General features: G+C 38.9%; 4 protein-coding genes across 4 annotated transcripts; 2 read left to right on the top strand and 2 right to left on the bottom strand.

Moving 5' to 3' along the window:
* Positions 1-3,850: 3,850 nt before the first annotated feature.
* On the bottom strand, positions 3,851-75,034 carry LOC114462791 (A.superbus venom factor 2-like). Its single transcript, XM_028445829.1, has 41 exons — positions 74,958-75,034; positions 70,987-71,176; positions 69,974-70,139; positions 69,804-69,874; positions 69,066-69,157; positions 65,639-65,721; positions 63,606-63,693; positions 63,376-63,478; positions 62,417-62,531; positions 61,234-61,349; positions 60,997-61,140; positions 60,262-60,477; positions 59,984-60,187; positions 59,023-59,178; positions 58,792-58,921; positions 56,993-57,061; positions 55,935-56,246; positions 52,727-52,967; positions 50,747-50,832; positions 49,386-49,525; positions 49,088-49,297; positions 46,923-46,983; positions 42,985-43,068; positions 42,713-42,916; positions 38,848-38,923; positions 37,939-38,101; positions 28,893-29,009; positions 28,635-28,788; positions 23,956-24,119; positions 23,708-23,863; positions 22,199-22,258; positions 21,899-21,989; positions 19,483-19,534; positions 19,280-19,367; positions 18,976-19,065; positions 17,855-17,960; positions 14,113-14,208; positions 13,889-13,972; positions 9,676-9,756; positions 7,773-7,920; positions 3,851-3,995 (listed from the first exon to the last, which is right to left on the bottom strand). The coding sequence occupies exons 1-41, from the start codon at positions 75,032-75,034 to the stop codon at positions 3,851-3,853; spliced, it is 5,229 nt and encodes a 1,742-aa protein (XP_028301630.1).
* A 3,751-nt stretch (positions 75,035-78,785) lies between these two features.
* Positions 78,786-95,425, bottom strand: LOC114462671 (coiled-coil domain-containing protein 130 homolog). The gene is made up of 10 exons (XM_028445730.1): positions 95,339-95,425; positions 94,798-94,854; positions 94,352-94,405; positions 93,890-93,972; positions 92,686-92,741; positions 92,545-92,605; positions 91,779-91,921; positions 91,497-91,669; positions 84,728-84,866; positions 78,786-79,267 (listed from the first exon to the last, which is right to left on the bottom strand). The coding sequence occupies exons 2-10, from the start codon at positions 94,798-94,800 to the stop codon at positions 78,786-78,788; spliced, it is 1,194 nt and encodes a 397-aa protein (XP_028301531.1). The 5' UTR covers positions 94,801-94,854; positions 95,339-95,425.
* A 4,301-nt stretch (positions 95,426-99,726) lies between these two features.
* Positions 99,727-101,200, top strand: gtf3aa (general transcription factor IIIAa). The gene has a single exon (XM_028451519.1). It carries the CDS (start codon positions 99,767-99,769, stop codon positions 100,826-100,828), a length of 1,062 nt encoding a protein of 353 aa, XP_028307320.1. The 5' UTR covers positions 99,727-99,766; the 3' UTR covers positions 100,829-101,200.
* A 17,154-nt stretch (positions 101,201-118,354) lies between these two features.
* LOC114462618 (persephin) lies at positions 118,355-118,920 on the top strand. The gene is made up of 2 exons (XM_028445633.1): positions 118,355-118,433; positions 118,493-118,920. Exons 1-2 carry the CDS (start codon positions 118,355-118,357, stop codon positions 118,918-118,920), a joined length of 507 nt encoding a protein of 168 aa, XP_028301434.1.
* Positions 118,921-121,896: the final 2,976 nt, after the last annotated feature.

The raw sequence follows: 121,896 nt of genomic DNA, 5'->3' as shown, positions 1-121,896 counted from the left end.
TGTCTTGTGTAAACGTGGTATCTGTCTCCGAGGCAGAAAAACCGAGTTAGCTGCTAAAGCTCATGCTGCACACGAGCTGAAAATTCAGTTTTTCCCTGATTTTTCAAACTGTTTCAGCTGATGCCGTTACGACAGTTCACTTATCGACCTGTCCAACTTGTGCACTTCCTTCAAATTTGTAAATTTAATTTAAACAGATTTTTTTTGCAGACACAAAATGTATTTTACAAATACAAATCATTTTTTCACGCACAGATTTTTTGATCCCATAGGCCGTGTCCTGTCAAAGAGCTCACTGCAGAGCACGGACCTCTCAGTTGCCACAAAACCTTTCCGTTTCACTGCCATTTCCCATTGTCTCCTTAAACTACTGTCTTTTGGAAACCTTAAACGTGAGCAATGTAGCCAAAGATAAAGAATTGTCTACAACAAAAATAATTCCATCCTTAATTAGGCCTATTAGCTTTAATAGATACTGTATTCTTTTTAACCCATCAAATATACTGCAGTAAGTCTGTCTTCTGTGTCGCTAGGAACGCTATATTCATAGCATCGATGGTTCTGCGCGTCCTGTCTGCGTTTATATCACTATAGCTAGAAAACAAACTGCTAACAATATATTATATATATTAGGACATGCCTGAAACACCTCCCAAGGGAGGCGACCAGGAGGCATCCAAAACAAATGCCCGAGCCACCTCAGCTGGCTCCTTTCAACGTGAAGGAGCAGCGGCTCTACTCCGAGCTCCTCCCGAGTGACTGAGCTTCTTACCCTATCACGAAGGGTGCGCCCAGCCACTCTGCGAAGGAAACTCATTTCGGCCGCCTGTATCCGCGATCTTGTCCTTTCGGGCATTACCCAAATCTCATGACCATAGGTGAGGGGAGGAACGTAGATCGATCGGTAAATTGAGAGCTTTGCCCCCCGACTCAGCTCCCTCTTCACCACAACAGTCCGATACAGCGACCGCACCGATCCGTCTATCAATCTCACGCTCCATCCTACCCTCACTCGTGAAAAAGACCCCGAGATACTTGAACTCCTCCACTTGAGGTAAGGACTCTCCACCGACCCAGAGAGGGGAAGCCACCTTTTTCCGGTTGAGAACCATGGCCTCAGATTTGGAGGTGCTGATCCTCATCCCGGCCGCTTCACACTCGGCTGCAAACTGCCCCAGTTCACGCTGAAGGTCCTGACTTGATGAAGCCAACTGAACAAAATCAACTGCAAATAGCAGAGATGAAATCCTGAGGTTCCCAAATCGGACCCCCTCCGGTCCCTGGCTGCACCTAGAAATTCTGTCCATAAAAGTAATGAACAGAACCGATGACAAAGGGCAGCCCTGGCGGAGACCAACATGCACTGGAAACAGGTCTGACTTACTGCCGGCAATGCGAACCAGGCTCCTGCTGAGGTCATACAGGGAACGGACAGCCCTTAGCAAAGGGCCCCGGACCCCATACTCCCGCAGCACCCCCCACAGGGCACCACGAGGGACACGGTCGAACGCCTTCTCCAGATCCACAAAGCACATGTGGACTGGTTGAGCGAACTCCAACGAACCCTCGAGCACCCGATGAATGGTATAGAGCTGGTCCAGTGTGCTGCGACCGGGACGAAAACCGCATTGTTCCTCCTGAATCCGAGGTTCAACTATCAGCCGGATCCTCCTCTCCAGCACCCTGTAGTAGACCTTGCCGGGGATGCTGAGCAGTGTGATCCCTCTATAATTGGAGCACACCCTCTGATCCCCCTTCTTAAAGAGAGGGACCACCACCCCGGTCTGCCAATCCAGAGGCACTGTCCCCAACTGCCACGCGATGTTGCAGAGACGTGTCAACCAAGACAGTCCTACAACATCCAGAGACTTAAGGTACTGAGGACGAATCTCATCCACCCCCGGAGCCCTGCTCCAAGGAGCTTTTCAACCACCTCGGTGACTTCAGCCCGGGTGATGGGCAAGTTCGCCTCTGAGTCCCCAGCCTCTGCTTCCTCATCGGAAAACGTGGCAGTGGGATTGAGGAGACCCTCAAAGTACTCCTTCCACCGCCCGACAACATCCCCAGTTGAGGTCAGCAGCTCCCCCCTGCACTGTAAACAGTGTTGGTGAAGCACTGCTTCCCCCTCCTGAGGAGCCGAACGGTTTGCCAGAATCTCTTCGAGGCTGACCGATAGTCCTCCTCCATGGCTTTTCAAAACTCCTCCCAGACCCGAGTTTTTGCCTCTGCGACCGCGTGGGCTGCAGCACACTTGGCCTGCCGGTACCTCTCGGCTGCCTCCGGAGTCATACCAGCCAAGAGGGCCAGGTAGGTCTCCTTCTTCAGCTTAACGGCATTCCTTGCTTCCGGGCTCCACCACCGGGTTCGGGGATTGCCGCCGTGACAGGCACCAGAGACTTTACGGCTACAGCTGCGAACGGCTGCATCGACAATGGAGGAGGAGAACATGGTCCACTCGGACTCCATGTCTCCCACCTCCCTCGGGATCTGGGAGAAGCTCATCCGGAGGTGGGAGTTGAAGACCCCACTGACAGAGGGATCCTCCAGACGTTCCCAACAGACCCTCACCACACGTTTGGGCCTGCCAGGTCTGACCGGCTTCCTCCCCTGCCAGCGGATCCAGCTCACCACCAGGTGGTGATCGGTTGACAGCTCAGCCTCTCTCTTCACCGAAGTCCCCCAGTAGAACAATGGAGTCCCCAGTCAGGACACCATTAGGTCCCTTTCCAGGGACCCCAAGAAGGCCGGGTACTCTGCGCCGCTGTTGGGCCCGTAGGCCGAAACAACGGTGAGATACCTGTCCCAAACCCGAAGGCGTAGGGACGCGACCCTCTCGTTCACTGGGGTAAACTTCAACACGTGGCAGCTGAGCTGGGGGGCAATAAGCAAGCCCACCCCAGCCCGCCGCCTCTCCCCGCGGGCAATGCCAGAGAAGTGGAGCGTTCAGCCTCTTTCCAGGAGTTGGGATCCAGAGCCCAAGCTGTACGTGGAGGTGAGCCCGACTATATCTAGCCGGTACCTCTCAACCTCCCGCACAAGCTCAGGCTCCTTCCCCCCCAGTGAGGTGACATTCCATGTCCCAACAACCAGAAGCTGTGGACGGGAACCGGGCCGCCGAGGCAACCCCCCTCGACCGCCACCCAGTCCTCTCTGCACCAACCCCTACGGATCCCTCTGCGGGTGGTGGGTCCACAGGAGGTAAAATAAATGCAATTTGACAATATTATGTATTGTTCCCATTGTTTATATACCCATGCACATTACAACTCACAGAGGATTTTTATTTCATTTATTCAACAAGATTGACATTTCTATTTATGCATAACAACTCATTAATTATACATGTTTAAATGTAGCACAAAAAGTAAGGAACGTTGTGTTTGGTGGAATTGGTAGATGATTTCTTTGCTGAATAATGGCAGAATAAACTGTCCAGCATTTTTAGAGTTTTTTAGAGTTAAAGCTAATTTTTCGTGGTTTATTCCAGAAGTAAATGTTTCTTACGAACGTGGCACCATTTAAAAAGGAAAGAGGCTTTCCAACGGTAAAAGATTTATTGTTGCCAAGAAAAAGTAGAAATAATCTACAAAACACACATTTTCTTACTGTAGTTTATTGATCAAATTAGTTTTCTATACCTTCATAATTCACAGAGTCGACTAGTGTCTAACCCATTCCATTTGCATCATATTGTGGGTTCCACCCTCTCTCTCACCAGTATTTCATTGTATCATGCACTTTTCCTGGTGTTTCGGATGCTTCTTAAGTCATAACTTAACAATAGACACAACCAGAGAAGTTGGATTACACTAAATTTCTCCTGCATGGTGTGATCATTCCTCATATTCTTCTACAGTCCACAGCCACGATTTGACAGTTCAGCCACAGCGTCGTTCAGACTCTTGCATTTCTTTCCCAGCTCGGTGTTGCTCGAGCATTCAGCAGGTGAAGGCCAGCGCTCTACCCACGTGTTTTTCCCCAGTACGTAGTCAATCCTGACATGGGAGAAAGTCTGAGGTTATGATTGGAGTAGAATTTACTGAATGAGTTCCAAACTCTGATCCTGGAGGTCTCCTGTTCAGCAGCTTTTAGAGTGAAACAATCGATCAGCCTTGCTTAAGCTGCCAGTTTGAACTTGGATAATTCACTTTGTCTGGCTATATATGAAGACATCCTGTACATCTGTATTACTTCATTGTTTTGGCAAATACATATCCCTCGATTTCTCACAAACTTCATTGACCACAGTGAAATATATTCCCTCGTTTTTCAATGTTGGTCTCTTGTCGGCCCTGACACTCTGTTGCTTTGATTTGAACATAAACACATTGTCAGAGATGTAAAGAGTACTGATACATCTAACTGAAGTAGAAGTGCTGTTACTTCAGTACAAGTACAAGGAAGTCCTACATAAAATACTCAAGTATAAGTAAAAAGTAGTTCAAATAAATAGTACTCAAAGAAAAAGTTACGTTACTTTCACCGCTCGCTGACACTCCCATCATCCTCCCCAAAGAACAGACGCATTCCACAGAGACAGAGGGATGTAACCTGACACCCTACATCAGAGACATCTTTTTCAACATGAAGTTTGGAAAGGAAGAAATAAAAATAAAACCTAAAACACCATCTGACGCTTTAAAGGCAGAACTGTGATTTAAACGAATTCCAGACATGGGACCCCCATTTTAACCATTTTTCTCTACAGGAAAGAGACTCATTGTGTGCCTCCATCTGACATGTTTAATCACTAATGTAATCATCTTTCAAGGGAAATGTTTATAACTCTTCATATTCCATGATCATTGATCAAAGTGTTTTTGACTTCTTTTGTTAGGCTTTAGGCTAGAAATAATTCAAATTAGTCATTTAAGGGATAATCACTTGAAAGTCATATTTCAAGGGTTCATACAATCTGCACACACCCTATCTAGTTTTATGACTCTTTGTTTAAAAAGCACATGTGGGGACAGCCCCACCATCTTGTCTTCTTTACAGGAAAGTTGAGACTTCCGCTTCTTTCTGCCAACCAATCAGGTCTCACTCACTCCTGCACTGCAGATGTGTTTTAACCAATCAGATAACCTCCTGACATGTTAATAAAAGGCCTTGCCCTCGCTCTTGCCCCAAAAAAAGCTCTTACGCTCTCTCAACGCTCTCTGGCCCTCAGCTCTCTTACGCTCTGACTTCAGCTCAGCTTCATCCAGTCCTCTTCTTTGCCTCTGATTTAAACAGTCAGAAGTTTTTCAGTTTAGTGATGCAGAATTTTTGAGAAATTATTTGAACTTCTCTCCAGTCAGGAAGTGGCTGCAAGCCCATTCCACAATGACTAACTTTAAGTTTATCTACATTTTTTAAATTAGCCAAGCTGCTTTTTCCCATTTTTGGAGCCAGTCAATTTTTATAGCTTTCCATGAGTAACCTTTAAACGAACTCTAGCATCTTTGATTGAGAACTTGTTGGTTAAACTACCCATCGACGCCCAGGAGTGGTGCCGTGTGAGAAGGAGAACCAAAACCCCAGCCAGGCCAGTGAATGAGTGGAAAACATCCTCGGAAAAGTGCCAGGAAAAGCTTTTTCCCCACACACTGCTGGTTACGCAGAAGGAGCTGTCATTATCACACCTGTTCGAAGGAGGGTAAACTACACGCTCACACAATTCTGGCAGAAAGGTGGTTTAAAACCAAACAAATTCTCTCAATCGAAAATTCTAGATTTCATTACTTTAACTTTCCATTTTCCTTCCTCCTCCTCCTCCTCCTCCTCAGAGCGTTAGAAAATCCCTATAAATCCCAAATTCACACAAACATCTAAAACACTCAGAATGTGTATATACCATACATCTGTGTTAAAATGTACATTTTGTCTGACACCAATGAGTCAAAATAACTGAATAATTTTGAAACTACCTAATTTATCATCATGTAAAATAAACATGTACATACTGTAAACGCTGTGTTTTTATTGACATTTCAACTTTTATTAAACCTCTATTCTGACGTCAAGAACCCACTACAAAACAGGGACCTGTAACAATAAATTAAAATAAAGTGATCTAGAACATGTAAAAACCCAATTCTGGATGGCACCTCTGGCAACGAACATATTAAAATTAATAAATAATATTTATGAATATTAATTACCCTTTGTTCCCCGACAACTGTTTCAGTATAAACTTAGACCAAATCTCACACAATTGGTGCTTAATTTACTTTCCACAAAGGCATCTGTATAAAATAAAAGGTTTGCCAAAATGTCCAATTCTTTTTAAAATAAAATAGTACCAATGAATTCAATTCAAAATACTGCAAAAAAATCATCAGGCTCTGAGTAGAGCTACATTTATGAACTCTAAAACTGGGCCATTTGACTCCAGTCCACATAAGCAGCAGTAGCTAGTTCTTCTAGTGATGCTCTGAGAAAATAACCAGCATTCAATGCTGTTTTGGCGCGGTGCATTACGTTTAATCTGATTGGTCGGCTATGATGTGATTCATTTCATTGCTGTCTGGTCATTTCATTTTTTTGTAGTTTCACGATGTCCGTTGATCATTTAAAAACAAAAAATTATAATAATTTACTCAGTAACAGTTGGGTGTAGAAATGTAATGAATTACTTTACTTCTTTTAAAATGTACTTAAGCACAAGTAAAATGACTGATTTAGTAATATACTCAGATAAGTACAAGTACCCATAAAAGCATCTCAATTACAGTAACGTGAGTACTTGTAATCAGTTACGATCATCTCTACACATTGTGCAGTGTTTTCACATGAGCTCAAGGTCAGCGAGCAGAGCAAAGTTGGTCTGCCCTGTGATATACAGTATGGCTAAATCACGTTTGTACCAGCCTCGCCTGTGTACGGTGCAAGGAGGGCACCCAGCCATGAAAATAAGTGTGCTTTCTTTTTTACTTTTTAACGAATAGACAGAGACACAGACTTCATCCTCCGAACACCTGCATGTGTGCTTAGTCTGCTGAAACTTTACTTGTGAGTGTAACTAAAATAAACCACAATGAAATAGTACTAAAAGAACTGGGAAGAAGGTAGAGAAATCCTTTCAACAGAAAGGGTTTATTAGAATGGCTACATTCACTACCTATGATAAGACATTGGCTATACGTTCAAATAAAACTTTAATTTATTACAATTACCGAGTTTATCACGATAATGTTTATCATACACATCTGCTCATATTCAAATATTGGTTTCCCTTTTACCCTTTCATTATATTTTATAAACCCTTCTTTTTGTGATTATAGTAAATATAAAGTACATCAGATGTGCACCATCTTTCCTTTCTATTTCCTACTAGAACTGGAAAATATTTCTGGGTTCATAAACTAATTAATATTTGGTATCAGAGGTTTTAGGCCCTCCCTGCCAGACCATCCTGATCTGAAAGCATCATTGGACACCTTTCTAAACCACCACAGCTGATTATAAATGGTTATTAAACCATTAACCTGATAATATAACACGTGATTATTAAATTCAGATTTGATAACTTCCCTGATATCAGCAACAGTTCTGTAAATTGAAGCTGCTCTGCTCTGGTTCAGGAGAATATGGCTGAAAAGTTATTTCTCACGTCACAGATACTCATAAACCAATTTGTCCAACAATGTCCAAATGTGTCTTACATGGTTACATTTGGGGTTACTGATGAAGAAAATATGCCAAAGAAAACCTTAGTCATGTGTACACATTTCCTCTTAATTCAGTAAAACAAAAGAAATACAATTATGTTTTTCATGTTTACTTCTTACCTGTTAGTGTTAGTGTTGATGTCCCATTTGTCCTCTGTGGGACCAATAATGAGGTACTGGACACCCAGCTCCAGGTTAAGTCCATCTCTGCAGCCTCCGTTAGACATAAAAGTCCTCTTTTGACCAACTGTCACGCTATCCTCCACACCTAGAAACACAACATATTGAAGATCCAAAGACCAATCAGGCACAGATGATACTGACATGAGTGTAACATCATTACCTCATGACTAAAATACTGGGAGGATGATATTAGTATCTAAAAGTTGTGAAGTAGGGACTTAATGGATTGGAAAATTGGTGAATCTGGAGAATTTGAAGGGTAGTGAACACATTAAACTGGTTTGTGTAGTCCTCAAATTAATCCTGAATAGTTTGTGTTTGTGACAGGAACATGTACTTTCTCACCTACAGTGTTTTAGGGCATGGGAAATCTGTCTAGTCATCATTTATTGAGTGTCATGAAAACCAGACTGAGGAGAAACTTGATATTCTGACATTTACATCTTTACCAATCTGGACTATTGAGCTAAAGTTTACTCTGACACAGACATGGGCTGGCCCCGGGGCAACATGTGGCCCTAAAGTAAGCTAACAAAATGACTTTAAAAACACATACAATGACAAAAAAGCACAAAATGACACTAAAAACAGAATTACAGAACAATACTCAAAGAACAACTGAAATACAAAGAAATTGCTCCATGAACACACAAGACGCCTACAAATAAATACTTGAAAAACATAGCCACACGACTCCAAAAACACACTTATCAACAACAAAAACACAAAAAATGAGAGACAACAATAACTAACTATACAGTAGAACCAAATGTGAGCCAGCGCCCATTTTTTAAGAATATAATGATGAAATGTGCAACTCGGTGTCACGTATTGAGTTTACCTCTGTACTGAGATTATAACACTAACCCTAACATAATCCAATAAACAAATAAAACATGTGTCCGTTCACTTGGAAAACAAAAATAAACAAAAATTAATTATTAATTTTTGAGCAAAAATAATTTTTCTGGTAGTGTGCATGTGCGTGAATGCGCATATACAATCTCAGTACAACGTGAACTCAGTGCATGACACCGGAATCGATGAAACTCGTAGGAACTGGTCAATTATGCACCGATATATGATTTTTGGATATTTTGTCAATGATGAGCGATATGATTTTTTTTTCATTTTCAAACTGATCTAAAATCAGTGTATGGATCTACAGAAGATCACCTCCAACATTTTATGCAAAATTCCGTGGTTAGAAATTTGTCAAAAGTACTTTTGACATAATCCTGCTAGCAGACAAACAAAAAAAACACACAAAATAAGACAAAATGTTAAATTCGCACAAAAATACACAAAATGAATCCAAAATCACATCAAGCTATAACAAAAATAGATACAAAATTCCAAACCCTTTGTTCTTTGCTGTATTAGTGCTCAGATTGGTCATTATTTGAAATGCTGACAGGAACGTAAATAACGTCAGACGATCACATTTTTGTGGCCCCTGTTGTGATACAAGTCACCCATCTCTGCTCTGACCTATTTTGTCTTTTACAATATTTATGTTTGGTGATCCTCTAACATCAATATTTAGGATAATACCATTAATTGTATCAATTAGTTGTCTAAATAATGATTAATTTGATATTAATCTGCCACTTATTTTCAGTTCTCTCTGATAGTTTTCTAATACGTATGATTGTTTTATCAGTTTGTCCAAAACTAGACTTGTATTGTATTTATGTAGAATAACTGTTGAAATATATAACAGAGGTGGCAATGTGTTACAATACGGACTTCAAAATTCCAAACAAATAAGACCTATATATATATATATATATATATATATATATATATATATATATAGGTAACCATTGTCAAGACATACCCAGTTTAATGACTTGTGTAATCTCCATTTCATATTTGTCATAGTAACTCCTGCTGATGTTCACCACCTTCACCTGGAAAACTGAAGAAAACATACAAAGGTGCAACATTTCTATTACAGTCAAAGTTATGAGTTTGCTAAATATTGTTTAATGCATTAAAACCAAAGGCAGCACAGTAGGTTAGAGGTGAGCATTGCTGCCCGAGAGTAAAAGCCCCTTTGTTTGATTCCCACAGTCGACGCTTGGGGTCTTCCAGGGTGGAGTTTGCATGTTCTCCTGGTGCTTGTGAGTGTTTTTTCTAGGTACTCTGGATTCCTCAACAGTCTAAAAACATTCATGTTAGTTTTTAGTTTTGAGTCTTTAAAGTCAGAGTAAAGCACAAATACATTTGTGTTATGAGTTGTCACACCACAGAAACGTGTCATTAACCACTGAGCCAAATTTGAAAGATGAAAGAAATTGCTAAGTATATAAAGTTAGGTCTCAAAACCATGGAAAAACAAGCACTTCTCTCTGCTCTGAAACGTTGAGGGCGTGTCAGTTAGAGGCGCTGGAACCACGCCCACATGCAGGAAGTGGTGTATCTATGGGAGAGAGCAGTGTGAAAGCAGCTCCAGGGTTGACACTGCTTCTCTGATTGGTTTTCCAAAAGTGTTTGGATCGGGCCAAACAAGGTGTCAGTGGAAAAATATGCTCCACTCAAGTCTGATGAGTGCATCTCTCCTGGGTAGAATCAGAATCGTGGTGCAAAAAAAGGGCTAATTTCATGGACAATGTGGCACCAGCGGTTGGTTTTATTCCGACGAGTCCGAATATGTGATTTGTTTTTGGCAAGGGGCCGAACTGCGCCCGCTGGAGGCCACGGAATTTTGGTGTGCTTCAGCAGCAGGGTCGGCTTTAAGCTAATGATGGCTCTGTGACGTAACGCAGCTATGATTTCTGACGGCAATGATTTCTGACCCGCCCATTAAATCCTGAACACAGACATTTGAAACACAGTTTGTGAAGCCTCGCTCCACAATTAAAATCTAAATGGTTGAATGGCTTTTTACAAGTTTTAAGGGTTAACGTGTTTAGAAGAAAATGACTGAATTGGCTTTACACAATCTTTAAAAAGCGAATAAAAGTGAAGGATGTGTGATTGTCCTTTGTGACCTTGTACAGAATAAAACAGGGACAAGAGATGAATTCAAGACATTTTTTTTTTTTTTTAACAAAAGCCATTTAGGTAAAGTCCACAACCCTGTTCAGAAACACTTCCGTCACAAGAGTCATCCACACATTATACATCCATCTATTTTCTGACACGCTTGTTCCTGTTTTCAAGGTCGCAGAGGTCTGCTGGTGCCTATCTCTAGCTCTCAATGGACGTTAGGCAGGGGTACACCCTGGACAGGACACCGGTCCATTGCAGAGCAACACACAGACAGACAACCAATCACATTCACTCCTACGGACAATTTAGAGACTCCAATCTACCTAACAGTCACATTATTGGATTGTGGAAAAAAGCATACCCAGAGAAAACCCACGGAGCATGGGGGAAACATGCAAACTCCACACAGAAAGGACCCAAGTCTTTGAAATTAGGGCTTGAACCCAGGACCTTCTTGCTGTGAGGTGGACGTGCTAACCACATAGCCAACGGAATTCTTTAAAAAAAACTGACCAATCCCTGCTATTCAGTCAGAATGAAAATAACCAATCAGATGACTTCATGTCTCGTTCTGACCCCCTTGGTCCCTCCCTTCTGCTACCACATGATGTTGTTCCCAGGAATATCAGCACAAACGAGGATCTGAAGGGCCTGAACAGTGATGCAGAGGTTTCTCTCTTTCTGTTGGATAGCTCAGTATTGGTTTTGTTTTAAGGGGAATTTGTTAATTTTATTTCAGATGTACGCTAAAGCTTGTGGGGGAGTGGCTTTGGACGGAGCCTCGTCGGGGGCATACTGAGGGACTGTAGCTCAGAGGAGGTCTTTCTATTTTAAATCATGCTAGCTTTCCAAAATTGTGGACTGCTTCTTTAAATGATTGACCGAGTTTTGTCATTAAACAACCCAGCAAAAGTGCATATAGTAATCATGTATAGATGCAAGAAAAAGTATGGGAAGATTTGTGAATTGCCAGGATTTCTGCACAAGTTGGTCATAAAATGTGATCAGATTTTAAATGAAGTATCAACAATGGACAAATACAGTCTTCTTAAGCTAACTAACTAACTTCACAAACTGAATACAATTTGCCACCTGTCACAGTACACACTGTAAAAAGTATGTGAAGCCCTAAGAGAATAGACTTGCAAGTTCAACAAACAATAAAACTTAACTAAAATATGATTCAAAAATACTATACAATTTTTTTTTTAAAATATACTAACACACTGCAGGTCAAATTTTTGCAGGTTTTGCTCAACATGGAGCGTTACATAATGACGTGACCATTTTGGAACATAATGGGAGCACACGTTTCAGCTTTCCGCAGCAAAAACAATGAGCATTCTAGCTGCTCTAGTTTTTGTTTTTAGATCCGTTTATACAGAAAGATGCAGACATAGCGGAGAAGTTGGGATGCCTCTCTGGGGTTTGTCCCCTAAGGGTTAAATATTGCTAAATGTTACTGTGCTGATTGATTACATAAACAGAAGCTCGCTGCTATGTGCAGTTAGCTCTTGGGAAAATGGCGTCCATTTTCGGACTACTACGGTCGAATACTAAACGTGTCCTATCTCCCTTTTTATATCTTTGGTCTCAAACCTACTTCTCAAAAAGCCAATGAGAGCCAGGAGTTAGCCAACTGGGAGTCCAGTCAATGTGATGAGATGAAGGTATTGGTTAAGGTTAGAGAATATGGTTCAAAAATACTTTAAAAAGTAAATAAACCTCCATATCACTTTTTTCTGCATAAACTATGGCTACTCTCATACTGCAGGCAAAAGTGCCCTAATCAAAGTTTTTGGGGGTCAAGTGACCAAATCTGATTTTTTAAAAGCAGTGCGAACACTCAAATCTGGCCCATATCTAATTTTTCCAAATCAGATTAAGACCACTTTTATATGTGATCTTGATTCAGTTGCAAATGTGATTTTTCTCAATGCGACCTCAGTGTGAACAGCCAAGACGGATTTGATGCACGTTAGGTACGTTGACATCACTTTGTAGTAGCGGCAGTAGCAGTGAGTACGGGGCTGCAGCTGGGCGCTGTCCTCTGCTCACCATGGAGCAGAGAACAGGTTTGAAGCATCCACTGTTGATACATTCCTTTTTCTGCACAAGAACATGGAATATGTTTAGCTTTGATACTGGATTATGTAAATAGATCCACTGTCTTTTGCACGCACTGCACCTGCTTTTGTTTGATGTTCGCTGATCTGATGTTGACATTGACATTTTAAAAGTTGTTTAATAAAAGCCGGCTTACCACTAAAACAACTGTTTGAGGAAAAAAATAATAAATATCTGAATGCGTGTTGGGATCGGTTTTGCTCTGTCGGGTTCAGGTCAAAGCTTGAAGGTTTATACCATAACTGGTCTGTGTTTAAAAGCATTTCAGCAATGCAAAACGCCAAAAATTCAAAGATTCTCCAGATCTCACTGCACAAAAACTTTGACACAAACGAGAAAATGCACATGTGGGTCAGTTCGGAGCTGCAAACCGTTCACACTGGAATCTGATACAGGTCATATTTTAAATGGTAATGTGAACTGCCAAACAAAAAGTAGGATATGAGCAAAAAAATCAGAAATGAGCATCAAAGTATTTCAATTTGGTGTATTTTGTTGGAGGCCAAAGAAATCTTGGAGGCAGCTTTTCTCACAAACCACCTCTGTTGGCTCCGCCCCTCCAATAAAAACTATCACCTGTTAAATCTGTCATCTGTGGCTAAATGTTTGTTCATGTGGATCTTGTTGCGTTCTTTCTTTTTACTATGGACTTTATATTTTGTTCAGCGCTTTGAGATGACTTTGTTGTATTTTGCGCTATATAAATAAAGTAGAATTGAATTGAATACAGAGGTGTAGTGAGTAGGTAGTTAGCATAGCATAGATCATGCTTTGGAGATGTAAGAGAGTGACTGGGTGTGTCCTAACTGCTCCAGGAGCCCCGCCCACAATCAAGGCATTTTTTAAATATCCAGCCGAGATGCCCATCAGTCAAGACCAGGTTTAGTTTCTTTTTAAGTAAAGACAGGAAAACATTTGGCATAACATACCGTGGTGTAAGGTCTTGCAGGCGAATGCTTCTCTTTCTTTGTTGGGGAAGTTTTCACTGTCTGTTTTAAAGATGCAGCAGTCGTCTGGAGTTTGTGAGGACCCAGAGAGCAAAGTATTAAGTGTTAATCAAATTGAAGCACGCACGCACGCACGCGCACGCACACGCACACGCACACGCACACGCACACGCACACGCACACACACACACACACACACAATTTACTCTGTGTGCAACGGCAGATGTTGATGTCGTCTCTGCAGATCATGGAGAGATCCTGCTTGTTCTCAGGAGGACTGTAAGTACGACTACAACGTTGGTCTGTGAAAATAAGAAGATTGAAATAATACACATTTGTTGTAACAAACTTAGTATCAATAAACATGAATATTGTTGATGCATGCCAGCATCAACAGAAAAAAAAAAAACTTTAGATGAACGTGTGCATCTGAAAATTATGAAAGGGAGGATATTTTCATCAGTCTTAAACAGCAGGAAACACTGCTTGACAATGACAAACATCATTAGATACTTTCATATTCCACATCAAGTCAATATTCAGGAAAGACTGTCCATAATTTTATAAGGCTGATTTTAATAGGTGTCAAAGAGCAACCGTAGCAGTGGAGGCAATCAATGAGGCAACCAGGCTCCAGAGTTTTGATGCATCAGGATTTTGTCTTTTTATTTTCCATTGGCACCACAAGCACAGTGCATTTCAATCTCCATTCAACTCACTACTGACCAGAATGGAGGTCCCTATATACAGGTGCATCCTTAATTAGTCTGTACCAAGCATGGGGTGACATTTGATTTACATATTAACAGTACAACATAAATATTTACACAAATAATTCTTAACAGACACCATCATAAACAATAACCCTCTCTTAATATAATTACCCTTATTCAGATCCCCTAAATGATTAAACTAATTATTTACATTGATTTCTAAACATCAAGCTCCCCTGTTCCTTAGTCCCTCTTGGTCTCTCCCACCTGGAACTATAAAAAGGTGTCCACAGCCCCCGGGGAATTCTTTCACCAGGACACCACAGGAAAGAGGAAGAGACCATGCACAGGTAAGCATTGCTGTATATTGCATTTCAATCACACCCAGAATAAGATAACATATTTAATGGTTTTATCTATCATGTCACTGCTAAGTTATTTATCAATTACAGTATCTTAAAATGTATTTTCTGTTTTTATCACTAGATGAATGCTGAAACCCTGTGGCCTCAACCATGTGCTTCATCACCTGTCCTCATGATGTCAATTTAAGTAAATTCATTAAATCAATACCACAGAATGTGTCTTCTTAATTTCATTAAGCACTGCCAGTCTGTTCACACAATTTACCATGTATACATTATAACAGTCCATGTGTAACGTCACCTCGTCGTTACAATAGGTCATTACACATTCATTTTGACTGCTCATCTCTGTATTTTGGACACAACATAGGCTGGAGACTAAAAACAAAAGCACTAAAAAGTGGTGCAGATAGGAAAGTAACATTTAGGTGGGTTCAACCAACACAACTGAAATTGTAGGGCTGGTGCATACAGCCTGAATATATTCTGAAAGAAAAGTTTACATTTCTCTTAAAGGAGACATATCATGCTTTTAAATCCTTCCTTTTTACATATAAATCATACAGTTGTGGTCTATATAAAGCAGAACTGCAATGCTTGGGTCTGAATTCCTCATTATTATAGCTCCACAGACCCCTTTTCTACCCTTTTCTGATGTGTTTCTGAGAGCAACTCATTTTGGTGCTGTCTCTTTAAATGAAAATGAGACACTTCATACTCCGCCCCCTCTCCAGGTTGCAGAGGTGACACTAAGTTCAACTCCACCCTGTTCGGCCATTTTTGTAGTTTGATAGAAGAGATACGATATGTAGCGGCGCATAAAATGTTTATTCACACGTTATTTACAAAATGTCAACAACAGAAGACTTGTCCATCCAGCCTTACATGTTCGAGCCAGAGTCTGACCCGGCGGAGCGAGATGAAAATGAAGATGATGAACCTGCAGAACCCTAACAAGTGAGATAACACAAGCACCGAGCTAACGCTAGCGCCAAGCTAACGTCATGAAATGCATTTTAATACAGTCTTTTCGGAGACAAAAACGGCAAAATGAAATGACTAATGAAAACTTTAGACTTAAATTAAACCACGTAGGCGTATCATCAAGGATCTAAAACGAGCACACAGCGCTAACATATGAAGACGGTGCAACTGCTAATGCTAACAAAACAATGACAGGGACGTCTTATCATCACACTTTTTAGCGTTATTTACAGCTTACTGAAGTGCTCTGTTCGTCGTCTCCAAAGATAGAAGGAATTGATCCCTCAATCAGACGAAGTCTTTCAGCAAATCCTTCTTTATACTGGCGAAACAGTCATCCTTGAAGTGCTTCGCGCACAGAAAAATGACCTTACCCACAGATGTGGGTACATTTCCATGAAAAATAAAACTCAACCAGGAACTTCGAAAAGGTTCTGATGCTGGGAGACGGTGTAATGAAGCGTGTGGGTTACTACATCCAACAACTGAACATTTTGACTTATCCTCTCGTAACTTCAGCATCCTTGAGCTTGGACTACAAAATAAAAGCGAGAAATAAAAATGGTGGATTGCTCGAAGTGTTGGGCCTGGAGTCGATGTCCTAATTTGGCAGTTCCGCAGCAAATACTGTGACGTTATTGTTCAAAAAACGTAATAGAGAATCGAAAAATCTCAACAGATTGAAAAAAATGACCAAAACAGAATATAAAGATATCAACGGAGCACCTGAAGAGACTAATTTGAACTTTTCTGTACTTCTAAACATGCTAAATAAAAAAAATAAAAAATGAAAAAAAAAATAAACACAAAATGCATTTAAGGGCTAAAAAAGTGGATTTAGCATGATATGTCCCTTTAAAGTAATAAAATGGATTGGTTTTACTCCACCTGGCAGATTGATTGTTTTTTGTTTTTTTACCAAATTTGTAGACTTTGTTGGAACATTGTGTTATAAGCCCCTTCAATGGGTTTGATTCTTGGACTTTCCCAAATTGGTAAATGTTGTGATTTTTTACTTTTTTATTCTACAAACAACAAAAACATTTATTTGGAGCAAGTAAAAAAAAAATACTACATAACACTACATTCCGATATCTTTCTCATCATAAAATGTATTTTAAAAAAAGGAAATGACGAAGGGTTGAAAAGTATCACTCTTGAAATTGGGGAATTTATATCTTGTTTGTTACTAATGCATGACATATATAAAGTGGTGGAAATTTGAATTATTTGTTGTCATGGCCTAAAGTTTTGGGTGTGTTTTGACTTCATTTTCATGATTATGTGATGTTTCATGTGTGCACCACATTAAGTTGCTTCACTTCTCATGTAATGGTCATGAGTTCAAACCCTGGTGGGGTTCTTTTTCTGTTAGTATCGGTTTAACTAGATTGCAAGTCAGTGGACATGTGCTAAGGCTATTTATATTTATGTCAGTGTGTTTAGGATCACACCAAATTGTGTGTGAGCTAAATGAGTGATTAAGCTTTCTTCTCTACTCCACTCAGGTGTGCACCTTATCCTGATTGCCTTTCTTCACCATTTACAGTAGTGTTTGTAAAGTGTTTTCAGAACCCCGTCACTATCACTTTTCCCCTATACCCGGCTGTCATTTTCCTCTGGTTACTCTTTTGTTTGGATACTATTCCACCTGTATTCTTGTTTACAAGGTTACTCTTTAGGGTCCAAGTGTAAAACCCTGTGGTATGCAATAAAACATTATGAACAAATAGATAGCCATCATGTTATCTCTAATACACTTGACAGGATTGTAACTTTGTAACTTTAAAGAGAAACAAACAAGATAGTAAGAAACAACAAACAGGGCCCAAGATCAAATAAGGAAGAAGAAAGAAGGCAAATGATCCAGCAGATGTCATTCCTACCTGGGTTATAATACTCATAGACTGTGACTGATGAAGGCTGAAGGAGCCCCACTTTAAATCTTTGCTGAAGTCTGAAGAACAGGATCTCTGACTCTTTGTGAGAAACCTAAAAGATGAACGAGAGGGTTAGAGGACAACGATCCAGAAAGCATGAATTAAACATTTTTGATGGTTGTACATTGCAAAATGTAACACATTTCACAAATATTTCCTCAGTATGCATATTTAATGGGTAACTGGTTAAATATAAAGTTCTCAAAATATTATATGTGCCTAAATATTGTGCACATTTAAACCTTTTCTCCATCTAGAGATCATGTTTATGTGAAGCATCTGAATAAGTTATCACAAATGCACGTCAAATGGAGATAGCCTCACATATATTAAGACACTGTTGCAGCTTCAGAGCCAGACCAAAAATTTCAAGTGTAAAGGTAAGTTCCCTACTAAGAGTGGGACGATATATTATGTGACAAGATATCGCAATATTAAAACATCACCAAATATATTGTCGATCATGGTATGATTGGTATCATGAGATTGCCGATGCTCGCCCTGCTACATCCTTCCCAAGCGAGTGTGTCTTTTCAACTGCAGGAGAGACAGTCAATGTCTAAAGGTCTCAATTGATGCCAGAAAATGTAGACATTTTATAATGTTGAAAAAAATCAACACAGTCAATGCAAAGTTGCACTTTTTGAACTTTAAATAGGAAGAATTGGTCTAGTGAAAATAAAATATATATATTCTATCGAGTTGAAAAGGACGTACCCAGAGTATGTCTATATATCCAGAGTTTGTTAAATAAAAGCATGGTTATTTTCAAACTCTTTCAGTGGTGGCCAAGTGGTTACAGAACTGGGCTTGTAGGTTGAAGATTCAAATCCACTGTGGGCCATCACTGTGGTACCCTTAGCAAGTACCCTACACCTAATTGCTTCCAGGACTTTCTTAAAAAAGAGATTATTAATATCAATGAGACTTTCCTGGTTAAATTATGAAAAAAAAAAAGATTGTCTCGTTTTGTTATTGTGAGCACAGTATTGTATATTGTCTTGTCTCATTAACTTTTTACATAGTCCCACCCTATTTTCTCCTGCAGCTGTAATCTGTGGTGTTACCTTAAACAGGTGGAGGATCAGAGAGCCTCTGTCACTCAAGTTGTCCACAATCTTGAAGTAGTTGATGTATTGATCCACAGAATTTGACAACTAGAGACAAATATCACAGAGTTTTTGTACAAGTAATGAAAATCTGACAAAATGATCTGATTTTCATTCAACAACATTTATTTTTATGCAGCGATCACCTCCCAGACCAAAGCACCAACTGGTTCAACGATACAATATTTCAGTGATGTCATCTGGGAACTACAGATCCATGAAATTTGTTTTCATTAGAATTTAGGCTCAATAGAGGGATTACCATTTCCAGGTCTGAGTTTTCAGGGGTGAAACCAGTGGGAAGACTGATATCCAGAACCACCATTCTGACATCGCTTGGTCCCAAAGCTCTGTGCCAAAAAAAGAAGAATGTCTTTTTCATTGATAACATAACAAAATTATTATAATCAATAATTCCTGTAATGATTTGGTGCATCTGTAAGTGCCTAAAATGCCTTTTCTCACCTCACTTTTATGGTTAACTGGTAGGACTTTTCCACATCCTCTGGAATTTTTTCTGGAATGAAACAAAACCAAAGTGCTAGGATTTAATATGTTAATTTACTGTAGAGTCTAAGCTAGTATGCTCTAAACTAGCAATCAATAACAGGTGTACAAAGGAGTAGCTGGGTTTGGGTTGTGACCATGAGCACACCATGAGTCAAAAGAGCTGGTGTTAGATAATTCTCCAATAGGGAGTAGTATTGCTTCAATACTAAATGTAACTTAATAGTACCCTGGGCCTCAAATAGCACAGAGGAGATTATCATGGGAGGGGGTCTGAGGGTTTGTTAAATTAGCTTTTGAGGCTTGGTTGTTCATTTACTTCTGTTGGTCTGCTAGGTTTTCAAATGGGGTTGGATAATTGATTTTAAATTATATGTATTTTTGTTTGTTTGTTTTATACCTTTGTTTTGATATAGGAAATATTATATTCGCAGGGGGCAGCACCGTTACTAGGAAAGCCCAGACTTCCTTCCTCAGCTTTTTCTGGGGGATCCTGAGGTGCTCCCAGGCAAGCGGAGAGACAGAGTCATTCCAGGGTGTCCTGGGTCTTACAATGGGATGTGCCCTGAACACCGGTTCTACTCCAATCCCCTCTCGGATGACTGAGTTTCTCACCTTATCTCTAAGGGAGAGCCCAGCCACCCTACCAAGGAAACACATTTTGGGACCCAAAGCTCGACCGGTAGGAACCAAGATCGACTGGTTAATCGAGAGCTTCGCCTTTTGGCTCAGCTCCCTCTTTACCACGACAGATCCGTGCAGACGTTGCATCAATCCACCTTGCTCCATCCTCTCACTTGTGAAAACAAGATGTAGAGGTACTTGAACTCCTCCACAAAGCACATGTGGACTGGTTGGGCAAACTCCCATGGACCCTCCAGGATCCTGCTGAGGATTTAGAGCTGGTCCGAAGATCCATGACCAGGATGAAAACCACATTGCTCCTCCTGGATCTGAGATTCGACTATCCAGCGGACCCTCCTCTCCAGTACCCCTGAATAGACCTTACCAGGAATGCTGAGAAGTGTGATCCCTCTATCGTTGGAACACACCCTCCGATCCACCCTTCTCTTCACCCTAGTGTCTAAGACATGCGGCCGCAAGTCCGACGACATGACCACAAAGTCTATCATTGAACTGCGGCTTAGGGTGTGGACACCCTTATGCTTGAACTTTGTGTTCATTCTGGATAATCTGTGATGAACGCAGAAGTCAAAAAACAAGCACCACTCGAGTTCACCCCAGCAGAATGAGGGAATCCCCTGAAGGAGCACTCCAGTACACCTTCTCAGGAATCCAAGAAGGGTGGATACTTTGAGCTGCTGTTTGGCCTATAGGCACAATCAACAGTCAGGGACTATCCCCCTACCTGAAGGCAGAGGGAGGCTACCCTCTCGTCAACATACAGGCTCTGAGTTGAATGGCAAGAAGTTTGGCCACCCCTGCTAGTGGAAGAGAATCCAATCCCTTTCGAGGAAGACTGGTTCCAGAGCCCTTGCTATGTGTTGAGGTGAGACCAACTATATCTAGTTGAAATTTCTCAACCAGCTCAGACTCCCACCAGACAATTGACATTCTACGTCAATAGAGCCAGCTTCTGTATAGCTGAGGATCTGATCACCAAGGCTCCCACTTTGGACTGCTGCCCAATCCACATTGCACCAGCCCTATACAATCCCTCCTGTGGGTGATGAGCATAGGGGAGGACAGGCCGACGTCATCCTTTCAGGCTGTGTCCAGCCAGGTCCCGTGGGCAGAAACCTGACCTCCAGGCGGGAGCCTTCAAGGCCCAACGTGACAAAGAAAGTTTGACGTGCCCTTCCTTTGCTGTTTTGTTGACATATGTGGCTTTCGAAAGGCTCTTGGTCTGACACATCACCTAGGACCAGTTTACATTGGTAGACCCTACTGGGGGCATTAAGCCCCTGACAACATATCTCCCAGGATCATTAAGGTGCTCAAACCCCTCCACCACGTGATGGTAACGTTTCATTGAGGAACCCTTTAGTTGTGTTTCACTTAATTTCTGTCATAAATTTGGTCTGATCTCCAATGTAGTTTGTTTGTGCTTACTGTTAGTGTGTTATTAACAGTGTGAGCTCTGTTGGTCTTCTTTTAAGTCTCTGTCTGAAGGCCAGCGCTGCTATGTCTTGTCTCTTCACTCTTAACATTATAACATTTTATTGAACCCCAGCATGTTCCTCATCTGTGTTCAGCTTTGCATTGTTTTGGGGAAATTTCAGTCGGTTTGCTGTTTGTAGTATTTGCTGCTTCTTAACTTTGCATCCACTGCATAAAGTGCTGCGTAGATTGAGACACACCAATGATGAAAAAAACCCTAAAAAACATTGTAGGTATGTACAAATATATTTACCAATGGATTCTTCAATTGCGACATTGAGCTCAAAGTCTGTACAGAGCTGATTCTCATCAACCTCATGCAGCTGGTTGTAATAAGTCACAATCTTTAACAAAGTTTCAAGCAAACACAAGAAACAAATGAGAAACAGACAAAGACAAATAATGAAAACACTAAAACATTTTATTACCATCTCTCTAAGTCTATATATTTTTGATTAAAAACAGAGAACTCACTATCAAACTAACTTGATAAGAATAATCGGTTTAAAATGAATTGTGTAAAATCTATATCAGGGTTAAAATTTGCTTCTACCTCTATGATTCCCTGTCCATTTCCACGAGCTTCAACTTCCAAATCAAGATCAGCAGGCAGCTACAAAAAAGAAAAAAAGGTTTGACAAAAGACAGTAAATTGCATAATAACTAAAATTCCTTCACAAGTATACATTTCAATGAAATGTTGCGTGCTAAGATTTGCACTAGTAAGCACTGACAAATGTTGTGCAGCGTCCCCTTGTTGCCCTGGGTGGCCGGGAATGTGGTTGTTTTCCCTGAGCGGGCTACTCCCGGTGCTTCTTCTATTCTGGGTCCTTCTGGCCTGGGGTCTGGTCCCTGCTGGCTGTGGATCAGCCGGCGGCTACTCTGGACCTACTATGTAGCTTCAAATTACTACGCCTGCTACATCCAGCGGCCTGAGAAACCTCGTACCAGCGGTGTCTACCAGCATAGGAGACGTAAGCGTTGTAATCGTAAGCAGGATGCCAAGCGGGGCTAGCAAGCAAGCTAAAAGCTAATCCTCAGAGAATGCCACTTCCTTCCATCATGCTTTCTAATGTCTGCTCCCTGGAGAACAATGGGACTACATGAAGCTAGATTTAAATGCAAGAAAGGAGATGAGGTGTTTGCATATACAATAACAACATGGTGCAACAACGGTGAGCTAGTCTCATGTCACTGCTCTCCTGATGTAGAACTACTGACTATAAAATGGAAACATTGTTCACCCTGATTTGTTATAAGTTTTGGCAGTCTATAAACCTCCACATGTTTTTCACAGCCAAAAATACAGCAATAGTTCACCATTTCCTCTCAAAATTCGGGATTTGCTTGTGTGTGTGTGTGCTGTTTGTAAACCTGCTGCTCATCTCCAAAATGCCGACTTCTGGGTTGATGACGCGCTGTGAAAACCCTCTTTACTGCATTTTCTTTGAACTAAATTAATGTTTGAGAAAGTGGAAATTGTGAAATTAAGACAAAAAAATATTTAAATATATATTGTTTGAAAAACACTGCCGTAACTGGTCTGTGATTGTTTTGGCTTTTTGCTGTGCTGATATGCTTTCAAACACTTTGGTTCTCTTATTCTTTTTCCTCGTTCTCCTCTCCACCTGCTCATTCATTCCCTGGCTCCCACTGCAAAAAAAACTTTTAGACAAACACGAAAATGGTAATTTCCTCAATGTTTTCATTTGTGCAACAGCGTACGGCATCTAACCCATGTCTTCAATCAGCTGTAAAATACACAAAAATTATTATTATTATTATCTATGATCTAATTTGTTTTTCATCTCTTGGTTACCTTGTTAGGCTTCCTAATGAATCAAAAGTAATGGTATTAAGGTTTTTGGTGTGGGGGTCTAGGCCTTTTTTCTGTCAGTAAAACCCTAGATACTGTATATATATATATATTTTTTTTTTTTTTCAAAAATAGTAAAATCATCCTCAGAACTGACAGGTAGTGGAAAAAGTTGAAACAGCGCCTCAAAAGTATTCAAGCACGCAAGAGATTTAGTGTGATCTTAGTAAATCTGTCTCTTCTCACCCGGGAGGTGCGAGCAGCGTAGTTTGTGGTGCTGTTGAAAACATAACGAATCTCTTTGCGTCCTGTCAACCTGACGTCCACCTTTAAACCCAGGTCCTTAGGTTGTGGTTTTTTGATTATATACTCCGACAGGGCTTGGAAAACCACCATCGTGGGCTTGAGGGGAAGAATAATAAGATGCAGAAATTAAGGTTGCTTCATTATTCCCTCTTCTTTGTACCCTGAAGGTTGTCTCTTAGCTTTCTTACCTGAGTAGAGCCAAAGCCTCCTCCTCGTCTTCGCTGGCTGTTGAGCCATTTAAAGGGTGCTGCTGCCTCCTCCATCCGCCCATATTTGACTAACGTCAGCAGGGCGTAGCCAGTCGCCTCTAGTGTGAACAAATGGTTCTCATGATCTGGCCAGTGAGTGCCCCCTGAAAGACAGATCATTGTGTAAATTTCATTTATGTACAGTAAAGTGTTACACTTAACCACGTAAATGGGCAACAGCCAATACAACTGCTCTTTACGATTAAACATCTTCAGTTAGGCCATCTTGTCTACTAAGACAAGATGGCGCCGCGGATGGCTGCTGTGGTGTGTTGGTGCGCACTTTTTTGTCTTGTTTTTCTCGTAAAATCCGCAACTGGCTGCTCTTATTCAAGAGAAGAGCTCTTGAACGTCAGGGCAACAATCCCCAAAGATTTATTTCCCACTTTCATCGCTTCCTCTGTGGATTTACTGGACATTTTACTCAAAGGTGCGCTCACCTTTGCTCACGCCGGCTTCCAACTTCACAGAGCGGACCGAGACGCGGAGCTCACCGGGAAGAGGAAAGGTGGAGGAATCTGCTTTTATATGAACAGCAACTGGTGTAACGACGTGACTGATCCTTCAGCACTGCTCTCCTCACCTGGAATCCTTTATTATCAACAGCAAACCCTTCTATTCGCTTCATTCATCCTGGTTGGTGTGTACATCCCACCGTCAGCTGATGTGCGCGAGGCACAGCGCACACTCGACGACCAGATCCTGTGCATGGAGCGGACCTACCCGGACTCTTTTATCATTGTGCTTGGTGACTTTAATAAAGGGGACCTCTCACACCAGCTCCCCAAATATAGACAATTAATTAAATGTCCAACCAGAGAGGAGAAGACACTGGATCACTGTTACACCATACTAAGCAGTGCTTATCACGCCGTTTCCCGTGCTGCACTGGGCCTATCGGACCATTTGATGGTCCACCTGATTCCTTCATACAGACAGAGGCTGAAGCTCTGTAAACCTGTGGTGAAGGAATCTAAACAGTGGACCAGTGAAGCAGTGGAGAAACTCCAGGAGTGTTTGGACTGTACTGACTGGGATGTTTTCAGGTCTGCGAACAGTTCTCTGGATGAGTTTACAGACGCTGTGACGTCCTACATCAGCTTCTGTGAGGACAGCTGCATTCCATCAAAGACCAGAGTGAGTTATAACAATGACAAACCCTGGTTCACAGCTAAGCTCAGAGGGCTGAGGGCAGACAAAGAGGTCGCTTTCAGGAGTGGAGACAGAGCCAGGTACAGAGAGTCGAAGTACACGTTTGGAAAGGAGGTGAGAAAAGCCAAACCTTTGTACTCAGAGAAGCTACATCATCAGTTCTCTGCGAATGACTCGGCTTCTGTCTGGAGAGGGCTCAGGCAAATTACAAACTACAAGCCCAGAGCCCCTGCTGCTGCTAACGACCTCTGCCTGGCCAACAGTCTGAATAACTTCTATTGTAGATTTGACAGACAATGGGACAGACCTGACTCCAACCCCCCCTCACACCTCTGACCAGCCTCACTCCAACACCTTCACCCCCCACATCAAAGCTACAGTCTCACCACAGCTGCTTACAGAGGCTCTCTCCCCTATCTTCCCCCCTCCTCCCCCCCTCCCACAGAGACACCTTTCTCCATCAAAGAGAGAGATGTAAATAGACTTTTCAGGAGACAAAACCCCCGTAAGGCTTGTGGACCGGACTCTGTCTCTCCTTCCACCTTAAAGCACTGTGCTGATCAGCTGTCTCCAGTGTTCACAGACATTTTTAACACCTCACAGGAGACATGCACCGTACCAGCCTGTTTTAAGGTCTCCACCATCGTTCCTGTCCCTAAAAAGCTGAGGATCACAGGACTTAATGACTACAGACCTGTCGCTCTGACATCTGTGGTCATGAAGTCCTTTGAACGCCTCATGCTCTCCCACATCAAGGACATCACCGACCCCTACCTGGACCCCCTGCAGTTTGCCTATAGATCCAACAGGTCTGTAGACGATGCTGTAAACCTGGCTCTCCACTTCATCCTCCAGCACCTGGACTCCCCAGGCTCCTACGCCAGGATCCTGTTTGTGGGCTTCAGCTCTGCTTTCAACACTATAATCCCAGCTCTCCTTCAGGACAAGCTTTCCCAGCTGAATGTGCCAGACTCCACCTGCAGGTGGATCACAGACTTCCTGTCTGACAGGAAGCAGCACGTGAAGCTGGGAAAAACCATCTCTGCTCCCCGGACCATCAGCACTGGATCTCCTCAGGGCTGCGTTCTTTCTCCTCTGCTCTTCTCCCTGTACACCAACAGCTGCACCTCCTCTCACCAGTCGGTCAAACTCCTGAAGTTTGCAGACGACACGACCATCATCGGTCTCATCTCTGATGGAGACGAGTCTGACTACAGGTGGGAGACAGACCGGCTGGTGTCCTGGTGCAGCCAGAACAACCTGGAGCTCAATGCTTTAAAGACAGTGGAGATGATAGCAGACTTCAGGAAGAACCCAGCCCCCCTCACCCCCCTCACCCTGGGAGACTCTACAGTGAGCTCTGTGGAGTACTTCTGCTTCCTGGGGACCATCATCACTCAGGACCTCAAGTGGGAGCTGAACATCAGCTCCCTTATCAAAAAAGCTCAGCAGAGGATGTACTTCCTGCGGCAGCTGAAGAAGTTCAGTCTGCCAACAAAGATGATGGTGAACTTCTACAGCTCCATCATCCAGTCCATCCTCTGCTCCTCCATCACCATCTGGTACGCTGCAGCTACGGCCAAGGACAAGGTCAGACTGCAGCGTATCATCCACTCTGCAGAGAAGGTCATCGGCTGCAATCTGCCCTCCCTCCAGGACCTGTACGCCTCCAGGATTTTGAGGTGTGTAGGAAAGATTGTGGCCGACCCCTCCCACCCCGGTCATAAACTGTTTCAATATCTCCCCTCTTGAAGGAGGTTTCGGTCCATCAGGACCAGAACCTCCAGACACAAAAACAGCTTATTTCCTTCTGCCACTATCCACATGAACATACCCCAAGTATATATATATATATATATATTTATCCTATTTATCCTTTATTCTCTAGCTATCCTTTATTTATCCCTCATCCTTTATATTTATCATTATTATTATTATTATTATTATTATTATTATTGTTATTATTATTATTATTATTATTATTATTATTGTTTCTGGGTTGTTCTTTGTTTTTTTATTTTTGTTGTTGTTTGTTTTGTGCACCAACTACCAAGACAAATTCCTTGTACTGTCCTTAAAATTGTACATGGCCATTAAAAACATTTCTGATTCTGATAAGTGATTAAAAAAAAAAGACAACAACAGACAGATACTGAATCTTAAAATGTATTTTAATTTTTTCTTAAATATTTGAGAGCAAAAACAACTAAAATATACTAACCACAACTTATGATAGGGGTTTATTCTTACATTTATTTGCTATCATATTAGATATAAAGAAAGACAGGTACAGTTCATCCTGTACTCACTTATAGTCTGCCTATAGCCAGAAACGGCTCTGGTTACATGTCATTGATAAAGGTGTCATCCTATCAATGAAATACTTTTGAAGAGTTACCATTACAAGTCTGATCATCTGCAAAGTATTCAATATCATATCAAACAGGCCCTTCATTATTATTGTAAACTTCTTTGTATTTTTTTTTTTCTGTAATCTAATCTCCTTGCATGCATGAGTGTGCACTTTGGGCTGCTTCCTTTTTTTCCTGCTGAAAACAAAAGTATTTGGTCATAAGTAGTGCTGTTGATTGATCCTGGTCCAATTCTCAACATTTTATTCAAAATATTTCCATTTGACATATTTGGTTGTAAAATGTAAGAGTGACTGCCCTCTGTGGGTTGAAACCCGGTCATTACAATTGAATCTTGCTATTATCTGAGAACGATATTCTGTGAAATCATTGGACCATAGTGCGTCACAAACAAGGACTGTTGGCTCCGGCCCTTTTATAAAAAGTAACACCTGTGGACTCTGAAATCTGTGTGTTTTTTTTAATTAAAGATTAAAAAAAGTGATATAAGTTAGTATTTTGGACAGCAGTGTTCTAAACTTTTAATTTATATTTCAGATAACAACCTCAGGTGCAGGTAAAACAACATGTTTGTATTGTTTCAGAGGTGTTCAATGTTTTACAATAAAATAAGATTGGAACATTCAAGGTGTAAGCTGTTAGGGGTGCATAAATACCCTTTTTTTAACAACTATGATAATGGCTTGGTTTTATATAGCGGTTTTTTTTCTTAGGAGACTCAGCGCGTTACAGAAACTATTATTCATTCACACCAGTCACTCACAACAGTCATACCAGGTTGTACAGAAGCGTGGCTGCGATTTCATGCCTACGGCCCCTCCGATCATCACCGCCAACATTCATGCACAATTCATGCACAATTCATACCCATTCATACGAGGCAATGTGGATAAAGTGCCTTGCCCAAAGACACAACGACAATGACTTAGAAAGAGCAAGATTCAAACTCCCAACACATCGGATATTGGATGACTTACTCTACCATTGAGCCAGCCATTTGTCTTTCACCTACTGAGACCTAATTACCCAACAGAAAAGTTTAATTAATGAGTGAAACATTAAGATTTTAATAGTAAAAAGGTGTAGTGGAGATACCTGGAGCTGCAGCTCTGAGTAGAAGCTGAGTCGGATTGATGGATTTTGGAGCTGCTATAGCCAACGCATACGACACAATGGCCACAGTGTACGGTCTCCTCCCAGGCTTTTGCAACGCTTTCTTCAGCTTGTCTGCTATTGTTTGAATTACTCGCTACAGCACACATCAGTGACATCACTACACATCAAATCAGCCGTGCATTATTTACACTTATCAGCAACCATATTCTCAAAAGTGTCTTTAACTTTGTAGAGTACCTTGATTCGATGTGAATCTGGCACGCCACAGTCAATGCCCGCCTGCTGGGCCTCACCCAACGCTATGAGAACAAACGCGGTTAGAGTTGTCTGAGGATCATCGCCGACAAGTCCACCCTAAAAAGTTGCACAAATACAAAAGCTTTAAAATAGAGAGCACGTGAAGGCTGGTACAAAGTTTCAAAATTAGGTGTAGTTACAGTTAATTTACACAAAAAAACAGAAGATACAAACCTGGGCTCAAATGTTTGGAATTCCAAACATTTTCTCCAGATTGGCTGCCTTGAGTTTATTGGAGGGAACTTCTCTGTTCCACCAAACATCTATGTTGTTTTCACCTGACATGTTTTTCATATATTGATTTAATGAGTCAGATTTAAGTTACAATATTGTGCTGGTGCCTTTCTTAGCTCACATAGAGCAGAAGTCGATGTACGAACACATTCACAAAATCAATCACTCCTACGGGCAGTGAGGAAGGAGCTAGTAACCTAACTAAATGTGTTTATACTGTAGGACAAGGGTGTGAAACTCATTTTAGTTCAGGGGCCAAAATCGGACCAGTTTGATCCTAAGCAGGCCACAGATATTTTTTTTTTGTATACTTTATAATCTCACGATGGAGAAACCATTCCTTGGGGAACAGTTGGCAACCATTTTTGCGGCGCTTGGGGAGCTGTTCGGAGTTAAGGGACTTGCTCAACATCCCACAGTGATAGGCCAGGTGAGGCTTGAACCGGGAACCTTCTGATCACAAGGCCAACTTCCTTAACCACTAGGCCACCACTCCCCTAACTAGTTACGCTTACATATATATATTATTTTTTGACCATTTTCAATTTAATTTAGGTGTATTTTGTAGATATTTTGCAGCATTTCTTTGGGGAAAAATGGGAGTTCTTTCAACAATTGGAGATTAAAAATGACTGCCATCATGTAATATAATCAAGGGAAAACTCTAAGCCCTGCAAATATTGTGAAATTTGCTTGGATTTGTGTGTTTGGAGGGGCAGCGATATCTACAACAATTAGTAGGTCATTTACACAATAACTCATATTTTCTCTATCATTGTTACTTTTCCTGCGGGCCACATTGGATGCTTTAAAGAGCCGGATTTGGTCCACAGGCCTTGAGTTTGACTTATATGCTGTGGGAGGAGGCTGGAGTGTGTAATGCCGAGTGAGTATGTATTATGCATCCTTGATATCATGTGTCAAAAACATAAACTCTGGCATTTTAACTCAACAATCATGAATTAAGGTCTCCAGTTAACTTGTGCACACATTTCTATGTTGTTCACTAGTGAAGGCCAATATGCCTTCACTAGTGAACGTGTCTATGGTGGCTTTCTCCAGCGTCTGACCACAGGTGTACATAGGTGTGTGGGAGCGTGATCAATATGGTGAGTCTGTCTATTGCTCTGTGTCTATATCTCCCTGTCTGTCTTCATCTCTCTGTGTGTCTCCATTTGTCTCTGTGTGTATGTCTCTGTGTCGGCCCATGTCTGAAGGCGTGTGTGTGTTAGTGGTCAGTGATTTGTCAGTGGACAACTGTCTGTTCTTCAAGTTCAGCAGTGGCCCCTCCTCCCCCTGTCATCAGTTGTTTTAAGAAATCTGTTTAAATTTGGATTGTCTGTGAATCAACGTCAGTTCAGTGTTGTCAGTGCCTTGTGGACCAACCGTCCGCTCTTTAAAGGGGACATATCATGCTAAATCCACTTTTTTAGCCCTTAAATGCATTTTGATGTATATTTAGATTGTTTAGAAGCACAGAAAAGTTCAAATGAATCTCTTAAGGTGCTCCGTTGATATCTTTATATTCTGCTTTGGTCATATTTTTCAATCTGTTTCGATTTTTCGATTCTCTATTACGTTTTTTGAATAATAACGTCAGCAGAACTACCAAATTAGTACATCGACTCCAGGCCCAACACTTCGAGCAATCCGCCCTTTTTATTTCTCGCTTTTATTTTGTAGTCCAAGCTCCAGGATGCAGAAGTTACGAGAGGAGAAATCAAAATGTTTGGTTGTTGGATGTAGTAACCCACACGCTTCATTACACCGTCTCCCAGCATCAGAACCTTTTCAAAGTTCCTGGTTGAGTTTTATTTTTCACGGAAATGTACCCACATCTGTGGGTAAGGTCATTTTTGTGTGTGCGCAGCACTTCAAGGATGACTGCTTCTGCAACCTCTGCCAGTATAAAGAAGGATTTGCCGAAAGACTTTGTCTGATTGAGGGTTCAATTCCTTCTATCTTTGGAGACGACGAACAGAGCACTTCGGTAAGCTGTAAATAACGCTAAAAAGTGTAATGATAAGACGTCTGTCATTGTTTTGTTAGCATTAGCAGTTGCACCGTCTTCATATGTTAGCGCTGTGTGCTCGTTTTAGATCCTTGATGATACGCCTACGTGATTTAATTTAAGTCTAAAGTTTTCATGAGTGATTTCATTTTGCCGTTTTTGTCTCCGAAAAGACTGTATTAAAATGCATTTCGTGACGTTAGCTTGGCGCTAGCGTTAGCTCGGTGCTTGTGTTAGCTCACTTGTTAGGGTTCTGCAGGTTCATCATCTTTATTTTCATTTCGCTCCGCCGGGTCAGACTCTGGCTTGAACATGTAAGGCTGGATGGACAAGTCTTCTGTTGTTGACATTGTGTAAATAACGTGTGAATAAACTTTTTCTGCGCCGCTACATAATCGTATCTCTTCTATCAAACTACAAAAATGGCCGAGCAGGGTGGAGTTGAACCTGGAGAGGGGGCGGGGTATGAAGTGTCTCATTTGCATTTAAAGAGACCGCACCAAAACGAGTTGCTCTTAGAAGCACATCAGAAAAGGGGTAGAAAAGGGGCCTGTGGAGCTATAATAATGAGGAATTCAGACCCAAGCAGTGCAGTTCCGCTTTATATAGACCACAACTGTATGATTTATATGTAAAAAGGAAGGATTTAAAACCATGATATGTCCCCTTTAAAGATACAGCGTGTGTTTCTGTTTTGTTTTGACTCATTTGCTGTGATGGCCAAAAGGGTGCTTTCACACATGCCTCTTTGCTCCGCATCATGCTTCGCTTCCTCGGATACTCCGGTCTTTTTGCGATATGTGAAAGGTCACTGAAACTCTGGTTGTTTTAGGATTTCCTTTCTGTCCAATTGGCGACCGACCGTTTCGCCTGTTTGACGTAGTTCAGAAAGTTTGGTGCGCTTGGCAAATAGAATGTGTGAAAGCGGACCGGACCAAATCCACGTTAATCAATCTTGTTTTAGAGTAATTTGGTGTAGCAAAACGGTAAAAACGTCACATTCAGAGGGATGTAACGTTTTTGTGAGCGGAAGGGTCCACAACACGTCTTCACTATGATTATTGTTTCTGGACATACTATTCTGGTAAGTAAACATGCATGTTTATCCGTGAACACAGCATTATAAACTCTCATATTTTCACCACATAAGCAAAACAAAAGCACATGAGGCTTTTACTCCGGAGCAGAGCATCACACGCTGGAGAAGTCGTCATTTATAGCGCACAGGGAGAATCCCCAGAAAAACCACAAAGTCCGTGTTAACATGCACATAATTCTAATGTCGGAAGTTAGGAAAGCTAAGCTAAGCTAAAGCTTATCACATGGCGCTCGAGGTAATACACCTAGACGGTGCATCCAAAGAAGGAGCGATGAATGATGTGACGACATATTCGTCTTTCTTATTATTGTTTTATCTTATAGTTACTGGTATTCTCATTGCATTATTGCTATTACCTCATTATTTTATATTGTTCATTTTTATTATTGTATTATAGTTACTGGATTCTCATTATTGTATTTTGTTATTGCTATTATTATTTTATAATTGTACTACTACTGTATTATTGTTGTTGCTATTTTCATATTCTTAATTCATATTTTATCTTATAGTTACTGGTATTATCATGTAATATTATCATTGCTATTACCTTGTTTAATATTTATTATTGTATTATAGTTACTGGATTCTCATTATATTTTATTGCTATTATTATTATTACTATTACTGTTTCTACTTCTACTATTAATATCATATCCCTATCTAATTGAACTATGACTTTATTATTGTTATTGCTATTCTTATATTATTATTTATTATTTTTATAACCATTACTATTACTACTTTCACTATTAATATTATATCTCTATCAAATTGTACTACTACTGTATTGTTGTTATTGTTATTCTTATATTATTCTTTTTTTATTATTCTTTTATCTTATAGTTACTGGTATTCTCATTGTATTATTATTATTACCTTATTATTTTACATTTATTATTGTTTTTATTATTGTATTACAGTTACTGGATTCTCTGTTATTTTGTTATTGCCATTATTATTATTATTATTATTGTATAATTGTACTCCTACTGTATTAATGTTATTGGCATTATTATAATAACCATTATATATATGTATATATATTTTTTTTTTTTCAAAAAATGTTTATTAGTTTTCCATTTTAAATACAATTAACAAAATGGTCATGCTGACATAAACCATGGGATATGAAAAACAAAGGAAAAATAATACAATAAAAATAATAAGACAATCATACATCCATCCACACACACACTCACGCCAAGTGAAGCTTGCACGTAAAGATATTATACATTGTTGTACACTGTAACCCATGCCATAGTGAGCAGAGAGAGACTTATAAAAAAAACACTTATTTTGCTATAATGGTCATGTAAGGTTCCCATAATTTTTCAAAGTCCCTTTGTTTTCCTTTTACGATATATGTTAGTCTTTCTAGTCCAATGCATTCTGAAAGTTCTTTGATCCATTGTGGAATTGAAGGCGCTTCCATCCTCTTCCAGTTTAGGGCAATAACTCTCCTGGCATGCAATAGCCCAAAGTCCAGTAATTTCTTTTGCTTCTTTGTTCTTGCAAAATCTCCTGGGTATATTCCTAGTATGCAAAGCTTGGCGGAAAGGATAATCTTCACCCTAAAAACTTCTGATAGCCATTTGAGCACATCATTCCAGAATTGTAGTATATCTGTACACTCCCATACACAATGTAGAAGTGCCCCTTTATGATCTCGACATTTAGTACATGTGTCTGGAATATTGCTGGACATGTGATGAAGTATTTCAGGTGTTATATAGACCCTTGTCAACCATTTGTGTTGGAGTAACTTTCGTCGTGTATTAATTGTTTCTTTTTGAGCCCTCAAACAAGCTTCATTCCAATCTGTTTCATCTATATATTCATGTATGTCATTTCTTCAAGCATTTAATTTATCTGTTGTTGAATCTGGTGAATTAGACCTGATTAAATTATAATATTTTGACATTAAACCTTTTTGTTCACGCTTTTTGAGAGGATTTTCTTCTATTAGTGATAGATTGGGAATATGTAAAATGTCTTCAGATTTGGATGAGAGAAAACATTTTAGTTGTAGGTATTTGAAGAAATGCTTTGTAGGAATTTGGAACTTATGACACAATTCACCAAACGTAAGGAGTAATCCATCCTCATACAAATCTTTAACCGTTTGAACACCCTTCACCTTCCATAGTTTAAATCCTCCATCCTGTTTGCCAGGTGTGAAGTGTTCATTATTAAACAAGGGAGTGAATCGGGATAATGATAAAGAATCATTAATATGTTTATGTGCATTGTGCCACACGATAATAGTTTTTTTAAAAAAAAGGGATTCTTAGTCTGTTTCTTAAAGGGGACATATCATGGTTTTAAATCCTTCCTTTTTACATGTAAATCATACAGTTGTGGTCTATATAAAGCAGAACTGCACTGCTTGGGTCTGAATTCCTCATTATTATAGCTCCCCAGACCCCTTTTCTACCTTTTTCTGATGTGCTTCTAAGAGCAACTCGTTTTGGTGCGGTCTCTTTAAATGCAAATGAGACACTTCATACCCCGCCCCCCTCTCCAGGTTCAACTCCACCCTGCTCGGCCATTTTTGTAGTTTGATAGAAGAGATATGGCTATGTAGCGGCGCAGAAAAAGTTTATTCACACGTCATTTACACAATGTCAACAACAGAAGACTTGTCCATCCAGCCTTACATGTTTGAGCCAGAGTCTGACCTGGCGGAGCGAGATGAAAATGAAGATGATGAACCTGCAGAACCCTAACAAGTGAGCTAACACAAGCACTGAGCTAACGCTAGCGCCAAACTAACGTCACGAAATGCATTTTAATACAGTCTTTTCGGAGACAAAAACGGCAAAATGAAATGACTCATGAAAACTTTAGACTTAAATTAATCCACGTAGGCGTATCATCAAGGATCTAAAACGAGCACACAGCGCTAACATATGAAGACGGTGCAACTGCTAATGCTAACAAAACAATGACAGGGAGGTCTTATCACACTTTTTAGCGTTATTTACAGCTTACCGAAGTGCTCTGTTCGTCGTCTCCAAAGATAGAAGGAATTGAACCCTCAATCAAACAAAGTCTTTCAGCAAATCCTTCTTTATACTGGTGGAGGTTGCAGAAGCAGTCATCCTTGAAGTGCTTCACACACACAAAAATGACCTTACCCACAGATGTGGGTACATTTCTGTGAAAAATAAAACTCAACCAGGCACTTTGAAAAGGTTCTGATGCTGGGAGACGGTGTAATGAAGCGTGTGGGTTACTACATCCAACAACCAAACATTTTGATTTCTCCTCTCGTAACTTCTGCATCCTGGAGCTTGGACTACAAAATAAAAGTGAGAAATAAAAATGGCGGATTGCTCAAAGTGTTGGGCCTGGAGTCGATGTCCTAATTTGGCAGTTCCGATGACGTTATTGTTCAAAAAACGTAATAGAGAATCGAAAAATCAAAACGGATTGAAAAATATGACCAAAACAGAATATAAAGATATCAACGGAGCACCTGAAGAGATTAATTTGAACTTTTCTGTGCTTCTAAACAATCTAAATATACATCAAAATGCATTTAAGGGCTAAAAAAGTGGATTTAGCATAATATGTCCCCTTTAAGAGTTTTTAAATTGGCTGAATAAATATAATTATTAAGAGGCAAATCTGGAATGGATTGTTGTTCAATAGTCATCCAAGTTGGAGGTGAGTTTGTGCAAAAATAATGTGAAGCTGATGTTAATTGGGCAGTCATGTAATACCATCTAAGGTTTGGGAGTTGAAGCCCCCCTCTTTCATAGGGCAAGTACAGTAATTTAAACCGAAGCCTCGCTTTCTGATTGTGCCATGTTTTGTTTAGGTTATCAAAGAATGTTTGTGATAATGGCAGGGGGAGTGTCTGGAAGTAATACAAGAATTTGGGTAAAATTGACATCTTCAGGATATTTATTCGTCTTATCATGGAGATGGGTAAGTTTGACCAACGATTTAAAGTTTCTGTAACCTTGTCTACCAGGGGGGCATAATTAGTAGCAACTATTTTGTTCAAATCTGGAGTAATTTTGATGCCTAAGTAGTTAAATCCATCTGTGGCAATAGTAAAATTAATTTTCACTGTAGGATTTTTTCTGTCCTCTTCATTAAGAAACATAAGTATAGATTTACTGTTGTTAATTTTATATCCAGAAAACATTCCAAATTCTTCAATTAAGTTCACCGGGTTAGGGATGGTATTTTTTAGGTCTGTCAGAAAAAATATAATGTCATCGGCAAATAAAGATATAAGATGATTTTCCGCCCAATAAATACCCCCCATAGTCCCATCTGAGTTCTCACTGCAATGGCTAAAGGTTCCATGGCCAGAGTAAATAGAATTGGACCATTATATTCTTAAACTCCTTTTTAATTATTAATGTTTTATATTATAGTTACTGGTATTCTCATTGTATTATTAGCATTGCTATATTATCATCATATTTATTCTCATTGTATTATTAGCATTGCTATATTATCATCATATTTATTCTCATTGTATTATTAGCATTGCTATATTATCATCATATTACCATATCATTATTTAATATTTTATTATTGTTTTTTTTATCATACTATTGTTACTAAATTCTTATTATATTACTTTGTTATTGCTATTATTACTATTAATATTATTATAACCATTACTATTATTACTATTACTATTTTCGCTAAGATTATTATATTCGTATCATCAGCTTTATTATTATCAGGGCTCTACACAAACTTATCCAGTGGTGGCACTGGTGTGACCAACTTTCTCTGTTAGTCGAGGGAGTGTACAGGATAGCCATGCATGCTGATGAATAGTTGACTTAACTGGCGTACTTTTGTATGAAGTAAAGATTGACAGTGACTCGAGATATATTTGGAAAATGTTTTAGCGTCAATGTTAACTTTTTCTGTAACAAGCAGTGGCTGAAGTGATTATAATAATAATGGGTCCACAACACGGCTCCACTATGATTGTTTGTTCTGCGCAAGAGTGAGTCTTTCTTATATTATTCTATGTGCTAAGAAAGATGCTAGCAGCGACAATGTAAACACATACACACACACACGGCTGACGCGCGTTCGTGCACTACACCGGGATGAAAATACTGAACTCACACAGAGCCGTTTAGAGAGAGTTGCGACGTTGGTGTTGCAAAACGTTTATTTTTCGTGGTACTTCTGTGTGTCTCTTGACAACCTGCGACGGATTATGTGCAAGACGCGCGCGAGAGATGGATGGAGAGACACACACATACACACAGTATTTATAATAAAAATATACTAAATGAGTAAAATAAAACAAAAAAATAAACAATACTTATACCAAAAATAAACCAAATGACGCCAGAATCACACTACAATGGCAACAAAAAACAATTATACAAAAAAATGCACAAAACAATAACTGAAAGATAGAAAAAAACACATAATGATGACATTAAACCAGGAAAATTGTACCCACATTTTGCACTTGCATATATACCCCTTATGCTCCCACATGAATGCATACTTACGACGGGCACTGTACTAGTGTTTTAAATGTTAAACAATGTAGGCCTATTCATATTAAAAATGGGTGCTTTAAAATGCAAAAAAGACTAAAAATGCGTGTATCAGTGTGTGTGTGAGGCCGTCAGCCTCTTTCTTACCATCATTGTGGGGCTGTAAACAGGGTTGTCTTCTCTGAACATTGTGTCAGGACCACTGATTTTGTGTTTTATGAGGTAAAGGATGGGGTCACACACTTCTTTCTGTTTGATGCCGATGAAGGAGTTGGCCATGGAAAACACCTTCACCACATATGCTGTGATCCTGACAGCCAAAAAAAAAAAAAAAAAAAACTTATTTAGCAAACAATTCAACTTTCACTGATTTATATACGACATATCAGTACAGGTTCAACAAAAGTTCATGAGGAAATCACTTCAGATACAGAGCAACAATAGTAGTTATAGATCTTATAATGTTCTATCTTAAATATTCTTCATTTAATTGAACAAAATTACAGTATATCCAAAACCAAAACTAAGGGATTCATTTATAATCAGGCTTTTAAATTGTTTTTCTAAATTGTTTTTTGTTTTGTTTTTCACATAGGCCCTGGAAACCTTATATTGTCATTATGTTTAAAAAAGTGAATGAATGATTTTACTTCAGTTTAAAAACATAAATAAATAAAATTCAATGCATAATAATAATAAGCAAATGAAAAAGGAATAGGCTGAAACTCAAAGGCTCATTTTGGCCTATCATTTACATCATAGGATTAATCGAGCAAATCAGAATACATCATCAGTACAAGGACAAATACGCTTGAGTTTACACTGGAAATCAAATTAAGCCAAGTTTTAATTCACATTGTAACCTTCAATCCTTTTTTTTTTTATCTTAAAAATCCATTATTAGAAAACCTCCAATATCTTGAGGTTCATGATCTCTCAATACAATAACTGCGTTGAACTGGTGAAGCTCTACATTTCACAGTAAATGGTTGAAATATGAAACAACTGGTAATAAGTGAGAGTCTAAGAATGGTGACAGGTACAATGGGTCAGTACCATGTACTGGCTCCTTGATGTTTGTAAGGTGGGTAAGAACCATCAGGCCTTCTGTACGCCAGCTGTCTCTCATAGCCTGAAAACAAAGGACGAGCACGTTCACAGATGACACATAGAATTACAGACATTCAACCGCAGGCAAAAGTAATGGATTACTAGTACTCACGTTACTGTAAATGAGTTGCTTTTATGGGTACTTGTACTTTTTGAGTATGGTATATTTCTAAATCAGTAATTTTTACTTCTACTTACTGAACATTATAAAATAAGTAAAATAATTCATTACATTTCTACACCCAACCGTTACTGAGTAAATTATTATTTATTGTTTTAAAATGATCAACGGACATTGTGAAACTACAAAAAAATTAAATGACCAGGCAACAATCAAATGCATCACATCATAGCCGACCAATGAAATTAAACGCCAAAACTGCATTGAATGCTGGTTATTTCAGCCCGAGAATTTTTTTAATTTAAAAATTTTTTTTACATTTAACAAAGCTTTTGTTTCATACAGATACCTTTGTGGAAAATAAATTAAGTTCCAATTGTGCAAGATTCTCTTCTTTTTAAGTTTATACATGAGATGTTTACTGTACGGAAGAAAACTGTGGCAAGATTTATCACCAAAAATAAACGTGGGGGGTTAAAGTAAGTAGTAACTTTTACTTTGAGTACCATTTATTGGAGATACTTTTTACTTGTACGTACTTGCAGTATTTTATGTATGATTTACTTGTAATTGAGTACAATTTCAATCAAGTAACAGTACTTCTACTTGAGTAGGATATAACAATACTCTTGTTGTCTTTTGTGTAAGTCTTTAATGTGATGTCTGGTTATACAAACTTGCAAACCAGTCTGTTAGTGATGGATATGTAATGTGGGCGGATCAGATGTGGGGCACAAAATATTGGGAGGAGAAAATGTCAAAAGCGTATCAATCAAAAACTAATAGTTGACTTTATTTGGCTTCACATTTCATTACTTTTCTTATTTTGATGGGTACAATTGATTAAAGCTGATATCCAGAGGATGAAAAGCGAAAGAGAAAATTCAAAAGCGAACATCTCGCCTGCCTCTGCCAATCTACCAGAAGCCACGCCTCTACTTTTGTGCATGCGCATTGCGGAACATAACAACAGTGTTCAACAAAACCAACACACGTGTAGTATTATTTTTCAATAATGAAACACTTATGGTAGTTTGATCAAACCATTTTTATTACCTGTCCATGAGAAATGCTGTTTGGAATCCTTTTAAAAGCCGCAAGTCCCTCCACCTTTGAAAAGCAGCTCAGAGATAAATTCTGTTGCGATTACAAAGACGTTTATCCGTAAGCTTTGTACCCGGACTTTTCTTTTGTTTTTTAGTAGAAGCTTTGGTGTTTCAGAGCCCTCCTCCATGATGCTATGCTGCTCAGAGTGATACCTGTTTGATATTGTGACGCGGGGCCTTTGTTTCTTGCACAGTTTACACACGCGCGTTCATGTCTCCACTACAAGTAGTCGAAGCCTATTGGCTGGGCGATCGCGGCGCAATTTGCAATTTGTATAGGGGTCTATGCAACCTTTTCGCAGTGACATCATCATCCGGGACATTTGCCTGAGCAACGCCCTTTGCCATTTTAAGAGGGGTTTACATTTGCCTGACAACCATTTACACAATTTACCGCGGACAACACAAAGGTTTTACTCAATGTTGTATGAATATTTCAGCAGATTAGAGCCAAAGGCCAAGCACCGACATGAAGGGAAGTTACATCTAGTTGGTTTAGAATCATGTCCAATACGAAACACCTCAAGGTTAATGGAAAAACAACCAGACAACATGGCCAGATCTCCAATGGTCTGTTATTTATGAGTAGCTCATTAACAGCCCTGACGTCTACACTATGGAGAAGATGAGGACTTACAAAAGCTTGGATGCATATATTTTCATTAAGGTAGGCTTATGTATGTGTTTTTGTGTCTATATAGGCCTGTGTCATCATGATAATTGGCTTGTTACACAATGTGGCTATGCCAGGCTAGCGCCATTAATAATAATAATAATAATAATAATAATAATAATAATAATAATAATACAGCCTAACTTAAAACAAACGGGTATATGAAGCACATTTGTTTATTTAATATACTTACAGTTCATATACAAGTCAAGGCATTGCATATTTAATGTTAATTTCACGTTGCTTGTCTTCAAGTTAGACATACTAGACATAAACATTTCAGTCATTACAAATTACAATTGAAATGTAGGCTAATTCATAATCAGCATCATAAAATCAGTCAGGAAAAAATTAGATCCCCAAAATACACAACCTACCATTAACAAAATGTCTACTGCAAATATACGACCACTTTGATTTAGGGATCCATGTTGTTCCATCGACGTTTGTTCACCTCAGTGCTTGGATCCATAAGTTCCGTTTCTGGCCTTTTTCTGTCAGTATTCTGTAAAAGTCTATCTTTTCCTTCAGCCAGGCGTGGTTATGACAGCCAAATACTACGCAGGATTTGGGCATTATACGCTAAAAATTAGCCAGACCTGCGAAATCTCCACCGTGATACCAGCGGTAAATAGCGGTTGTCAGGTAAATGATTACCACTCTTAAAATGGCGGCGCGCGTTGCCAAGTCAAGTGTTGACGTCACGCAAAAAGGTGTATAGGACGAAGGAGGGACTTATATACATTGACGTACTGTATATGAATGACCACCGGCAGTAAACCATAGTAAAAGACTAGTTTGGTATTTTTTCGAATTTTAACATAGCTTTCTAAAAAACTCTGAATATCAGCTTTAAGCATAAAATTATAATGATGATATTTTTTCAATGTGCTGAACATATATTGCATGCACTGGGATCAATTTGACCCTAAGCTGTTTTAGCTGTTTAAAACTTGTCTGTCTGTGGGTGACCCATGTGTGACCTTACATCCCTACACCTGCAGGTGTTGAGTTGATACATGACATGAGGGGGCTGGGGGGTGTAGCACGTACAATCATATTTATCAAACCTGGGACTATTTGCAGTGCCTGTTTCTGCGTATAGATTTAGTTTCTCCCACAGGTAGCTGGTAACTCCCAGCATTACACACAACACAGAGACACGGCTGCAGTGATTATTGCTAGAATACGCAGTGGAAATAAAAATAACTGATGTTTAATTCACCCATAAACCTTTCTGGCATCCAAAATAATCGATACAAAATAATTAAAATCAGCTCTCCTACATTCTCCATTTTGAACACAACACACGCAAAACTCTCATTTGAGCGCTCCAATCTCAGTAGCAGTCGGGGAGGAAATAACGCCTCCAAAATATTTAGGCACGCAAAGAATATTCTGCTGAATATGCAAATCATAAGCAAATAATCTGTTCGCATATATTTTACAGGCAGCAGTTGGACTGTAAAGATGAGAATTGTAATGAATGATGTTTCTAAAACTGAAAAACCGTTTGTTTTCGACAGTCTGTGAAGAGGCTGTTTCATATTCCTTCCAAACACCTTTGTATGACAACTTTCAAAGATAATGAATAGGGGAACTGCCCTGTGATGGACTGGCGCCCTGTCCAGGGTGTACCCCCGCCAAGCGCCCTATGAGAGCCGGAGATTGGCACCGGCAGACCCCCGCGACCCTGTTAAACGGGAAATAAGCGGGTAAGAAAATGGATGGATGGATGGATGAATAGGGGAACATGAAGATTTTTTTCCTCATTTGGATAATGACGAGTCACATGGCCATGTGATTTGTTAGTTAGGTAGTATCATCACAAATAAAAGCATATGCAAATCTTCTTTGGTTAAATTACTGTCCCTGTTTTGAGTTTTGAAAATACACATATCTTCTTCTCACCTGTCCTGATGTAGCGGAGAGCCTCCTCCCTGCGCTGCACTCCAACTTTCTCCCAGCCTTTGGTTTTATCCAGGTAGAGAGTGGCGATTAGCGGCAGTGTAATGCTAGCTAAGTTCTGCTCCACACAGCCACCGGGCATCCGGATCAGAGTGCCCAGAGAGTCCTCACTGATGGAGTTCTCAATGCTGTCTGCTAAGACGTTGCCTGAAGGATAAAACACAGCAGATGTGAAGAATCCACCAAACTTCTCTGGTTGCTCTTACAACTTTTACCTCTGATATTGATGAACGCCTCTGGCACTGAGTGTGGCACAACAGACTTCAGTTCAGGCTTGCTCGCACGAACCCTCTGGATTCCTGTGGAGGACGTAAGGTGATGACACACTTAAAGTGTAAGTGCACCCTAAAACCACTGTTTTCTGCTGAATAAATTTAAGATTAGGTATAAAGTAATGTAGTTTAATGATCCTGGTCCCACTCTTCACATTTTAATCTAAGTGTTTAATGTTTTTAGTTGTAAAATGTCAGAGTGACTGTCCTCTATGGGTTAAACACTGGCTATTACAATAAAATGTTGCTATTGGCTGTGATTACATCAGTGACATCTTATTGGGTCCGTGATGTTAGTAGATTTTTCCCTTTCCAAAGAGTCAGTGCGTACTGATAAAATACTATGGATTACCCGAACCTCAAAGTATTTATTTATTTTGTTATTTTTTTCCCAATGTCCATCCATCAATTTTCTGACTTGCTTGCTCTTTTTTTTCAGGGTTGTGGGGGTCTGCTGGTGCCTATCTCCAGCTTTCATTCAGGCGGGGGTGCACCCAGTCCATCGCAGGGCATTTTCCCAATGTTTTGGGGAATTTTTTTCCTAAAGGTCTCATGTCATACTATTTTTCACTAATCTCCATTTGTTCTAAGAACCCCAAAAACATAGTATTTGAGATTTATTTTCCCAAACTCGGGCCCGCCCTCCTCCCACCCACTCCGTAGCCGAGCTCACGCTGCTTTATAAACACTAAACAGAGTGGGGGGGGCGGGGCGTTCACTTGTACATACATAGCACTGTGCGAAGCACGCTGAAATGCTCACCTTCGTGGGCGTGTTTGTTTACATGTTAATCACAGCAGAGAGCTTCCTGGAGGCGCGGCTTCTCCAGCTCAGTGCCGCATCAAATTCGTCATCAAAGTGGGAACGCGTCATCAAATTGGAGCGAGGTGTTTGGGCTCGCCCTGCAGTAAGAAAGGAGCAAATCACCCTCTAACTAACGATTGAGTGAATCAATAAATAACTTTGGGCCCAAATAGCAATTTCACATTGTTTAAAGCACAGAAAAGTTGATTTAGCTTAACATGGGCCCTTTAAACATTGATAACAAAGTTGAAATAACAATATTGGGTCATTTTTGGCCCACAGAACGCCAAGGTGGAATTTGGTGGTTGTGCCAGAGATAAAAGCAGCAATTATCGTCGGCTACATCTGAGAAAATAACTTTTTCCTATAGTGTGCATTCCTCCTATCCGTTTTTCTCTTACATGCAGTATTTAGAAATCACTAAATCAGGTGTTACTGTGAACAAATATTTCAACATACTAGTAGGTCTACTGGTATTTTTACTCTGCTTCAATTTTATGGGTTTCTTTCTGGGGCTGACATGTACTATGTCTCTGAGTTTGTTTACTTAGTACCTCACACCAAAAGAGATGCAGTCAAATTACAAGTAAGGGAAAAGGAGCTATGTGTCACAATGGTCAGTTGCCCCTCCAGTAGGCGCTCTTAAAAAGGTTCCTAAACTATCACAGTCCTGTACTTCATCGAAGATTTAACCTGAAGCCATGTACCTCACAATAATGTAATGTCATATACAATGCAGCCCTACAGTGAAATTTGTCTCTGAATTTTACCAATCCTGTTGATGAATAATATGTCATTAAAAAAAGAGTAATAATCTGTCAGCACACAATGAAACATATTATTCAGAATTATCAAATGCATTTAATTAATTAGCCTTCTGGCATTTTCAGTGAGAAACAATCTATTATTTTGGAAAAGGAAATGTCGTCAGATTGTCACTTTTTTATAATGAGATTTTTGTCACCACTAGGGGGCAGTCTTACATGGGCCAATGTTGTATTTTGTGGCAATGCATGGAGGCGTCTGACTGCTGCTCTATTTATATTCAAGTTTGTAATGTTTTTAACTTTTATTCACGTACCTCCGATGACAATTTGCGTACCCCAGATTGGGAACCTAGGAACTAGAATATATTGATCAGAGCTGAGATGATAAGATTTTTTTTTGTTCAAAACCTAAAAAATTATGTCCTTAGCTTTCCCGTATAGCCTTTTAAAAAATGTATGCTTGATACACAGTGTAACGCGTTACCGCCTGAACGTCACTTTTGACAGTAACTAGTACCGTAAAGCAATATTTTTCTAAAGAAATAACGCCGTTACCGTTACGATATGGTGCGTTTGTCCGTTACTTTGCTAGCTGCAGTGTACTTCCTGTTTACATTGGCGCTACATTTTTTTGCGGGATGCCGTGCCAAACACGGTAAAACAGTAGAAGAAGAAGCATTGTCAGCGTGTTTCTGTTTACATCACGTGCGGCAATCATGGCGAGTCAATGCGAGAGCAGAACGAGCTTCTCAGAGTGGATATACGCACATTATTTTTGTCTCCAAAAGATGCATCAGTGAAGCTAAGCTAACGCTGCAACTGGATTTTAACGGACTGTGACTGTTATCCAGGGACAGGTCAGCCAAACTATTGCATGGTATGTTGTTGCCTGTCACTGCTGCTGAGTCACTGCTAACAGCAGCTCATTAACCTGATATGTTTAGCATTGTGTAGCTGAGAAAAATGCTGTGAATTTCATTTTCCACATTTATTTTCATAAGCATTTTCAACAACAGAATGTGCACCTGGAATATGCACAGTTTACTTTACATTACTGTGCTAGGGCTGAAAAATTACTGTTTTAATTTTGGAGCAGCTGTTTTGTGCTTTATATGCACATCATTTATGGTTGTTTTATAGCAGTTGATCAACAGTAGATTATTTTATTATTACATCACTAATATGAAGCTGTATGGACACAAATGACCCAAAATAAATAACACATTCTTTAATTCTAAGTAACTCAAAAGTTACTTTTTCCAGTAACGCATTACTTTTTGGTGTAAGTAATCAAAACACTAACTGAGTTACTTTGTTAATGAAGTAACTAGTAACGGTAACTAGTTACTTTTTTTCAGTAACTAGCGCAACACTGTTGATACACCAGTTGCTACCATTAGAAAAAGTTTTAAAAAAAAGACAGGTAGCAAGTCACACACACACACACACACACACACACACACACACATATTTATATACAAAGTACACAAAACGACAACAGAAATGCACAAAAACATACAAAAAGGCTCCAAAAAATATACATTACGGAAAAATACACCCAACGACAACAAAAATATGAAAATGACTCAGAATACAAAAAACTAAACAATAACACAAAAAATACACAAAATGACAACAGAAATACACAATACTACATCAAAGAAGGTACAAAAATACACAAAATGACAACAGAAATACACAATACTACATCAAAGAAGGTACAAAAATACACAAAATGACTCAGAATCACACTACAATGGCAACAAAAAACAATAATTATACAAAAAAATACACCAAACAAAAAAAATAGAATTAAAAAAAACAACAAACACATTTATCATGCGCATTTCCCATAGAATTAAACCAGGGAAATCACACATGCTATTTTACTTTGCACCTGCAAATATACCCCTTTATAACACTACAAAGTACTGAGTATGTACACATCTTTGTACATTCAACCTTCAAAAACATACTCATTTGGCCATAATTGACAACTCTACTTAAACTCCCACTATATGAATACCTAATTTTAACGGGCGAGTAAATAAAAAGCTGCATTCTGCTTAGTTTCTTTCTTTGCTCAAGGCTACATTTGTGGTTCCATGAGTCTGGCATTAACATTATAGGGACCTTATGCTGCATGTTTACGTGCAATATATGATTTCTTAGGAAGTGAACAGTGTCTGTTTTATACAGCAATTAACTGAGAGCTTAGTATAGGCAATGTGTCAAAGGTGTGTTGTCTGATCATGTAAAATGTACAGGTTAAAATGCAGTATAGAATACGTGTAATGGTAATCAGATTACCTCCTTCAGAAGATGGGTTCAACATCATACTCCACACATGTGTCTTCTGCACTCCATCCAGCTGTTAAGATTATAAAAAAGACAAAAAATTACAGCCTTCATTTTATTACAGTAATATGTGCACAAGCACGGCAATGAAATTGTAGTAAATTCTGAACTAAAACCACCAAAAACTGCCAAATGCAGGTTTAAATTTAATATTATCTTTACCAATTACCAATGAATAAATCAATCAAATCAAATCAAATAAAATAATGATACATTCTGTAATAGGAAAACAATTTCCCATTTATTTGTGGCATTACACCTCGGAGCAGATACACTAAAATCTGAAATAAAGGGTGGTAAACCAGGTGCGTCCCTCAATCATTTGGTGGCACTGTTTGCTCACATACTGTGGGGAATTCACTAATATACTTTTAGCTCCTATAGGTGCGTGTATAGACGTGGTTGAGACCACCCTATTTAAATGAACATTTTTCTCGTTTGAAGAATTTCAATTGGAGGCAGGTGAACTTCCTTGTCTGCTGCACAAACATTCAATAATGTAGAAAACAAAATAAAAAAATAATTTATTTTTATCTTTTTTATTTATTTATTTTAAACAACAACTTTAAAACCTAATGTTATTTCTCCTCCCCTAAAAGAATGTGGCTGTTATGTCAGGTCCTGTAACTTTGCTCTTATCAGACCATGGAAAACAGGCAGATTTGGACAGAAACCGTCCTATTGATCTGTTGATGCCATTGATCTGAGTTAATGTCAATCAGTCGATCAGCACCATTTATGATCTGTGTGTGAGTTTACACCTGCCTGTCGGTCGTACTACTTTCGGTGCATAAAACAGTCAAGGCAAACCGTTCCTGGTTTGATGAAATTCATTGCGTCCGCTGCAACAACTTATTTGCATTTCCTCCTCCCATTTTTTTGCTCCCCTTGTGAGAACCATCTACATTACATATTCATCAGAGGGAAAAAGCGCATTGTGATGCGCAGTCAATTTTAAATATAAATTGTTTAAAGCACCCTGAGCTGAGCCTCATTAAAACATGTGTGGGAACAGTTTCTGGTCCATCCACATATGACAGCTTGTTTCACTCTGTAGTGGATCAAACTGTGACTTTATGTTGGACATAGTATGAAAATAGTTGAATCACTATGACCAACGTGAACAGAAGTCTGCGTCTATCACAGTTTTAATTAATCCCGCAGCAGCAGCTGAGTGATAACAGCTGCTGCGCGACGCACGTGTGGCGCTGCATTTATTCCAGGGTTAGAAGCGTGTATGAGGAAAAGGACTTGCGCACACCGGAGAATGCACGTAAAGCCAGATTTGAATGGGAACATCCACATTTCAGGGCTGCTCCACCCACAGTGCGTAACTGGGATGAAGGCGCGCAGCGATTGACTTAAGTACAGGGGAAGAATAGGGTGCAGCCAGAAACAGGCTGCGCGGCTTTTTAGACTTACTTATACTTATACTTACTTATAGAGCCCTTAGTGAATTCGCCCCCTAGATGTTAGTTATTCATTTTTTAATGTAACACAAGTTCAAATGAAAAGAGAGAGCTCAAAGTTTGCTAGATTTTAAAAGAAGAGTGTGAATTGAGTCTCAAATCATGCATGATCTTAAAAGAGTAAATAAACCCCAAAACCACTTTCTCCTGCTGAAAATAAATGTATTTGATATAAAGTAGTGTTGTTAACGGATCCTAGTCCAACTTTTGACATTTTAGTCAAAGTATTTCAATTTGGCATATTTTGTTGTAAAAATGTAAGAGTGACTGCCCTCTGTGGGTCAAAACTCGTCTATTACAATCAAATGTAGGTATTGGCTCAGATTGGTGGTTTGTGACGTTTTGGTGGCTTCTCACATCACTGTTGGCTCCGCCCCTTTTATAAAAACCAGCCCCTGTCAACTCTGCAATCTGTGGTGAGTAGGGTGGATTGAGGGAATTGTGAATAGAATTGTTCTTTGGAGACTTTATAGTTTAGACTGGGCATGTATTAACTGCTCTAGAGCCCATAATCAAGGTATTTTTTGAACTTCCAGCAAAAACCTCAGGATTTAGTTACTCTTTAATAAGGAGAGACAGTCAGATGGATGAAGGAAATTAAATTATGTAATATTTGGGCCTTACATTTCAGCCGAGAGAGGGACTCACCACCACTCGTAGAGATTTCTCAATTCTGTCTCCACCCATCCTGCCCCGACCGACCACCATCACTTCCAGATGAAGCTTCCCCACCACCACAGGTACGATGGTGTAAGGCACTGCCACAGATGAGCGGGCTGCCACCAACACTTCCTGCGTGTGTGTGTCCTTGAAAGCAACACTGCAGATACCCTCCGTCTTCATCAGCACCACGTTTACCTAAACAGGCCAATCACAGATCAGTCTGTACTATTGCTGCTATGCTTTATGAATGTGAAACAGAACCAAAGGAAGGCCCGTCTCTTACATGCATGTCATTGTCACCGTAGTTATGTATCACAGCTTTGATCTCCACCCGTTCATTCCTCGCCACAGAGTAAGGCAGCTTCAGGTCCACAAATAAATTCTTCCATACTTTTACATTGAAAGGCTCAGCAACACAGAAACCTACAGACATTTGGAAGGTTGATTTCTGTCGGCATCTGACACAGCGCTGTCTAATTTTCTTCACATTTGATACCATATTTTTTAGGTTGAAAGCATTTAACTGAAACGATTGTTAACACTTGTGTATTAGTGCAATCTTAGGCAACAATTGTGATATGCTGATGTTGGCAAACTTGAAAAATACTGGATATTTACTTAAATATACCTTATAATACAGTGAGTCTCAACTAACATCACCTTCAAATAATGAGCCACACATACACATGAGCCAAACTGAGAAAAAAATTCAACTTGAATTTGAATAAATTAAGATTTTTAGCAGTTTTTAGCCGCAATAACTGAACAAAAAAAGGAAAAGTCGCACTATTGTAAGTCTACACTGTGCTGCAAGACAAATATAGGGACCTCTACTGTATAAAATTTTACCTAATTTTCAATGTACCTCCTAAAATGTAGTGGGCCATATTGGATGTCTTAGAAGGCCAAATTGTATGGAGTGTCCAATGTAAAAACTCAGTCACTGTTTCATAGTCGACATATTTTGAAGCTCACTTTCCTCACATTTAGCTAATTTTTCTTTCATTTGAGACAGAAATTCCTGTAAACACCATGTTTTATATCATTGTTAAAAATGTGTACACATGAATAATAAATGTAAATGTTAATATCTAAATCTAAATGTAATTGTTAAACGCAAATTTAAATCTAAATCTAAATGTTAAATTGGTCGCCATGTGTAAAGCTGAATGAAAATACATATGTAAATATTTAACTTTTACATTTAGATTTAGCATTTATGTTCAGATTAATTTTTCATGTGTACACATTTTTAACAATGATATAATGCTGTTTTACATGGATTTGTCTCAAATTAACGAAAAATTAACTAAATGTGAGGAAAGTGAGCTAAATGTTCAAAATATGTCGGCTATCAAACAGTAACTGAGTTTTTACATTCGACACCACATAAATGGGCGTGTAGGCTTGAGTTTAACACATGCACCTCAAGAGACCTTATATAAGTATGTAACCATAGCTTTAAGACTGAACACTTTTAGTCAAAAGCATTTTCAGGAAAAGCATTCAACAACTGTAAGAAAAAAAAAAATCAAAGACATGATCTGTACTTGGTTTGGATCATTCTCTTTGTGAGATCAAATCATTGCTCTTTGATCTGCATTGATACTCTTCCTCCTCCTTTTGCTCATTTCCTTTCCTCACCTGTATTCGATGATGTACTGACTGCCATGATGCCCCACTCTGTGATGCTGTCAGGTAAAGCATTTCTCATTTCCTTTGTTGCTAACCTGAAAATTCAGCAGATACATTCATTATCGCCCATAATCATCAAAAAAGAAACACAAATATTAAAAGTTCCATAACATACAGTAGATCTACAGCAGAACAGGACATGTTACAAAAGCCATTAAAACATAAAAATGATGTGTTTTTATTTCTTCAAAAGTTGTCATTGATCCTCGGATAGGGATTTAGTCACAAAATTCAGTGCGTAAGTGATGTCAAGGCTTGGTTGACTCACAACTTTTTAAATCTGAATGAGGGAAAAACTGAAATTGTGGTGTTTGGCCACTGGGACCCCCCAAAATGACATGGGTCCCTTACAACAATATGTCTGTCTCTCAGCCACCAGCCTTGGCATCATTGTTGACTGTGATTTTAAACTCAATGAATAGATCGGCGCCATTGTTAAATCTAGTTTTTTATCACCTTTGTCTTTTAGCCTAAGTGAAACATTTTTTAACTTTTAAAAACTAGTCATCAAGTCATCTACTCGTGTGGACACTTTATCGCTTGCAGTTAGTCCAGAACTCCGCGGCACGACTTTTCACAGGAACCAAAAAGTATGAACATACAGAATTTCACCAATCATTGCTTCTTTTCTGTTAATTTTGGAAATTATTTTAAGATTTTGTTGTTTTTTTAAAGCTTTGAATGGACTGGCCCCTTAGTACCTCACAGACCTCCAAATTTACACTCCAGCGCGCACTCTGAGGTCTGAGGGCCATGCCGCTTGTGGTTCCTAAGACGAACCGTAAAACCAGAAGGGATAGGACATTCTCCGTTGTCAGCCTTAAGCTGTGGAACGCTCTGCCCCTCCACGTCCGAAGGGCCCCCACAGTGGAGTGTTTTAAGTCCTGTCTTAAGACCCACTTTTATTCTCAGGCTTTTAAGTCGTGTGGTCCTCTCTGTCTTTTAGTTTGTTTTTAATTTCATCTCATTGTTTTAAATATAATTTTATTGTTTTTACAATTTTTGTCATTTTTTAATGTCTTAAATATTTTTATTGTATCAAAACATTTGCTTATAAATTGTGTTACAGTATATAAATAATGTGGATTGGACAAACAAATGTTGAAAGTGGAATTTGCCACCCGAAAGTTTGTTTTTGACTCCACCATAAACAAACGGGTTGTTGTCAAATGGTCATGGGACATGAAATTTGGAAAAGTTTTGCACAATGCATTGTGGGATTTGGAAGACCGTAGAAGAATTAAAAAATGGTGCCAAAGTGAAAAGGGTTCATGACAGATTCGGCAGGGCAAGGCTAAATCTGTGCTGACACAGAGAAAGTATAAAATTTACTCTTAATAGTGGTTTTTCGGCAACTTAAATAAAATGCCCCATGTTATCATGCTACATTTACAATATGTGGAGTTTGGAGTACTGTAGAAGAATGCAAAGAGGAGACCAAAGTGGAAAAGTTTGGTAATGTTTTCACAAGCACATGTCCGTCTGTCCGTTTGTTAATGTGGATGTTTGTTAGCAGAATATCTCAAAAAGATTGGAACGGATCTAAATTAAATTTGGTGAGCTGATAGACAATATCAAAAGGAAGAACGAGTTTGTTTTTGTATATAATCCAGCAGGTTTTGTGGATACAGTATCCAGAAGAAATTTTGGAGCATAATGTGGATGTTTGGCTGGTTCTACAGCACCACCTGCTGGAGACTTTGCACCCCAAAACTTAGCGGAAGTTTGCTTTTTCTGAGTGGTTTAGAATGTGTGCAGTCTTACATTCTGAGTTTGATTCACTAGAACAAGCCCCATGTCTCCAACCATTGGGCCTTTATTAGAATAAGTGATAAAAACGTTTAGTGGTTGAGAAGATGATCATTACCTGTGAGTTCATGATTCTCCATCACATCCATCACCATAAAGAGCAAATGAAAGGTTCCTTACCCGTCTATGTCCACTTTGTTTGGCAGGGTAACATGTATCCAAAGCCACGACTCGAAGAACTTGGATCGCAGATACACCTCTTTCCTGTCCATGTATTCCCACTCTTCCTCTTCTTCCTCTTCTTCCTCCACCTCTAGCTTTACCTCCTCCTCTTCAAGCACCATGGACCTCATGGCCACCAATGGCTCCTTTTCCATATTCACATGTGAATATGCTATTAACGGCTCAAAATGTCCAAGACCTATTCAAATAGAAATCTTTAACATGTCTGTTTCTTATGCTATTAAAAAAACAAAACAATAAATACTAAACAGACCAACAATAATGTAAATAAATGTATATGTAAAGTATTTATGATTTTAAACATTCCCATCATTTAAAGAAAATATTTAAAGAGCAGATATATATTAGGGTGGTCCATTAAAGCATGGTAAAAAAAAATTTAGGATGAAATTTGAAAGAAAAAGAATATGTTTTAGAGGTTGCACAAGCTACTCAAAGTTTCCTGGAAACTAACAAATGACATAACATTATTGTAAACAAAGGTTAAGAGATTCCACCAAAGCGTTTGTTGTCCCCTTTAAGTTGATGCCCTTAAAGGGGACATATCATGGTTTTAAATCCTTCCTTTTTACATATAAATCATACAGTTGTGGTCTATATAAAGTGGAACTGCAATGCTTGGGTCTGAATTCCTCATTATTATAGCTCCACAGAATCCTTTTCTACCCTTTTCTGATGTGCTTCTGAGAGCAACTCGTTTTGGTGCTGTCTCTTTAAATACAAATGAGGCACTTCATACCCCGCCCCCTCTTCAGGTGACACTCGGTTCAACTCCACCCTGCTCGGCCATTTTTGTAGTTTGATAGAAGAGATACGACTATGTAGCGACGCATAAACTTTTTATTCAGAGGTTATTTACAAAATGTCAACAACAGAAGACTTGTCCATCCAGCCTTACATGTTCAAGCCAGAGTCTGACCTGGCGGAGCGAGATGAAAATGAAGATGATGAACCTGCAGAACCCTAACAAGTGAGCTAACACAAGCACCGAGCTAACGCTAGCGCCAAGCTAACGTCACAAAATGCATTTTAATAGTCTTTTCAAAGACAAAAACGGCAAAATGAAATGACTAATGAAAACTTTAGACTTAAATTAAATCACGTAGGCCATATCATCAAGGATCTAAAACGAGCACACAGCGCTAACATATGAATACGGTACAACTGCTAATGCTAACAAAACAATGACAGGGACGTCTTATCATCACACTTTTTAGCGTTATTTACAGCTTACCGAAGTGCTCTGTTCATCGTCTCCAAAGATAGAAGGAATTGAACCCTCAATCAGACAAAGTCTTTCGGCAAATCCTTCTTTATACTGGCGGAGGTTGCAGAAGCAGTCATCCTTGAAGTGCTTCGCGCACACAAAAATGACCTTACCCACAGATGTGGGTACATTTCTGTGAAAAATAAAACTCAACCAGGCACTTTGAAAAGGTTCTGATGCTGGGAGACGTTGTAATGAAGCGTGTGGGTTACTACATCCAACAACCAAACATTTTGACTTATCCTCTCGTAACTTCGGCATCCTTGAGCTTGGACTACAAAATAAAAGTGAGAAATAAAAATGGCGGATTGCTCGAAGTGTTGGACCTGGAGTTGATGTACTAATTTGGCAGTTCCGCTGCAAATACTGTGATGTAATAGTTCAAAAAACGTAATAGAGAATAGAAAAATCAAAACAGATTGAAAAATATGAGCAAAACAGAATATAAAGATATCTACGGAGCACCTGAAGAGACTAATTTGATTTTTTCTGTACTTCTAAGCACTCTAAATATACAACAAAATGCATTTAAGGGCTAAAAAAGTGGATTTAGCATGATATGTCCCCTTTAATCAAGCAGATTATGAAGGGAAGAAGATCAGTGATTTTGACACCACCGACACAAAGCATTTCTTTGAAACTATGAATCTGCCACAAACATACTTCAGAATTCCTCCAGCAGATGTCAACAAATCCACAGTTGCGAGATAGACTTTCTAAGTAACATTTTTATGAAAGTTTCAGTTTGTTTTTGCAGAACAAAACCACACATTATTCCAATATGCCTTTTTTATTTGGCTCGCTGTTATAGTACGGAGAATGTTTTAAGTGTCTTGTGCAACCTCTAAATGCAAATTAATTTGCATAAAACTTGGACTGAAATAATTTGACCTGACATGGAACCAAATGCAGGGTTCCAAATTCCACAGCTGCCCTGGGGCAGACTGACAGAAGCTTGGCTGCCATTTCGCGCCTACGGCCCCTCTGACCACCACCAACATTCATGGACAATACATACGAGGCAATGGAGGTAAAGTGCCTTGCCCAAGGACACAACAACAATGACGACCCACTCAACTACTGAGCCACGGTGGGGAATCTAACTAACCATAATATATACATATATATATATATATATATATATATATATATATATATATAAGTGAAAAACTGTTACATTCTCACACCATGTGTGGTGTATGACAGGTGGAAAGAAAGAGAAGGAAATTTTCAATTTCTTGCCAATCTTCTTACAAAACTTTCTTAACAATAAATATCATTAACACAAAACAAAAGGCCTACACACAAAAAGTAATGAGAAGCCTAAAAATGTTGCAGAAATTAAAAGACAAGTAAATTATTAGACTGCATTAAATTTGTGACTGGAAAAAAAATGTAATGTGGAACTAAAGTGTAAAAATAATGATTTACGTTGTCATGTAGGCTACTTCACATGGAGCGAAACAATAAACAAACTTTCAATAGCTGACTTAAAAAATGAATTTTTGTCTTTTTTCCTTGAGCTTTTTGTCACAGATTGTAAACAATGTTTTGTCATTTCCTGTATTTTTGACTGCTGCACGTTTACAAATGTTTTTATGCAGGTGATTAGTTTAATTTAGTTTTTGATTCATTCATGAAATATAATGTTACTTGTTCCTTGTTAGTTCAATAAATTTGAAAATGTGATATTTGTCAAGATTCTTTATGGAGCAATGGGCGTAGGGGCGGGGCTTGAAAGTTTACCTTTGTTCAAAGTGGGGAATGGCCAACAAAGTTTGAGAACCACTGGGTTTAGATGAAATATTTACTGTATCTTGTTGGAAAATAAATATATTTGTTTTTGAAACGCAGGAAAAGACAAGATATGGAACTCACTGAAAGAAGGACTCCTTGATCGAGGAGATACTTGCACACGGTCAACACGATGTATGTGGGGTATGTGATGGGAGGAGAAGGTGGGGACTGCCGTAATGGTGGGGATGGGCGTGGTCATGGGTGGTAGAGTGGTGGGGATCCTTGTATCATACACCTGGCCTCTGTAGTGTGCACAGCAGTAGCGGAAAGCCAGGATGCATTCTGCCCCCTCAGTGATGTAGAGGGAGCGTCGTGTGCAGGAATATGGCATTGGGATCGTTTTGAGGCCGTCTCGACAACAACGACGCTGCAGTTCCTCCTTGTAGTGATTCTCTGGGACACGAGTGAGGGAAAAATAAGTTATAAGTGCCATAAAACACAGTGACTGTACAAAATATATATTACTGGTAATTCATTTGTTGTGGGACAAGGAACAGGTGATTACATTTTGGTGATGTTCTGGCTACCAAAAAAAAAAAAAAAAAAGAAATATATATATATATAATCCATTCATTTTCCCATCCACACTGTGGAACTTCTTGTAACACAGCTCATTGTTGACAGGTAGTCATAGTAATCCTGAGTTTACCCCTACTTTCTTAGTAGTAGAAGTGCTGTAATACAAAGTAAGTGTTTGTTGTCAAAAACATGATGCTGGTGTCAAATTACAATGAGTTACATATACAGCAGTTTAAAGTCATTCCAACTTGGTATCTAAGGATATTTTATTCCTACTTTTTGTATAAAGAATGACTACAAAATACTGCAACTTTATTCAATGGTAACAATATATTTCCTTGGTATAATCTATATTGTCAGATTGGGGCGTCATTTATTCAGGTGATCAGTTTGAATTTTAATGTGTGTCCTTCACTGACTCGTCCAGAAACTCGTTATTTGAATTTTTAGCTTTTTTTCCTCATTCTTCTGTTTTGTTTCCTAATAACTAGATTTTTTAATTACACTAATTGTAGTAACCCTCCTCCCCCTGCTATGAAAAACTACTTTAATGATGGTGTTTAATAATCGCCTCTCAGTGATGAAGTTTATGTAAAATCTCTCCATTTTAACACACTTACCCAATTGCGCTTTTTGTTGTAACCGTTCAGCCGAGCGCCGACTCCTGGAGGTTCCGGGACACTGCATGACTAATGAGAAAAAAATAAATAGACATTAAAAATAGGATAGGCGATTTTTGAAAGCTAGCATGATTTTGAATGTAGCCTCCCCGACTCCGCCTCTACCCTCCTCCCCTCTCTGCTGTAGAAGAGGAGCTCAGTTCATCGCTTGTGTTGTATAAAAACGTTGTTGTCTCATGTCTCATTCAGCCGTAAATAAACAATAAACTTTACCATTATATATGTTAAAAATCATGACCAAAAACTCTGTTTTAACTCTGTCAGCAGTGACAAACTTTCAGTGTGAGCTCGTGCATGCGAAGGGTCGAGAACGAGCAGGGAGACAGGGAGACGTGATTGGTTAAAAATACAGTTCCTTTTTTTCCATTGGTCGACGTTATTACAGATTTACAGCTGCTACAGATGATGGCTTTTCTTTGTTCCTTTATCAGAGCACATAAGACCTTAATTTCTGTCAGGTCATAAAGACAATTTCAACCAAAAACTTAAAAAGTGTACCTGGAGAAAATCGCATAAGCTAACTTTAAATAGTATTTTTATTGTTTGAAAAAAAGAATGAAAAAAAAGGGGGAAAAGAAAATGTGTCTTTAACACTTTATAATGAGAGTAAAAATGTAAGATTTCTTTTCAAGAAGTTTTTGATTTTGAGTTGTGTCTTAAATATTAAATACTTCGTTCATGGATTTGCTATCTGACATGGAACTTTTGCTAATTATTCAGTTTTTGATCAGTAGAATAAAATTTGAAGCTTCGTGTTTTACACATGGTTCTGGTTCGTTTAAATCATTTTTTAAATTTTATTCAGAGTCTCCTGTTTGTATTTTAGCCATGTTGTAGGTGTATTATTATTAGTTATGATATTAATAATTATAAATATCAATTTTATCAATTGTATTTTCATAATAATTTTACAATTAATTACCATTTTTAATGCTACATTATTGAATGTACTGTATATGTTGCTGTGAGTCGTTTTGTGATTGTTTCTATATTGAAAAAGTGCAATAAAAATACATTTTATTTTCTTAGTACTGTGAATGTCCACTTAATAACCTCTGTAGAGTTAAAGAATAGTAGGTCCCAACCCAAGATGCATAAACTTGATCAAGATGTATAATCAGTTTGAACTATTTTAACAGAAATACACAGCAGTGTATTTCTGAGCATTTCTCAACTCTATGACATGATTCAATATTGAGAGCTTTTCTACACACCTACAGCCCACCTGCAGTAACTCCACATCATGGCAAGGATGACAATGATTTGAAAACCACACAAGTAGAATAATATTCCTCACAAAATTTTTGTAATACATAAAATATGAATAAATGTTGAATGAACATGAATAATTGTTCATTTGTCTGTAATTTTGGCTCTTCACCTTTAAGACATCCGACTCATTCCTAGCTTGTTTGTTTGGTCACAACTTGAAGTGTTTATGTCTAATTTTAACCATGACTATTAAATTGATTACTGAGATTGATTGTCCATTTCAACACTGTCACTCACATTCTAATCTACAGTATAGATCCACAACCATAAAAGTGCAAAGTACACATTTTATATTTAACAGTAAAGGATGCCTAATTACTAGAAATCACAGAAAACATGTATTTAAACAATGTGTTATGACAGAAATATCTAGAAGTGAACTTGGAGGTGTTTTAACTTATCATTCTGCAAAATTAACTTGTCTTTTAAAATGTCTTATCTGTTTGTTCAGTTTAAACAGTAGATACCATTTCTGTTGACTGTCTTGAGGCCGCCATTGGAGGAGTAAAACAGCCCCGCATCTGTAAACACAGCCAGAGCATCTCGGCCTCCTCCGTGTGTGCATCCAATGTCTCCGTGCTCTACTGTATTCCAAATCTGAAAGAAAACATATATTTTTTCCTTTTTATTCTCAATGATCTTATAGCATATACACACACAACACACACACACACACACACACACACACACACACACACCTTTTTCTGTGTCAGTTTTTCTTTGTTGAGAAGATACACAGCATTGTCCACAGCCACCAGGCTGACCTTTGACCCTGGCTCACCTCTGATTTGAAAAGAGAAGGATTTGCCTGGTTTGTAGTCCGCGACTTCTCCGTCCACAGGACCCACTTTCAGCTGAAAGAGAGGCAAGATTGTGTGGCATAAATATCGACAGTACAGATGAACCGGGGCCCAGACGAGGTCAGGGGCCCATGAAGGGAGAAAAAAAAAGCAGCTGAGCAGAATTGCCACAGGCCCCTGCTCTGATTTTGTGAATGGAATTGCTTGGGCTGGGTTGGTAAAGTAAATGTAAAGTCTATGTAAACGGGTCAAACTCATTCCTACAACTGACCTGAGGCTATGCAAGTAGACATTGTACTCAAATGATGCATTTACTGCCTACTCGTTTTTTGGACAAATCCCTACAGACTAAACAATCTTTGTTTTCTTCTTCTGATCAAAAAAAGGGAAAGAAAAGAAAAAGAAAAAAAAAAAGGAAATTTCTTTCAAATAAATGGTCTTCCATTGTCCATGAAGCTCTGGACCAATGAAATCACCATTTACTGCTGCTGCTGCTGTGATAAACACAGCTGAATCAGTGTGTGTGTTTACGCCTGTAAAACTGCTTCTTTTTAAGAGTGCTCTGAAAGTCACTTTTCATTGGGCTAAAACTCCAGAAAACAGGCGACTTTGGGAAAATAAACCGCAAATACTATGTTGTTGGGGGTCTTAGAACAATTAGAGATGGGTGAAAAATAGCATAATACTGGACATTTAATTCCACCAAATATTCTTTCAAAAAAATTCAAAGTTGAAAAGGTTGTTGAGATTCTTTGCTATTATTAGCATTATTTGTGGCTTTTACCCAGGTACTAACCCAAGAGGAAGCCAACAACAGTGAAAGTAAAAACACTGTTATTGTTATTTTCAGAACACTCACCTCTCCAATGCAGGAGTCCACCACATCTATCCAAACCGAGTCGGATACTACTTCCTCTCGTCCTATCCAGTGGATACTGTAGAATGCCACAAAGCGAAATGACGGCATCATGTCTGGAGTTACCATCAGCGCCACAAAAGTGAAGGTGTCCTCACTGCTCACATCCAAACGCTTCGCAGTGATAATTTTTCCTTTACTGATCACCTGGTAAGTAAAGAACGACTGTAAATGTTTTATAGTTCAAGAAGTTAAAAGCTAATTTGGTGTCCCGGCATTACCAGGTATGTGATGTGTTTGATGAGACTTCTGTGTGTCTTCTCTTTACATGAGATGATGAGTTTAAAGGATACTCGGTCTCCTTTTGACACCATGTTTGATCCAGTGGAAATGTACAGGTAGTTTTGGTTGTTCTGGTCAAAGGTCTCATAGGGCTGAACCGTGACCTGGTGTTTGGCCTGTTGCTCCGGTCTCAGGCCAGCCTGTGCTGTCTCAGCCTAAAAAAAAGACAAATGACATCACATACCATAATTGCATATACAGAGGCAGCAAAAAGAAAAGGGTCTGGTTGAGCTTTTATAATTGAATAGGTCACAAACTTTTAGCACAGCAGGTCCGATCTGAGGGCCACATGATCAACATTTACATTAGCATTTAGAATAATGACCGATCTGAACATTAACACGGGAAAGAACAAATTATGTGAATTTTTCTGTAATTTGTAAATTAGTACGTTTTTGTATTTTCTGTATTTTTGTTGGCATTTTGTGCATCTTTAGAGTCATTTTGTATATGTGTTGTTGTTTTGTGTGTGTTTTATTTCGGGATTCATATTCAAACTTCTTCAATTACAAGCTTGTGGGGATTTTTCTTTCAGGGGATGCACAAAATTATGCCGAGGGCTGCATGTGGTCCTCAGGCCACCAGTTGCCCATGTCTGGTATAGGTTTCGTAAACTATACTGTATGTTGGGGAGAACCATCAACTACATTGATTTAGCAGCTTCTCATACTTACAGTGATGGTTTGTGCCTGCAGTGCTTTGGGCATAAGGATGCTGACTCTGATTTTCCCTGAATAAACAATTTCAGGTTTTTTCAGAAACTTCACATTAACAGGGACGTTACTGGCCGGGGAGCCGTCATGGTGGTTAACCTGAATCTGAAGCAAAAGGATGCAAACTCACACTTTCTCAATTTAATTTCATTAACAAATTGTATTGTGTGATGGATGAAAATAAAGACTGATTGTTACTGTGAAGTCCAGATGGAGACCTGGCTTGAAGTACTTTGGCATATCTTTGAGGAGCAACACATATGGAGACTCCACGATTTTAATACCTGACTTTTCAGCCTCAACCAGATCACTTCCTAAACAGGGGGAAAGAGTATCAGGTGAAAAAAAATCATTAATTCTTGAATTAAAAAATATAAAAATACTTACAGGAACAGGAAATTACATTTAATTGCTTTAGTACATACTTTCCCTCAAGGTTACACTGGGGTATTCACAGATTACACAACATGTCTAATGAAACACTGCTGTTTGAATACAACATTTTGCAGTTTTCGTAGGCTGTGATGAAAAGAACTGAGTAAAGTCCACTGATACATGGATGAACTTGTTCGTACACACAGATGATAGTTAATGTTTCTACTGGGGAATTTTATTTTGATCATCATTTAAAGGGGACCAGCCTTTCCTGACTTCATAAACTGCTTGGGAATAAAAGGTAATTTTGAGCCCATTGTTCAATACACATTGTTTTATTCCTTAGCGATGGAAATGTTGCCATTCTTTATGGGGACACTAGTTAAAGCCAGTCAGATTTAGATATTTGATTGTTTATTACACAACGTCCAGTGACTAGAAACAACTACAGTACATAAGGAAAACTGCAAAATTGGCCATTGCTTAAAACCACTTGGAGAACTTTTAGAAGTGACTCATGTTTTTAATTTGGTGTTGAGCATTTTGGAAACAAAACAGTCAAAAGTCCCCAAACAGTGACTGTGTGAACCTGAACAGATGAATGTCAACATAACATTCTACTGACCAGCACACAAATCGATTTGCGTGTTTTTGCATGTGTGTGTGTGTTTGTGTGTGTGTGTGCGTTATACATTTGTTAATATAGATGGATGGATGTATGATGGATTAATTGATGAATTAATCAATGGATGGGTGGATGGATTAATGGTTGGATAAATTAATTAATGGATGGATGAATTAATGGATGGACGAATGGAAGGATGGATTGATGATAGATGGATGGATGATGGATGAATGAATGGGTGGATGGATGGATGAATATATGAAAGGAGGGATGGGTAGTTGGATGGATAGATGAATTAATAGATGGAGGGATGAAAGGGGTAGTCTGCGTCTGCGATGCAACATTGTTCTGCTTAGATTCCCTTGGATTCGACATGTTTACCTGTTTTGGTGAGCACGGAGGCCCTGACATACAAAGAGTTTCCCACTAAAGATCTAATATTGGGGTATGCCATCTTCAGCTCATCCATGCTCAGTTTCACAACCCCACCATTCAACTGAAGGAGACAGAAAGACTCAGATTTAGTCTCTGGAATAAGATGAACAATAAATATCCAAAACATAATCTCGTCAAGATGTATTGCAGCTTTAAAAACATTTTTTTTAAATGTCAAAACTCTAAAAAGAAAAACCTTTCCTGAAGTGACCCCTACAGCTCTAAAAAAACCTATATCAAGTATATAGCTGCAAAAAACTCAAAGAAATGATATTTAGTTGCTTCCATAAATGTTTCGACCCCTTTCCTTCTTTTGTCACATTACAGCTACTAATGGTAATGTATATTTTTAGGATTTCTCCGTAGCAGGTTGTGTTTCTAGTCAAGACAAAATATCATGCTGGTAAATCTTGGCTTAAAATTTGTCTGGCGGCCTTGACTCATCCACTGATGTAACACAGGTTCTTCACTCATTGCTGGGTTGTAAGTACAAAAAATACAAACAAACAATTCTACACCAACAAAAATCTGTCACATGACTTTTGGCACTATTTCTCTACCTTGCAGATCCATACACGATTAGCATTTTAACTCTATAACTAAAGCTCTCTTTACCAATACTTTATTAATGTAATATAAATTTATACTGGCTTGAAATATATCAATGCAGCACCATATGTGTGTTTGTGGACATTTCTTGGTCAATACTGTCCCATATATACATACATTGTTAAAGGATTTAACCTGCAAACAGCAGTGGAAATAACATCAATCTACATAAGTGCTTTTAACCAGTTTATGATACTTTTGACTCTGAGGGTGCTGTTATACATTAAAGATGATTATTTCTTTGACTTATAGAACCTATTAGAACCGCAGAACCTGGTGAAAGTGACTAAACTTACCTCTGACGTCTTCTTTACTGAGGGCAATCTAATCATCTCTTTGTTCATCTTCACCCCAAACACTACGAACGCTGTCCCTTGCACTGGTTTCCCATACAGATACCTGAAAATGAATAAAAGCTTTTCTGTTATTCATCTCTTCTCACACCTAATTACCTTTCACAAAGAATTCCATGTTGATGCCTCTGGAGATGCATGATGCTGTTTATTAGTGTGTGTATTTAACAAACCTGGCAGATACTTCAACTGCAAACTCTTTGTCATCCAGGCTGAGGAAAGTTGCTTTAGGTGTCAACGTAACATTGAAGGCAGGCAGCACTGAAACAACACACCTCATTAGGAAAAGTATGTGTGACTTCTTTTCCAAAAGCAAATTTGTCCCAAAGGAATCTTAGTCCCTTATTAATAAAAAGCCTTTTGAACATAACCTGGATCGCCCATCAGTGATATCAAGCATAGTTAAGCTCTACTAGTGTTCAATTTCAGTTTACTAGTGAAGCTAAACATGTCACTAGTACTATACTGCTAAAGTACTGCATTAGGTCTACTGGTAGTAAAAGTGAATCTTTTGGCTGTACTAGTACTACAGGTTGACTAAAAACAGTCTTCTAGTAGCAAGATTTTGAGTGCACTAGTAAACAGAAATTATGTTCTACAAATAAGGGTTTTTGACACGCTAGCACATGAGGAGACCTTACTAGTCTTGCCATAAACACTAAAGAGTCATATTTAGTGTTTAAATAGTCATATTTAGTGTTTATGGCAAGCTGTTTGAGAATAAATTCGATAGCAGTGATATCAACCATTATTAAGCTCTACTAGTGCACAATTTTGGAGTACATGTACTAAATTTTTGCCTACTACTGCATGAGTAGACTTTACTAGTGAAGCAAAATGTGTCACGAGTAAGCATCATATGCTAATAAAGGGGTGGGAAAAGTACATTCAGGCCTACCAATGGCTTTTAAAAGTATTAAAATGGACTTGATTTATATAGCGATTTATCCCCACACTGAAGCAGTCTCAAAGCGCTTTACATATCAGCTCATTCACCCAATCACTCTCACATTCACACACCAGTGGGACAGGACTGCCATGCAAGGTGCTAGTCAACCACTGGGAGCAACTTAGGGGTCAGTGTCTTGCCCAAGGACACTTCAACACAGTCAGGTACTGGGATCGAACACCCAACCTCTCGATCAGAAGACAACCCACTACCACCTGATCCACAACCAATCAGGGAGCTGGGTTTTGTTCTCCTACTTGCTCAAGTCAGCATCCAATGTGAACATTTAAAAATCAAAGTAAAAGGCACTCTTTTTCTCTACTGCATATGATTGAGAGGGAGATTTTTGGTCATGTTGTTGTTGATGTAATATGTTTGTTGATGATTTTAAATAGGTTTTTTTTGTCGCCGACTTTAATGTTTTTATTTATTTTAAGCCGTTGCCCTTTTTGATCATGTAAAGCACATTGAGTTGTCTTGTGTATGAAATGCGCTTTACAAATACATTTGCCTTGCCTTACTTTATTTGCATTAAGTCCACTAGTCCAACTAGTGGATCTTTTGGCTTTGCTTGTACTACTAGTTGACTGAAAGCAGTCTACTAGTACTACTAGTAATATATGTTGAGTGTACTAGCAGTACTAATAAACAAATAGGGGTTTTTATTGCAATAGTGCGCGAGTACCATAAGCAAAATCGTCTACTAGTAGACAATTTTGTGTTACTAGTAGACTTAAAATACGTTACTAGTAAAAGTTCAAAGCTTTACTAGAAAAGACTCACTGGTAGTGCAAGTAGACCTAATGCAACTGAAGTAGGAGTGATTACAACCCAATCCCTCTCCCTGGTTGTAATATTTTTGAAAGCCAAAGGCGAGCCTGAATTAGCCTTTCCCTGTCCCCATTAATGAGGTCTACTAGTAGTACTAATGAACAGTTTTGGTCTACTAGTAGTACTTTTTGCTTCACTAGTAAAGTCTACTCGTGCACTAGTAAACCAAATATGAGTGAATGTACTCCAATTTTGAGTACTAGTAGTGCTTAACTATGGTTAGTATCACTGATTAAATGAATGTCCGTACCCTTTTCCTTTTGTTTATATGAACACTTTCACTGTCCACACCCCTAGATACACATTTAGTTTCAGTTTAATTCACTCACTATAATTCATACAAATGATATCTGTAAACAGTGAAAATGATATTCCAACAAAAAAAGCTCCACATGCTCACACACTTTAAAGAAACTATTGACCTACCATATTTTTTTACTTCAAACTGGGAGGTGAATGTGTTTTGCTGCCAGTGGTCAAACCTTGCAGTCAGTACCCATAATCCTTCACTGCAAAACAATCAGTGAAGGTACCGAAAAGGTCAAAACAAAGATCCTGTGTCTCCTATGATCATTAAAGGAAATCATACATTCAGTTATAACAAGATGCATGTGTTGGCTTTGTGGGTTTATTTTCACTTTACAATTAGGTTATTATCTGATTATTGTGATTTTCTCTATTTTTATCAACATGTTCTGTCTTTCACACCAGGCTGTCCCAGTTTCAACTCATTCACCTGATTCCCATTCATGCCTGTGCATCCCAGTGGTTTTATTTCAGTGTGTTACTTATTGAATCCCGAATCCTGTGATTCCTGTCTCCCTCACTGTTGGATTTGGTTGACCTGATTACTCTCAGCTTGGACTTTGTTTTGAGTACTAACTACTATTTGCACAATTCTGTCAATTTGCCTTGAATCAACACTGGAAAATCCCAGAGCAGCTTGTAACTTTGTCTTCATTCTACACTAATTCTGCTCCCTGTTACATTAAAACACCAAAGGTTTATTATGGATTTTAATTCAACTTGTAACAATCATGGTTAATGGGGAAAGTGGCAATTACTACCAGCAAAATCATATTAATGAGCTTGCTATTTCATTAGAGCAGTTAACATAAAATCTCAACATTTTCTTTTTATACTTACATTAAAAGGTTTAATTAAATGATTCAAGGAATTTCAAAAGAAAGTTCCAGTCTTTGTCTACAACTTTTTAGCTTTTTCTGTAAACAACACCAACACAATGCATCATGCTGTGATATGACATTACTATTCTTACAAAAACAAAATATCTTATGCCTCATGTCCATTATTGTGAAGCTAATTTATTTTATTAATTATTCTTCAATATAATGGAAGCTTGAATGAACGTAATGGTATAGGAACATAGCTGTGTGATAACATTTCCGAAAAATGTCAGTATGAAAATTAGGCAATAATAATATGTAGGTTAAATAACTGTATGACACCTTTATTTGTTATTTTTTGCTCTGTGAAGTGTGTCTTTTCGCTGGTTATCATCACATTTCGACTAATATAACAGAAGAACAACTCTCTGAGTGCATCTAAAATGTCTTTGCAAACAGTTGCATTGACTATGGCACACACCAGCCGATGGAATTCCTGCCAAAACCATCAGTGACTGTGGAAACTTAACACTAGACCTCATAAAGCTTGGATTCCTCTTTCAGACTCTGGGAAATTAAATGCTAATTTGAAACCATAAAAATAGGATTTTGGACCATAGAGAAACAGTCCAGTCCTTTCTTTTCTTAACCCAGGCACTCCTCTGACGCTGTCTCTGGGAGCTTGATTACAGCAACTGGACACAAGTAGTCGTCCACCTATAATTCAGTTGTTTATTCCCTCCCAAGACACTCCTCAACATCAATCAACCTGATTTAACCAATAACAGGGATTCTTTATTTTACTAATGTGCCACACAATAGTTGACCCTTGAAGCATTAAATCCACAACATTTTTGAAAGGACAGTTCTTTACAATCTTCTCAAGGCTGCAATGAACCTTTGTGCATGTGCACCTTTTCCAAATTGTCTCCCAGTTAATGTTCTTAGAAGCAGCACTCTGGGACCTACCAGCTTTTTTGCGATGGAATTTTCTGGCTTGTCAACAAACTTGTTTTTGGATCAGTCTTAAAGCTGCTATCCGGAGTTTCTGAGAGAACATTTCAATGTCCTGCCCTCTACTTCCTCCCCCGCCTCTGCCAATCTACCAGAAGCTACGCCTCTACATTTGGGCACACGCATTGCAAAACATAACAAAGTCGCATAACTACAAAAACTACACATTTATTGTTAGAGTGCCATAACTTTTGATTAAAACATGTTTATTGCCTGTCCATGAGAAATGTCGCCAAATCCTGGTCTGTTCAGAATCCTTTTAAAAGCAGCAAGTCCCTCCCCCTTTGAAAAGCAGCTCTGAGATAAATTCTGTTGAGGTCACGAAGACATTTATTCACAAGCTTTGTCCCTGAATTTTTCTTTTGTCTTGTAGTAGAAGCTTTATACATTGGCAATCGTGGAATGGGTCACTTTGGAGTTTCGGAGCGCGGCCCCATGCACAATTTACGTAGCTCGTGCATTCACTTTGATTGACAGTCCTCGCATCAGGAAGTAAAAGCCTATTAGCTAGGCGCACTAGGCAATCGTTTCCATTTATATAGGGGTCTATAGGACGAAGGAGGGACTTATATACATTAATGTATGTGAGTGACCACCGGCAGTAGACCATAGTAAAAGACTAGTTACTGTATGTATTTTTTCTTATTTCAAAAGAATCATACATAAACAGATTTCTCAGAAACTCCAGATATCAGCTTTAAGTAAGATTATAATTTTCCAAGGAACTCAATTTTTTGGTTTTTAATTGATGTAAGCAATATTCATCAAGATTAAAAATCTAAATGCCTGAATGAATCTATGAATTATCAAGTTTCCCTTCTATCATCTCAGTGATATTCCATCTCATTGAGATGTACCTGTATATCATAGCCCCGTGATGGGCAACTTCAAAATATGACTAACTGATCTGAGGGCCACATTATCCACATTCATGTCAACATTTGGAATAATGACCAACCTGAGCTTTAATACACATGAGAAAAAATGCTTTGTGTGTTTTTGTAGTTGTTTTGTATTTTTCTTCCTTTCATTTTTGTATTTTCTTGTTCTTGTTTTGTGTATTTTTCAATTCAATTTAATCAAATTCGAAGAACATTATTTTTCCGTCAGTAACTTCTCTTGTGCCAGAGCATCTGTGCATATACTGTACACACAATTACATGCCAAGCAACATAAAAAAATAAACACAAGCAATACACCTTACACACAACGCATCTGACATACCTGAATAGCAGATAAAGGAGTTACTAAAAATGTAGGATTCAAAATTGTTTCTGTAATATATGATTTTTTAGTTGTTTTGTATATTTTCATTGCAGTTTTGTCTGTTTTTAATCATTGTGTGTGTTATTGGAGACATTTTGTGCATTTTTGTTGCCATTTTGTGTATTTTTCTGTTATATTGTTTTTGTGCTTTTGCGGCTCACTCAAAATTAGATTGAGGGCCAAATGTGGCCCCCGTTCCACCAGTTGCAAATGCCTGAAGTAACCTGTATGTATGCAATATAATGTCTGGCATAGATATGGTTTTCCTTTCCTATTTTTTTTAGCTTTACATAGTTTGGTTGTTCTACCATCAACTTAGTTGCACCAAGTATTTAAGCACAGTGTGTACATCAATGAACATGGTAGTTGCCTCTAAAAAGCCATAATGCCAAAAGAATAATCAAATGACTTTTCACTTTGCTGTTAAAAATGAAAGATGGTCTTACTTTGCTACTTCAGAGAGAACAAACGTATCAGTGGAAACACCATCAGTGGCTCTGGTTCGAGAGATTTCCTTGACTACCACGCCGTCTGGATTCTAAACACATGGACACACACGTTATTTGGGTTGAACCAACCACAGTTAATAAAACGACTTATGAGCATTGGATGAATATTGAACCTGGAACATTTGAGGCATTATAAAATCTTGTTTTGCCTTGTGATACACTAGTTTAAAGCACATTAAAAACCAGCTGCTGTTGCACATTACAGCCTTGGATTAAACAATTTGACTAAAATCATGACATATAAAAGTAGCGACCTCCGTGTGCAGCACACACGAGTAGCCATGATGATGTAGCATAGTAGCGTGACTAATATGTTACAGATTTGGAAGCATCCTATTTGATGGAATCTGTTAATAAGTAAGAGAGCTTTGTTAAGATACATCAGATTATTCAAAAGGAATCAGATTGTATGCTGCATAATTTCCTTTATTTTAACATTTACTGATTTTATGCTCATTTTAATGTTTTTTATTTTTCTCTGCTTTGTTTTTATCTCTGATCCTATCTTATTTGTCATTCTTTCAACTGTTTTATTAAATTACTTCTTCTGGTCTCTAAGCCTTTTAATAATTTTACCTTTTGTCAACTTTATCAAAACTCTGTGAAGCACTTTGGACCACATTTCATACAATTTGTAAAAAATGTTTGATTGATTGATTGATTAATCACGTTTACCTGGATGTCTATTGTGATAGATGCATCTAAAGCCTTGAAGTTCAGGGAGGACACGAAGGCTCTGAAACGCACTGCACAGTAGAAGAAAAACAGAATAATCAATCTGAGAGAACTCAAAGATAAAAGCAGAACCAGGTTAACTCCTCTGCTTTGACATTTTTTAATCTCACCAGTATCTCCGGGGTTGTAAATGGGTTTGTCTGTTGAAAGGAAGATGTAACCCGAGTGAAAGGACACCATCAGTAGACTCTCTTCACTGTATAAATCCTCAAACTCCACTTTCAGGTTCACAAATTTGTTGTTTTTCTCGTCACGAGCCAAACCATCTGAGGGAAGCTGGAATAAAATAAGATGTTAGGATAATTAAAGTACAGGATATGTTTTCCATCTGAGATGCTTGTTTAGTTGAGATCGGAGGTTGTCAAGTGCTCAAATGTTTCCAAATGTCTTGTAATGCATGGATCCAACTAGTGATCGACCGATTCATCGGCCGGATAATTTAATTGGCCGATTTTTGCGTGTTTTACGTGTATCAGCATCAATACAACTGCGATACAGTGCTCAGACTGGTACCATTGAACAACATTTCCTTTCAATGTGTGACCTTGACCTTTGCTCAAGGTCATATTTAAGGTCAATGTCAGTCTTCTGTTTTTCATGCACTCAATTTTATTGGAAAAAAGAACAAACTTGTCAACAAATCCAGATACAGGTTGTCATTTATGCCATTTTTTTCAAATTCTCCTTGCGAATACAGGTCTCGCCTAGTTTAATTTGCTTTTTCATTTGAGGAACACCAGGCCCTCCTAAACCCCTAAATGTGTCTTGAATATTGGCTCCCTAATGTTTAATCTACAAATTCAATAAAATATACAAAATAAAGTATGAAAATACATAAAACGACACCAAAAATACACTTACATGACTCCAAAAACACAAAATAACTCCAAAAATACAAAAAATCAGAACAGAACAGAACAAAAACATTGTGGTCATTATTTTAATCTAAATTCTAACATGTTGGAAATGTGGCCCTCAGATCAAACAATCACACCTTTTGTGGCCCTGTTGTGATAAAAGTTGTCCATCTCCTTTCTACAATGCTCATTGTATTTAAATGAAATATATACATTACTGACACCTGTAACAATAAAACAAGTACAAGTAGTGAATGCTGACTCACCTGTATGGACTTGAGAGCGTAATATTGGTTTTCCGTATTGAGTATGACCGATTCCTGGAGCAACGTGGTGGATCTGGTGAAGTCCTGGATGGAGATGGATACAGTGATGGGTGCTGACAGACCCTCGGCCTGTACGTAGATATTCTCTGGGTTGTCCGTCCTTAGCAGGTCTGGGGCCAGCAGGACAAACCTGCAGTAAATATAAATAAAAAGAACAATCATAATATGTTTTGGATAAATGAAAAAAACAAGAAAAGCAGTGAGATCAGTGCTTTGCATGCGTCAAGATCAAAGATGGGGAACTGGTGGCCCGGGGGCCACATGAGGCCCTCTGGTTAATTTTATGCAATCCCCAAAAGAAAAACACGTTCTAAGAAATTGGAAGGACTATGAAACCCAACACAGTACACAAAATAACTCCAAAAACACACCAAATGACAACAAAAGAACACAAAGCGACAGAAAAATACACAAATTACATTTCAGCAATACAAAATTACTTTAAAAATACACAAAGCAACCATCCCTGCTCTAGATGGATAATATAGATAATGATTTACAGTGAATGTAGATAATTACAAACAGCAAATTTGTAATAATCCATTGTCCACTGTACCTTGGTCGAGTATTAATCATCTCAATTGGTTCTAGTGTTAGATGGATGCTAATAATGGACAAGAAAAATATGACATTAACAGATACAGTTGAAATCAATTGTCAGTCACATGACATAATTCTGATTAAAGTTAAAAACATGAACTTGATTAGGACATTGTGTGTTTACATTTGCATCCTATTAAGTTCTAGCTTATTCACAGTTAATACAATGAATGATGGATAAGATTTAAGGTATTACTGGTTCTGACTGAAAAATATAAAAAAAATACACAATAATACGCCATTGTGTGGCTATTTGGACAAATGATTGCTAATCATTAGAGATGGACGATATTATTATTAGGTTATATTTGCCATAAAAGGTAATATTGATTGACATAAGTATTGTTTTTCGGCTGACATTTTATCCCTCGTGTCTGTATTTGTTTACTTTTCTTGGAAAAAAAGATCACTTGAATGCATTGCATATTTGTGACGCCCACCATCCCTTCCTAAAATGTTTTTATAGCACAGGTAAAAGGACAGGTTTAAACAGTCACAGACACAAATGCTGTTTTTTGGCCAGATTGTGTATCAGAGACTTTTTATTCTATAGGACGCCAAATGTATAAACTTGGTCGCTGTTTTATAGTTTGAGCATTTAAGTTAAACCACTTTGCTTTATTTCTAAACATTATACTTTCCACTTGGCGAGCAATTTAACATTTAGATTTACATTTAACATTTAGATTTAGACAGTGCTCAATTTGTAAATCATCAGGTCCCGGTGTCACGGTCTGAGTTTACCTCCGTACTGAGACTGTCTTCAATTTCAGTACGTGACTGCTACGTACTGAGATGTACAGCTGCTGGATTAGCCATGCACAGAGATTGTTGTACTCATTTAAAAAAAATGCTTAAAACACCACGTCAGTCGACCATCGATAAAAATAAAAAAAAAATTATTGTCATGATCAGATCTATATGAATACAGCTTATTATTGAAAAGTTACATTATATTCACTGTTATTTATTGCAATGTATTAGGGATGTAACGATTCACTCAACTCCCGATACGATTCGATTCACGACACTGGGTTCACGATACGATTCTCTCACGATTTATTTTACAAAATGAGACTGTAGACAAATGACTGAAAAACTATTCAAAACAATGCAATTTAACTAAAAATAAATCTTGAATGAAATAAATAAAGGAATAATACAAATTAAGAAGAAGCCTATTAATTTAAATTCTGGTTCTATAGTAAACAATGCAAAACTGCGTAATAGTTATTTTTCTTTTTAAAAGTACAACTGAAAATGTATTTTGTGCCTTAACAATTGGACTTGAACCAGTCTGCACTGTATTTACGTAAGATATTTGTTTGGACCAGGAGAGGGCGCTGGTAACCCAGTGGTCGGTTGGGATGCAGCTATTCTGTGCAGTGAAGAAGAGATGCTATGCTAGCAGACAGAGCTAATAGATAAAACGTGACTTTTACAGATATTCAAGTAATATTACAGATATTATTTCGGCGCTAAAGGGGTAAGGAATCATTTATGAACATGTTTAAGAGTAGAAGGCGGCCAGAAAGAAAGTAGTAGCAGATTCCGCCCGCCGCCTCAGCATTTGGACAAGAGAAGGATAAATATATATAAATAAAATATTACATTTTCAGAAAATCGATATGAACCGTGATACCTATGAATCGTTTTTAACTGCCTTACGTTTAATCGTTACATCCCTACAATGTAAATTATAATCATGTTATTTTGGAAAATAAATTACCCTTCACCATGAAGAAGATTATCCTGTTTATCCTTTCTTTGAGGCGTTGGACCCTGTCCTGCCTTGTATATTGAGCAGTTGTACATTTTTCCCCAAGAAAAGGAGCCATTCAGCACTCATCAAATAACATTAGCTTTGAAATTGAATTTTCTTACCTTTAAAAAAAAACAGCCATGGAGAACTTTGTATCCTCGCAACTTTTTTTTACATATTTCACAGCCCAGGCCTGCCTTTGTTTTCATAAGCCTAGAGTCGCAGCTCATCTTGGCTTGTAACCGAGATAGTTCTCCTCCCATGTCTGTTGGAGGCAGCTTCTCCTGCATTAGCAGCTTTGCTACAGGTGCTGCTACTCGCTATGCTAACTACTGCCGTGCTGCTGCTGCTCCGCGATTTCCACAGAAGCAACCTTTACCTCAGGCTTAGCTTCACTTGTTAGCTTAAAAAAGCTCTTTAAAACTAACTGCCTTTTTGTTAGCCATGTTCTACCGTCTTCCAAGCTGACAAGACACAACTTTTGTGGAAAATTACGTTTTAGATGTGGCGTGGGCGTGGCTAGACTTTCCTCTCTGTTCCTCACTCATACTCTGTTCTTATATTCAATTTTGTGTGTACACTGACATTTCCAATGATTTCAACTCAATAAAAGACACAGCTATGCAAATATACTTCAAAATTTAATCAAAACACCTAAAAGCAAATGAAGTGCTGGAAAACATAAAAATAAAAATGAGGTGCTGGATCCAATCAAATAAGTGCGGTCAAAATATAAACTCTAGATTTAGACTACATTTAGATTTAAATTCAACATTTACATTTAACATTTAGATTTAACATTTACATTTAGATTTAACATTCACATTTAGATTCAACATTTACATTTAACATTTAGATTTAACATTTAGATTTAACATTTACATTTAACATTCACATTTAGATTCAACATTTACATTTAACATTTATATATACCATTTATCATTTAGATTTAAATTTAACATTTAAAATTTACATCTAACATTCACATTTAACATTTAGATTTAGATTCAACGTTTACATTTAACATTTAGATATAACAGCAAGTTATACAGAACTTGTTGTTTTATATTAATTTATTTCTCAAATGAAATAAAAATGAGTTAAATATCGGGAAAGTGAACTAAATGTTCAAAATACAGTATGTCAGCTATGAAATAGTGTTCCAGTTTTTACATTCGACATCCCATAATATACAGTGTGTATTGAGCATGGAGTAACTGATCAATCACACTTATCAACAGTTTGTCCTATCACATTAAAGTATATGCATAGATGTGTCCCTTTATAAGATAAAGACTTCTGATATTGATTTATATTATAACTAATCTGGTGAATGGCTTGTGTAGACACTTACCTATGCATATCCCAAAAAGTGTCAATATCGCTAAACCTGGGAAAAAAGTATATTATTAACTGAAGATGGAATAATAAAGGTAAACTGGTAAATCAATGTTGAGCAGGCAAACCTGTCTCTCCACGATTGTCTGAAAGAAAAAACACAGTTTTTCATAAGGAAACAACCTTAAAACAGCAACATGTAGAGACATACCTTCTCATATTAAACTGTGCCTTAGAATGGCAGAGCAGCATCAGGAAGAAGATGCTGTGAAGCCTCCATTGAATCATGATGACTGTGGAGACTCAATGAGCGGCTATCTGCTGCTTTAACAGACACAAACCTCTCCTCACGTTTTCAGTCACTGTCGACTGAAGTCACTGTCAGTCACTTATATTTGATCTGGCACTAAACAAAGTTCATTGATCTGTGTTTTCAGGCATCACTCCTCCCCAAATGACTCAGTTATGTTGATCTAACCCAGTGGCTCTCAAACTGTGGGGAGCATTTTACCTGTTTCAATAAAGGTTGTCTGTATCATATTGTATAATTTGAATATTATAATTATTATTATTATTATTATTATCTCTCCTACTTTATTTTCTACTACTGTAATGTGTGTGTATCTGATCCCTATTTTTTTAACAGTCTTTTACTTAATTATACACTTATTTAATGTTTATTCTTTCTTTTGTCTTTGTTAAACGTTTTATTGTTTTATTTGTGATTTTTTTTTTCTTCTTCTCTGTTCTGTAACATAAGCAATTTCCCCTGGGATTAATAAAATAATTCTGATTCTGATTTTTTAATGCAAGACCCTGAAAATGATTAATACTTTAAAGGCGACGTGGCAGAAACAGTTTGAGAACCACTGATTTAACCTGAAATATGACCCTCAAAGAACAATAGGCTTTAATAGGAGGAAATATGTTATGAAACCCTGAAACGTTGAAAAGCTAACATGATTTGAGCTAGCCAGACCTTCTCTAAGCTCCACCCCCTCCTGTACGCCTCAGTCAGGACTCCGTCCTAAGCCACGCCCCCACAAGCTTGAACGTAAATCTGAAATAAAAATAAATCTCCCCAAAGCAAAACAAATAGTGAACCCATCCATCCATCCATTTTCTTACCCGCTTATTCCCGTTTAACAGGGTCGCGGGGGTCTGCCGGTGCCAATCTCCGGCTCTCATAGGGCGCTTGGCGGGGGTACACCCTGGACAGGGCGCCAGTCCATCACAGGGCAACACAGACACAGACAACCATTCACTCTCTCATTCACTCCTATGGGCAATTTAGAGCCTCCAATCAACCTTACAGTCATGTTTTTGGATTGTGGGCGGAAGCCGGAGTACCCGGAGGAAACCCACGCAGCACGGGGAGAACATGCAAACTCCACACAGAAAGGACCCAAGTGTCCACCCCAGGGCTTGAACCCAGGACCTTCTTGCTGTGAGGCGGACGTGCTAACCACTAAGCCACCGTGCACCCAAAAATAGTGAACCGTCCAACAGAAAGAAACAACACCTGCATCACGTTTCAGGCTCTTCAGAACCATATTCGTGCTGATATTTCAAGGAACAGTGTCATGTGATGAGAGTGCACACAGGAGGAGGGAGGGACAGAAGAAGGCATCTAATTGGTTCTTTCCGTTTGGACCAAATGGCAGGGATCGGTCAGTTTTTACAGGGTTCCTGTTCTTAACATTCCTTTATCTGAACATATAGGGCCTGTACTATGAAGCTGGATAAGTACAGTATATCCGGGATATCTCTCCGTTAGAGGGCTTCACCTATCCAACCATTCTTCGTCAGAGAGCCCCTGTACTACAAAGCAGGATATAAATATGTTCACTTCAGCCAGGTGATTTCAGGCAGGTTACATGCGTGCTCCAGTGACCAATCACAAACACAGACAAACTATAGAGCAACTTACATCACAATTGAGGAGTAATTCTTTAAAATTATGAAGAATTAAAATCCATAATTCAGACGGAAATCAACACTGTTGCTGCATAAAAAGCAGGAAGAAAAGAACACAGGCACGAAGCTGCTGACACTGTTAAAGGTATTGTAGACAATGTTTAGCTTCCGGGTAGATCATCAAGACTATTGGTCCTCCTAATTGTCAATCATGTTTACGAAAGGCCGTCGTACGTCTTCGTGCTCGTTTCCGGTGAGCACCGGGTCCTTTGAAAATGCATTTTCACTTACCGGTGGCGAGTATGACATAGTGGGAAAAGTGCATATCTTCTTTTGTAAGGTAAGCTTGTATGACCAATGTCCGCACCAACTTGTAAACAGAGCTGTGCACGAGGAAAATGGGGCTCGTGCACGCTCTCCCGCACATGTAGGCGTGTTGCGCGTGCGCGTTTTTTTTCAAAATGTGGAGCGGGCGTTTCTTTTTTAAACATCGTCCACAATACCTTTAATGCATAAAAGAGTGAGATAATACATTATTAATCCATGGGATCATAAACGGACAGCGCTCTGATCATCCATCTATCCATTTTTAGATCCGCTTGTTCCTGTTTTTTAAGGTCGCGGGGATCTGCCAGTGCCTATCTTTGGGTCACACAAGGCGCTAGGCAGGGACACACCCTGGACAGAGCGCCAGTCCATCACAGGGGAACACAAACACAAACAACCACTCCCACGGGCAATTCCGAGACTTCAATCAACCTTACATGTTTTTGGATTGTGGGGGGAAGCTGAAGTACCCGGGGGAAACCCACACAGCACGGGGATTACATGCAAACTCCACACAGAAGGGCCCCAAGTGTCCGCCCCAGGATCTTGAACCCCGGACATTCTTGCTGTGAGGCGGACGTGCTAACCATTAAACTACCGTGCACCCTGATCAGTTTCACTTATTACATCACAGACGTGTTTCTATTCAGGTAGTCCTCCTCAATTTATCACACACACACTGGGATGAGAGCACATTGTTTCACTGTAGAATGTTCCTGCTGATAACGTCAACTTCACTATAGTGTATGTATGAATGAATGAAAGAATGAATGAGTTGAAACATCCACGCATACGGAGAGTGTCCGACACAGGCTTCATCAGCTACTGTAGATCTATATAGTCCATCAAATATAAATCTATATCTTTCCTAAAAGATGTGACAGAGATGTTTCAAATTAAGTGCGTTGCTGACTAAATGAAGATGGACTGGAAGCAGCCCCCCACTGGCTGTGACGATAACAGCTCCGGACCAAGATCTGACTTGTCACCAAATGATGATGTCATTGTAAGAGCGATGGAGGATCTTCCTCCCGCTATCTAAGTACTCGTGTTAAATTCTGCCTCTTATCCTGGGTGTATGTGAGGAGGGGGCCACAGCTGTGACCAGAACTAAACCATCCTCTATCCAAACTGGTAATAAATCTTTAAACTTAATTAAACGGACTCTGGTTAAGATTTGCATACGTTTGTCAGGTGACTTCTGGCTAACTGTTATAGGCAGGAGAACTGAATGTCGTCGGTAAATGAAAGCATTGTATTTATCCATTAATTTTCTTTCTTTTCAAAACACAGCTGTAAAATCTGTACCAATCAGGATCTTCGAACAATGGGCAGGTCATTTTCCAAGAGAACTGTTTGGTCAGGAGGCGGGACTTTAGTCCTAGCTCAGATCTTATCCAGAACAAAACTTACTACGGACCATGTTAGGTGTTCAGCCTAAGTTACCATGGTGATTTACCCCGGAAAGAAGTTAGCCAACGTCGTAGTACAGCACACACTGAATAAATCCTGGAAGTTAGTGCAATAAGAGGAAATCCAGCTTTGTAGTACAGGCCCATAATGTATTGACTATACTCTCAGGATGGAATGGTCATTTCACCCAATATAACACAAAGTGTTGCTGAAACGTTTTTTAAAACCATTTAAAATCTGTGTGAGGTTGAAGACGCAGATAAAGGTTTAATACGAAATCACAACAAAGTGAACAATGTTCACACTTTACATTTAATAACAGACACCATTAAACACTGTGTTAACTGTGTGTTGAGGATGTGCTTCCTTCAGTTCATCGTTCTCAGTGTTCAGAATTTGAAGCAGAGTCACTGGTGTAGTCCGCCACCAGAGAGGAGAGCCCTCCTCCACCTCTGTGCTCCTCCTTTCCTCTCATCATGTTCTCTGTGTGCATCAGTTCTTTGTTTTCCTCATGTGTGACTTTAACATCTCTGCCTGTTTCCACTCCTGCTTCACAGCGATTCAATGACACACCAGCAGACGTTTCTGCTGCTTCTGACGACTTCATCCCCTCGCATGTCTCCATGGGAACATGTGACTTCCTTTGGGTGATGGTGGCGCAGGTTTCAGCTTTGATTGTGCTGCGTTTTCGGATCAGAGGGCTGAGCTGAGAAGTGGAGGCTTTGGTCATTGCTGCCTGTTTGGCCTGCTGGCCCAACTTAAGGAGCAGAGTGGCTGCAGCTCCAGCAGATGATGATGTATTGGACTTAAACCAGGACCGAGAAGAGATCTCTTTCCTCTTGCGGTGCTGGTACTCATCATAAGCTGAAGAAAGATGGAAAGGAAACAATAAACATGAATTCATTTAAATAGTAGTTGAAGTTATTTTTGCTTACACTTTAAATACTTATTTTCCTCTAATAGCTTTAAATACCTAAAGCATATCCTTAATTATCTCAGAATATACACTGTTTTTCACCAAAATATCTCCTGTAATTTTACCACTAGCCTCATCTTTTATGGGTAAGGATTAGGGATGCACCAAAATGAAAATTTGATGCCGAAGCCGAATAAAATATAAACGTTTGGCCGAATACTGAATGTGGTTGTTAAGTTTCTCACTATTTTTTAGAATTTTTTTTTTTAATGAAAATAAATGTTTATTGAATATCATGACATTTTTTAAATATTCCAGTAGCCTTTGCTTTTCAAAAAAAGCACAACAAAGTTTTTCATTTATATTAGCCCTTCAAATAAAACGAAACATGCATTCCAAAAAAAAACTAAAGTGCATTAAAGGGGAGGTATGATAAAAAAAATCACTTTATAATGATTTTGATACAGTGATATACATCCTTTTAGCCTAATTCAGAGGGACAAAGTTTAAAAAGTTCTATTTCCTTCCTCCCTTGTTATTCCACATTTTGTAGAAAGTCATCTCCAAATGGGCGAGTTGGATTTTGCCCACATTGGCATGTGAAGGTTTTAAATAATCAATTGGGTGTTGATCTAACATATAATCATTGCTTAAGGCAAAGATAAGTGCAGCAGGTAAACATGTCCTGTTTCAACATTTTGTTGTAATTTTCCACTCTGAGCTATTGCAGCCACTCATTTTTTCCTTGAAATGGTCAAGGTCAATGCCATATATGGCATTATTGAAATCTTTGTGTAAACAGTTAAATACTCACTTTCTGAATTACTTCAGATGTCTTTTGTAACATTGTGATGTTGAATAACATGTTGAAAAGACTATAACGGCTCAACCACACTTTATGTCTGTATTAGTTATTGGAGTCAGGTTACACAGGAGCACAATAACTGATAAACGGATGACGTGAGTTGAAAGCATAAATTAGCCCTGCACATGCAATTCGGGGCTCTTCTTCTTTGATTTTGCTCAAGACTCTGTTTTAGGCATTTTTCTAAGAAGGGTGTGGTTGAGCCCGAGATCTCGTATTGAACTGCTTCCTGCACATCAGGTAAAATAAAAGGTCAAGTAAGAATTTTAACTGTGATCCTTCCTATTCAACGAACATGCTGGAATAAGAATAAAGTATATTCCAACACAGGCAACGTCACCTAACACGCCTCCTAGAATGTGAGCTCCTCCCTCTCCAACTATTTAACAGCTAAAACAAACACTGCGGTTTCATATAGAATATATATTATACTTTATTGCCATATATGGAAATGCAAACTGCACTACTGGACGCCCAAACTGCACTACTTTTTCTGTTGCTGATCATGTTGGGAGTCACTGCTTGGAGCCACGGACCCATTGTTTACACACATCAGCTGTTAGCACTTCGTGCTAATGCTACACTAGCCTATGCAGCGAGACCCGGTGTAGTGTAAGGAGGAAACGACGGGGATGATTGGTGGCTCACAGCCCTAACAACTGACTCGGTTGTGGAATTGGACGAGTTCCAACTTTTACGTGGTGACAGTCGACAGAGAGCGGTAAGGAGAGAGTCTGCTGTGTTTGTGAGCGAAAAGGAGGAGCTGCTGCTGGTTCTGCAGCAACGTTCACATACTTTTCTGATTCTAAATCACTGCACGTTGTTTGATTGCGCCATATGCTACAATTCGGCCTTGCTTTCAACTCCCTAATCCAAAGTCCAAATGTTGCTTTTTCATGCAAATTCCACACAGCTGCATATATTCGTTGTATCTCTAGTAAGGATATTATGGTGGCTGTGCAAAACGATAGGTAAATAAAATCATGTGAGCTGATGAAGGAGACGCTTTGTGGGATGTATAAAGACATCATACAGGTATGTGTGTTCCTGCTGAATAATATAAATCAGTTGTTTTCAACCTTCCGCCAGAGACCCCCAAAATAAAGGATCCAGAGACCGGGGACCCCACTGTAGCTGAAGGTGGTTGAACACAGACATGAACACTGAAGAACAGTCATGTGGAGACAGGGCCATCTATAAGGGGGAATAAAGGGAAGAGCTTTTTGGGGTCCATCCATAAAGTCAGCAAAATGATGATCCATTGTTCTATGAATCTGGGATAACCACATTTATTCATAATAAATATCCACTGTTAAATAGGAAGTTTATTATTATTTGCGCCATAGTATATAGTCATCTGAAAGATGTAAATCCTTGTTTTAAATAGAAATAAAATGAGTTAAAAGTGACAAAAAATGGTGGAAAAGGGATTTTAAAAACCACAGAAATTGGTTAAAAGTTTGAAATTAGAGTGGCCAAAAAACAGACAGAACTAAAAAAGCACTGGGAGAGCGCAGACTTCCGCCAAGTAATTTATTAAACCATAGTGCACTATTTTATTTAAATGGTGCCACATTTATTCTTTTGTCACAAACATGTAGAGAGTACAGCACGAGTGCCGGGCAGGACATACACACAATACACTTCCCTACCACTACTACATTACCCATAAGCCACCACACTTAAAGGAGCAGGCTCAGGCACAGCTCACATTCACCCTTATTTTGATTTCCACGAGAAGTATTTTCTTATTTTTGGTAATGCAGAACATTAGGATGTTACGTCAGGCTAAGGAGGAAGCCTACAGGAGTGGGGATAGGGACCTGTTCAGGCAAGCCAAGTACACACTATCCAGGGAGATCAAAGTAGCCAAGAGGTGCTACACTGAGAAGCTAAAACAAAGCTTCTCAAACAAAGATCCCTCTGCAGTGTGGAAAAGCCTGCATGAAGTTACCAACTATAGGAAACCCTCCCCCCACCCTACTGGTAACAAAAGACTAGCTAGAGACCTGAACAGCTTCTACTGCAGGTTTTCACACCCACCCCCCAGCTCATTAGCATCAGCCCATCACCTGGACTCTGCCCTTCCTGCTCCCCCTACTTCCCCCCCTACCTCTCCCTCTGTCCCCCCACCTGCCCTGAAGATCAATGAAAGAGATGTGTGCCAGCTTTTCAAAAAACAAAAGATCAAAAAGGCTCCAGGACCAGACGGAGTATCTCCCTCCTGCCTGAAAGCCTGTGCTGAGCAGCTGGCTCCCATCTTCACACGGATCTTCAACACATCACTGGAGCTGTGTGAAGTACCTTCCTGCTTCAAAAGTTCCAGCATCATCCCAGTCCCCAAGAAACCTGCCATCACAGGACTTAATGACTATCGACCCATTGCTCTGACGTCTGTAGTCATGAAGTCCTTTGAGAGGCTGGTTCTGAGCCACCTGAAGGACATCACAGGACCCCTGCTGGACCCCCTGCAGTTTGCCTATCGGGCAAACAGGTCTGTCGAGGATGCAGTCAACATTGGTCTGAACTACATCCTGCACCACCTCGACTCCCCAGGGACCTACGCTAGGATCCTGTTTGTGGATTTCAGCTCTGCATTCAACACCATCATCCCGGACATCCTTCACCAGAAACTCACCCAGCTCACAGTGCCGGCCTCCACCTGTCAGTGGATCACCAACTTCCTGACTGACAGGAAGCAGCAAGTAAGGCTGGGAAGCATCACATCTGGCACCCGGTCACTCAACACTGGCGCCCCCCAGGGGTGTGTTCTCTCCCCACTGCTATTCTCCCTCTACACCAATGACTGCACCTCAGGGGACCCCTCTGTGAAACTCCTGAAGTTTGCAGATGACACCACCGTCATCGGTCTCATCCGGGACGGGGACGAGTCTGCCTTCAGACGGGAGGTGGAACAGCTGGCTCTTTGGTGCAGTCAGAACCATCTGGAACTGAACCCGTTCAAGACCGTGGAGATGACAGTGGACTTCAGAAGAAATCCCCCCCCACTCCCCCCCCTTACCATTTTAAATAGGGAATTGGCTACCGTGGACTCCTTCAGGTTCTTGGGATCCACAATCTCACAGGACCTGAAGTGGACCTCCCACATAGACTCAACCAGGAAAAAGGCACAGCAGAGGATGTACTTCCTGCGTCAGCTGAGGAAGTTCAACCTGCCCCAGGAGCTGCTGATCATGTTCTACACCTCCATCATTCAATCTGTTCTGTGCACCTCCATCACTGTCTGGTTTGGATCTTCAACCAAACTAGACAGACACAGACTACAAAGGATAGTCAGGACTGCAGAAAAGATCATTGGTGTTGATCTGCCCTCCATCCAAGTCTTATACCTGTCCAGGGTCAGGAAACGGGCAGGTAGCATCACTGCAGACCCCTCTCACCCTGCACACAATCTGTTTAAACTCCTCCCCTCTGGCAGACGCTACAGATCACTGTACGCCAAAACAACCCGCCATAAAAACAGTTTCTTCCCCCAGGCTGTCACTCTGATTAACACTGAACAGTCAAAGAGTGTCAGTCCTGTTTCTGTGGAAAAACCCTGGAACCAAACATAACAACCCTGGATCAATCTGACACTGAGAATGTTCATGTACATACCTTTAATTTAAATGTTCTCCTGCACTACTTATCAATGCTCTACTGCACTATTTTCCTTTTATTATTATTATATTTTATTATTATCTTTCTTTTCTATTATTTTTTTCCTTCTTTTATCTTATTTTTTTTAATTTTTATTTTGTATTTGTTTATTTTTTTTATACTATTATTATTATTATTATTATTATTATTATTATTATTATTATTATTATTATTATTATTATTATTATTATCATCATCTTGTTATTTGCACATTCTAGTCTAACTACTGTTTATATTTATACTTATGTTTATACTTATTATCATCTCTTCTAGTTGATTGTTTATTATTGAATGTTTCACTATTGGAGAGAGCACAGTTGACCGAGTCAAATTCCTCGTGTGTACAACATACACTTGGCCAATAAAGATGATTCTGATTCTGATTCTGATTCTGACATCACCAAAATGTAATCACCTTGTCCCATTATCAACATTTCCTGAAAATTTCATCCAAATCCATTCATAACCTTTTATCTTAAAGTTAACCTTTATCATAAAGTTATCTTGCTAACAGAGAGACAGACAGACAGACAGACAGGGGGGTATTGTAAAAGTAAGAACAATCAGTTTAAACTGACAAATAATTGGATTGACAAATCATGAATGTGATTAATTTGGCAAAAATAAGCATGAAATATGGTGAGAAGAAGTTAAAAGTGACAAAAATGGCTCAAAATATGTGATATTAGGTGGAAACGTGGTGGAAAGGGTTTATACAGTAATTGTTGAAAATATCTTGAAAGTGGAAAAAATGTGCAGAAAAAGCATTGAAATTTGATGGATAAATGGGAGTAATGCAGCAAAAAATGCATTAAAAGGTGCCACAATATGGCAAGTGTGTTGGAGTTGCAGAAAAAGGGTAAAATAAGCAAAAATGTCTTACATTCTGGGGCCTGGTAGGTGAGCAGAGCTGCAAGTTTCTTGTCCTCCTCCTTCTCTGGGAGCAGTGGGATGGAAAGGTTGGTTCTCATTCTTACTGCGTTGTCCTTCTCCTCCTTTTCAGCAATGGCCGTTTTTTCTGTCTGCAAAACAAATTGCAATAAATAAAAACAACACACAAGATTTATCAATAAGTCATAACATTATGGCCATCAGTCTAAAATAATGAATGTTTTTATTCCCCAGTCAATCACAGACCTTTTTTAAGAGCTCTGCTAGAGGCCAACATAACACATCACTGTTTTTTTTTTTTTCTTTTTTCGTTCTTTAAGTACGGTGGCTGGGAAGTGTCAGGTGAATGCATTTACAGAAATGAACACAAATGCAAACAGGTCACAACACGAATGCAAACAGGTCACAACACGAATGCAAACCGGCCACAACGGAAGTGTTTCCGACGGACCGGTATTACAGTCGGACAGTCGGACGGGTATTATAATATGATAGCCTGATATGAAAAATATATGAGTATCCTGATCAACTTTCACTTACTTTCATACGCGTTTCGATGTCTTCTTCTTGTTCTTAACTGTTCTGGTGGGCTAAAAACATCCGCCAGAAACGTGTCCGTCTGTAATACCGGTCCGTCGGAAGCACTTCCGTTGTGGCCGGTTTGCATTCGTGTTGTGACCTGTTTGCATTCGTGTTGTGACCTGTTTGCATTTGTGTTGTGACCTGTTTGCATTTGTGTCCGTTTCTGTAAATGCATTCACCTGACACTTCCCAGCCACCGTATTTAAGAGCAACTGCAACAATCGAATACCACTGGTTTTATCTACAGTCAGCAGAATGCCGAGCACATAATCTCCGACTGCCCCTATACAGCCCGCCCTCACAAGCTGGCCTTTACTAGTTAAGACCAGAGACAAGGGCGTGGCTACATGACACTGAGTTGGCCATATGATGATATATGCAAAAGAAGAAGATCTACAGTGACATTTTTCTGGCCAACAACCAATGACTAGAATTTGAAGGTGCTGATTCTCAATACGGCTGCTTCACACTCGGCTGTAAGTCGATCAGTGACGTGCAATGCCAACCCAAGGGTGACTTGATATTTTGATTATTTGTTTTAAATATAATATTATTATAAATTATTTATTTGTCAATTTCCAATAGCCTACAGTACCTATAAGTTCATGTGTTTGTGCATGTGTAGTCAGTTTCCCAAGATGAAAACCATTTGCATCCAAAGGCAGCTCTCTACACTGCCTTTGGACGTAATCGTGCGACGCTAAATGCTATACATACGTTCACAGTGCATTTGTGATCCTGCTGTGAAATGGTATTTTATTTTGTATTGTGTGCTGTGTTTTTAGTGTGTTTTGTATTGGTTTTATTTTTGCAGTGCATTTTAGCTTTTGTTTTATGAACCTTGCCAGTCACATGCTGTAATTTGATCAACCCCATCACATGACTATGTCCAAACCCTGAGGCTAATCAACACACCTGAGGTTAATCAGCACCTGTGGCTGGAGCACAATAAAAGGGGCAGACAGGAGAAGGAGCAGGGGGAGGAAAAACGACACAGACAGGAGAAGGAGCAGCAGGGAAGCTGTGGGTCCTCCCCAAATTCCCAGGGGCAGAGGAGGACTCTGCCCTCCAGGTTCCCAGGGCACAGGACGGCACACGCATCGGGGACCACAAGCACGCCGGGATCACAAGTGTTGCGAGGCGATATACACGCAGGGGCAGAGGAGGACTCTGCCTTCCGTGTGAGTACCCTATGGGACCGTAGTAACACTTGTTGGACAAAGTCAGATCGGGGATATTGTTGTGGGACGTTTGACTGCCGGTAGTTGTTCTGTGTAGGTGTTCCAGCGTGTGGAGGGCTGGAGCCAGCGGGAAGTATCGAGACTGATTGGAGTGTTAAGAGCCACATACACGCAAAGGCAGAGGGGAACTCTGCCTTGCCCTGTAAGTGACGTGGCAACACCCCTCCTTCGGACGTAGTCTCGGACCCCCGTGCTGGCCTATGTTTTGCATTTTCAGGGGACCCTGAGCCTGTGACCAGTGGGATCTACCGCCTTGGGACAAGGGAGAGCGGAGGACCTGGGCGTAGCTGCACATTGCACTTTATTGTGGACAGTGACTTTTTCCCCTATTTTATTCGTTCCTTAGCCCACATCGTTAATGGATTTTAGCATACGTTGATTTTAATTTGTGGGCATTTTAATCTGTTTTACCTTAATCTTTTTAATAAATTTGTGACATCATGGTTGCCGTCCTCCTTGGTAACTAAGCGGTGCTCACACCCGGTCGCTTTACTCTCCCTCCATAAACTTTTGGTCAATTCACTGTTATTCAAACTTCCCCAGCAACACCCCACCCCCATTACATTTTCTGGCGTTGTCGACAGGACCTGGGTCTCGAGCACACTTGTTACCGAGGAGGAAGTAGCCATGATGATGCCTGTTTATCCTGGTGCCCCCTGGCTCCCCAAGTTTAAAGGGCCAGGGGATGAGTTAAAACTTAATGATTGGAAGGAACAAATTGAAGGGTTGTTGGGGTCGCAAGAGCTGACTGAGCCCCGAAAAGTTGCCATTGTTTTAGGAGCGTTGGCCGGTGAAGCTAAGCGTCAAATCAGCGTCTTAGATGATGATGAAAAAGACACAGCCTGGAAAATTTTTACTTATCTTGGCTTCCTCTATGGTGACCAAACACCAATTTCTATTGTAAGGTCACAATTGTTTATCTGTGCTCAGAAGCCGGGTGAAACTGTCCGGTCTTTTATTTTACGTCTCCGTGAATTACATTGCAGGCTACGGCGACATGATGACCCCCCCCTCCATGGCAGCTCTGCGAGATCAGTTGCTTCTAGGACTGTGTGAAGGACCAATGGCCCAGGCACTAAAGGTGTATGCTCGTCGACACCCAGGTGATGACTTTGCAGCGCTACAAGAGGAGGCATTGTCATTGGACTCGGAATATGGTAGCGCTGCATCAGAGGTAACATGCTCCATTTGTGTGGAAATGACAGGATTAATTCAATAGGTGTTTGCTCATTTTATGGATTGTGAACTCGTTCTGTGAGCTTCTTCTTCTTTGAGGATTCCTTTTCATGTGATCTGAACTGGAGTCAAATCTGGACTGTTTGCCCCCTTCTGCAGCACCATAGTGCTCATTGCATGTGCCTCTTGTAGGCTTTGTGCATTTGTTCCTCACCAGTGATCCCTTATGCTTGAGAGGAGCTGCATCCTGATGGATAATTTTGACTTGAAAGGACCTTTAGCACCAGCCCAGGCCGAGCAGGACATTGTGGATTTTGCCCCAAGAAGGTCAAATCGCTCAAATTTTGGACAAATACCGACACGGTAAAGAAACTGAACTGTATATGTTTCAGGGACTGACAACCTCAGAGCATGGGGGGGTGTGATCCTGCTGTGAAATGGTATTTTATTTTGTATTGTGTGCTGTGTTTTGTATTGGTTTTATTTTTGCAGTGCATTTTAGCTTTTGTTTTATGAACCTTGCCAGTCACATGCTGTAATTTGATCAACCCCATCACATGACTATGTCCAAACCCTGAGGCTAATCAACACACCTGAGGTTAATCAGCACCTGTGGCTGGAGCACAATAAAAGGGGCAGACAGGAGAAGGAGCAGGGGGAGGAAAAACGACACAGACAGGAGAAGGAGCAGCAGGGAAGCTGTGGGTCCTCCCCAGGTTCCCAGGGCACAGGACGGCACACGCATCGGGGACCACAAGCACGCCGGGATCACAAGTGTTGCGAGGCGATATACACGCAGGGGCAGAGGAGGACTCTGCCTTCCGTGTGAGTACCCTATGGGACCGTAGTAACACTTGTTGGACAAAGTCAGATCGGGGATATTGTTGTGGGACGTTTGACTGCCGGTAGTTGTTCTGTGTAGGTGTCCCAGCGTGTGGAGGGCTGGAGCCAGCGGGAAGTATCGAGACTGATTGGAGTGTTAAGAGCCACATACACGCAAAGGCAGAGGGGAACTCTGCCTTGCCCTGTAAGTGACGTGGCAACACCCCTCCTTCGGACGTAGTCTCGGACCCCCGTGCTGGCCTATGTTTTGCATTTTCAGGGGACCCTGAGCCTGTGACCAGTGGGATCTACCGCCTTGGGACAAGGGAGAGCGGAGGACCTGGGCGTAGCTGCACATTGCACTTTATTGTGGACAGTGACTTTTTCCCCTATTTTATTCGTTCCTTAGCCCACATCGTTAATGGATTTTAGCATACGTTGATTTTAATTTGTGGGCATTTTAATCTGTTTTACCTTAATCTTTTTAATAAATTTGTGACATCATGGTTGCTGTCCTCCTTGGTAACTAAGGGGTGCTCACACCCGGTCGCTTTACTCTCCCTCCATAAACTTTTGGTCAATTCACTGTTATTCAAACTTCCCCAGCAACACCCCACCCCCATTACACATTAGTGAATTGATCCAGCGTTGCGTTAAAGAAACTTTCTTTTGAGGAAAAACAACAGCTTTTAAACGATGGGAGATCAACACCTGAGCTACCAGACCTTCAGCAAAGGTAAGGTCAGAAAATTGTTGGTACTTGTCAAAGTGAATGGTACAAAAGGAAGGATTAGGATGTGCCTCACTGAGGCTGTTGTGAGTTGTTGTTGTTGTCATTTTCTCCGTGTTTCTGTGTTTCCAACACAAACAACGGATGCGCTGCCGTGTCATGAGGTATATTTTGTTGGGAGAGTATGGAGGCTATATTAAATAATTGTTCGTTTCTTTAATGGTGTTTTACGATCTTGATTTTGTTTGATTGACACTTGCCAGCAGAAACATATAAAATTGTCATTGGTGGTCTCCATTTGCAACGTGCCTACCCAACCCTAGTGGTCGCGGCACGTCACTGAAGTCGATCCAGTGAGAGCTGAAGGTCACGGCCTGATGAAGCCAATAGGACCATATCATCTACAAAAAGCAGTGACCCAATCCTGGGGCCACCAAACCAAACTCATGACCATAAAAGTTATGAACAGAATTGTTGACAAACGGCAGCCCTGATGGAGTCCAACCCTCACTGGAAACAAGTTTGACTTACTGCCAGTCATGCATAACAAGCTCTGACCCCGGTCATACAGAGGGTCTGATATACCCAGTGCTTAGTTTGTAAATCAGGACCAGAAACACAGGCCGAGTGTTGTTCCAGCAGTAAGAGAGAGACAAAAATGTCACAAAAGAAAACATTTATTTTAAAGCGCCTTTTGCTAACTAAATCAGCCAATAATATCATCAATTAACAACCAATTAACCTAAATGTTTTATTAAAAAAAAAAGATGAATTAGTCATAAAGAAGCACAGACAATCGCCCGTTAAGGAGCGCATCTGTCTCTCACTCTGAGTGACAGCGTCAAATCTGCCATGTTTCAGCACCAAGGACAGCGCAAAATCACAGCTAATTTAGCCACTCCTGTCACAAAGGTCACGCAGCTAATCCTGGCTTTGAACTGAGCCTCCTTCTCAATGTTCATACCAGAACTTTCACAATCGTCTCCGTCTCTTCTTTCTGTCCCCGAGTCCTCCTCATGTCCCCTGGATAGTGTCCTGTCTGTTGTTAGCATCATCGCTACAGGTACTGCTACTCGCTACGCTAACTGCTGCTGTGCTGCTGCTCTTTCCCGCGATTTCCACGGAAACAACCTTGGACTTCTTTACGTCAAGCTTACTTAATGGCTTAAAAGAGCTCTTTTTCCATTTACTATCATCTTTCAAGCTGACACAGAAACTATTTTTTACACAAAATCACACTTTAGACATAGTGTGGGTGTGGCCTGACTTAGTTTTTACATTCAGTTTTGTGTGTACAATGACATTTCAATTGATTTTAGCCCGATACAAGACATAGTTGTCCAAATGTAATACTTCTATTCAATCAAAACACCTCAAAGCAAAACAAGGTGCTGTATCCAATCAAATAAGTGCCTGTCAAAATATGGGAGGTGCCGGATCTTGTTCCGGCAGGATCTGTCCCAAATTAAGCCCTGGATATACCCCGTACTCCCGGAGAACTCCCCTCAGGACTCCCCTCAGTACACTTCTCCAAGTCCACAAAGCACATGTGGACTGGTTGGGCAAACTCCCATGGACCCTCTAAGACCTAAGACCCACTGACGGTGTAGAGCTGGTCCATAGTTCCACGATCAGGACAAAAACCACATTGCTCCTCCTGGATACGAGGTTTGACTACGGGTATATGGCGGATCCTCCTCTCCAGTGTCGGACAATATCGGCAGAAAGCTAATAATGAATCTTTACTTTTAAAAATATTATACTTCCTGTTACTGTAAACAGACTATGCAGAACTGATGATTTTCCCAAAGTTTAGAAAAAAAACACCCTCTGCACATGCGCAACACTACCTGCTTCCAAGTGGGAAGGCCTACGTGTGCGAGAGAGCGTCCACCAGCCCAGTTTTCCTCGTGCACAGCTCTGTTTACAAGTTGGAGTTGGCATCGCTCATACAAGATTACCTTGCAAAAGAAGATTTGCACTTTTCCCACTATGTCAAACTGGCCATCGGTAAGTGAAAATCCTTTTTCAAAGGACCTGGTGCGCACCAGGCACAAACATGTACGACGGCCTTACGTAAACATACTGTATCATCAGAATGAATGACAATTAGGAAGATCAATACTTAAGATGATCCACTCGGAAGTTGAAGCCAAAATAACATCATCCACAACACCATTAATAATCAAAAAAACATTTTTACTACTTACCCTAAACTTTTTACGGAGGGCGCTGTTGAGCTGGAAGTCGTCTATCCAGCGGCTCTGCATGTCCTGGATCTCTGACAGCGAGGGCAGAGCCTTATTCAGCTTCTGCTTATCTTTGCTGCTGTGGTCCAGTTTGTACATGGCGTCCGTCTCCAGCTTCTCCTTCTCCGCTCGCTCTGTAAGAAGAGATGGAAGCTCAGCAACAAACTGAAACCAAACAAGCGTCACCATGACTTCTGAAAACCTGGGATACTTCAGAACTACAGCATGGTGAGAGTCTTCTACCTGTGGTGAGGATCTGTTCGTTTTCTGCCATGTCCCAGCGCTCCTCCTTCCTGCTTGCTCCGCTCACTATCACATAGTCACAAGTGGCTGGGTCCGTCTGCATCTCAATGTAGTTCACACACAGGTGACACTTCATCCTGAACCTGGCACCCAGAAGCAGGGTTGGGGTAAATTACATTTTCCAATTATAATTATGTCTTCAATTATCCATGTTCAATTACAAATTAATTGTGATTACAGTGACTGGCATTTTTTCTAATTACAGTTAAAATTACAATTATTGTTTTTCCCATGAAAGTCAATTACAATTACGTTCTCAATTACTAAATTTCAAATTCAATTAATCACAATTACTGAACCTGAAATAAATAACCCAATAAAACTTGTGTTAGCTTTCTGATAGCATCTCTTATTATAACAGGTTAGTTTTAACCTGTCTTAAAACAGCTGTAAAATACATAATTTAGTTTTCATCACTTGGTTACCTTGTTAGGATTCCAAATCAATTAATTAATCAATTAAATTGTAACTGACAGTTTTTATATAATGCCAATTACAATTACAAAGTCAATTATCTGAACCCAATTGCAATTGAATTATGATTAAAACAGCAACAGGTTTTTTCAATTATGATATAATTACCTCATGATTTTAATTAATTATCAATTACGCAATTCCAGTTATAATTGACTACAACCCTGCGGAGAAGCAACTGTGTTACCACTTTGGGGTTTGGGACTGAAGGAGAAGCCGTCACATGACGTACCTGTAGATTGGCGTGGTGTAGTAGTTCCCCACTTTCTTTTTCTCAGCATTGTAACGAACCCCTGCACAGAGACATGACAGAGTCAAGGCGATGTAAATGAACAGTGTGTGACCTTTAGATTGTGATTTTCTTCAGTCGTACCCATGCCAATGTGGTTTTTGCAGCCATCACACCAGATGTTATAGGGCATTTCAAACCTTGATGGATAAAAACACAGTGTGGGTGATTGTAGACATCATAAACACATATGATGCATTTAACCATGTAACTACTACTGCTACTACTGTCACTGTAAAATATTCTTTAAGCTGTGGTATGGTATGTCTATATGCATGACTAGATGTGATCTGTAATAAATACACGTGAACAATAAACTATTAGAAGTAGGCTTGGATCACTATGTTAAGGTTTCATTTATTAAGACAAACTTTTTTCAGGAAATTTACTTTGATCTCCCGACATATTTTGACTGCCAACTGTCAGTCTTCCTCAGAGTCATCTACTGGCAGTTGGCAGTCGAAACATGTAGGAGTAAATTTCCTGAAAAAGTTTTGCCTGAAAAAATTAAACCTAAACATTATTACAAAAGAGACAAAATTAATTTGCTGGAATTATATACAGTATATGTTGCTGTACGAGTCTACTTCCCTGGATTCAAATTAATGAGTTTAGTCTAAAAACATTTTTCTCCTGTGAAAAGGAGAAAATATGGAGTAATATTAATAATCCTAATTAATATTCTCATTCATATATCACATTATTAATAAGTCTTCCTCCTACAATACCAATTTAATTAAATTAATTGTAAGGAATAAAAAAATACAATATGCATTATTTTACAAATGTTTAGTTGGATTATTTCAGCATTGGCAATGGTTTTCCACTCAAAGCTGTTTTCTAACAATAAACACCACAAGCGTGATTTCAGTACATTAAGAATATTGTCCAATAAAAATTGACAATGCTTTAAAGAAACTACATTTTTACAATCTCTGATGAATTAAAAGGGGGATTTCTTTTCAATAATTTTAGTTCTTTCAGGTCATAATCTCAACCTTTATCAGCTCAGACTCTGCTAATACCAAGTATGAAATCATAGTCAGCCTGTATGATAATGGCTGAGTCTCCACAAATATGATCAATCTTCTGCACAATAATCCAACATTTTTTACAGAGATGATACATTATGTGTGCAATGGTGGCAATGGGACACGGTTCAACACATCAGATTAATAACCAGTTACAGTATCTGCTTATGGTGAGAAGTCGACCAAAATGCTAGCATCTTTAGCGCTCCACTCAAACATCTGTGACCAATGACTGTGCGTGTGTCAAACAAACAAACCTGATGATGAGGATGCCCTGGGACAGTTTCCTGGCTCGCACCCGTAGAGCGTGAGTTTTGTGGTAACCATTAAGTGATCCATGCTGAAAAAAGAAAAATGTCCAAAATAGTAAGTTATTGTTATTGATTTTTTTTTTTTTGTGTGTGTAAATCATCAAAAACAATCTCAACAAACACTTTTGACACTTATGGAGAATGTTTATGCAAAAAATGTGTTTTATTTTAATATATGTGTGTAAATGTGTATCATTTTTTCTGCAGCAATGTAAGGAAATGAATCAACGGTCAACTGTAAAATAAATGAAATATCAGCACAAAAGGTTTTTTTTTCATGACCATTTTTAACCAATGTCAAATCAAATAACTGAACACATTAAACCTGTTAATAAATAGAGATTGTAATGTATTTTTTAAAAGCAAAGCTTACACAACAGACAAAAAGGACTGTGGGATTTCACACACCTTGGCTGGATCAAAATCTGGAGGATAGTATTTATTTGTTCCTTTTCTTTCACCCTGTCAGTGCAAACAAAAAAATGAAACATCATTCACAAAAACAAACAAACAAACAAACAAACAAATAGATCCATTTGAATACATTTTTTTTTTTTTTAAAAAAGGTTGAACAAAATAATTAACTCTTATTTTAAGTAAAGTTTTATCAGCAAGATCATTCAGATTTTTAAACCAAAAAATAAAATAACAGTAGGCTTAGATACAGAATTGATCTCGGAGAAACAAACAAACAAACAAACCAAAAACACATTCAGTGATAGTTCTTTCCCATATGATTTCATTTATCTACTTGCATTGAAAAATATGATTGAAATTCAATAAAATTAATCAAGGACTGTATTCTCTTGATGTTAAAAAAACAGAAGTAATATGGAAAATGAATTATTACTTACCATTGTGTCGACTACAAATCACCAACTGCTGATGTAATGATGAACTGGAAAGATAACCTAAACAAACATAAATCCTCAGTTAGGAACAGGTTGACATGGAGTGCTGCTTAGGTGTGGAGACAAAGAACCTGCAATTACTGCCACAATATGAATAATCAATGCTAATTATTTTACAGATTCCACATCAGGTCATAAATACAATATCATATTGTTTATTGATTGCAATAGTTTGTTGTTTACACATTAGAATGTACACATTTGAATGCCCCTATGGCTGCTTTAACAAAGAGACAACGCAAAACAAGACTAGCAGAACATAAAATGGTAATAATTGAAAGCCAATGGATGAACATAATCCAGACTAGTGCAGTGCCCGTAGGAAGTATGTCTTGCTATAGAAAAGTGGGAGGTTATAAGTTAAATGCTCTTTAAACTGATCTTGTAAACACTCAATTCCTAATGAAAATTTAATTTTGAATCACACGCGCACACGCACGAGTTTTTATTAATATATTACTCTACTAATACTAATATTACTCACCTTAGTTTCCCACTTTAGTCGTTTTTAAAAGCCTGTGCAGTCACTCCTGTAGATGATCGACGCACCATTCATCTTATCCTGAGTAACCATGACAACCTGTCAACAATGAGCCGTTCTGCAAAGCTGCAATTTTATAAAATAATTTACGAACGGTATCATTGCTGTTGATTTGCAGAGATATTTGAGGAACAGACAGACACACCGATATTTTTTTTTTGCTAGATATATATATATATAGAGAGAGAGAGATTGATAGATAGATGTTAATCACGGCAGCTGTACCACCTTAAAGATGTCAGTTATTGTACAGGGTGGAGACAGACTTAAAAAACGCCTACAAAGATTGTATTTTGGATTTATACTTTAAAGCTACTCAATACCACGGTTTAAATAGCAAACTTGATTCATCTCCTTTCCTCTAAATATACTATAGATATATATGAAGGTGTGTGTGTTTGATATTGAGAATAATTCCTTCAATTTTTGGCTATTTAAACTTATTCTCCAAATTGGTATATTTTTCTTAATGTGACATTTACTTTCAAAGTTAAAGCTGTGTTAGAGCTGCACTGTAAATAATTTACTGGTGATTTTACAGTAAACACATGGCAAAAAAGTTGCCAATAAAGTATTGTAAATATCACATTGAATTACTGTAAAAAGAATTACAGTAAATAACAGTATAACTTTTACATGTTTTTGTTGTAAATGAATTACAACAATTTATTGCATTTTTACAGAAAAGTGGTGTTTTGTTGTACTCTTGTTTTTATCTTGTAATTCAAATTACAGTATTTATCTGGCAACAAAAAATGCCAGTAAATAGCTGTAACTTCACATTTTTTTTTTTTTTTTTTTACAGTAAATTCTATTTTCTATCAGCAGCTTTTAAAAAAATATGCATATTGTGAAGCATTCTGTATGCAATAGATTCCTTTCACCTGTTAAATAAAACCAGAGTCAGAGCTGTAAAAAACACATTTATTAAAAACGTACAGTTTTACCGTAAACCTTTAGAACCTGAGGAGCTTTGCCTGAACAACCCCTAAAATCAGAGCCCGAACACACACAGCTCATCCTGGTAGACTGTGAGCATCATGGAGACCGAGAGGTCAGCCTGGAGACGGTCCGCTGTGGTCGGCAGGCTCGGTCTTCAGGGGACACCGCAGACAGCCACGGAAGCAGAGGTGCCGCGACGAGTGGTTCCACCGGGGAGAGGGGCTGGTGTGCTTTCCCCATCCTCCTCTGTCCACGGTGGCGGCAGGCAGTGCAGCCCGGGTCGGAGTGATGAAGGCGTCATCCTCCTCTTCCTCTCCCGTCGTCATCATCCCCGCAGTCCAACACGTGGACGTCCTCCTCGTGTTGGGGGATAGCGGCTGGTAGCCCCAGGTGCCTCCGCGGTATCCGTGAGTGTCCCCGTCTCTTCTCCCGCTGCCACGGCCGCGTCGTGAGGGGGGAGATGGGGTCCTGCTCAGACAGGCTAGCTTGGTGTGAACACCGCACAGAGCTGAATGAGTGGATGCGGGAGGTTTCACAGAAACAATAATAAACTGTAATACACACTCAACAGGGAGAACACAGATTTCCTGTAGTTTTATAATATATCTCTGTAGAAAATTGATGCTAATTACTGTAATTTTTTTTTTTTACCCATGATGCACTGCAGTACACAGTTAAACTTTGTAAAACACAAAAACAAGAAGTTACTGTATATTCTTACTGTAGAAACTACAGAAATCGGTTACAGTGTTTGTAAGGGAAGAATGTGGCTAATAAACTAAAATAGGCAGTAATTCTTTGAACTATGTCCTGTTATAATATCTATATGGATGTTACTTATGTTGGACATGACAACAAAAACAAAAAAAAAAGCAGATGCTTTTGTGAAATATTACCTTGAGCATCTGCCAGGATATGTTTTAGTTCTAAAGTTTGCATTTCGGGACGAGTGCACCACAAACCTTTTCAGCCAAGGACCCCCAAAATAAAGGTTCCAGAGACTGGGGACCCCCACTGTAGCTGAAGGGAGTTGAACACAGACATGAACATTGAAGAACAGTCATGAGGAGACAGGGACATCTATAAGGGGGAATAAAGGGGAGAGATTTTTGTGGACCATCCATGAACTCAGCAAAATGATGATCCATTGTACTATGAATCTGTGATACCCACATTTATTTATTTATCATATAATATCCACTGTTACCCAGGAAGTTTATTATTTGTGCCATAGTATATGGTCATCCTAAAGATGTAAATCCTTGTTTTAATCAGAAATAAAATTGGTTAAAAGTGACCAAAAATGTTGAAAAAGGTGTTGAAACTGGATTTTAAAAACCACAAAAATTGGTTAAAAGTTGAAAAGTAGGGGTAATGTAATTTTAAAAGTAGTAACAATTAGCTTGACCTGGAAAATAATAGGCATAACAAATCGTGAATGTGGTTAAATTGGCCAAAATGAGCATGAAATATGGTATAAAGATGTTAAAAGTGGCAACAAAAAAAAAATGTTGCATTGAAATTTGATGAAGTGGCAGGAATGGGAATAACGTAGAAAAAATACATTAAAAGGAGCAAAAATATGGCACGAAAAAGGGATGAAAATAAGTTCAAATATGGCATTTGGTGTCGTTGCAGAAAAAGGGTAAAAATGAGCAAAAACAGGTTCATGTTGTTCAAAAAATATTCTGTTTCTTGAAGGCATTTGGCAACCCCCTCCCAATGTCTCGCGACCCCCCCCTCCCCGACTTAAAAGTTAGTTGTTGAGTTTTTCTGGTCACATTAAAAGTGGAAAAAGTTGTGAAATTATTTATATTGGTGTCTTTTTTTTTTACATCACAAAAACCTGGCATTTGAACAGGGATGTGTAGACTTTTTATATCAACTGTATATTTATATAGTGTGTTTTTGTTTTGTCTTTGATTTATTTATTTCGATCATGTAAAAGACAACTTGAAAAAAGTTTAGAAACAAATAAAATAAATTGACATCAAGAAATAACAGCAAAACAGTATATTGCCGTATCAGTTTACATGAACCAAAAGGAGTAGGAAGAAGAATAAACTTACCTAATCCCACCCCTTTCATTTTTTTCTAGATTTCGTAACTTAAACGTCGACAAAGTCTCAATTTACAAACACTTTGAAAACTATAATTTAGGTCCCTTAGTTTCATGTTTAACATTTTAAAGTTTTTAGAAATGTTACCCTCGAAGCTGCTCTGGATTTAATTGACCATTTGCTATTTTTTTCTTGACACATTTTATTTAAAAATTGTATCTATACTGAGTTCTAAATTCTTCAGATGTTCATAAAGGGTAACAGGTTTAATTTATATCCATCTACCAGTTTTCTACACATTCTTAAAAATGTTAAACTCAAAGCTGCTCTGGGTTTTTTTGAGCATTTGCTATTTTTTTTTTCTTCTTTACAAATTGTATCTATAATAAGTGCTAAATTCTCCAGGTGTTCATAAAGTGTAACAGATTTAACTTGTTTCCATGTACCAGTTTTCTACAAGTTATTAAAAACAAAAACAAAAAAGATATGGATTTTTGCTGGTTTAAAAAAACCCTGTCTTATTATTGAAGGGAAATGTGTTTTACTTTTAACTTTTTTACTCATTATTATTATTTTTTATATATATATATATATATATATATATATATAAGCATTCGGGATTCATTTGCACCTTGTTATACATTTTAGCCTACATGATACCAGTATTGCAGCCTTGCGTATCGGCCGATAACGATATCAGCATGAATCACACACTTTTTTTTCTTCTTCTTCTTTAATAAAAAAAAATAATTACTTATTTTGTATTGTGGAATGTTAGAAGTGATGTTAAACAGAGAACAACAGTCAGCAATAGTAGGAATGAGAAAAACTGACCCATTTATTATTAACCAATTGTTACATACATTTTAACCTTCAACATAATATCTACAGTATTCTGCAATTGAATAAAATAAATAAAAACATGAATTTTGGGAAAAATAAATAAATAAATAAATTGGAAAATCCGGAATTTTGAATCCAATATTCGTTGTCAGGCTAATATTGGACCAATATCGAGACACCTCTAATATCTATACTTTTATTTCAGTCCTGAAGACATGTACTTTTGCCACCTCTGCAGTACAGTAATCTGTAGAATGAGTGAATTATACAGAATGTAAAGTGATTTATGATGCATAGCCTTTCAGCTTTGTCTATAATCTGTAGAAATGTTAATGGTGCTTTTGTTTGTATTTGTTCAATAATAATAAAAAAAAGACAAATAAATACAATAAACAAAGTTAAGCTAGAGACCAGTGGAGGGCAGTGATAGGCCTTGTAGAGTCCACACTGCCGGAAATAAAAACAAAAACAGAAGAAGTCATCGTTCGAAAAGGATTCTGGGAGTCTAATAAAATGTGCTACAAACATGGCGGATACGGAGGGCAGCACGGAGCTTCCCTACAAACGTTACATCTGCTCGTTCCGCGGCTGTTTGTCCGCCTACAACAAGCAGTGGAAGCTGGACGCTCACCTGTGTAAACACACCGGGGTGAAGCCGCACGCGTGTCCGTGGCCTGGCTGTGTGAAGTCCTTCTGTAGCCGCTACCACCTGACCAGGCACGAGCTCACACACACCGGGGAGAAGCCCTTCCCGTGCACGGAGGCCGGATGCACGCAGAGCTTCACCACTAACGCCAACAGAGCCACGCACGTCACCCGCATCCACGCGCAGGAGGCGAAGAAATACGTGTGTAAGTTTGAGAACTGCGGGCTGGAGTTCAAGAAGCACAATCAGCTCAAGTCGCACATGTGTGAACAGCACACGGAGCTTCCGCCCTACACATGCCCACATCCGGGCTGCAGCGCGAGGTTCACCTTCCCCAGCAAGCTCAAGCGCCACGAGAAGGTCCACCGAGGGTACCCGTGCACGGAGGAGGGCTGTGCGTTCACCGGGAAGACATGGACGGAGCTACTGAAGCACAAGAAGGAGCAGCACCGCCCTGTGGTCACATGCCGGTACTGCAGCAAGGTGTTCAGGGACACCTCGTCCATGGAGCAGCACCTGTACGTGCACCTAGACACCAGAGTGGTGTTCAGGTGTCCTCGAGACAGCTGTGACAGTTCCTTCACCACACTGTTCAACCTGCAGAGCCACATCGCTTCCTTCCACGAGAACCTGAGACCCTTCCTCTGCCTTCACCCGGACTGTGGCAAGGCGTTTGCCATGAAGAAAAGTCTGCAGCGCCACAGCATCATCCACGACCCCACCAGGAGGAAGGCAAAGAAGCCCAGACCCAAGAGGTCTCTGGCGTCCAGGTTGAGTGGGTTCAAGGATGTGAAAAGAGTCCAGGGGAAGGATTCTACCCAGAATGCATCTGTGCAGCCCTGTGCTTCTGACTTGGCGTCTATTCTACAGGATGCGTCCTTGTCGTGTGTCATGGACTCAGAGACCTTTCAAAATGCACTGGCTGCACCTCTAGCTGTGTAGACACCTGAACTGTGAAAATGGAAAGACTCCACCGTATGGGGAGAGATTTGTCTCAAAGATATTTGCAAATATATACACAATTTTACATGTATTTCTGAAGAACAAGTTAAAAAAAACACGCTAAAATCTGCAAATCTAAAAACAAAACGCACATGGAAATCTAATAAAAAAGCTGTGAAAATTGACAAAACGTGTGAAAATCTAAAAAAAAAACCACGTGTGAAAATTCAAAAAACCATGAAACTTGGGGATATATAATATTTGTGAATATTTTTTCAGACCAATCTCTCCCCATACCAACACGTAGAAGAAACCAGCAAAGCTTAATGTCCACTTAAGTTTTTTTTGTGTCCAAACATGTTTACTTGTATATACACTTGATGACATTGTAAAAATAAAAAAAGTACATTTTATTTTTATTCGAGTGGAAAACTTTTCATTGAAATATGTTTTGTATTCAGTCATGTGGAAGAAATCCACTGCAAAAATGACAGCGGATGTGAAATGTCCTTTTTTTTTGTCTCATAACACATAAAGTTATGTTACATATGTATAATTGTGTAGTTGCTCATTGTCCTTTATTTGCACCTAAGAAGCACATTTTCTGGTGAAATTAGTTCTTCAATAAGCTAGGGCTACACGATTATGGCCAAAATAATAATCATGATTATTTTTTTATCAATAGTATAATCACAATTTATATTTTGTAAAAACTGTTTTACGCTACTTTTAAACAATGTGTACCGTTTACAATCCAAAATGAAGCTTTAAATAAGAATTCTAATAAAAAAAAAACTTCTTTTTAAAATGTGCCAAAGGCTAACTGAATGAATGCACTATTACATAACTCGTATTATAAATGTAAATATTGCAGACAATCAGATTTATTTAATCATGGCAACCAAAATCATGATTGAAATTTGAATAATTGTGCAGCGCTACACTAAGTATTATTAGGTCTATGAGGGCAACATTAAAATAAAATTAAAAAAATCTGGGCACTATAAAATTAAAGTTGTAATATTTTGAGAATATTGTATTATAACATAATTTTAAGATTAAAGTCATAAAATTTTGAGAACGAGGTTCTAATTTAATCAGAATGAAATAAAAATACAAACCGAATGTTGTGTGTGTTACAGAGAATGTGGAGCATTTAGTGAGATTATCTTAGGTTTCACACATGGTAAAAAGTAGGACTTGCACTGTTTTCTGTTTAAGGATCTTAAAGCCACTTTGTTCTGACAAAAGAACCAGATGGATCACATCAAACTACTGCTCTATTCTCAAAATATTATGACTTTATTCTCGAAATATTACAACTTCAATCACAGTGCTCAGATTAGTTTTTATTTTAATGTGGCCTTAATACGCTTTTGTAGTACTTGGTTAATCCCCAAATGGGGAAAATTCCCCACAACAATTAAGATATTAAAAAAAAAAGCATCAACGTACACGTTTAACCTTAGAGAGCAAAGGTCTGCAATGTGTGGCTCTTTCCTCCCTCTGATGTGGCTTTGTGGAGAAAAAAAATCATTTGTGTGTATTTCAGGGTTAATCCCTTCAGTCAAATTAAATTCAAGACTTTTTAATGCCATTTGAAATTAAATTTGAGACTAATTTCACAGTAAACACATTGGGGGGAAATGGCACATCAATTACATAGGGTTAGGGTCAATTATTTTCCAGTGTCTAGTGCACACAAAATCACAGTAAAATGCACACAAAGTGAAAATTAAAAACAGACTAAAATAATAAAAATCAAAGAGGACTACAAAAATAGCCAGAAATCTATGAAACAACAAAAATACAAAAAATAAAAATCATCGTTGCACAGGCCATTTTCTTTAGATTTACATTTCTCCATGTTGTTAAAAGTCACTACAAGCATAACGCACGTCTACACATGGGTCCCACAGCAACCACACTCACTGTCACTGTTTTGTTGGTTGGTTCCGCTGTCGTGAATGCAAAAACAAATACCATTTATTTTGAAATGTGAGACTAATTGCAATAATGAAATCACACGCATGTGTTAAAATTTTTTGAAACTTTGATTTAATACATTTTAATGACAATTAAGGCCATATTTTTAGATTCATAAATGTGATGACTTTCTAAGGATCTGCTGGAGCCCTGGTATTTATTCATTAAGGGGGATTCTTTACTGTGAGAGGAATCTATATCAGTAGGACTTGAATACTGTCAATTTAACCTAAACCTCACTGAATCACCTTTTGGAGATTACCCTCGTAACATTTAAAAAAAAAAAGTCCATCGCAGGGTTCGAACCCACAAATTTTGGCTCAGTTACCGTAAAACTGAAGTTTGACTTTTTGTTGTTTAACACAAGAATGACTCAAATGGACCTTTAGTATTTTTATCTAAAGATAATTCTTCTAAATTTAAAGTCAGAACTTCAAAAAAAAAAAAAAGAAATTCACACGTGGCCCTAATCCTCTTTCGTGGTTTATATACAGCATGAAGGTTAAAAAAAATTAAATATATATGTATATATATATATTTGAAATCAGAAAAAAACTAAGTTATATTTGTATGTGTAACAAAAATATTTTGAACTTTGGAAAAAAGACTGGGTTGAAGATTATCTTTAGATAAAAATACTAAAGGTCCATTTGAGTCATTCTTGTGTTATGAGGGTATCCCCAAAAGGTGATTCAGTGAGGTTTAGGTTAAATTGACAGTGTTCAAGTCCTACCGATATAGATTCCTCTCCACAATAAAGAATCCCCCTTAATTAATAATTTTTTTGAATGTCTGCACTTGAAATGTCCACTTTGCAAATGAAAGGTACTTAAAGGTAAACTACTTTGACTGCCACTTGTAATCTTCAGGTGCATATACAAGAGCACATCCCACATTTTCAATTTATTGGAATCAATATGGATTTAAAGGTATTTTAGGCCCTGAACAGAGATGGGAAATCATTTTTTAGCATCAGCTTGACTTAATTAGATTTCATGTAAGTACAGTATACTGAGAAGTGCTCTTTCTTTCCTCAATCACATGCACATCATGGCACACTGCTTGCTGCAGGGGTATGAGGTCATGGACCCCCTGCATACTGTTCAGGAACAAAGGTTCCAACACCATCCACCAAGGCTAGACCGTGACAGTCCTAAACAGGCTAAAAACAAGAAGCTTACAAAACTTGAATAATTCTAAAGTTACAAATTATCTTTATAAACATTGTGTTTTTTTATTGTATTATTTGCATGGATGCTAATATTTGTATATGATGCAGGTATTGAAGTCACTCCTAATTTCTGGTTATTTGCAATAAATAAAATAATCTCCCAAAGTTATTTTTTAATATTTCCCAAATTCCAGAGCTTAAGTTTCTGTTGAAGTTTACCAGAGCATTTCCACCTGTATGCAGCTCTAATCATTAACATCCTTTAATTATGAAATGAAGATGATTGACTGGTAGAGTGACCTTTGGAGATGAACGTGTACAGGTATGTATTGACCCTTTGAATATAGTTCCAACATTTTTAAAGGATAAACTTTATTGTCCTGAATGGGAAATGTATCTAGAGCAGTTTGATTTACTTACACAGAACAACTCTGACATGAAGGACTCCCAAAATACAGCAATGCAACATCCTACAGAGGATAAATGGGCTGTGTTCAGAATCGCATACGAACTATACTATACAATTCAAATTTCAATTCAATTCAACTTTATTTATAGCGCAAATTACATCAAAGTCATCTCAAAGCTACAAAAAAATAGTCTATAGCAGTGTTTTTCAACCTTTTTTGAGCCAAGGCACATTTTTTTCATTGAAAAAATCACGAGGCACACCACCAGCCAAACATGTTAAAAAATGATACTCTGTAGCCTATATTAACAATATAGCCATTCTCATCAAAGTGTCTTGAATAGGAATCAAATAAACACAAAGAATAAAGGACTTTATCATCATTTGTATTTCTTCTTTCAAATAAAAAGTGCACTTAACATGTCCACTTCAAAAATACAGCTTGAACATAACAAATGAAACAACAATGTGGTCTTAAAGGTAGTAGAAAACGTCAAAGTGTTTTGCAAACTCTAATTCTGTCCAAAATTATTAATTACCAGGAATACAGAAATATCGTGCTTATTATGACAGAAGCAATAATATTTGGGAAAGATTTCACTGTTCTACACTGAGAAATATGAAGAGTTACATGTACAAAATGTCAATCTCAGTGTATTTCACTCACTCAGTGTGAAATCTGTGCCTGTTTGGATGAACAAAGAGCTGATTACATTAAAAATCAATGTAAATGACGCAACGTCAATTTATCTCCCCCTCAGCGACGCGACTTGCATGATCAAAGTTGAAAAATTTTAACTTTTTAAGCGACGTGAAGCGATATCTCCCGTCCTCCACTGTCTGTAGAGCGGAGGCAGCAGCCCCTCCCTCCCTCCCTCCCTCCCTCCCACTATGTGCGAACTACCGATCAGGGACGATTTAAGGCAACGGCATCGCTTCCGTCGCGTTCGGTGTGCACGCACCTTTAGTCACTACTGCAGCACGGACACTCGACAATGGTATATTATTTGCAGATAATAATTAATATGTTTTCAAAATTTTTTTTTAGACCAATTAGGTGAAATTGGATAATTTCCCACGGCACACCTGACGATCTCTCGCGGCACACTAGTGTGCCGCGGCACAGTGGTTGAAAAACACTGGTCTATAGTAAGAAAGAAAGAACCCAACAAGAGCCACATGAACAAGCATTTGGGTTGGGGTCAGTGAACAGAGGGGAAAAAATGATTTGGATGAAGTTTACTTCCAAGTTTCCCAAAATGCATTTGGAACCTACATCGACAAACACCTGAAGCACACTGAGGCTAAATATCTTTGTTGATTCGCCACCTTTAAAAGTTCTGAAAACATTTTAAGCGAGAAAAGTGACCAATTAGAATATCAGTATGTGCTCATTTGATCCATTATGCACATTTTAAGCCAACTTTACAGGGATTTTCGGAGACCCACCATTGTGCTACTGAAAAAACTTCCGGTTAATTTCAAAACAAGAGCCCTATTTCCAAAAGCGCTAAAAACTATTGGAAGAGATGCTTTTATTTTGAAAAGGGAATGTTTGACTTTAAGCTTGAAGCTGCTCCCAGGATGATTTTACATTCCTTTCGCAATGCATCATGGGACTGTTGAGTATGACTAGTGTGCCCACCATGCATACTTAAAAAATGTCTCGATATAGTATACAGGTACGGTATTTCTCGCGTACTCAATCTTTCCATACAATCTCATGTGAACACACTACATACTAGACGTCAGACTATGAGTCGTACGTTACTATGTGATTTTGAACACAGCCATAGTCTACTGACTGGAGGCTGCTCTCCAATGAGTTAATAAAACACCCGAGTTTCAGTTTATAGTTTGTCTTTCACTGGTGTGAGCTTTTGTTTCACTAAATTCCTGTTGCGTTGCTCCACATAATTACAGTGTCTCATCCTTTACTGGTTGTTTAAGTACAACATATATGTTATTTTCTCATGTGTATTCCTTCTCCTTAACTTCCATTCTATGAACTGGACATTTTCATCCTGACAAACAGCCGTTCACTCACACAGGCGTAAGATTGACGGCGTAAACAGGCGCAGCTTCGTGCGAGTTTCAGATTATGGAAGTAAATCCTCTTCCAGTTTTTCCAGTGAGATGAAGACTGCTCGCTACATTCCTGACCTGCCTGGGCTCAGACGAGCCCTATAAGGACTGACTGTCCCAGCGGCTCATCCAGGGAATGCACAACAGCTCACTTTCAATTAATATTTACAGGATCTGCATGTATTTCTCATCGTTTTCTGCTCCATCTGTGTCTTTATACTGGGATAGAACCTTCAGGCAGATGTGATGCATGTTTGTCGCCCTTTGGCCAACACTGATCTGCACTTACTGTCACTTGTGTCTTTAGTTTTGTTCTATCATTCATTCATTCATTCATTCATTCATTCATTCATTCATTCATTCATTCATTCATTCATAACAGAATCCCAGACTTATGCTGTAAACCAAGGCAGGAATCACCTAACACAGGACACCAGTCTGACGTCAAAATGAGTATGTCGTGCATTCACATAGATAGTATGGCAAAATTGAGTATGCAGATGTATACTATAGTACAGTGGGCACACTAGTCTTGAAGCATTGCAAACAGAATGTAAAATGGTCCTGGTACCGGTTTCAAGCTAAAAGTCAAACATCTCCTTTTCAAAACAAAAGCATCTCTTCTTGTCTTCCATTAGCTTTTGTATATAGGGCTCTTGTTTTGAAGTTAGCTGGAAGTTTTATCAGTTGCACAATGGTGAATCTCCAAAAATCTTCAAAATATTGGCATGAAATGTGTATACTTGAGTTTATGGGCCTCATGATCGACAAGCGCTGACCTGCTCATTTTGCATAATTTCTAAACATTTAGGTTTACATTTTGCAACTGATTTAACATTTAGATTTAGATTCAACATTTAGATTTAGATTTAACATTTGGTTTTAGATTTAACATTTAGATTTAGCTTTTTTTTTTCATTTTGTCTGCATATGCTGTCAAAGGTCAACACTACAAGAAGTGTAATCTTTTTAGGACAGCAATGCATGTTTTGTAATTGTAATTAAATAAATGAGTTTACTTTATTGCATAATTGTGACCATCACCAGTCCTCCATAGGGAAGGGAAAGAAATACTCTATTAAAGGGAGGATATAAAAAGAGAGGGCAGTGTCATACCTAAGTGAGGGTGAAGGGAACAGGGGGGAGAGATTCAAGGTAGGAAATGGAAAGGTGGGGAAGAGTTGATTATTTTAAAGTGAGAGTGAGATGTGATGTTGTTGTTGTGCATATGGTGGAAGTGTGAAGCTTAGGTATAATGGTGGTGGCTGTGGACAGAGGGAAGGAGTGAGTGGTAATACCTAAAACAGGTATTTGTGATCAACGTGTCTAAGGTTAAGCCCAGTACAAATGTTATCCCACAGCCCAAGGCATGCCAGTGCATCCAATACCAACGTGTGTGCAAGAACCGTTACTGCAAACCCAAGCGCCGGCCCGGGCCCGACCTCCAGCCAGGCCATTAGAAAGAGCAGGGGCCAAGGAGCCCCAGGTTTTTAATCAGTTCTACATAAGTCGCTGCAAACTAAGTCTGAAAACAGTGAAGTACAAAGTAACCACCACAGTGTCATTCACATCCTTACACTCATCCTGCTGACTAATGCACGTCTGAGTAAAGTCTAATCTGCTCTGAAATGGACTTTGAATTCCCATTTAGTAAATGGTAAATGTCTCTGCTATATTTGCCTTATTCACAGGTCACAGTCCATCATTGGACTAAATCAGAGTCAGACTCAGATACTGCTTAGATGAGTAAACATGATGCCACGTTCTTTCCATTCCAGTCAAATGACAGAATGCTCCACATTCTCCCACCACTTCCTCCACTCTTTTCTCTTGTTATCTCTCACGCTGATCCTCCCGTCTCTCTGCATTATTCCAAGATGGCATCATGTCCGACCCTTTTTATGGAGAGGTTTTCTGAAAAAATTGTAGCAAAATGACAGGATGACTTAATGCTGTAACTTTTTTTCTATTGTGTCCCTCTTTGAAAAATGAAAAAAAAAAAAAAACGTCAGGGCTCCCTCAGTGCAAAAACGAAATTTCAAGAAAATGGGTAAAAAATGTAACCTGTAAAAATACGTAAATATTTTATAGCATGGGACGAAATCTAATCTGAACTCATGATCATGTGGAGTTACACATTGATCACATCATATCTCCCTGTCAGGTTGATCAATGGTAATTCAACCAAAAAAAAAAAAAAAAAAATTTTAGTCGACTAAATTCAAATTTGTTATCTAAATGTCACTTAGTTGACTAAAACAAGACTACATCTAAAATAGGCCTGATGACTAAATTTAGAATAAAAGTTGCGTTTTAGCCCAAAGACTGTGACTAAAACCAAATCAAAATTTGCTGTCAAATTAATACTGGTCATGATTCAAATTTTATCCATTTATTCCTATTTTTTATTTGTGTTCGTCCAACTTCAATTGAAAAAAACCATTGTTCATGTTTTTTTTTAAATATCTGCAGGAAGTTTGCTGGCAAACGAAAACTCTTTCTGTTATTGACGTGCACGTGCACAGTGGAACACTAAGTTGGTTTGATTTATGTGCACTTAGGTTACAGAACATAGCTAGGTTCCTGTGCAAATTAATAATTCATAATAAATACTTTGCTGTTTTAACCTCCACATGAAGTAAATTTATTTTAGTTTTATTTGTTAATTATCAATAACCCTTAGTGGGCCTGTTAGTGATAAGGAGAAAGAACCTGAGGTAAACATCTACCGCTTTTTTATTTACTGGCTCAACTGGAAAGCTAAGTAGCAAGCTAGCTAGCTATAAGTAGCAGGCTAGCTAGCTTTAAGTAGCAAGCTAACTAGCGGAAGAATGGCTCTTTCCACAACAGAATACAGCAGTCTTCTCCAAAAGATTACTGAACTGGAGACGACAGTGCGAGGAATACAAGTAAACATTGAGGTTAATGGACACTGTGGATATGATAATGATACGACTGTGCCGCTGTTTTAAAACAGCGGAGTGGATAAAGCTAACTCGCTACCAGCCTGTGCTAACAGAGCTATCAGACCTAGTGAGGATCCTGTTCCCGTTGATAAGCCAACAGGTGCGAGTCCTCCCTGGAATACTCTGGGAGCTAAGCCTAAGAAAAAGTCATATCCACTTCAAAGGCTAACGGGCCGAGCAAAGCGCCCTGATATCAATAATGAGACGGAATGGCCTGCACTGGCTTCACAGACTGCAGCCTCAACATCAACTCCCTTGTCTGCCCAGGCACAAAAGTGGACATCTGTTAAAGGCAGGAGTATCACCAAGTCACAAACCCAGTTTCATGTAGAACTGGGTAATCGATTCGCCCCACTGCTGAATGACCAAGGATCTGGCTCTAATGAGGTCAACACACAACCTTCTGGAACTGCGAAGACTGAAAGTGCTTCAGGAAAACAAAAGCGACATGGGAGGCCAAAGCAACAACCTCACACACTGATAGTGGGAGACGTTTCTGTTAAAGATGCTCAGAAGATGTTTAGCAGCAACGTGAAAGTGATCTGCTTACCTAATGACACAGTATCAGACCTGGCTGACAAAATCTTGCATATCGTTGCAGATTACCCACATTTGAAAAATGTTGTGATTCATTTTGGGTTAAATGATTTAGCCAAGGAGGAGTCTGAGGTGTTAAAGCAGGATTTCACCCATCTGCTAAAAACTGTGAGCTGTTTGCAGCCTAAAGTGTTCATCAGTGGCCCAATACCTCCAGTCTGCAAAGGAGATCTGAAATTCTCAAGGATTTACTCTTTGAATAAATTTTTGTCTTCGGCTTGTGCTGCCCTTTCACTAAATTTTATAGAAAATTTTCCTATTTTTTGGGAACGTTGTCATCTTTTTAGAGCAAATGGACTGTGTCTAAACAAGGCTGGAGTAAAACTCTTCACATCCAACTTGTTTTACTTCACCAGTCACACTGCTATCAGTCCTGATAAAGACAGAGGACAACATGTACCATCGGAGAACAAAACAACAAGGAAAGAACATGGAGTCGATGAGCTTCCAGCAAGAAATCAAAATCGGCAAAATGAAGAGGTCAACCCACTCCCCATATCTCAGGACCCACCTGCTTCACCCCAAAATTCACCTACTTCCACCTCATCCAGCTTCTCTCCTACCCCTGCCTTCTTGGATTTAATTGCCCAGATGAACAAGCTGGTTCTGGCTGGCACAAGACTGACACCCCACCCTTTACCCCACCATGGTCCCATCTTATCTCCTCTAAAGAACCAATCTGCACCACCCATCCCTCCTCGACAATACCAGGACCAGGATCACTCTTATCCTCAAGCCAGCTGTGTTCATCTTAGAGCGACACAGGTCTGATGTGTGCTGGGTCCAGACTGCAATAGCTCTATTTTTTTAGGAACAATCAGAAATAGTCAGGGCCTTATGGAGTTAATGCAGCTTCTTTAATTCCTGTGGTGACAGGTAACACAGGTAAAATTGTAAAATTAAAGAAAAGCAAAAAGCTTAATAGAGATAAAAATTTGACTCCTATAACATGTCATCCAAAAAGTCCACCAGTGTCTCCAGTAAAGTCTTTAAAATTAGCTCTTCTTAATGTTAGATCTCTTGTAGATTTTATTTATTTCAATAAGTGTCGTACTTGCAGGAAAGGTGGTGGAGTTGCTGCCATTTTTTAATCAATATTTCAGTGCAAAGAAATAATATTTGGTGATTTTATCTCCTTTGAATATATGTCATTCTTACTGAAGGGTGATTCAAGAGTTCTGTTTTTAGTCGTTTATAGAACCCCAAAATATTCTGGAGAATTCGTGGATGAGTTTGCTGAACTGCTGTCAGTTGTATGCACTGAATACAACTTTTTAATAATAACAGGTGACTTAAATATTCATGTAGACAATAACATGGACAATACTGCCAAAGAACTGTATGCTTTAATGGATACTTTTGGTCTTATACAACATGTGACTGGTCCGACACACGCTCAAGGTCACACTTTGGATCTGGTTATCTCTAAAGGTGTTGATATCTCTGCTGTTGATGTAAGAGACTTAGCTCTATCTGATCATTTCTGTGTCTTTTTTGACCTAGAGACTGTAACATCTGTTCCCCCTAGTTATGTGTGTTTAAAGAAAAGGTACATAAATGACAACACAAGTGCACAGTTTATGGAAGCCATAGCAATGGCACCAACATTGAGTGCTGAGACAGTTGATGATCTTTTGGATGAGTTTAATACAAAAGTCTGTAATGTCATAGATGTGGTGGCTCCAATCAAAACTAAGAGAAAACCAAATATACAGAAAACACCTTGGAGGAGACTGAGATAATGCAGAATTTAAAATCTGACTGTAGAAGAGCTGAGCGTAAATGGAGATCAACAAAACTCCAAATTAATCTAGAATTATACAAAATTAGTCTGCGAAAATTCAAAGATGGCTTGTTCAAAGCAAGGCAGCAATACTTTTCTGAAATTATTGCCAAAAATGTCAACAACTCTAGCAGTTGTTTTCTGTAATTGAAAAGCTCACAATCCCCTAGATCAGATAGCCCCTGAATTACTGTCAGCTGGAAAATGCAAAGAATTTGTTGTATATTTCAATGAAAAAATACAATCAATAAGGTCAAACATCAGAACAAACCAGCAAAATAACAAAAAGCTTGAACAGCTTCAACCACTGAGGGATGAGTCAACTACAATGTTAGAGTTTATTACAGTGAACCCAAAAACAATAGAGGAAACTGTTCAGCAGCTGAATTCATCAATGTGTTGCCTTGACACAATACCCTCAAACTTCTTTAAAACTGTTGTAAAGTCAATTGTCACTGATTTGTGTCAGATAATTAACTGCTCATTCCAATCAGGCACCGTACCAAAATCCCTGAAAGTAGCTGCTGTGAAACCTCTGTTAAAAAACAGAACACTGGATGCCTCTATACTGGCTAACTATAGACCAATCAGCAACCTTCCATTCATGGCCAAGATCATTGAGAAGGTGGTCTTCAACCAACTGAGTCAATTCTTAACATTCAACAAAATATTTGATAAATTTCAGTCAGGTTTTCGTTCTCATCACAGCACAGAAACTGCTCTTATCAAAGTGATCAATGACATAAGGTTGAACACTGATTCAGGAAAAGTATCTGTTCTCATTCTATTAGATCTAAGTGCTGCATTTGACACTGTAGATCATACAATTTTGTTGCACAGATTGCAAACATGGGTTGGACTAAATGGAAAAGTAATGCAATGGTTTAAGTCATACTTGGAGGAGCTAAGTTATTTTGTAAGCATGTGATTATCAGAGCTACGCAGATGACACACAACTATATCAGATGACTATGGTCCCATAGAGGTGTTGTGTGACTGCTTAGAAAAAGTAAACTGCTGGATGAGTGAAAACTTCCTTCAACTAAACCATGACAAGATGGAGGTGATTTTCTTTGGTAACAAGGAAAAGAGGACTGCTGTCAGCAAGTATCTTGAGTCTCGATCTTTAAAAGCTAAAGACCAAGTCAAAAACCTTGGTGTTCTGATTGACTCAGATCTTACATTCAGCAGTCAGATCAAATCTATCACAAAAACAGCTTCTACCACCTAGAGAACATCTCCAGAGTGAAAGGTTTAATGGCTCAGAAAGATCAGGAGAAACTGGTCCATGCTTTTATCTCCAGCAGACTGGACTATTGTAATGGTCTTCTGACAAGAATCCCCCAAAAGAGCATCAAACAGCTACAGCTGGTTCAGAACGCTGCAGCTCGGATCTTAACCAGAACAAAGAGGTCAGAACACATTACTCCAGTTTCAAAGTCTTTACACTGGCTCCCAGTCAGCCTCAGAATAGACTTTAAAGTTCTGCTGCTGGTGTATAAATCTGTGAATGGGTTTGGTCCAGAATACATTAGTGACATGTCAGTAAACATGCTGATGCTGCTTTTAGTTGTTATGCTGCAAAGAAGTGGAACAAACTGCCAGCAGAGCTGAAGTCAGCATCCAATGTGAACATTTTTAAATCAAAGTTAAAGGCACTTTTTTTCTCTACTGCATATGATTGAGAGATAGATTTTTGGTCATGTTGTTGATGTAATGTTTTTGTTGATGATTTGAATTGATTTTACTGATGATTTTAAATGTTCTTATTGATTTTAAATAATTGAATGTTTTATCATGTGAAGCACATGCAGTTGCCTTGTGTATGAAATGAGGATGAAATAATTAAACTGTATATACAGTATAGATACATAGTGTATATATATATATATATATATATATATATATATATATATATATATATATATATATATATATATATATATATACTCGATATACTATGTACAGCATATACTCACAAAGTGCTTCATAAAAGACACATTCAAATACAAGAAAATACAAGCAATATTGGCAGCTCAGACTGAGTCGGTAAGGCTAGAACACTTTCTTAAAAAAGGAGGTTTAATTGATTTTTAAAAGAATCTACAGAGTCCAAGCAACAAAAGGAGAGAGGAACCCCGTTGCAAATTTGGGGCACCTCTGGTTGTTTTGTATATATTTATGATATTTTTGTGGTCGTTTTGTGCATTTTGTTATCCCTTTGTGTGTTTTTCTGTATTTTTTGGGTGATCATTTAATGCATTTTTGTTATAGTTTTTTTTGTATTTTTGTCATTTTATTAATTTATGTTGGGAGCATAAATTAGACCATGGGCCAAACGTAGCCCCCGGGTTGCCATTTGCCCATATTTGTGTTAGAGAGTGACTGGGCGTGTCCTAAAATCCAAGAGCCCTGCCAATAATCAAGGTTTTTCAAATTCTAGCCCAGATGCACATCAGCTAAAACCTCTGGGTGGTTCCATGGTTCCAGATGCCACAGCTCACCTTCAGGAGTCTAGTGAAAGCCAACCCTCAACAGCAGCAAGAGAGGAACTGGTGTGATCAGCATGTTGCTTTTTCTGTCTCCCAGTACTCTTTATAGAAACGAGAACAAAGAAAAGATGCAATTAAAAATACTTTTAGTTTTACATCCAAGCTTGTAATTCAACCACAGGCTCCAATACATGACCGAGGAAGGAATGTTTTAAATTCCTGACTGTAAATCCTTTTTGAGCCATTGTTAGTTCAGGATTCAGGACTGATCCACTGCATGAAAAATGACCTCTTTAAAGGTACATAAATCCTCATTTGTCTCTTCACTGGTCTACATATCCCAAAATAAATCCAAGCTTCAAGGAGCAGTATCAGGAGGATTTAGAGGGATGTTTGATAATGCACACTGTAAATTTTGAGTTTGATAGGATGAATAATTTTTGAGATATGGACAATTTAGTGAGGAGGGTATGTGTCGTTTTTGCTCGTCCTTATTTTTCTTCCATTTTCAGCTTCCAATATCTCAGGAACAACTTCACATAGGAAACTGAAATTTGGTATAATAATACAGCTCCACCTACTCTCTCGGAATATATAAAAATATATGCTATATATTCTATCTGGTGGACATGCCAGACCCTAAAAATGTTAAAAAAAAAGTTTGTCTGGGTTTGGGGCTTGAGCATGTTTGGGTCTTCAGTAAAAAACTTAATTTGATCATCTTAGAGCTCTGTACACAGACTGTTCACATCACTAATGAATAGTCACATATATGCATTGGTTCTTGGGTGGCAGTCTCATGAAATCTGAGAAAATTGTTTTTTTTTACTATTTTCATTGGCCCGTAACTGCATGTGGAAGTAAGAAAAAATCTGATCTCTGTTTTAATTCATAGTATACAGGTTACTCGTTCTTGGAATACAAACAAATTTTCTTGATGCAACTTCCTCATTTTTTTTTTGGACCCCAACTTTGGGGCTATTTTACCCATACCTGTCAAGTTTTGGATTTGAAAATAAGGGAAATTTTCTGGCGTCCACTACGAACCGTCCCACCCGCCCAACCAAGCTCCAGTATCCCTTATATTTTAAGATAAGTGTACAAGAAATCTAAAATACCCACTTGTCAACCACTTACTAAATACAATGATGTGATTAGAATCTGGTTGGTCAACCTTTATTAACATTGAAATGCAGTGAACATTCCTACTAGGGCTGGGAACTATGGACCAAAACTCACATCTCAATATATTTTCTCAAAATGGTGATATACGATATAAATCTAGATAATTTGATTTCAAATAAAGTCTGACCGGAAAGACAATTCTCTGTTAAATTTGCTGATGCAAAATGCTACACAGACACATTTATTAACAAACAGCTGCACAATATGTGCACTCATTAATCATCTAACTGAGCATTACATGTTGTTCTGACAAGTAAAAGCAGCAACTCCTAAAACTAGTATTTTGATACATAATAAGCTATAATATATATATATATATATGAAATATTATAGTTTTCTATATCGCCAAAATAAAAAACTCGATACATCTTCAATCTCGATATATCACTCAGCCCTAACTCCGAAATTATAAAACAGCCTAAATAAAAACATAAATGTGTATATGAAGCACATGTGTTTATTTAATATACTTACAGTTTATATACAAGTCAACACATTGCATATTTACTGTTAACTGCACATTGCTTGTCTTTAAGTTAGACATTAACATTTTATTTTCATATTACATATTTTCTTATAATTTCTCATGCTCACTCATGTGGTTCTCTAGTATTCATTAATGACTTATTATCTAGATTTGTTGCAGACTTTACATTCTTTAACACTTTTTTTAAAGCAGTGTATATTTGTGGAGCTTGTGATAGGCTGATTTTTCACGCTGACTTGCGTGGTTCCTTCCACTGTGGTAAAATCTTTGTTATTAATCTAACAGAACGTGTAACTGTGTCACATCCTGCTGCTCTTTAGGAAGATAAACTCTCTGTCACATTTTACAATGTATTTACACCAGTTCTTTGTTTTTGTTGCCGGAACGTCTTCCATCATCATCTTTCTGAGTTGTTTCCGGGTTTGTTGCCGCTGTCGGCACTAATCTCGCGAGAACTGCCACTCAGGCCATTTCAGGTGATAGTTCTTGCGAGGCTAGTGACAGCGTTCAGTTTAGTAAGGCATCTTTAAATTATTACTACAGTAAAATACAGGATATTTACGGGAAAATACTAATACAGGCAGATGGCGGGAGAGAGGGGTAAAATACGGGAGTTTCTCGGCTAAAACGGGATACTTGACAGGTATGATTTTACCACTCGCGAATATTGAAAAATGTTATTTTCCAATTTTGATGAATGCATAGCAGATCTTTTTGTATAATCTGAGAGAGTAGGAGGAGCTGTATTTCTAAACCAAATTTCAGTTTCCTATGTGTTGTAGTTCCTGAGATATTGGAAGCTGAAAATGGAAGAAACATAAGGATGCACGAAAATCGACACGTACCCCCCTCAAAGAGTATCAATCCAATGAACTAAATATTTACACTGTGCTCATTTAATTATTAAGGGACAATTGGTATTTTTTTAAACAGAAGTGCGTGGGATGTCCTGAAAATTTGTCCTGTGTCAAGAACATAAGGGTTCTAGACACTATACAGACGGGTTGTACTGTTTATGGCATTTTATCACTGAACACAGTTTGTGTAACTTCTGTTAGCCGTCTCCGTTGCAGGAGTTAAGCTTCCAGGCTGCAGTCGGTATGACACAGACAGCCATTAGCTTACAGCCCCTCCCTACAGGATATAAAACAGGGGTGAACGTGCGCTTTGAACACCTTGATGTGCACAAACCCCTGGTTTCAAAAGAGCAATCTCCACCCCTTTTGCACCTGCTTCAATGTCTAAAACAGACATGTGGCCCTGTGTCTAATTTTGTGCATCCCCCAAACCAGTGACTCCAAACACACAAAATAACAGAAAAATACGCAAAATGACTGCAAAAAACAGAAAAATGCACTCATGACACATGCACAAAACAATAACAAAAATACACAGAAATGACATGAAAAAATGCACAAAATGACCACATGAACACACAAAAGAAACACAAAAATAAAATGTAAAATATGCAAAGATGCCAGTAGAATGTACAAAACGACTACAAAAAGACTTTGTTCCTGTGTTAATGCTAAGTGTGTTGTGCTGTGTTAAGTTCAGGCTGGAGAAGATGTAGGGAGTGCTGAAGTAATGGAAGAGACATGGTCCAAATATGCACTTTCATGCAAACTCAGAATTCCTTTGGCTGTTTGGACCCTATGACAGTTACATAATGCATATTCTACATATTCTACATGTCAGACACACATTGTTAATGAAAGCCCTCAATTTATGGGGCAGCTCGAAACAAGACCTCTATTGTGGAATGTCTGCTGATACCGACCTGTTGTGTTTTAATTACAGACTCCTTTTTTATTCTCTTTAACCTTTTATTCAGCTCAACAATGCCCAGCATCCCTGTTGGAGTCATGGTGACTCTGCACATCCTCTCACTTTTGTCTTTACGTTTCCCGTCGGAATAATTTCTCTGTGGTTTGTAAATGAGAACACAGTGTGTGATGATAGCTCCTGGAATTCGGCTTATCTGCTCCTAAACTGATTCATTAAGCACGCACATACATCCCAGGCGCCATCAAAGCGACATCACCCTCTCCAAAATGTTGGGACTCCACACAGCAAAGGTTCAGCATCTTCTGGAAAAAAAAACATCTGAGGGAAAATGGATGATAATAAAGGTAATTTATATCAATTATATAATCCTAACAGGGCAAATTCTGGGTCAAGCCCCCGTCTGCCCTCCCAAACTCCCCAGTCAGACTCAGGTGAGCAGGATCGTCTTTTGGCAAGTAAGTGCTTAGCATCTGTCTCCCACCCTTCGACCCTCCCTGCATCTCCCGAAGCTATATATTGGACTGGTCTGCGTCCGAAGCATCACTGAGGAACTCTTCGGTCTGGATCATCTGCAGCCATGAGGTCTCTGCTGAAGCTGCTCCTGATTCTTTCCTGTATCTACACTGGTGACGGCCACTGGCTGAGATTGTTGACTGGTAGGTGATGGCTGAAAGAATGGTTGTGACCTCTGACCTTTTGTCATTGTTATAACCAGACTTACAAACAGCCACATCCCTTACAGATGAGCAAAGACAAACAGAGGATGGTCAAAGAGAAGCTTCTGGAAAGCAGCGTGAGATCCCAGTCCGTGCCCGACTACCACGCTCCACCCTGGACTCCCAGTGCGAGCTGCGCTCCATCCTACTGAAGGTTCGAGACCTTGAGCTTGGCTACGACTCAGACGAGACGGTCTTATTTAAGTACTGCAGCGGGACGTGTCCTCACGTGCGCTCAAACCACGACCTGAGCCTCAACAATCTGCTGCTCAGTGGAGTGATCCCACAGCCAGTTCCTGGAGGGCAGTGGCACAGCTCGCCCTGCTGCAGGCCCACGCACCACGAGGACATGGCCTTCCTAGATAACTCTCACTGCTGGCACAAGGTGGAGAAGCTGTCGGCTGCAGGTTGCACCTGTATGGGATAGATGGAGCCAGACCTAAGGGCTTTGGTAATAAGCTTGGTTTGGGGGTTTGACATAAAGTTGTGCAGAATTTGACTCTGATTAGAGCTGTCATCCATACAAATTCAGAAAAAAATTATTTTTGTCAAACCAAGTGTTGTAGTATGATCAGCAGGAGACAAGGGAAGGCTGCAGTGATTTTGGTGACACTGCAGTGAATATCAGTGACGTTATTAGATATTCTTGTAGCATCTGTTTTTGAATCTGTAAATGGAATTAATCTTAGCAGAGACTTAAATACTGCTGTCTACTGGAGGGGTGGGGCTTTCCACACACGTGAATCAGGTGTTTAACTCACAAATAAATTCACAAGCCCTGCAGCCGATCCACAAACGCACTTTACACAATTCACATGCACAGTTGAAGATTTATACTGATAAATACACACACAAATTACAAAACACGTGTAAATTGTGGATATATTTGTGCATTTGAAAAACATGTGTTAAAATCAGAAAAATACATGTAAAAATTGTGAAACTATTTGTGAATATTTTTGAGAAAAATCTCTCCCCATAGATTACGGCTCAAAATCCTGATGATTGCAGATAATTGAACAGATATGCAGAGAGATTGTAAAAGTCAGATCAAAAATGAAGAAAGAAACTTAGATTTTTGGATACTAAGGATGCAAGAAACAAAGGAAAAGTGTCTGCCATGAGAAAGCTGTCCTAAAAAAAAAAAATCTAAAAAAAGTGAAAGTGAATTTTAACTATTTATGTTAATTGTTTAAAAAATAAAATAAAGCTACATTATAAACGCACAGTGACAGGAACTCTGTAAAGCAGTGGTTCCAAAACCTTTTTTAGATTGTGACCCTATTTTGATATCAAGAATTTCTGGTGACCCCGAAGACATTTTTTTCTAGAATCAGATTTTGATCATGTTTGTTATAGTGTATTACAAATACAGAGTAGCCAGGACTAGTGCCCACTCAGATATCTTATTTCTACTGCTTTTTATTTGAAGTAGATTTATTTTTGGCTAAGTGAAAGTATAGAACACAATTGCTTGAGACTGTGTGTTTTCATTTGAAAAATATTAATTATTTTTAAAATAATTGCGAGACATTTCAGCCCCATTTAAACTCCAGGCCACCCCAGCAAAAAACCTGCTGTAATGCTTGCAATGTTTCATTGGACAGAATATGGAAGCGATAAAGGAAGGAGGACAGAATCATGATGATGATGTGTTGGAGATGAAATGATTTAAAAAAATATTATTTATGTGTGTACTCCTTTATTTCTGTAAAGCTGACGTGTGTGTATGTGATGATGATGATGCTCCTTCTGACGAAATGCAGTTAAAATGAATTTTTTTGTGTGTGTGTCATAACTTATTTATTTATTTGCTTCCTTTGCCATGAATGATGATCACTCAGTGTTTTTTTGCGATGTGATCATTTCCATGTTGATTTGTCTCGATTAAAATGATCTTGTAAACATTGGATCAAGAGTCTGTCTCAATTAAACAAAGACATAAACAACATTTAACATGACTGATAAAACGTTGACGCTACAAACAAACAAAAGCGTTGGTTTTAGATCATTGGTAATGATTATTTACTGGAAGGTTGAATGTTCAAACTTCAGCCTTTGATTAGCTTTACAATAAATGACCAAACGTAATAACCACCACGTGCTTTCACACTACATTTAAGCATCTTTTCTCCAAAACAATGACTTGTAGATTCAGTGAGTACAGATACACTCACATCCAACGCCGCTAGATCTCTGAAGGTGTGCTGTGGTAACTGGAATCAAGAGAGATATATGCTTTTATCTGAATTGGCCACCACGTGTGAATTTAGTAAATAGGTAGAGAATATATTTCAGTTCCGGACTGAATTATTATTATTATTGTAAGATAAGTCAACACCTTTCCTGAACCATTTCTGCCCTTAGTTTTATCCACTGGCATCAGTTAAACGTTGGAGAGTTGGGATCATGATGTTAGTTGTAACAGTGAGGCACACTGGCAGGGCCAGATCATTGTCTGAGTCTTTACTCTAAACCAGTGGTTCTCAACCTTGGGGCCAGGACCCCATTTGGTAAATGGACTAGATTTATATAGCGCTTTATCCCCACACTGAAGCAGTCTCAAAGTGCTTTACGTATCAGCTCATTCACCCAATCACTCTCACATTCACACACCAGTGGGACAGGACTGCCATGCAAGGCGCGAGTCAACCATTGGGAGCAACTTAGGGTTCAGTGTCTTGTCCAAGGACACTTCGACACATAGTCAGGTACTGGGATCGAACACCCAACCTCTCGATCAGAAGACGACCCTCTACCACCTGAGCCACGGTCGCAAGAAACTAGGAGGGAGAAACTAAGAATATTTTCTGAACAATTTTAACCAATTTTTGCTAATTTTTACCCTTTTTCTACAACTACACCAAACTTGCCATAATTGAACATTTTTTCATCACTTTTTCTTGCCATATTTTTTCTCTTTTGAATGCATTTTTGCTACATTACTCCCATTTCTGCCATACCTCTATCAAATTTCAAAGCCTTTTCTGCACATTTTTTCTACTTTCAAGACGTTTTCCTCACTTTAAAACCCTTTCCACCACTTTTCCCACCTAATGTCACATATGTTGACCCATTATTGTCACTTTTAACCTCTCTCCACCATTTTTCATGCTTATTTATTTTTGCCAGTTAACCACATTCACCATTTGTCATGCCCATTATTTGCCCACAACAAATTGTTCCTACTTTTTAAATTACATTACCCCAAACCCACCCTCTCCCCCATTTCTGTCACTTCTAAGTCAATATGGACACTATGAACTCTTTTTTGCCTCTTTTTCTGTTTGTTTTCCGCCACTCTAATTTGCAACTTTTAGCCAATTTCTGTGGTTTTTAAAATCCCATTTCACAACCTTTTCTACCATTTTTGGTCATCTTTTACCCATTTTATTTCTGATTA

The sequence above is a fragment of the Gouania willdenowi genome, chromosome 1 (genome assembly GCF_900634775.1).
Source record: "Gouania willdenowi chromosome 1, fGouWil2.1, whole genome shotgun sequence".
NCBI lineage: Eukaryota > Metazoa > Chordata > Actinopteri > Blenniiformes > Gobiesocidae > Gouania > Gouania willdenowi.
The sequence above is the reverse complement of the archived record's forward strand: the minus strand, read 5'-3'. Positions and strand labels throughout refer to the sequence as shown.

Bases quoted from the DNA above. Each gene is read 5' to 3' on its own strand.
- LOC114462618 (XM_028445633.1), top strand. From the start codon at position 118,355: ATGAGGTCTCTGCTGAAGCTGCTCCTGATTCTTTCCTGTATCTACACT. The intron at 118,434-118,492 runs GTAGGTGATGGC...TGTTATAACCAG, and splicing joins CTGGCTGAGATTGTTGACTG to ACTTACAAACAGCCACATCC.
- LOC114462671 (XM_028445730.1), bottom strand. The intron at 93,973-94,351 runs GTGTGTGAAATC...TTCTTTTTTCAG, and splicing joins CAGATTTTGATCCAGCCAAG to CATGGATCACTTAATGGTTA. The intron at 84,867-91,496 runs GTAAGTAGTAAA...TTTGTTTTGCAG, and splicing joins CCCTCCGTAAAAAGTTTAGG to ACAGAAAAAACGGCCATTGC.
- gtf3aa (XM_028451519.1), top strand. From the start codon at position 99,767: ATGGCGGATACGGAGGGCAGCACGGAGCTTCCCTACAAACGTTACATC.
- LOC114462791 (XM_028445829.1), bottom strand. From the start codon at position 75,034: ATGATTCAATGGAGGCTTCACAGCATCTTCTTCCTGATGCTGCTCTGC. The intron at 52,968-55,934 runs GTGAGTTCCATA...CTATTTGAATAG, and splicing joins ATCAAGGAGTCCTTCTTTCA to GTCTTGGACATTTTGAGCCG. The intron at 17,961-18,975 runs GTAACACCACAG...TTCATCTTTTAG, and splicing joins TGATCCTCCACCTGTTTAAG to GTTTCTCACAAAGAGTCAGA.